Below are 144179 nucleotides of genomic sequence, written 5' to 3' on the forward strand. Positions count from 1 at the left end.
CAATTTCATGATGAAAGAATTGGAAACCCCCCTCCAGAGTTGGCAGTGCTCAATTATTAGCAAATAAGAAGCCAAGTTTTCCCAGTGATTTTCACTGACTTTAGAACCCGACTAGTGACCTTTGGCCTCAGCTTTCTTCCCGCCAAGCTCGGAATTGTAAAACAAAGATGTCATCCTAGGTCTGAAGGCAGATACAGATTCTACTCTGTGATCTTCTGTTATGACAGGATAAAAAAACATGGGCAAGGAAAAGTTAAAAATAAAAAAAAAGAACTATCAAGAATTAATCTTCCGCGGAAGGAGGATCGGTTGAGCCCAGGAGTTCCAGACCAGCCTGAGCAATATAGCGAGACCCCGCCTCTACAAAAAAAAAAAAAAAGTAAAAATTAGCTGAGCGTGCTGGCATGCGCCTGTAGTCCCAGCTACTCGGGAAGCTGGGGCAGGAGGATCGCTTGAGCCCAGGAGTTTAAGGTTGCAGTGAGCGATGTTGATGACACTGCGCTCTAGCTGGGGTGACAGAGTGAGACCCTGTCTCAAAAAACAAATATGCCCCATCCCCAGAGAGTGCTTCAGCTGGCTCAGCCTCCAGGTGGGGAACCCGTTTTCCAGCAATGTAGAGGTTTGACCAGCAATTGATCTTAAAGGGCAAACAGTGCCAGTAGAGCCAGGGAGGGAGAAGGCACCAGAGCAAATCCAGCCCAGTCTCCTCATTTTACCCAGGCCCACGGAAAATGTGTGACTTATCATCAATTAATCACTGACCCAGCTGGGCTTAGAATCCACATTTGTGCTTTTGCATTTTAGTGCTTTACCACACCATAGTACAGAAAGCTGCGCCGGACTAGCTGCAGAGGTGACATCTGACTGCCAGACACTGAGCTAAGTGCTTTACAGCGATGATCTCATACGCCTCAACATACCTTGAAGAAGTAGGGTAACATAATTTCCCCAGTTTACAGAGTTGACTGAGGCAATGAGAGAGAGGTTAATGACTTGTCCCAAATTCCATCCTAGTAAGAAACAGAGCAATTACAAGAACTCAGAATTCAAAAACACAGTGATTTTTTAAATATAAAATTAGGTTGTATCGATTGAATAGTTTATGGAACAACCTTTGTGTCCCACTTTAGATGATCTAGGAGTGAAAATGTATACTAACAAAATAGAGATAATTCAGAAATAATTATTTACTTTATGAAAAGATTTACCATAGCATTCTTAGAATAGCAAGCTCCACATGTGCATGTTATTCCATCTAGAAACATCTGCTCTTTCTGGAACTTGCTGAGAAGTCTATGTCACAAATGACAGGCATCTATAGGTAAATGCCTGTACTATAAACACGGGCAAATTTGTACATAGACTAACTCTACATTCCTTGTATTGTTTCTACTGATTCTGTTTAAGAAGAAATATCAAGGTCATGGTTTTCAAATGAATTATCAACTTCATTGATTAATATTCATTAAATATCCCTTGGGCCCATACCAAACATGTTAAGAGTATTTTATAGAATGTGAAAAGGATGTGTTCAAACAGAAGATTAATGAAGATTAAGAGTTGCATAGATACAACTGAATGCTTTAATAGTTGCTGTCTACTACCAAAACTTAATGTCTTCACACTTCCACATAACCTGTGCTTCTCACTTCCTCACTGGGTATAACCTCAGGAGGGCAAGGAGCGTGGCCACCATACTTTCTCCCATATCTTGCTGCATGTAGAAAGCACTTAACCAATTTTTTAAAATTTTTGATGGTCAACATTGTTGAATATGATTATCTTTAAAAGAGGTTTTTAACACTAAGATTCTGTTATCCTAATGTATAAGCTCTTTTAAAAACACACATCTAGGATGCTTGGAGTTATTTTAGAAGATGATGTTAAGCAGTTACATTTATGACATTTTTAAAGCAAACATAGCTTACTATGTGCCATGTTTTAAGAGCTTTTACATGTACTAGCTCATTTAATCATATAAACACACACATTCATATACTTGTAATCTAGTTTCAGTAAAATAAACTTTTTGAACTATATTATTCAAATCAACTATTTCTTGAGCAGCACTTATGTGCCAGGTACTATGCCAGAGGCTGGAGGGGGATACTGAAATGAGGAAGATAGTCTCTGCCCTCAGGCAGCTTAATGTAGTACAGTGGTTTATAAGGTATGGTTGCCAACTAGCAGTATCAGTATCACCTCCAAACCTGTTAGAAATGCAAATCCCTGTGCCCCCACCCTAAACCTTCTAAATCAGAAAATCTGGGGGTGGGGCCCAGCAAACCCTTCCAGGGTTTTTACAACCCTTCCAGGGGATTCTAATGCTCACTCAATTTTGAGAACCACTGAATTAGTGGGATGTGGAAGAGAAACCCAACCCAACCAGATAACAAGGCAAAAAAAAATAATGTGCTACAGAGGTTTGGTGACAGGGGAGCTCAGTTAGGAAGTGTCTGAGGATTGGGAAAGATTCATTCATTTGTATTCATTTAGCACACACTTAATGTTCTTGTGCTGGGTGGTAGGCACTGTTCTGGGAGCTGAGAACCTAAAGATGAAAGAAGTGACCTATGAGTGCTATCATATGAATATTTATGTCTCCCCAAAATTCATATGTTGAAACTTAATCCCCAAGGTGATGGTATTTGGAAGTGAGGACTTTAGTAGGTGATTAGGTCATCAGGATGGAGCCCTTATGAATGGGATTAGTGCCCTTATAAAAGAAGCCCAAGGGAGCCCGTTTGCCTCTTCCACCTTGTGAGGAGGGAGCTACAAGGTGCATTCTATGATGAATGAGCTCCCACCAGAGACTCAATCTACCAGTACCTTGACCTTGAATTCCCCAGTCTCCAGGCCTGTAAAAAAGAAATTTCTCTTGTTGATAAGCTACCCAGTCTATGGTATTTTGTTATAGCAGCCTGAAATGACTAAGACAATGGATTTATAAGAAAGCCAGCAGTTTAAATGTATTTTCGTTATGATCTAGTTGTAAAAGGAATGAGAAATGACAATTAAAAAAAGTCATCAATTAACTGTGTTCTAAATAACTAAAAATATAGGTCTAAATGTGAAGTACTGTTTAAACTGTTAACTTCACTTTGAAGTGCCTTAATTGTATTTATGCTCAGGTATATTGTTGATAACTGATACAATATTTGTAACATAAATATCTCAAATATTACACAAGAATCAGCATCCAAAATCCTGAGTATATATTTTATTCATAATGTATTCATTCCACAAACATTTATTGATCACCTACTAAGCACAAGCACTTTGTATGCTAGTGACTAGGGGAGGGAGTCAAAGGAAATGTATTGACCCTGCTCTAGAGGAACCTACCACCTAGTAAGATTACAATGTCAGGCAGGGCAATGTTTGTTGGTTCCTCTTAGCTTTGTCCTTGTCAACTATAGCCACCAAATAAAAATGTTAATGAATAAAACCTCACAGTCTCTAAGTGAGAATCCTCACAATACTAAGCTTAAAATGTTTAGTGCCTTATGGCCACTATATAATGCTCACAGATAATACTGTGGTAAGAATGAGATTCAGTCTACAAACTCAAATGTGTAATAAATAAAATTTTTTTCTGTAAGTGAAACTGATTTCTGCATAAAGGCCCCATTTAGCTGCAGTGACAATAATCTTATCAGCGGGAGGATCTCTCCCTTTCCCCAGGGCTATATCCAGGCTGGGATGATTTCTGAAGTGCCAAGATGAGAAGAAGGAGATGTCAGGTCCTTGAGTCACTGGTTCCCACAGAAATTCTGAGATGTTCCTTGTCCACTCTGGTGTTTCATTTTCAGTGTTTTGGTTTCAGGCTTCAGGGCTGGGGATATCTGTGGCTTCCTTTGCATGCAGTGTGGCAGAAATCTCTGTGGGGTAACCCTTCCGCTTAGACATTTGAAGCATCACTACAGAACTTGTTAGAAATGCAAATTCAAGGGCCTCCCTACCAACCTATGTCAGAAACTGACTAAAATGCCCTTAGCAGACTGCAAATTCTCCCAGGTTCCATTCTACAAAGGTTCTGCCCAGGAAGGAGTAGGCAGGCATTACCAAACAGCCTCTCCTTCTCTTGGATGGGGGAGGGACAGTGTATGAATCTCATTCTAGTTCTTCCCCTCTTAATCTTAATTTGTTGTTGTTGTCTCAGAGGACACTTCTTCTATCCTGAGATATACGCATCAGAGGTGCCTAAAATAATATAAATAAAATACATTTCGTTTTAAGCAAGGAAGTATTCTTAAACTGGTAAGTACTAGGAGGGAAAAAAAAAGATCTTACCTGATACAAAACATTTTTGCAGATGAAGAGCTTGAGGCTTCAGGTTATTGGTTCAGAAAACCACAGGGAGAAGGAACACAGCAAGAACCTGTAACCACATTTTCAGACTATGAAACTCAAGGTTTTTTTCCTCTTACACCACCATCCTGTCACCTCTCTCCTTTGATGACAATCAGTAGACTACAACAAATCTCCAGGTAGAGCCAACAGGAGAGGCATTTCACATACCTTAGCTCCAATCCTCACAGCACTAGCATTTTAATTTCCATCTCAGAGGTGAGGAAACTACAGCTGGGGGAGAGAGAGTATGTGTCCTAGACAAGTACAGGAGCCAAGGGTTATAATCCATCTCTGGGCCACTCCAAAGCCTGCCCTTTCTCTCCTTCTCTAGACTGTCTCCTAAGATGAAAAACTTTCTAAAAACTAGCTACTGGCTCTTAAGCACTTACTCTGCACCAATTGTGTTATGTAATCTCTGCTCCACTGATCATTCTTTACAGAAGGTGTTAGCACAGCATTTTCCTGAAGGGGTACTGAGGCTGAAAGACTAACTCACCCAAGGGCTTGGTACAGCAGAATAAAATTTGAACTGAGGTATGGTTTCAAGCCCAGGATCCTTTCAAGGTAGCTGCTTTGACACTAAAACAATGTGCCTCCCTGTGAAGGAAATGGGGATAATAATACCAATCACATTAATCTCAGTATTGTTATGAAAATCAAATCAGATTTTGGATATGGAGTATCATGATATTAATACCATGAAGCTAATATACTTAACTCCAACTGAGGACATTCAAATACTTGACTCAGATCAGTTTTAAGACTGTTTATTTTGGGGTGAGTCATTTAATCTCTTTCAGATCAGCTTCCTTGTCACTAAAATGAAAGAACCAGACTGAGTAACTTTTAAGTCTCCTCCCAGCACTGACATTTAGTTTCTAGACATTAAGTAATATATAATGATTATGAAAAATCACAGAAACCTCTGAGCTTTATCTAGCCTTTTTTGGGGGGGCGGTGGAGACAGAGTCTCGCTTTGTTACCTGGGCTACAGTGTCGTGGCGTCAGCCTAGTTCATAGCAACCTCAAACTCCTGGCTCAAGCAATCCTCCTGCCTCAGCCTCCTGAGGAGCTGGGACTACAGGCACTGGCCACCACACCTGGCTAATTTTTTGTTTGTTTCTATTTTTAGTTGCTCAGCTAATTTTTTTTTTTTTTTTTAGTAGAGACAGGGTCTCGCTCTTGCTCAGGTGCTTCTCAAACTCCTGACCTTGAGCAATCTTCCCACCTCAGCCTCCCAGAGTGCTAGGGTGGCATGAGCCACCATGCCTGGCCTAACTTGTCTTTTTGAGTCAGTATCTCACTTATTTTCTAGTACTCTTTCAGGGTTTATCTTTTGGCATCCTCAGAGTTCTATTTTTGTACACACTGCCATAATTTCCAATAAAATGATACACTATACAGGATGCAAACAATAAGAATATTCAGAACATGTCTGCAAGTTTTAAATATGCAAACTATTTGGGGATGAATATCTCCGCCATGAATGATGAAAGAGAAGGCAGTAGACCATAATTGACACCTACAACAATTTAATTAAAAACGGCTACTGCATTGTAGTTATTAACAAGTACAGAGAAAATGTACTTGAATTTTAGTTTTGTTACTTCCTCACTCTGTGATACGTAGAAAATGATCTTTTCTACACCTCAGTTTCCTCACCTGAAAAACAGGCATTTTAGTAGTTTACACCGCAAAACTGTTCTGAGGAATGAAATAATCTATGTAAAACCCAGTACCTGGCACACAATAAATCTCTAACAAACGTTTAGCTGATACTGGTGGAGTTTCCCAGCTGGTTATTAGTCTTCACATGGGAGCAGATTAATTCAGAGTATTATTTCAGGGAACAAATACTTGAATACCTACATGTCCCAGGGGTCGGGGTTACTGGGAGTTAATTAAATAAAGTCTAGGGCCTCACTGGGCTTACATTATATAAAAGCCCGCTTAGGAGACAAAAGATTTTTTTTTTTAAAGCATCGTTAAAAAAGGAAAAAAAAAAAAAACAAGAGAATGTCAGACACTGCAAGTGCCATATTTAGAATAATGTCTATGGGCCCCGCACGCCGGATTCTTTCTCTCGAGGCTGCCCCAGAAATCCTTTTGGCCTCTGCCACTGGACGTCACAGGAGGCGCGACCGATCGTAGCCGGATCCGCGAACTTCGCTCTTCTTTCTCTTCCTACAAAACCTGACACGCCATTCGTTTCTTCGTCTGACATCCCTATCTCTTCTCCCATCCCCTGGAGAACTTGTCCGCAGGCGCAGGCCCCGGTACCCCACACAGCTGGGAAAAGTGGAGCAAGGGGCGCGGCGCGCGGCGCATTCAGAGTGACGACACACTTCAGGCTACACTTATAGTACGTCACTTCCGGAACGCTTCCTTCCCGGAGCATTGTGGGTAGCCGGCCGGGGTCTCCTGGCGACGACGATGGCGGGGGATGTGGGCGGTCGCAGCTGCACGGACTCGGAACTGCTGCTGCATCCGGAGCTGCTGTCTCAGGAGTTCCTTCTCCTCACTCTAGAGCAGGTTGGGTGCGCCAAAGTGGAGGGAGGGCGGACGGGTGGGCCTCCCCGGGTGAGCCGCTCGCACCTGAGCTCACCCCAAATAGCTCTCGGTGACGACGGACACTCCCGTCGTCGTCATTCCTCCCGCGCTATTGTACTACTCTCCAAACACACAGACCAGCCAGGTGTCCCCTAACTCCCGTCCCTCACCCCCTGACCGAAAAAGAGACGTCCTTCAAATATCAGGAATTCCTGGGAAGTAGAACTTAAACCTGTCTGGGTTTTTGATAGCTCGGAGAGAGGAGTCCTAAGGCGACCCCCAATGGCCTGTGTGTAAGCAAGGGCCTGAGGAAGAGAGGGTCTGGGGAACAAATGGAGAAGAACAGATACGGAGGGTAGAAATCATGGACCGTCAGAGCAGGAAAGCATCTGAGAAATCGTCCTTTCTACACCTTCTCACCTCGTTTAAAGATGGTGAAACTGAGTCCCAGAAAGATGAAGTGACTCGTTTAAAGTCACACCATCTGTAAATGGTACAGCCAGGATTCAGGGCTCCTGGCTCTCTCTGTTGCTCTTGCTCTTTTTCAGCTTGTGTGGCCTCTGGTAATAGGCGAAAATTGAGAAAAGAAAAGAAAAAAGTGATGTTTTGTTTAAAGTGATAGAGAATTACTGAACTTTTTCTTGGGGTTTTATGTGGCATATTTTGTTGTTTTCCGTTTGGCTTTCCTGTTAGTACCCTTTCTCTAATTTCTTCAAGCCTTCCTGCTAAATAGATTATTTTTATGATGTCAGTTACCTTTTACCTGTAGTTCTCAAACTTATAAGTGTATCAGAATCACTGCAGAGTTTGTTGAAACAGATTGCTGGCCTCTTTTCCCAGAGTTTCTCGTTCAGTAGTTTCGGGATGTGGCCTGAAAATTTGCATTTTTAACCAGTTTTTTCTTCTGGTCCAAGGACCACACTTTGAGAACCACTGCGCTAGGGCATTGCTTTCCAAAGTAAGAGCCTGTGAATCCTCTTGGAATATTGTTCAAAAGAATCCCTAGGGTTTCCCCTACGTCTGAGTGAGTACAGGGTGAGAATCAATTAGCCCACTGTATGAGAGAGAAAAGTAAGATACGCTTTTAAATTTAAAAAATCCAGGTGCAGTGGTGCGAACCTATAGTCCCAGCTAGAGGAGGCTGAGGCAGGAGGATCACTTGAGCCCACGAGTTTGAGACCAGCCTGGGCAACATAGTGAGACTCCATCTGAAAAAAAAAAAAAAAGGAGTTGGGATAAGTTTATCAGAGGACATAGGTTTGTCTTGTCAGTTGTACTAAACACAAATGTTTTCAAGCCTTTCTGAATTGAAGTTGAAGAGCCAATGATCTTACTTTCATTCTCCTTCCCAAATCCAAACTCTGTTTCCATGGCTACTCCTGTGCTTATGCTATGTTTTCCATGATGTTGAGGAGAATGAGGTGATTTAGATAGAGATGGTTGGACAGCAACTGGAGGCCACTTGAAAGGATCAGTGAAAACATGGGGGGTGGGTCGGGCTGTTCTAATGATGTACTACTATTGTCATCAGTAAGGGGATTGCAGTTTCATCTGTGGTGCTGTATGAAATCTTGGTAATTAACTTCAAGAAATATTACATTAGAGAAACACGGGAAATAACATACAGGATGAGACTGAGACCTCTATCCCACTGATCTAATCACAATACTAGCACTCAAGCTAGCTTATTGGCAGAATGTGGTAATTATTATCATTGTTAGCTTTCTTTAGTCTGTTTCCCCCAGGCAGTCCCCCATTTTCAGTCCCCTTTATAGATTATCATGATGTTTCTGGAAATGGTGTGTTGGCTGAGCAGTTGTGGGCAGCAGTCCTTGTCACATTGAGGAAATGTGACCACTGTCTCTAAAATGAGGCTTTAAGATGAATATTTATAGAGCCTAACCTATGTATAATACCACTTGCAGTACCTTACTGGACTTTTAAGCACGTGTGTGATTGTGAAAATGGTTTTATAATTTGTTGTTTAAGTAGTAGTGTTTTACCATGTTGGGTAAGGTGGTTATTAAAATGAAAAATGTTGTTTTGAAATTACTTTTGTTTCCTTTTCCACAGAAGAACATAGCTGTTGAAAATGACATAAGAATAAACAAAGACAATCTTACTGACCTTTATGTCCAGCATGCGATACCATTGCCTCAGAGGGATTTGCCAAAGAATAGGTGGGGGAAAATGATGGAAAAGAAAAGAGAACAACATGAGATAAAAAATGAGACCAAAAGGTACTTTTTAGTGGTTCTAGTTTTCATTTTGTCTTATATGACTAAATAGTTCTGTTTTTGTTTTTCCCCCAAGTAAGCATAAGTAAAAACTATTCATTTACTCAATAATTATCTCTTGAGCACCAGGCACTGTGCTTGTAGCAGTGAATAAAAAAACTGACAAAATTTTCAGCTCATATATTCATTAGGAGAAACATAAAAAAGTTAAGTATATGGTATGTTATATAGTAAAAATGCTAAGGAGGAAGGTTAAACGGGAAGAGGGATTATAATTTTCTGTCAAGTGGCCAGGCACAACCTTAGTGAGAAAATGAAATTTCAGTAGAGAGACCTGTAGCAAGTAGAGAGCAAGCTAGCATTCCAGGCAGAATACAAGAACCTGGATCAGAAGTGTGCCCATCATATACCAGGAACAGCAAAGTGGCCATCAGGGCTGGAGTGGAGAGACTAGGAGGAAAGAAATCTATTGGTGGTGAGTGGGGAGATAGTCAGATCATGAAAAGCTTTGCAAGTCACTGTAAAAACTTTGGCTTTACTCTGAGATGAGAAGCCACTGGAGGGTTTTGAGCAGCGTGGTAACAACATCAGATGTACATTTTAACAACATCACTCTAACTGCTGTCCTAAGAAGTGATTTAAGGTATGTGTATGGGGTGAGGGGCGGATATGTGCAAGGGTGGAAGCAGGGAAACCAGTTAGAGGCTGTGCTGTAGTACAGGTAAGGAATGATTTGACTAAGGTGATAAATTTGGTAGTGGGAATCTGGATGTATTTTGGAGGTAGAGCCACTAGAATTTGCTGAATGTTGAAAAAAAAGATGGGTGAAATAAGACTCTAAGGTCTTTGAATGATACACGAAAGAAGAGCCTGTCATCTATTAGGTTGGTATGAAAGTAATTGTGGTTTCGCCCATGAACTTTAAATTATTATAACTAGGTTCAAACACATCTTTTTTAATGAAAATAAGAACCATTACAATCAAACACATTTTTGTCAACGAGAAATAAGTTTGTTTATTCCTGTAGCATAAAAATCCATGCTTCGTGATTTGATGAACTCTTGGAAAGCATTTTTTGCATCCTGCTCATTGTGACAGTGTTTTCCCTGCCAAAAGTTATCGAGATGCTTAAAGAAGTGGTAGTTGGTTGGCAAGAGGTCAGGTGAATATGGCGGATGAGGCAAAACTCTGTAGCCCAATTCGTTCAGCCTTTGAAACATTGGATGTGCAATGTGCGGTGGGGAGTTGTCGTGGAGAAGAATTGGGCCCTTTCTGTTGACCAATGCAGGTTGCAGGCATTGCCGTTTTCAGTGTTTTTCATTGATTTGCTGAGCAAGCTGTAGTGGATCATACTGGCAGCAGACCACCAAACGGTAACTATAACCTTTTTGTGGTGCAAGTTTGGCTTTGAGAAGTGCTTTGAAGCTGCTTCTTAGTCTAACCACTGGTCATTGCCGGTTGTCATATAATATCCACTTTTCATTGCACATCACAATCTGATCCAGAAATTGTTTGTTGTTGCATACAAGAAGAGAAGATGATACTTCAAAACGATGACTTTTTTGATTTTTGGTCAGCTCATGAAGTACCCACTTATCGAGCTTTTTCACCTTTCCAATTTGCTTCAAATGTCAAATGACTGTAGGTAGAATGGTCAATGTTTCGTGTAGTTGTAAGAGGATCAGCTTCGATAATTGCTCTCAGTTGGTTTTTGTCAACTTCCCATGGCTTGCCACTGTGTTCCTCATCGTCAAGGCTCTCGTCTCCTTTGCAAAACTTGAACCACCACTGCACTGTTAGCAGTTCCAGGGCCAAATGGGTTATTGATGTTGCCAGTTGTCTCCACTGCTTTACTACCCATTTTGAACTCAAATAAGAAAATCAGTTGAATTTGCTTTTTGTCTAACATAATTTCCATGGTCTAAAATAAATATAAAATAAGCAGCAAGTAATAGATCATTAGCAAAAAAACAAAGCGAGAAATGCTCATTAACATGAAACATAACCACATTTATTTAAGAATGTATTCCAATATTAAAGGGCAAATGCAAACAATGCTAAAACTGCAATTACTTTTGTACCAACCTAATAGCTTCACACATACTATTTAAAATTTTTAAATTTCAGAAAATTTTTTATAAAACCAAAAGCAAATCTGTTTTAAATAAAATTATATTTGATTGCTCAGTGTTGTTAGTTAATGTGGGCAAAGTATCCTAAGATCCCTGAGTGAGCTAATTACCTCTTCTGTGTCTTTTATATCACAGTGGGTGCTATTGATCAATTACTTAGTTTCTTTTGGGGGGCTTCTGTTGGTAAGGCACTGTTGTAGGCAGTGCACTAGAGACACTGGGAGAAGACAGTAAGAGAGCAGGGTTAAAGGGAAATGTGTAGCCCTTAGTTGATTAGTTTTAATCTGTAGTTATAAAGAAAAACTCATGATAGAGATTATTCCCCAAGCATGAAGAATAGTTGAGGAATATATGTGTGCTCATTGTCTTTTCAAAAATAAATACACATATAGTCTCGAAGAACTCATTTGATCAAGAACACATTTCAGTTCAGATTAAGCATCATTTTAAGCTTGATGGTTACATATTGGTACAGACTTTGTTCATGTTAACTTTCCTAAATCTATGGATTATGCTACATATACCTTTTAATTTACTTTTCTTTGGCTCTTACTCAGGCATTATTTTCTTCCTGATCAGCACATTCAGGCACATTGTTCTAGTAAGCAAATCTTTCAATGCTGGTTATACTTTTCTTCTGAAGCAAACTTCATATGACCATCCTTATTAGTCCTACAATATCATCTTGGAGAGGATCTTTGACTCTATTTTAAAAATTTATGATTTAATTCTTGAATCAGAGCATTAACACTGGAAGGATCCAAGAGATCATCTCATAATGTTGAACCACTTATTATTTTATCTTTGGAGGAACCAAGTTACAGAGAAGTGCTGTAATGTGCCCAAGGTCACACAGCTAGGACCAGATCCATAGGGAGATGCTTCTCAAATTTTAATGTGCCTCTTGCATCCCAGATTGACCTCACACAATCTGTTGAGCCTTGCTCTCAGTCTCTCTTCCCTTCTGCAATGACAGTGGGTACACAGTAAGCTTATTTTTCATCTTCCACCAAATGATGTTCAGTCACTACTGAAGACTGAAGACTCACCACCCAAGAATTGGTGAGTTTGGCTAGTTGCCTAGGGATCTGGTTAAAATGCAGATTCTGATTCAGGAGTTCAGGTTGAGGCCCCAGATTCTGCATTTCTTACAAGTTCCCAAGATGCTGCTGCTGCTCTTACTGCTGGTCCTTGGATCACACTGGCCAAAGTGTTCTTCCTAGTAACTGGCTACTTCAAGTTCTTTTAACATGTTTAATAGGTTTTTTTCATAGACAGATCTGTGGTATAACTTGAGGTATAATGATAAATAAATGAATGCTTTGATTATTTACGTTTACCATTAAGAGTGGAAATCAGATTTTTCAGAAGCTGAATATGAAGACGCTCACCAAATTTTACAATTAAAATTATACAAATAGTTAACAAAAAGTTTATAAAATGCCATGGCTTTAGAGACCTTTAGTGAATGGAATAGAGTGTTGTGCCTCATTATTTGTAGACTGCTAAAGTGGTGGTCTTTGTATAGTTTTACGGTTTATTATCCTTTCTAGATAATATCTGATTACGTGGGTAAGATAACCTTATGATTTTTTTATTTTAAGTAGGAAATCCTGTTTTAAATTGTAGGGCTAAATGGTTAATTGATGTTTTAAAAATAACTATATCTTGTATATATATTAAAGCTAACTTTAAAATTTTTTTACATAAATATTTTAAACTTTGAAATAAAGCACTAGGAAATTCTTTCATTTAGAGTAAACATGAAAATTTCATTTCCAGTAGTCCTTAAAGTATTCGTATCAATAAATCTTTTTGGTTATTGTTTGTTTTAACGTTGAATTCCAGTGAACTGATTTTCCATTCCAGATGGTCTTTTTCAAAAGTGCCTCTCTTTGATTTCAGGAGTAGCACTGTAGATGGGTTAAGGAAAAGACCCCTCATTGTATTTGATGGAAGTTCAACAAGTACAAGCATAAAAGTGAAAAAGACAGAGAATGGAGATAATGATCGACTCAAGCCTCCCCCTCAGGCAAGCTTTACCAGTAATGCCTTTCGAAAATTATCAAATTCCTCTCCAAGTGTTTCACCCCTAATTTTGTCTTCCAATTTGCCTATGAACAATAAAACGGAACACAATAATAATGACACTAAACAGAACCATGACTTAACGCATAGGAAAAGTCTTTTGGGCTCTGTGAAGTCACCACCTTTGTCCCCTGTTGGAACTACTCCAGTGAAGTTAAAGCGAGTTGCTCCTAAAGAAGAAGCAGAGGCAATGGTAAGTGTGGGGGTGCTTTCCATGCTAGTAGTGGTGTGATTGAAACCTGAGCCGTCTACCTCTTAGCCCAAAGTGGGTCGGCTGTGCTGTATGCTGTTCCTGAACCCTTTAATGGTCTGTCTGACGTTTACATCTCCTTACTTATATGCTTGAACCCTGGAATTTTAAAATCCGTGATGATTAATGTTTTTAAAAGTACACTCACAACTGTAATCCTTGCACTTTGAGAGGTCAAGGTGGGAGGATCACTTGAGGCCAGGAGTTTGAGATCAGCCTGAGCAACATAGCAAGACCCTATCTCTACTAGAAAAAATAAAAAAATTAGTCAGGTGTGGTGACACTCACCTGTAGTCCCAGCTACTCGGAGGCTGAGGCAGGAGGATCACTTGAGCCTAGGAGTTTGAGGTTTTGGTGGACTATCATGATGCCACTTCAGTCTAGCTCAGGCAACAGAGTTAGACCCTGTCTGAAAAAAAAAAATGGACTCAATTTATTTCTGCTTAAAATGTGTAAAGAGAGACAGTCTGTTACATACTTTTCCTAGATTTTTCTCATTTAGTTCCTTTAACTGTCTTGGAATTAAAAGAGTTTTCCTTTATTAGAGAGGCTCAGAATGTTAAGTAATTTGTCCAGGCTCACATGTTTATTAAGTAGCATTTGGGGCTTGACCTTAAGTCCATTCTGTGCTTACCTTACAACCACACTAGAATCTTTTTAAGATTTACCACTTGCCTCCCCAATGCCTGAAATGTACCTAACTTTAGAGGAATAGAGAAAGTTTGGGGGAATCTACTATGTTGTGCTCTACTATATTGAACCATTTGGATACTTGGAGTTCATATGTTGGCAACTTTGGTACAGTAACACAATTTACCGTTTGTGAGATGGTTTTATATTTATATTAATATATGTAATCTATATGTAATATATGTGTTTGATCCTTCCCCTAGGCTCCTCAGAAAAGTGATTTTACTTTTAAATACCTAGCAGTTTTATAGCCATTATTCCTGCAGTATACTTTGACTTTATTATCATCTTCTAATTGTGAGTCAAGGGATCAAAACTCAGAGGAGTTCAAACATTCTAAAATAGTAGATCCTGGAAAAATAAAGCTGCTTGACCAGCCATGAGTTCTTTACTTTTCATTGAATCCTTTCAGCAGCCCTATGGAGTAGGCATTCTTGTTTTTCCCATTTCACATATGAGGAAACAGAAGCTTATCAAATTTCAATAAACTTGTCCAGGATTCCAGAGTTAGTGAGTGACCAGACTGCAATTTGAATTCAGGCTTGTTTGATCCCAGGGCGCACACCATACTGCTTTCATACTTTTTTCAGCCACCTTTGTGGGAAAGAGGAGGAAGTTGTGAGATAAGAGTTGGAAGAATAAGCCACATCTCAAATATTGCAATAAGGAGTGAGCCTTGAGGATTTTTTTTTTTCAGACTTTTAAATAGCATTTCTCTATCCAAAGAAATATATTCTTTCGGAGGTATGAGATATATGTGTATATGTGTGTGTTTATAAATATGTAAAATCTTTTCTCCTATTGTTAACATTTCCCACTGACTTTGGATTGTGACATTTAGGGAGGACATGGGCTAGGCAGGGAGGAAGCAGATCTGGAGCAGTCAGTGATTTTCAACTGCACTTGTTAAGATCATCTGAGGAGCTTCCAAAACAAAAAGGAGTCAGAGCCTTGTACCCCTACCTTCTTTGAATTCTGGCTTAATTGGTTTTGGGATAAGGCCCAGGCCTGGGAATGTTTTTATGTGCTCTGGATTATTCTAATGTGCAAACATTTTAGAACCACAGAGCTAGAAAAATCGGAGCCAGGGGAAGCTTTTTTCCCCATCTACTCTCTATATGCCCACCAGATGGCAGCAGTGATCTTTCATTAGTATATCAATAGTAAACCTTGGTTGTTTAAAATATTCATTTTAGTTATTCTCTGACATTTCTGCAAGTATAAATTGATTTCTGTTTCTGTCTTTCAGAATAACCTGAAACCCCCAGAAGCAAAGAGAAAGATACAACATGTCACATGGCCATGAAGGAAAGTTTCCAAAAATGTAAATATAACTGTAACTGTAGTTTTTCAAACAAGTTCATATATGTTGACAGTATTTACAGAGATCTTGATTATTGTGGAATTTTCTTAAGAGGTTTAAAAATAGGTTCAGAAAAATAAAGGCATTCTTCTCCTTCCCTCCTTTCCTCCCTTCCTTTCTTTTTTAAAATTCTTGCCTGTCATACTCTGATTAGGAAAGAGTTTCTTTTTAAACTAATAGCTTAGTATATGTCATTTCTATTGACCCTAGTCAAATCATTAGCTGCAAGTCTGGTATAAAGCATCTAATGAAAGCCTCTTTCAGAGTCTTCGGGGAAATTTGAGATTTTTTTTTTGAAAAAACTCCAATATTTTAGTAGTTTGATATTTTAATTAATTTCTTTTACCAGCAGAAGCATATAACAGTTTGTCACAGTATTTTAGTAGATATTGCCACATTCATCCTCAAAGGTTCACCAAGAAAAGCATCTTTGTAGTACTGCTGGAAAACTATTCAGGATATACAGATAAAATTGCTATTCATTAATTGCTAACATTGCTCTTCCCATAAAAAGCAAATGGGGGATCAGTGCTTGCTGTTGCTCCTTCTCTTGAAATCATAACAGAATTGATATATATTATGAGTTGACTGGTCAGTCCTGTACCTGGTCCATCCTTTAGAATATTCTTGTCATGCAGCAGTCCGACATACTCATTTCTTGAGCAGTCTGTGATGTCACTCTCTGAGTTTGGCTGTTACTCCCTCCCGGGAGCTTAATCTTTTCAAAATGAAGTTGATTTAAAAATCTTCAGGCTGAGTAATCACGTTAGAGGTGGTACTTGATGGCAGCAAGTTTAAAGAATGGCGTGGGGGGTAGTAGTCCTGGAAGTATAGCAGTGAGGGGGAAAATCAGTGTCATCTGGAGTTGGCAGTTAAAGAGCTACTGGAGTCGGTAGTTGAGTGCACGCATAGGAAAATGGACTCCTGGTTTAAGTGAGGCTTCCTACAGGTGTAATATGGACAGCTGCCCACAGGGCTGTCCCACACAGGATTATTTAGTAAGGTTTTTTTGTTTATTTTTGTTCAAGTGGTATTATCACTCCAGTTGTATAATGGAAGTCATTGGGAAAGTAGAGTTTACCTTATATACATAAGTTCTAGTTTCTGTTTCTTTGCTACGTATTTCTAACCAAGAGCAAAGGATACTTTATACTTTTTTCCTTGTATGATTGATCTTCAAATGAGGATTTGCCTTTTTCAGTATGTTTTAGAGGAGTCTTATACGTCTTTTGATTTGTTAAAACAAACATTTTAGTTCAGCTATTGAATAGCCTTCCAAAAAATTAATTCAGCCTTGCAGGTAAGTACTGTACTAAGACTTTAACCCTATAGTTTTTCAACCACTTTGCCTTTATTTCAGACTCTAAATCTGTATGCATAAGACAAAATTGATACATGCTAAGCATTGAATAAATTGCTAGTTGTAAATTGTTAAATATATAGTTCAGTTATCTGCAGGGCTGATACATGTAATATTGTTGGTGGGCAACTTTGATCCTATACGTAAATGTATGTAAAGGGAGATTTAAAAAGTTCAGATTTTAGGGTAGAATGACAAATTATATTTTATATTCAGTTGTCCCCTCTGCTTCCATCTGCATTTCTCTCTTAGTTGAGAGAGAGTTAGCCATTTGACGATTTTAAGTCAGTGGGAACTTATTTTTAGTTACTCAGTGAAATTAATTTTTAATTTGTATATTTAACTTACAGAGTAGGTTGGTAATAACAGCTGAACTGTGTAACATTGTTGCTTCAAATTGAAGTTTATATTATGAACATTCAGAATCAATGCTCATATAGCAGCATATTATTGAGCTATTTTGAGTTTGAAATACGGAGGAGCGCTAAACCATGTACTATGTATTACATAATTTCTCCACCTTAGAGCGCTGTGCCTTCTGAAGGTATATGGATACTGCTTGTCTTGACATGTCTTTCTCCGCATAATAAAGCATGCTGAATGATGGGAATCTGGAGCAGCGGCACTGGGAGTCTTATGTTTTGAAGTGTTTTAGTTTGCTTGAAAGGTTAGAAAACTTGATTTGAATGGCAAACAACTTTAGAATACCCTTTAGAGTATCGTTTACTCACTAACATGGGTTAATACTGTCGCTCTTGATTCTATATTCCAGTAAAGTCACCTTTTCTTATTTTGAGGGTAGGCAAATGAAGGGCATTAGAGTCAGTGGGTGGCTTTGTAAGGGTACAGTTATAGGCACTTTACCACTTCCTACCATGTTCTTCCTACCACCTGGTCCTTGTTCTTTTCTTCCTCTCCCTCGTTGTTCCCTGTTTTCCTTTTTCCCCTTTCCCTATACTTCCATTCTCCTTCCTCATTTCTATAGATCCTAAGCTTCAGGCTTAGGTTTGCAAGTCATTTTGCTTGGCCCTACTCATTCACTGAGAGGTGAAAATAGTCTGACCCCCAATCCTCTTACATATAAGGGATCATGAACTGCTTTGTGAATTCTGGAAAGTTTCAAGACCCTGCAGCATCAGGGCACTAAATTACTTCTCAATGGCTGTAAAGACTGTACAGTTTTCCAAAATAGCCTTATTAATGTAGACAGCTACGAGGCACTTTGGAAAGCTGGTTCAACTACTACTATGAGGCCATAATATATTTGCTAGCATTAAAATACTTAAGAATTGGGATTATTATTTGAAATAATATTTTGGTTGACTTAACTTTTGAGAGAAGATTCTAAAACTGATCTAGAGACTCATTCAATAGCAATGTGACCTTTTAAAAACTTACATTAAGTAAAACTGCCAGTAGATTAAATCATATATATATGTAAGAGCTTCCTCTATTTACTACTGTTGAACTTCAGTAATTTTTAGAGGCTATACAACATGGTCAAAATGTTTATAAGTGTGCTCTTTTATTAAATGCTTGTGCAGGTTTTGTAATTCAGTACAGAAAAGTTTAACCTTGTAATGTAAATTTTTGTATGTAAAAAGTCTTTTAAGTAGCCTTATCCTTATTTAAATAAACTGAATAAAATTATCTTGAGTAGGTCTGTCATTCATAAAAAAATAAAATGTAAAAATATTCTGTAATAACTTGATCTGTTTTTATTTGAGTAAACTATATTAGAAAGTAGCGTTCTTTATATAGTACAACCTTGTCTACCTGGATTGATTGAGATTAGGCATGATACAAATAGTCCAGCCACATTTTGGGGCCCCTGCTGTGATGGTAGAATGGCTAGAGTGGTCTGGTGTTTTGAGTGTTTGGGGCTACAGAGGCTGACATGCTGACTGCCACTATGCTTTTGAGGGATAGAGACAGAAGTCCCTGAACCTTCCCATGTGATGAGCTCTTAACAAAATGAGATAAACCAAAGATTCAGTTGAGAGATTGTTTGTGTTGGGGTGATCTGGAAAAAAAAAAAAAAAAAGTTAATTTCTAAACTAGTGTCTTAATGTTATTATATTTGGAGACTGAAGCCCTAAATTAACTAGTTCAGAAAAGGCTCGGGTAACTTTCTGCTTTGAACTTAAAAAGTAGATCCTTCATTTTTTTGCCTGGACAGAAGAGAGAAAATATCTTACTTCCATTTAGATTGTTTTTACTAAAGTACGTTTTACTAACTGAAGTGCTTTATTCTTTCAATTGTTTAATAACTTGGTTATCTTCTTTATTGTGAAATAAAAAATAAAGATGTGAATTACCTATGTATTTGTTCAGTGCCTACTATTCTAGCTCTTGGGAGTGAACAAGGAAGATTAAGTTTCTGCTCCCGTAGAGAATACAGACAAGTAAAGAATGAATAATAATGGGTAATCATAATGATAGAAAATAAAACAGGATCATAAATTGGTGAAAGATGAGGAAGGTAAAGAGGTACTTTAAATATAGTGGTTAGGAAAGGCCTCTGAAAAGATTACATTTTAAAGGGAGAATGACTAAAGGACAGCTATGGAAAGCTTTCAGGAAGAGCATCCTACACGTGGTCGATTTTAGATGGCTGCATTTTCTGTTTTGCTCCTCCCATCAGGAGTGGAGTCTGTTTCCCACCACTTGTGTATGGACTGGCCTTGTAACTTGCTTTGATCCAGTGAATGCTTCTATTCCCTTGGACCTCTGCTGCAGCCATGTGAAAGGGCCCAGGCTTTCCCCCTGGAAATATGTGGCTCAGCCAACAGCCAGCACTATCACACATGTGACCTCTAGTCACCCATCCCTAGTCTAAGTGCCAGGTGACCAGACCTGCGTGAATGTCCCAGGTGAGATCAGTCCACATTGCTGACTCTCAGAATCGTGAGTGAATAAAATGGGAATTGTAAGTGTTGGGGGTAGTTTGCTACCCAGGAGTACAGAACATGTGACAGACAAGGGCAAAATCTGAAAGCCCTAAGGCTTAATAGGTTTTTAGAACAGAAAGACTGGTATGCCTCAAGTAAATGCAAATAGGGATGAGGGTAGTCTAAAATGAAGTCAAAGAAGGTAGGCAGGAGCCAGATTATGTAAGACTCCGTGATAAGGACTTTGGATTTGATTCTAATAGCAATTGGAAGCTGTTAACTCTTTTCAGACTTAACCAAGCATTCAGTTTAATCAAAAATAAGACTAGTTCAATAAGTATATCACAGCCCTAAACATCTTTTTTTCATATAGTAAAAGTATCCAAGTTTTGTTTTTTAGTTTTGGGGTAAATAATTTGAATTAAAGTATTTATGTCTTTGACAAACAGATCCTTAGGAGACTGTAGAATACCAGTTATGGTGAAAGACAAATGTTTTTCATAAATATAAAAACACCATATGTATTTAAGCCTTCTGTTACATTTATTCTGCCTTGCTATATAATTTTTTTTAAAATAGACTTTTTAAAAAAAGTTTTTAGAATAGTTTTGTATTTATGCAAAAATTGCTACAGAGTTTTCGTATACCTCACACCCAGTTTCCCTATTCCCATACATTAGTATGGCACATTGTCAAAATACTATAGTCCATACTTTATTCAGATTTCCTTAGTTTCTACCTAATATCCTTCTTCTGAACCAGGACCCTACTCACGGTACCACATTATTAACATTTCATTATCATTTCTCTTTAGACTCCTTTTGGTTGTGACATTTTCTCAGACTTTCCTTGTTTTTGATGACCTTGACATTTTGAGGAGTACTGGTCAGGTATTTTGGAGAATGTCCCTCAATTAGGATTTTTCTAATGTTTTTCTCATGATTAGATTGGGGCTATGGGTTTTGGGGGAAAACCCACATAGGTAAATTGCCATTTTCATCACATTATTTTGAGGACACATACTATACAACATACCACTTTTTTTTTTTTTTTTTTTGAGACAGAGTTTTGCTTTGTCACCCTGGGTAGAGTGGCATGGTAGCTCACTGCAGCCTCAAACTCCTGAGCTCAAGCAATCCTCTTGCCTCCTGAGTAGCTGGGACTACAGGCACTCGCCAGGATACCCAGCTAATTTTTCTGTTTTTAGTAGAGACGGGGTCTCACTCTTGCTGAGGCTGGTCTCAAATTCCTAAGCGCAAGCAATCCTCCCACCTTGGCCTCCCAGAGTGCTAGGATTGCAGGCGTGAGCCACTGTGCCTGGCCTAAAAATCACTTGAGGTTAACCTGGGTCATCTGGGTGAAGTTTTTGTCAGGTTTCTTCACTATAGTTACTCTTCCCACTTTTCACATTGTGCTCTTTGGAAGGAAGTCACTTAAGGAGTAGGGAGTTATGCTGTACCTTGTGGGCCACATACGTAAATTAATGGAATTCTGCACAGGAGATTTGTGTATTCCATTAATTCCATTAATTTGTTTATCTGATGTAGTATGATTCATGGATACTTTATACTTTGAGTTAAAATCTAATTTTCTTTTTTTTGGCTCAAATTTTTTTAGCTTTTGCCTTTGAAAGCTCTTTCAGTGGCTCCTATTTCCCTATGGCTTGCCCCATCATTGTATTTTCTTTTGGGCATAACCTAACTTCCCAGCACTATAAGATGCTCCGGGTTCATTTTGTATATTTCTTGCCCAAGTCCTAGAATTAGCCATTTCTTTAAAGAGCTTTGGCTCCTTTTGTTGGAGAAGGATATGAAAAAACCAAGATCTGGGCACTAGGTGTACTGTATCTCTAATAAGTTAAACATGAGTTCATACTGATGTCTGCAACTCTAATCCATTACCATACTAATCATTCTAGATTTCTTCACTTGCTTGTCTGCAACCTCTAATTTGAACAGTGAGAAACATGGCTACCACCAGTCACCATCCATTTATTTACTTAATTGTTCAGTTCTAGTACACTTGTACTGAAGTTGCAGAATTGTTAACGTGTACCCATGTGGGAAACAACTTTATCAACTAGAATATAGTGATTATGTATAATTCCTTTTGCCTTTAGTCTTATAAATTCATTTCCAGTGTTACTTAAGTCATATCATTTAAAAGAGTTTACAGTTTTTGTCATTTTAATGAAAAAGAGAATGTCATATCAACTTATCTTTATTTTCTTAAACAAAAAATCCCTGGACAAACATCTCATCCATTCAACAGTTATAAGGTATCTACTATATGTTCAGGTTCTAAATAAGGGATTGGAGTAAATAAGACATGGTTCCTGCCCTCAGGGGCCTTGTCTTTTTATTCTAATTGATTCAGTCTAAACAATAATTTGAGAAGAAATTAAAGAATATTTAATAATTATTAAAATCATACTATTCTGTGCACTAGATAGTTTATTAGTTATGTTTTTAATTCTTTGAAGACTGTAGAAGCCAACCAAAAACAGTAGATTTTTCTTATAGATGATCCCCTCTGTCTTATTCTGTTTTCTGCTATTAATATAACAGAATAAGACAGACTGGGTAATTTATAAAGAACAGAAGTTTATTTGGCTCATGGTTCTAGAGGCAAGGAAGTCCAAGAGGGTCATCCCATGTCGGAAGGCAGAAAGGCAGCAGTACACGTGCAAGACAGGGGAAGTCAGGCTGAGGGTTTTTTTTTTTTTTTTGTAATCAGGAAACTACTTCCATGATAACTAACCTGTTCCCCTAATAATGGCATTAATCCCTTCATGAGGGCAAATCCTCCCAGCCTAATCACTTCTTAAAGGACCCACCTCTTAATGCTAATACAAAGGCAATTAAGTTTCCAACACATGAACTTTTGAAGGACACATTCACACCATAGCATCCTCAGAACCTGAGAGATTATTTTACTCATATGTTAATTATATAAACTCTAATAGATGTCTGGGATAAAGTCACTCTCATTTTTATAACAGTTCAATTTTTTTATTCTCACTTTTTTGGCACTAAAAGGTCCGATCTGTAGCTTATGTACATTTTGGCATGTATATTACCTGGACATTTCCTTCTCTGTGTTTAAAAATATCTGTGTATTCAGAGATGGCACTTGCCCCATAATCACCTTTATGTGTGAGAAAATAATTCATGTTTTAGGGCACAATGGACTAGGAGACAGGAGACCGGTGTGTTCTAGTATGTTGGCCTCTGTGCAGTCTTGAATAAGCTTTTTTCTTTCTGGGCTTCTTTTTCTTGCTTTGTCAAGCAGATGGATTTCACTCTGACCCTTAAGTGTTTTCCACATCTTATTTCTCTGTATTTCTAGAATTTACTTTATGCTTATCACTAAGCCCCTTCAATCTGTCATTTAATAGAAAATGAGAGATGCCTTCATGTCTGGGCATCACTAAAGATGATTGAGAATTGATTATATAAGTTTCTAAAGTAATGTGATTGACAGACAAGTTAACAGCACTTTTATTCTGCTTTAGCTAGTTTTTAAAAAGTCTTTTCCAAGGGAGTTAGAGTTTACTTATTGGGCTGATTTATGACTTGAGGGCAGCCCTCTGCTTACAGATTGGTGGTGTCTAGTCTACCCCATGCTTCATTTATGTGATGACAAGGATTTCTCTGCTATTCTCTAAAGTTCTCTACCAACAGCACTGAGTTCTTTTGCAGACATTCCTTAAAAGTTTTTTTGAGAGAGTAGTAATCATAGTTCCAGGGCATGCTGCATCACAGCATTTACTGAGCTTCTTGCCATGTTTAGAGTTCATGGAGTGATTGCCTCCTAAGTGAAACTATTGCTTTCATTTACTTCAATGACTGAAATTTTTTTCATGGTTTTCATTGAAGGTAGACTAGAGTTCTATTAAGAATTTTACAATATTCTAAATATTAAATATTACCATAAGGTTTAAGTATGCAATTTATTCTTCAAGATAAATCGAAGCTTAAGACACTGAAATGGATAAAATAAATGTAAATCTTAAAATTGTAGAATTTGTAACAGAGAGAGGAAGTAACCAAGGAAGGAAACAAAGTAACAATGGAAGGAAAAGAAGAAACAGGAAAACAGGAAGAAAGAAGAGGAAAGGGAAAGAAGGGACAAAGTTTGGTGGAGGCAGGCAAGCAGGCTCTGATACAGATTGGTAGCCAAAATTTACACCCCCCCATGATGGTGAAAGTAACTCAGGCAATGACTTGGCTCCCAGATTGCCCCTCTATTCTGGTGGTGGGCCAGGCGGCTGGCAGAGGCAATGGCAGTCATCTCTACAGGAAGACAGCCTCATTCTAAGCCTCAGGAGACACCCACAAGTAACTTTTTAAAGGCTGTGATTAACACAAGTCAGTGTTGCACTAGCATACACAGAAACAAGGGACCAGCGTGGGCTGTAGCAGAAACGTCAGGCAGTAGAGAATGGCCCCCAGAGTTTTCATATATTGTAATAATCAAGTAAAGATCAAACACATTGGCTTGCTGTATTTAAAGAAAAAAAGACAAGCTTGAAAATAACTATCCAGTACAAGAAACTATAAAAGTATAACAAACATATTTAAAAATATTTTAAATTTTTATTGAGGTTAACTTACACAATTCAGTGAAATTACATGTATGTGTTTGTGTGAGTGGTTGGTAGCTCCAGCTTACCCCTCCCAGAGTGGAACCTCCACACTATGAGCAGGCCAGGGCACCTGGAGCCCGGGTTTCTTGGCCTGTCACACCTGGGGCAGAGCCCTAGATGAGTAGCTGGAGGGGAAGGAGTTCTTACTTTCTTGGCTATACCTGCCCAGAGTAGAGCTTGTCACATGACGTTGGGGCCTGGGAATGGGATAGGATCAGGCTGTGGTTCAAATGCCATAGACTTTCACTGTTCTTGTTAAGATTTAGTATTAATAGATTTTCCTGAACGAATGTTTATTTGTTGTATGCCTTTTGGGAAATTTTCAGAGACTTTGGTTTACATTAATATATATGTAATTTTCTTTAATAGGAAGAGGGTCAGCTGAGCTCTGCACACCACCGTTCCTAAAGTCCCATCAGTCTGTGCTTTTAGCCATGCCAGGCTGCTTGGAGAGTCCGGGCTGCTTAGAATATGGCCTACATCTAAGCAGTTGTCAATCAGAAATGTGTAGGCAGTTCATACAAAGAACTTCGGGTTCTCCTTTCCAGGGTTTCTCTCCCTTACTTTCCAGAGGCTGTTTGTCCCAAACTTTGGCCTCTGGTTCTTCAAGCCAGTAAGAATGCAGGTTTCCTAATAGGAAACCGCCCTGCTGGGGCCTGCCCTTGGATAAAAGGCCAAAATAGGAAAATTCCCCAGTACCCTTCTTTTCTTCCAAGGGTCCACTCCCCTCCAATGTATTCTACCTGCTTTGGATCATGCTCCAATGTTTTCAAAAATTTAAAAGATACTTTTGTCCAGAATGATTGTTATTTGAGGGAAGATTAGTCCAATTGGAGTTATTTACTGGAAGTAGAACTCCCCCCTAAGCATTAATTTTACATTGGGTAGTTTAAGATCGAGTAAGTCTCATGTATCTGTGGTTTTAATGAGGAACACAGGTAAGGTATTCTAAAGTGAAATCTGGAGTGCTTTTACATTATGAAGTAGAAAACCGTGAAACAACAAGACATGGAGTTCTTTTTAAGCAAAACTTCAAGTCAGCTATAAATCCAGAAGACCCATCTCAGACATTATCAAACATTTCTGACAGTGACTATGACCCAGATTAAGAAACTGATTTCACATATGCTCAAAATAGATCAGACTTGATTTCCACTGAATTTTTCTGTTGCACAGTATATCATTTTATCATGCTGCATTGTCTAAGAAAACTAAGGATAAAAGGTCATTTATGCTACAGTTCTCAAGAGAACTGTGCAATGCTCTATCCCATAAATTGGCTCAGTGCTTCCCAACTGTATACTGTGCTCTCCAAGATTATTTTACAGACTACTGCCAAACTGGGAGCTCAGAGTATTATTTTTACAGCAGTGACTTTCTTTACTATCTTTCTTTTCTTTTCAGAAACACTGAAGGCTGCCAGTATGCCCTCAGTTGCTAGGGTGTTGAGAATATAAAGATGAACAAGATGTTGTCTCTGGCCTCAAGTGGCTTGTGTCCTTTTACAATCCTCCCCTTTATGGAAGAGAAGGCAGGTCAGGGTAAGATACTGATGTGTGATAATGGAACAGAGTTGACAAGCTCTGTCAAAAGTGACCTGAAAATTGGCTTTGCTGTCATCAGCCTCTATTCTGGAGCTTATGTTACTGCATCAAATGCAGAGCATTATATTCTGAAAGGCGGGGGAGGGGAAAGAAAGAGGGAAGCAAGGCAGAGATACGTGGTGGTGCTGACTGCAGGCTTCCTTTAAGTAAAGGGTGTGATGCAATTTCAGTTGATACTGCCCTAAGCTATCAGGTCTTGCACTTCATACAGTGATCACTGGGCCATGCAATAAAGTGTCACTTGGACTCAGAACCTCAATGTTTAATCATTATTTCACACACTGTGCCTGGCAAAAGACTGTGTTCTGAATAACTTTATTGTAAGTCACATAATCTTAGGCTTGACATGACAGGAAGTTACAGAACTGTAAATACCAACTCTTCATTACCTTGTATAGTTAGGAAAACTTTCAAGTTTGTGACATATGTTAATTGCACTTAAAAATTAAATACATAGTGAGAGAAAGATATATATAAAGACATTCAAAAGGATTTTTACACTTGGATTTGCCTTACTTGATTACAAAAATCCCAAACCATCTTCCCACCCAGGATTTACATAAGGCTTTTCTCCTTCCCTGGGACTGAACTAGTACAAAGGATTAAAGGTTTATACAAACGTGAATATCACTAAGAAGCAAGAGGAAAGTCTTGGCGTGGCTGGTGGAAACCAGAACACAGTATTGCTTGGCTAAGAAAGGAAATAATATAAATCTATGTATTAGATCACAAGCAGTAATTTCTCTGTGTTGACTTCAGATGTCTTTCCCACAGTCAGGGCACAGGATGTCGTCCCTTTCTGTGAGGAAGCCTCGCCCCACCAATGAGAGGGAGCACTTCTTACAGTTAAAGCAATCGTTGTGCCACTGCCGTTCCTCAAAGGAGATGTACTTTGTGCCACCAAGTCCTGTTAACAGAGAAAAAAAATACTGGATGAAGAAAGAGAGGGAGTATTGACTAGTTAGAATCATGTAGCTGAGACTGAAAAAGGAATTCCTTTTGATCCATTTCAGAGTTTCGATTGTGATATGGATCATCTGAGTTTCTAGTGACTGGTGCAGAGAATTCATATATAAACCAGATACTGTGCACAGCCTTGAGGCATTCATAAGCATCAGAAGAAAGAGATACATAAACTGGCTCCAAAACAATGCGATAAATGCTATCAAAGTGCCGATTGTGTGTATTTGTTTATTGTGTATTTTTCCACAAAATGTAACTGTGAGAACAGGGTGCAGGTTTCTCTTATGCCTTCACTGGGGCCTCATGTCTGGTGCTCAAACATTTTGTGCTTTAATGAATGTAGTGTAGAAGAGGAAAAGGTTAATTCTCCCTGGGATGGCCAGGAAAGGCCTCACCGAAGAGTGGTATGTGGGTGGGGAAGCCAGGGAGGGACATTCTTGCGGAGGGCAGATCCTGGGACCCACTCCAGAAACATGAACTTAACTGGTAGAGTTGGATGAGAGTGAGGGGCTCAGAGAGGGGAGTGCCGTGGTGGAAGGGGGGGCTGTTAACACGGGTGGGAGCAGATTATGCAGATGTGGAGGCAGTGGCCAAAGCCATCTTAACATTTCTATACAAGAAAAGTAACTCATTTCAACTCATTCAACTGCTTGACTTGTGTTTGATGACTACTTCCCATCAAATATCCTAATATCGTTGGTTTGTACTGCAGTTGACCACCTGAAATAAAATAGAATCAAATATACGGGCTTAGCTCAGAGTTATAATTGATCCTGGGTGAAATTTGGCTCATGGATTCCAATTACAAAGAATTCTTTCTAGAAATGGTTTTCATCAATCATATTAAAAACAAAGTAACCACACTGACTACTCCAGTTCTAATTGTCTGAAGTCCCAGACTTACATGAGGAGTCAGTAATTCACCAAACAGTTCCTACTGTAACTTAATTAGACTCTAGGCTGATGTTGGGCATTAAATCCTCGCACATGGCGGAGACCTCAGAATGACTCCTCCTCAGCAAGTTAGTGACAGGGCTGGGACTTGAACCCAGGTCTTGTAATGCAAGTTCTTGTGCCACTTCTAATGCCACACTGCCTCTGCTACCAGTGTATGTACTGTAGGCAAACTTTTCAACTCCTTCCCTAAACATCTTACAGCTTTTAAAAAAAAGTTACACAGAGGGACGGATACATTGGCTCATGCCTGTAATCCTTGCACTCTAGGAGGCTGAGGTTGGAAGATCACTTGAGGTCAGAGGTTCAAGACCAGCCTGAGCAAGAGCAAGACCACGTCTCTACTAAAAAATAGAAAAAAAAAAATTAGGCAACTAAAAATAGGAAAAAAAAATTAGCCAGGTGTGGTGGTATGCACCTGCAGTCTCAGCTACTCGGGAGGCTGAGGCAGGAGGATCACCTGAGCCCAGGAGTTTGAGGTTGCTGTGAGCTAGGCTGACGCCACGGCACTCTGGCCCAGGCAACAGAGCGACTCTGTCTCAGGAAAAAAAAAAAAAAAGTTACACGGAACAGCCAATGTTACCAGAATATCGATTGCCTTTACTCATTCTAGGCCACTGAAAGCTGTGAAAGACCTGTAGATCTCAGTGCCCAATGCCCTGCCCCTGTGGCAGAACCCAACTGGTGGTTTAGACCAGTGTTTCTAACTTTTCTGCATATGTGAGTTATCTGGGAAGCTTTTAAAAATTCCAATACCTACTCAAAGCTCACATCAATTAAATCACAACCTAGGCATCAGTCATTTTTAAAGCTCTCCAGTTTCCAATGTGCAAACAAGTTTGAAAACCAGTGGTTTAGGTGACATTTTCATTTGTTTTAGCAGCAGGGGCTGCAAGAGGGTTAGAAGGTTGTTTTTCTTCTCAGCATGTTGTTCAATCTGAGTTAGCTGCAAAGGTAAGACAGAGCTGCGAGGGTGCCCTGCCATGTCTACTATTCCATGTCTCTCTCTCTTCTCACTTCTAGCAAGTGCTGCTACAGTGCAGAGTTGGGGCAGGAGGAGCACTGGTGGGGGAGGAAGAAGGATGTTAGTGACAGGAGCTGTGCAGGGCAGCTGTCCCAGGGTGAAAGTCCCTTTTCAGAAGCTCCACTTTTGCCCTGAAATGCCAGCAAATGGGACAAGTGATGGAAATGAGAGCCAAAGACAACCGAAAGGGAATGAATCCTCCTAAAGTAAAGATGTATATACTGTCAATTCTGGTTATTCTGGTAATTATGTTTCATAATGTTCCCATGAACACTGAATTAGCAAATATTGAACCATTGCTCCTGAGAGAAAAACGGGGTTAGGTTCCTGCAAGCCTCTGGTCACCACATTTTCATCAACCCATCAATGCAAACTGTTGTTTTTATGTGTGTTTCTGTTTAAAGACCTTATTTAATCTATATTGTTGATCGATTTACATTGAATTAATGGCCAACAGCACTATAATCACACTTGAATGAAGCTCATCTAACATGTGTTTTCTCTGTTAAGTCACATCACAGCCTCTTGCGCTTAGGGACACTAGACAGAACTTTGCTTGGGGGCCATATTAAAGAGCAGAACTGCCAACAAAAATCACAAAAATGCAGAAAATATGTCAATAAGTAGACAGTGAAAAGGATACTTATTTCCAGTATGAGAGTTGAAACAAAAAGGCAGAGTGTCACCTTGTTTGAGTGGGAATGTGTGCATCGAACAACTCCAATTTGTCACCGGTCTATGCATGTCTGCGGATGACCATGAAAGCACTGAGTACTGATTTGGGGGTTACAAATGAATTTTAGCAAGTAGGTGACTTTGCACATTCACACTCTGGGGATAATGAGGACCGACTATATTTATGTGTGAATTAAACATCACTGCACATAAAAAGCTAAAAAATATCAACTTCTAATTTATTTATAAAAATAAATTTTGTTAAGGAGGAAAAGTAGTAAGGATCTGTGATAAACCTAATCTAAACTCTCGATCTTGTACAATTGTTTGGAAATGTAGTAAAAGTACATATCAGCTGCAATTTCAAAGTTCTTCTGTAAGTTCCTGAACATTGGTCTCTGCTTTTCAGGGAATTAACTCTCCTGTTTTAGAGGAAAGTTTTCATTCTTCTTTTTCTAGTGCTTTTTCTTTTCAGTACTGTAATAATTACAGTTAACATCCATATCTAATACTTTACATTTAAAAGTGGTTTTGTGCAGATCATATCACTTTATAAAGCTTAATTATACCATTTACCACAACAGAAATTACTGTGAAAACAGCATTAAAGATGAACATGTTATGGTAAAAGATTGCATTTTTCCCCCCAAATGGTATATAAGGACCAGAAATAGATATTTTAACATAGGGAAATTTAAATGCTGTGATTTTTTTCTTTATATTTTAATTTCATGTGGAAATGCAATAAGCTCTGGATTATACATCAGAGGATTGTGAAGGTGAGTTAGCTGAGTTACGTGAACTTAGTTCTAGGCCTAAAGAAAAGAAAGTCAAGGACAAGCACACAGCGGTATATAAACACGCTTGCCTGGTTACATGTGGCCAGGCCACTATGTATTTCATGTGTCTGCTATCTTCCTTCCATAGGGACGAACTGGTCAGCTGAATGCAACAGGTTAGAAATCCCACATCACAGAACTCTTCCTGTGCCATTACAGATTGCTTATACTTTTCTCTCCCCATCCAGCCACTGATTGATGTAGCAATATGTGGTGACCACTTAAAGGACTTTAGTCTGGAGCCAGTGCATTTCTTTGGCATGTTTAGTAGTTTAGTCCAGTGCCTGGTCTGCCAGCCAACTAGACTGTGGGCTCTCACTTGGCCAAACTCTTTGGGGGATACAAGATGAAAAAGCAACTTAGAACGCACCCTCTGCCCTCATACAGCTATGGCCTTGTGGCAGAAAGTCCTACTAAGATGCTATGGAGGTCTTGTAAGAACACAGTACAGCTGCTAAGCCTGAAAATGCCAGTTTTATTGTGCTTATGTGCTGTCACTCTTAGACTGCAGTTCTGGAGATAATCTAACCCAAAGCAGAAACAGTAACCTTGAGAACTGGCCATATGGTTTCCAGTGATCAGGTGGGCTGGAGAGAAAGTAGTCAGCTACCTGAGGTGCAGGCAGTGGACCATGGAGAGGAGAGGCAGAAAATCCTGCCATGTTCAGAGGCTTAGTGAGGCCTGGAGAGTCTAGGGATACGAGCATGTTCACATGCTAAAATGCTAGGCCTTGTTCAACCTTCCAGTCACTCCTTGGAGTGAGGATCCCTGGGACACTCACCGCTGATGGGGTTGGTGCACCCAGCACACTTCTTGGCATACAAGTCACAGAAGCAGTTCAGGCAGTAGGCAAACTCGTCCCGAGCTGTGAAGCGCTGCCCGGACAGCTGCTTCTTGCAGGCGGTGCACACAAAGCACTCCTTGTGCCAGGGCTGCTCCCGGTACGTGACCCCTCCCGTGGTGATGGGCTGCAGGATGCAAGAGGAAGAGTCAGGGTGGCCTCTGTTCTTGGCAGATGTCCTCAGTCTCAGCTGATGCCACTGGATGATGCAAGATCCTCACCCCCCAAATGTCTAGTGTGTTAAAAGTCACTAAGAAACTGCTCTACAAGCTTCACAGTCACCCCTTTGTGACCCCTCCACATACTTCCACGCCAGGGTCATAGCCCCTGGCTTTCCCGCTAATGACACTGGCCCTTGGTGTCTGCCCTCCGCCCTTCACAGGGATGCTGGGGAGTCTGAGTCACGGGTGGGCAGGGGGGCGGTGCAGTGGAGAGATTACAGCCGGAGACTGTGTCAGGGGGACAGTCTGAATCCTACCCCTACTCCTCACCAGCCCTGTGGCCGGGACCAGTCATCGAGAAAGGTCTCTCTGCTCCTCAGTTTTCTCATCTACCAAGTGGGAGTGATGGGGCTAAAGGAGCAAATCTCTGGGGGAGTCCTCGTTAGGAAGCCTGGCAGGCGGCAACCCCTCCAACACCGCTCACCAGCTCATCTCTGCAGCCGCTCGTGGTAGAAAAAAGAAGAGGCTCAAAGGACACCTGGGATTGGCACCTGTGGATGCCGCAGGAAGGGAGGGGCATCTTAGAAACTTTGGGAAAAACAAGCCCAAAGCCTTCGCTCTCATCCTATCTTGGGGTCTTAGAACATTTGTGAGGAGAAGCTGCAAAGCCAGACGTGATGGAACTGATCAGTACCTCAATTTTATCTAGTGTTTTTCTCCACGTTGCTTCTCGTATTCATTTAAAAAATGGGTGCCTGATGGAGCTGAGTAAGCTATCAGAGGAGTGCAGGCGGCCTCAGCTTGGCAGACACGGGCCATGGAAGTGGCAGGGGGAGTGGGGGAGCACCTCACAGCCGCACTGTTATGCTTTTCATTTTTTTTTTTTTTTTTGAGACAGAGTCTCGCTCTGTTGCCCAGGCTGGAGTTCCATGGCGTCAGCCTAGATCACAGCAACCTCAAACTCCTGGGCTTAAGCAATCCTTCTGCCTCAGCCTCCCGAGTAGCTGGGACTACAGGCATGCACCACCATGCCCAGCTAATTTTTTCCTATATATATTTTTAGTTGGCCAGATAATTTCTTTCTATTTTTAGTAGAGATGGGGTCTCGCTTTTGCTCAGGCTGGTCTCGAACTCCTGACCTCGAGCGATCCACCCGCCTCGGCCTCCCAGAGTGCTAGGATTACAAGCGTGAGCCACTGCGCCCAGCCACTTTTCATTTTTTGAACACTGCAGCATCCTCCTTTGGTCCTTACAAAAAGCTTGTGAAGTAAGATATTATTTCCATTTTATGGATGAGTAAACTAAGACCCAGAGAAATTTACAAGTGACTCTCTTCTATCCTGTATTCTTTTCATTAAACCATAAATCAGGCCGGGCATGGTGGCTCATGCCTGTAATCCTAGCACTCTGGGAGGCCGAGGCAGGAGGATCACTTGAATTCAGGAGTTTGAGACCAGCCTCAGCAAGAGCAAGACCCTGTCTCTACTAAAAGTAGAAAGAAAGTAGCTGGGCATGGTGGCTCACGCCTGTAGTCCCAGCTACTCAGGAAGCTGAGGCAAGAGGATCACTTGGACCCAAGAGTTTGAGGTTGCTGTGAGCTAGGCTGATGTTATGTCACTCTACTCAGGGCAACAGAGTGAGACTCTGTCTCTAAAAAAATTTAAAAATTAGTATTAATACTATGCACTTTGCAAAGGTGCAGGCAAGGTGGGGACATTCTAGGCCAGGCCAGCCAGGTTTGGGTAGCACATTGGGAACGTTTCTCCCGTGGACCAGCAGCAAGGGCAGACACCCTACGTGTGCAACAGTGGCAGATGGGCCAGCAGAGCTGAGAAAAGGGTGGGAGGCACAGTCTTCTGCAGCTGGCACTGCCCAGGGCCACATTAGCAGTGAGGGGGCCACTCAACGGACTGGCACAAATCCTAACAGTGCCAGACACACACATAAGTGGAGTTGTTCACATGTAAGACTAAGAGAGAGCACAGAAGAAACCTAAGCTACACTCTGAGGGACGCAGATCAGGGACACTAGGGTAGGCAGGAGTGAGATGGCTTCCTGCAAGGGGGCCACCTGACACCTAAACACTAAGACTTAACCTGTCCTTGTTCCTTTTCTTTCTTTAACCTAACAAAGCCATGACAGGGACAGCACATAATCAAGTAGATACATTTAATAAATGATCTGTCCTCTCTCCATGTGGCAGATCTTTTCTCCTACACTTTTCTTCTCATATTTTCTCTCTCCCTCTCTAAGCTTAGCAGTTGGCTTCTTGTTTGTACAGGGAGAACAGCTAACAAAAACAGCCTTGGGACAGTGAGTTCCCCTTCCCTCTAACATCAAGTCACAAACATGAGGAAGTATTTAGAAATGGTCTAGAAGGCAGGACTAAAGGATTTTGATCGCAGAGCACAGCATAGTGCTCATGTCTTTGAAAGAAGGACCAGAACCCAGACCCAAGGGATAAAATGCATGAGAGTAAGGAAGGACTGTCATGGCTCTCGTGCCACTCAAGTACCACAGGTGTCCTTTCTTTCAGAAAAGGAGAACCAATAGGGGCCCCGGAGGCAAACCAACTAGAACATGCAAGGGCCAAGGGAGAATCCAAGATACCTTTTTGCACTGAACACACTGCAGGGCGTGTTGTTTCTCATAGCAGGGCACACAAAAATTCTGATTGTCTTTAGGGATGAAACTCTTCGTTCCAATTGGCTGTTGGCAGCGATGGCAGATGAAGCAGGTCTCGTGCCAGCTGCTGCCCTTGTACTCCATCTTGCGGGTGCCTGTCATCAGGGGCAGGGAGGAAACGGCAGAATCTCGGTTAGACTGGCGTGGAGTCCCAGCGGTCTGCCTCCAGACCCTGCCAACGGTCTAGCTCTGTGACCAGAGCAAGTCACTGCAGCTCTCAGAGGCCCACCTCTAAATGGGGACAATTCCTCTTTTATGGAGGGCAGGGGCTTTGTCTTTTGGCTCACTGCTGTACCCCCAGTTCCTAGAACAATACGTGTACACGGTAGGTACTTAACATTTATTTGTTGAATACAGTGGTGAGGAATGTTAAATGAAAAAAAGTTAAGTGTCTCTCAGCATTGCAAAATATGAAGAGAAATCTGGCATAGCTCAGATGAATCCTTACGGAGCATGAATTTTGTGGAGCACAGAGACCACCTTCCCCTGCAGCACAGCTGCTAACAAACAGGCCCTAAAACTCGCAGTTGGAAGGAAATGGGCAGTTGGAAGGAAATGGCCGGGGCGTGAGTGAACCTGGAGTCCCAGGCCTGATTCAGCGAGCAGCCCCTGCAACACTCACTTTACACAACTGGCTGTGGGAGCCAAGTTGTGATGTGTCTTAGTGGTTTTACACACTGAGCTAAGTGCTATAATTAAAATCTACATGTATTGTACATCCCATTTAGTAATTTTCTAATCTTGTGCCATCCCATTTTCTTATGAATAACTGTTATCATTTGATATGTTTCTATCATTTCTTTAAGTAAATCAAGAAGCCCTAAAGAATTCAGCCCTCACCACCACGTCCAAGCTTGATTTGCAGCAAATGCTCAGTATTGACTGATTTTTGTTTTATACTTTACTCCAAAAAAGTGTGTATATTCATAGAAAGAGATGATTCAAGACAGAGACATATGCAAGTACCCTTTGTGTAAAGCAAAAGAAAGACTTGGGGAAAAGGAGTTCAATGGATGAAGAGATAGAAAAGTGTTCCAAATACATGGGGCTAGCTCGGGGGCCAGTCCACTGTGTCAGGCCCAAGGCCAGACCCAACTTCTGCTTGTGTTTTCAATGAAGTTTCACTGGAATGCAACCATGCCCATTCATTTACTTCCATTGTCTATGGCTGCTTCACGCTACCACAGCAGACTAGTTGTGTAGTTGTGTACAGTTGTATAGTTGTGCAGAGTAGTTTGGTAGTTGTGACAGAGACTATGTGGTCCGCAAAGCCCAAAATATTTACCTGGTTCTTGATGGAAAAATTTTGCCAACCCCTGGGGACTGTGGCACGAGGAGCACATTATGTCCCAATTCCAGCTCGGGGTCAGGGAGTGAGGGGAGTCACGCCAACAGGGGGGCTGCCTGCTCTAGACCAGAGGAAGCAGCTGAGATAACACAGGCAGCACACAGTCTGTAAACCAGTCCTTAGCTCTGCGTCCAAAAACAACAGGGTCCAAAGGACAGAGCTAAGGGTTGTACTTTAGCTGCTTAGCAGGCTGGTCAGGCGATGTCTGTGTCTCAAGTAATTAGGAATGTGCTGAGAATTATTACATGATGATTCCATTAGATGTCATTTTTGGGTCACTTCTTAGCTTCCCGTACTTCCAAGACAGGCATTTGGGTTCCACTTCCGTAGATTATATAACATGCAGAATGTGTGTTTTGGGGGGGGTGCAGTGCATGAGAGGGAATATGGGGTGGTAACACAGTGACCCCAAAGCCAAGGTATACGATCTATGGAATTCAGTCATGGGGTGATGCATCCTGAACCAAAAACTGCATTAAGCAACTGAAATTCAGGTAAAAATAATGGGGGGACTTTTATGTACACTTCAGAATGATTTTCGTCAGCCTCCAGGGGTTTCTTTTCCCATGTATACCTTTGTCACTTGCTCTTCAAATCTCTGCCCTTCCCTCTGATCAAGCAGCCCAGAATCCAAAGGATTTTATCAATGAATATTAGGACTCTGACCGAAGACCCCAGGCAAGACCACGCAGTACATTCTTGCCAAGTTCTGACATAAGTCTCATATAAACACCAATCTTGGGGAACTGTACACCCAGGGGATGCACTGGGCACTCGGAGCCCAGGGAGGTGGTGCAACGTGCCCTTGACAGCAACGCCCACGGGCCCGTGCAGTTATTGTGGAATGTGGCCAGCAGGGGGCAGGAGAATTCCTTCCGCTGACAGCATAGAGGCTCCCAGCCCTGGGCATCTCCGGCAGATGGAAGGGCACTGTCTTGAGGAAGGGGTGTCTTATTCAGATTAAAATAGATGAGGAACCAGAAACTTGGGTGCAGGATTAGAGACAGTGTCCATCCTTCAGCCTCCTTAGAGGCTGTGCAGCTTCTGTGAGCAACTCGTGCTACAGGGCCTCCATGTCTGGCGGAGGAGAACTGGTGACCCCCAGCACTGGGCTCCTGACTGCATTCTAGCTTCCTGACTAGCATCAAGAAAGTGATGTGCGTGGGCTGTGGGGTGTGGGGTGTGTGGGTGAGTTTTTCCCCTTGGGACAAGCCTCTTGTCCTATATATTAATATATAAATTCACTGCAAAAGCCATGCTGACGCTCTGACCTCTATTCATCTCGAATTGGTTGTAGCATTTTTAAAAACCAAACCAATGCATGCAAGCAAGTGCTTTGGTGGTTTTTTTTGCACATGCCAGGAGTTTTCTAGACACCCTGCCTTTGGTGCCTAGTCCATTTCTTCTGGGAGAGACATTTGTAAAATGCGGACAAAGCCATCCAGGTCAGGGGACACTGTGAGGATTAAACAGGATTGTGTAAGGCAGCAGAGCACCAGTGCACTGTGCTCGCTGGCTGGTGGCATGGCTGTGCTATTACACATTTTCTCCCTCAGAGCCTGAAATCTGGAATTTTGCACCCCAGCTTCCCTTATTCCTTAACAGACAAGGCTGTGGACCAGTTAATTCTCAAATATTCAGTACAATTCACCTCAGAAGAGCTGAAGCGTTAGACTTTAATTTGTTAAATAATCACGGATTTTTTTTCCTCTCCCCATTAAACACCATGAGAAATGAAAAGTGTGATGGTTACTTTTATGTGTCAGCTTGACTAGGGAGGCTATGGTACCCAGGTGCTTGGTCAAAACCAGTCTAGATGTTGTGGTGAATGTGTTGTTAGGTGTGCTAAGCCCACCACAACAGGGGCGGGCTCCATCTAATCAGGTGAACGCCTCAAGAGCAAAGACTAAGGTTTTCCTGGGGGAAGGAGCTCTTCTCCAGACTGCAACAGAGAAGCCCTGCCTGAGTTTCCAGCTTTCTGCCCTGCAGAATTCAGATGCCATGATTTGGAGGTGCAGCTTCAACTCATGTGAGCTTTCAGCCAGGGGGCTGGCCTACAGATTCCAAACCTACCAGCCTCCACAACCACATGAGCCAAGCCCTTAAAATAAATCTATATATGTAAATACACACACACACACACACACACACAACCTTATCTGTGTACGTATGTATCTCCTGTTGATTCTGCTTCTCTGGAAAACCTGACTAACACAGAAGGTCAATGGGTGAAAAATTCAAACACCCAGGAAATATGTCTATATTTTATATCCTAGCTGGAGATAAGGGTTAAAGTCTTGGCGTCACCAGTGGAAGCTTCCTTGAGCTCTTGTCCAGAAAACTGGTAAAGATTTGATTTTTTTTTTCAATTAATATTGTGGTTCTTATTGTTATAGGACTGTTGTGTCTCTGCCTGCACTTCCCTGTGGGACAGGACCACAGGTCGGCCTGGCTTTGGCTCCCATTCCCACTGTCACACCGCATGGGGGCCCGGGTTTCCAGCACCTGCAGTCAACATGACCTGGTAGGAGCCCTTCCTGCCTGGAGCTGTCCCATCTGAAGTCACCATGCAGCCTTTCCAGCTGCCTTCCCTTCCAGCTCCCCAGCAGGGCTGTGTCAACCTGGGTATTTTGTTCCTTGTCATCGTATGTTCCAGTTGTTTTTCAGTTGTATTAACCAGAGAAATATAGTAGCGATAAGAAACCATCTTATTGAAGGCCCAATTGTCCTCTCACCTTTTAAAAAATTATTGCTTCTTTTCCAATATGTCTTTCTAAAATAATGCCTGTACATCAGCCTGTCACTCAAAACTCTTCAGCATTTCTTCATTGCCAAAAACAAAGCAAACCGATAAAACAGAAACTCTGTAGCTTGGCAGGGTCTTCCACTAAAGAGTCAGAGTTTAACCCCAAATCATCTCTTGAGCCTTGCTTCTCTCTTCCCATGTCAGTGGGAATCCAGCTGCCATGTGACACAGGTTCAGATTCAGAAGGCCACCTTGTTTTCAAAAATTAATATTCAATCTGTTGAAGCTACAAACTCAAAACCTTCCACTTAAGTTCTTTATATACACCTTATTATTACATTCACTAAGAGGATGATTTTTAAAAATCACTTTTAAGGGGGTCTTTGTTTGTTTTTGGTTCCATTTACCAATGCAATAAACTCAACTTTAAAACTACATTTTAAAATTTAATATAATTGATATCCCTATTAAGTACTTCAACTAACAACCCTCAAGTTCTCAAGTAATTATGGCCGAAATAAATCAAACTCATCCCTATGATGGATCATAAGCTATTTTAAATGTCAAAATAGCTTAGAAGAAATTTCGATTTAAAATCACAAGCCTATATCAACTTATTCAATTGCATACTTTAAAATCAGAATCACAAGGTTAAGGTACTCTTTAAACCAAATTTTCTTTAAACTTCACGTATACTTTATCAGATTATTTAACACAACATAATTAGTATGAGTTAGAGTTTCTTAACATGTCTTCCCTTAATTCTAAATTTTCCTAGGATTAAAGGATGCTCCCCTGCTATTAAAGTAGCTGTTTTGCAGAAGGATACCTTCCCGAGTAATTTGAGCCGTTTACACTCGGATGTATCAATCATTAATAGCTAGAGGGCCCCTGGCCTAGAATCTCACCTGTGCACACTCCTGCCCATCTGAGCCTGACTTCATAGTATCTTTTTGTTCCCTCCTGGGGGTGAGGTGGGAGTCTCAGCCACATGCCCTAGTTTCAAGCAACATTTCCCTAAATCCTCTATGTACTCGCAGAAGTCTGTGTCCCCAGCCAGTTTCTCCCCCACTTAACTGGACTCAGTGATCTGTTACCGCCTGCCTCACCCCATTCTGCTTTCTCCTAAAGACCTCCCAGTGGGGAGAGGTTCTGGCCTTGTGTGGCTTTCTAGTAGGGATGCCAGATTACATAGGTCCCAAGTGGGATACAGACTAAAAAAATCCCCTGAAATTCAGATTTAATTGGATGTTCTGTATTTCTAGTTGTTGTATCTGGCAGCTCTACCCTCCGCTCATCCTTTTACTGGTCATGCAGAGGACATTACTGGTCTTACTAGACTTCTGCACCAGCCACCATCAGTGCTGTCTAGGGTCAAAATCTCAGGCTTTTCTCTGCCTTACCCTCCTCACCCCCATTTCTAGACAAGTCTAACAAGATTTAGTTTTTAAATTCTGTATTTTTAAATTCCATATATATTTGTTCATTCTGTTTTTTTTAAATAAAAGATTCCTCCCTCCCACAGAAAAAAAACAAACAATCCCCCCCAAAAAACCCCCACAAGGAACACAATCCCATCCTCCCCCATCTACAAACAAGGCACGTGTTAGCATCCTTAGCTCTTGCCCCAGGTGCGGTTGTGCCCTTCCTGGTGTGTCTGTCTAGAATATCCACCCTGGGGCAGTGGACCAGGTGTACACCTAGGTGCACACCCTGTGAACACTCAGCTCTAGCCCAGTGGCACACTCGGGCGCCATGCATACTTACTGAAACAACTGAGTGAGTGCAAATTCAGCAAGTGGAAGGGAAGAAAAGAGAAGGCATCCCTTGGTGGAAAGGTGAGGGCTGAAGAGGGAGATGTATTTTGGGGGGGAATTCCACTATTCACTCACTACATAACCCCGCCCGCACACACAGCAGAAAGCTCCCGTTCCTCCCAGCGATAGACCCCATCGTGCCCCTGCTGCTTAAGTGCTCTAAATACTCCTCTGTACAGCTCAAAGGGAAACTGGGGAGTCAACCGAGTGTCTGGAACCAAGTCAATGCAAACAGTGGGTCAGAGGAACTCTCACACCAAGGCCTAAAGCTAGACTGGCTCACACGTGAGAAGGGCGCGTGTTCTGACCTGGCATGATGGTCTTCTTGCATTCCTGGCACTTGGAGGAGTACTCGTTGGAATAGCAGTCCGTGCACAGCAGCTGGTCCTCCTTGGCAGCGAAGGGCTTGTCCACCAGGGAGCTCCTGCACTGCGAGCAGCGGAAACAGGCCTCGTGCCAGTGCCGGTCCTTGTAGGACAAGTCCTGTGGGGCCAGACCACACAAGACAGTCAGAGGCAGGACAGGCAGGTTCAGACCCCCAACACAGGGGCCTGGTGCAAATCCACAGGAAGAACAAGGAATGTAGGTGGGCCAGGGCCTGAGGGCGTTCATGCACCATGACCACGTGACTGCTGAGGTCAGTAAGGCTGGGCTGCTTTCCTCCTGCTGCATTTCTGGAGCAACAGGTTAGAAAGACATGCACGCATGCTTTTGTGCGTATGCATGTGTGTGTGTGCGTGTGCGTGTGTGTGTGTGTGTGTGTGTGTGTGAGGGAGAGAGAGAGAGAAAAAGAGACAGATGCTTTTGAAAAACAAATGGCTTTCCCTTGGGTATTGCCTGTAAGAAAGAGAAACAGGTAATATGAAAACTTATCAATGCTTCCCACACCATATATGGTGAGAGAGCAGCAGACTGCAGGATGCTTCGGCTGCAGGAGCTCGGCCCACTCCTGGTCACAGGCATGGCAGAGAAGCCCTGGGCATCGAGATGTTCAGAGGAGCCCAGGGACTCCCGGTTTAGCTGGTGGGAAGAGGGTCAACAGGGACTTCTCATGGAGGTGCCACCAGCCGACTGTGGCAGCCCCATGGATGGCAGTGAGCTGGGAAGGGGTATCTGGCTGTAGGGACACGGGGAGAGATGGGGCCTGGCATTCAGGCTGGACCACGACACGTGGCTGCCTTTTATGTCTGCGGGGAGTTTCCGTTATCCCGAAGGCAGTGGAGAGCCACTGAATTAAAATCGTTCAGTAGAGCGAGACATGGCCAGATTGGGGGTGACAAATGGATAAGGACGTGGGACAGGGCTGGGGTGAGAGCACGAGGAGCTGCACTGGGCCTCGGCCACAGGAGGCGCACACCGGGTCCAGGCGTGAGAGGCACTGGGCAGACGGAGAGGCCTTTAAGTCAAGGGAGAGAAAGGAAAGGAACCAGAGAGAAAACTGTCAACTCCATGCTCCCCTTGATCTTGACTGCAGAACAGGAAGAGACCTTCCCATATTTGTCTTCTATTTATTTACTTATTTTTGAGACAGGGTCTTACTCTGTCACCTGGGCTGGAGTGTAGTGTGGTCATCACAGCTGCAACCTCAAACTCCTGGGCCCCAGCAATCATCCTGCCTCAGCCTCCCAAGTACCTGGGACTACAGGCAAGCGCCACCATGCCCAGCTAACTTTTTAATTTTCTTGTAGAGACAGGGTCTTGCTATTGCCCAGGTTGGTCTCAAACTCTCGGCCTCAAGAGATCCTCCCACCTCGTCCTCCCAAAGTGCTAGGATGACAGACGTGAGCTACCGTGCCGGATGCACATTTGCCTTTTTAAAATGACATACAGCGTTTTGAAAGTGCCAATACAAAATTAAAATAGCAACCTATTTATATCCAACTTTGCCTCATAAAGGATATTGTTCTATTACTGTCTTTCTTTGTATTCCCAGTTCTGACCCAAAACCATCATCCATTTATTAATGAGGCAGAAACAGAATTGTAGGCCACTGCACAGTTTCCTGGGCCAGCTTCCAGATCGTAGGTACGTCGAGCACAGCAGGAGGGCTGCTCACGCAGATGGCCGTCAAGAACATCCTGCCCAAGACGTCTCTGTTGCTGACACCGTCAGAGCTGGCGTTATGCCGAGCGTAGGATGTGAAAACACATATCCTCGACTCCATTAGAAAGTCCTGAAACACCAACTAAACTTGGAATCCAACTGGAACAAACAGTTCTCTTTTGCTAAAATATCATTGTGTGTGTGTGTGTGTGTGTGTGTGTGTGTGTTTTCCCAGAACCTCAAACCAAACTAAAATTATTTGATTTGTTGATCGCTTTGCACATTTTGTTTTCATTCACGGAATTTTTAAAAATGTGACTGTTGAAACACGTTGAAGCCAGTCCCACTTGGGACCTCACTGTGAGGGGTGTGCTGTGTGCTGGTCCCTCGGGGCCCATCCTGTGGGAAGTTTGCTCCCTGGAGCACCTGGGATAGGCTTATTGCTGATGCAGTATGATAAGGAATGAAAGTGAGAAAGCAAGATGAGCACAGAACACTCTCAAAGCAGGACCGACTGCCCTTGTCTCTGTGAGACTGGGCCTCGCCCGAGCCCAGCACCCTTGGATATCAGGGGGTCCTCTGAGATAGGTACTGCCTCTCAACTTACTGAAATGCCCGGCCTCTCCACCCTTGTGAACTCAGAGGGATGTATGCGTTGGGTGGCCAGGGTGGGTAGAGGACTAACTTGTGTATTGCATATTTAAAGTATTTTCAAAACTTTGGGGGGAAAATCACCTGTGCTTTGTTGGTTATTTTGACAAATGAAATAAAGTACAAATGACTTTAATTTGAGTCCCTGTCTATGTATGTGAATGCATTATAAACTGCAAAGCCCATAATCTACACACGGACATAGTCAGCATTTAGGATTAGGTGTGCCCTCCACTCTTTCCATGTACACATCCCATCTTCAAGAAGAAATCCAGGATACTAGTGATGATAATTATGACCACGTCTGTGAGTTCCAGGCACTGCGCAGCCCTGCAGGGTAAGTATTACTGAAGCCCAGAGAAGTTCAGTAACTTGCCCACAGTCACACAGCTGGCACGGAGGTGGGCCAGGCTTCAAGCTCAAGTCCGTCTGATTCGAAAGGACTCTATTTCCATTGAACCACACCAGGTGAAATCCTGGTAGGGTCTTTGCTTTCAGAAAATGTAGGCTTGGTGAGATCTGTGTGTATCTATTGAAAAAATTTAGAAAAAACCAAGCTCAAGCTCTCACAACTTTCAATACCATGTTTTGTACCCAAATGAATGCAACTCAGCACTGTCTTTGTTTAGACTTTAAGGAAAGGAAGTTGAACAAATGTCCATTTAAAGCCCTGTCCACCAAGAACAGAAATCAGCCTGATTTAAAAAGCACTGGAGTTTTTAATCAAGCTTTCACTGTTATAATGCTGAATGTGGAATAAATGCATTAAGAATAAATTTTGTATGGAAAACAGTATGGCAGCTCCTCAAAATATTAAGACTAGAATTAGCATATGACTCAGCAAAGCAGGGTCCTGTGACACTCATACACCCATGTTCACCGCAGCATTATTCACAGTAGCCAAAAGGTGGAGCAGCCCAGTGTCCACTGAAGGATGAATGGACCGACAAAATGTAGTACACCCACACGATGGAATTTTATTCAGCCTTTAAAAATAAGGGAATTCCAGCTCGTGCTGCAACACGGATGAATCTTGAGGACGTTATGCTGAGAAAAATAAGCCAGTCATAGAAGGATATATGCTGCATGATCTCACTCACATGAGGTACTGTGAATTTGTGGTCAAATTCAGAGAGACAGAAGTAGATGGTGGATGCCAGGGGCTGGGACGAGTATGCAATGGGGAGTTAGTGGTAAATAGGCGCAAAATTTCAGTTTTGCAAGATGAAAATGTTCCAGAGATTGGTTGCATAACAATGTGGATATACTTACTAAAACTGATCTGTACACTTAAAATGGTTAAGATGGTAAATTTTATGTGTAATTTGCCACAATTAAAAAAATTAAAAAGTAAGGTTTGATTATTACATAGTGGGAGAAAACCCTTTTTCAGAATTAGCTGCATTCCCTCTGTGCAGACAAGTCACCTCAAAAAGGCCTGCTCTTTTGTGGAAAAGCTGCAAAATGTTTTCCGTGATCACTGAATCACCGCCCGGCTGAGACGGGAGGAACCAGAGGAGCAGGGCATGGGGGCAAGGAGGAAGAGTCGGAGGCCTGCTCCTTGGAAGACGGTCTATTGTCACACGTGGCTTCTCTGTCCAGAGCAGAGGCATTGAGCACGGAGGGGTCACGGTTATTAGTGGGAAGAGAAGGAAAGGAGACAAGAGTTCTAGGAAATGTGCCTTTTGGGGCTGACCTTCAGGGAAAACTGAGAGAGGCACCTCCAGGGCAACATCACACGAGCGAAGCTACCAGATGTCCCCACAGCCTCTGCCCTGGTTAGCGAGTCCCCAGATGGACAGAAGGGTGCATTCGTGCAGCTGGACAGGCACAGAAATGGTGGTTAAAATGTTCTCGTGGATCAAAGGCACTGCGGAAATCCATTTTTCCCACAGTTCACATTTCAGGCACGAAATCACAAGAGCTACAGTTTAAGACTGATTTGTTGACAGAGACATTTGACACTTGAAATTGTCCCTCTAAAACGTGGGTACTATCCACTTGCTACCATCAAAGCAAGACCCGCAGGCCCAGCCCTCAGCCTCAGCGCTCCTCTCCAAGGTGCCGCGACCTCCACCTCATCTGCTACTTCTGAGTGCCCAACACTGCACCTCTGCCCTGCCCCAAGCTGCCCCCCACTTCCGGCTGGTGTGGAGCGAGCCTGGAAGTGCTCATCATCCCACCCTCCACCCAGCAGATCCGGGCGGGGCAGGCAGAGGTCAGGGTTGGCCTGAGACACAGAAGACAGAGCACCTTCCATGGCACCGTCCTCACTAGGGCCGGCGCTCCCGCGATCATTTCCTGGGGCCGTCTGAACTCACTTGCAGGATGTTTCTCTCCTGGTCTGCCTCTCTGTCTCACACACACGCGTGCCTGTGTGAATGTGCTGTAGCTGAATTGCCCATTCAAGGATGTCTGATAATTCTCAGACCCTTCTGACAGAAACTATTTTCCCGGAAGATACATACCAATGTATGATTATGTTCTTTAGTTTGTAGTGTACAATAAATAAAAATACTCATTAAATAAGCTTGCATCACTGTTGCAAGTGGTGGGTCCTCACTGGGAATAGAATTGACCCACCCCACTGTTCTAGCTGTAGATGGCAAGGAACTTTCCGGGCCTACAATATCTGAGTACCTGCTGCAGGCAGGCAGGTGAGGTGGGACAGCGTGGGGGTCCAACATGCCACATCTCTTGGACCACTTTGGGCTGAGTGCCCTCTGAGATCCCAAGAGGCTGTGACTAAAATGCTTAGGTATTTCATCCCAGGGGTTAAACTCAAGGGCCCTAGAGCCAGACAGACCAAATTCAAATCCTGGGTCTCTCCTATACCAGCTACACGACTGTGGGCAAGTCACTGAAGCTCTCTTGACCTCAACTTCTCACCCAGAGAATAGGAAGAATGTACCTACGACTGGCTGTGACCACTGAACGAGCTACGGCGTGCCAAGCGTCTGAACCAGTCGCTGTCATGCTGCAATGACTCCCTGGATGTTAGTCAGCCGTTATTCACATCAGACCTGCTAAGGAAAATAGGTGCCGCAAAGTGTCGCTTGCCGAAACCACAATTCCTTATGAAGGCATTAATATCAACCAGAATTTCTGCCACCATAAAGTGCCCAGGTTAGTAACTCTCCCACTCTAGTTTTGGATAGTGCTTTTTCATCTCCTCAATCCTTTTAAATTTAAAATCCTTTTTCTTAATTTTTCGTGCCTATTTTAAGCCATACGACACCTCTATGAAGTAAAGGTTTTATTCTCATTTTATAGCTGAGCAAATTTAATGTAACAATGCTAAAAAGCTGTGTTTTCTGCAACATTTTTGCTGTCCTCAATGATCCAACGGAGCCAAACTGTGCTCCTGTTTTTACCTGGCATGTCGGCCCCTTTGCCAGTTGATCCCATGTGCCTTCCAGCCTGACCCTCTGCTCCGGTCCCCTCTCACACCTGCGTACCCTTGCAATGCCCTTCCCCTCCTCTCCAACAGGCAAAATCCTGCTCAGCTGTAAGGCTCCGCTGCGATCTCACCTGCCCTGCCACACTCCTCGGGCCCCACAGCGTTGGGAGGTGCTTACATTATACTTCTTTTTCAAAATCCTATTTGGAAACCCACATCTACCTCATATGCGCTCAGGTTTCCCTGTAATTCTCTTTCTTGGGCTCTCAGTTTGTGTTCTCTTTAGAAGTCTGAGTCAAGTTAATAAATTCATATCACCGCTTCCTCCTGGACTCACTTCTTAAGAAAGTCCACAGTAAGGAGGAAGCGAGAAAAGACTTTATGGTAAGAGTAAGGTAACTCAATACTGTCAGCTTTGATTTTTTTTGGAGTTTTGGCCAACGTGGTATTCTCCTCTGAGTCTCAGCCCGAGGCAAGATTTTAGCCCCAGGTTCCCTGGAGCTCAGAGACAGAGTGGAAAACGGCACCAAAAGGCCAAGAAGCCAGATCATAATCGATTAGAGCAGGTGCCCAAACCTGGGCTTCATGGCTCACTCTGAATATTTACCTGGGAAGACCTCGTGCCAAGTGGCCCTCTGCAAACAGAAAAGCTCCACACAGATTTTCACTGTTTACTGATCACTCCATTGTGAGCAGCCAGGAGAGTACAACAGAGACAGCACTGAGAGACCAAGAGGCACAAAGTTAGGGAATATAAACTCACTGACAGACTTTTCCAAGAACTTTAAAATGTCCTAGAAATATCCTGGTTTTAAAGACCTCTAGAGAGAGACTGAAAAAAAAGAGAAAGAAAAAAAAAAAAAGTCTCTTACACTTCCCAGAAAAAAAATGCAAAGCTAATCTTGCACTCATAGAAAGGTCATAAATTGTAGTTAAATGTTGATAAACATGTAAGATTAGGCCCACACACTTCCTTTCAGATTTTATATTTTTCCATTTCAGAAACATTCCCAACACAGGCAGTGCTTGTTGCTTTGCTCCAAATGTGTCCCCCATTGAGACTTCCGCTGGGCCTGGGCGAGTGGCGTGGGGGGGCCTGGCCGCTGTGCTCACTGGCGGAGGCTCCAGGCACAGCGTTGTCTCAGAGCGAAGCAGCCACTGGCACCCGTTCCCCTGGGCTGGGGGAAGTGGGGCTGCTGAGTTTCCAAACCAACCATTCCCCAAAACAAATGGACTCCCGTGTCATCCGTGCTTAGCATTTTGGAAAGATGTTCAATGCCTTGAGATTGTCAGGTGATCACGTTTAAAGCTGGGTATTCTCTCTAATCCTTACAAGCAAATGGACAAGGCAGACAAGACAGCACTTACTCAGTGACGCCCTGTCTGGGTGCTCCCTAGATGATGACTCATGCGGTTCTCCCAACAGTCGTGTGAGACGGGCAACCCCAGTGAACAGATGTGGAAACTGAGACCCATAGGTGGCGTAAGCTGTCCATGTCACACAGCTCGTGGAAGATGGGACCAGATCTGAAGCCAGGTAGGTTTGGCTCCAGAATCCCGTGACGTCACTGCTGGGGGTCTGCTCCCTTCTGTGGCTGCCCCGCAGAGAACCCTTTGGTTTCATGGGCTGAGAGGCCCTTCTTATGAAACCCATCCGGTCAGCTTTGTTCCTAATCCTGAGGACTCTGCTTGGTTAAATTCCCTTAAAAAACAGATTTTTTCCCTTGGGAGAATGTACAAATAAATACACATTTTCAGTGCTCATTACGAACCCTGTAGACAAATTCTACACGGAAAATCTAAAAGGGTGATTCACTCATTAAGATATTAAGAATTGCCTCAACAAATAAAAAAGTGCCAGGTTAGCAAGTCGGACTGTGAGACTACGGTTGGAGTAGCTGCTCCTCCCAGAAGGTCCAGAAAGACCCACGGGAGAGGCCTGCGCAGAGTGTCAGCAGGAAAGACAAGGCTTTCCAACTGAGCGTCCACCCCTCGCTAGCCTTGGTCAGGAACCTTCCAAAATAGATTTCACCTGGATGTGTGAAAAGCTGAGTTTCCTATTTGAGAGCCCCCGGTTGCTTTCTGCCAAGAGACCTCTGTGGTTTTCTGTACTTTACCAAACATTAATTGAGAGACCTTTACAGTCTGATGGGTGGACTTGTGCCAATTTGATCAATTCAGTGTTTCCAATTTAATTAACTACAACGCTGGAAAAAGAGTTATAGAACAAGTTGAGCATCGTTTCTGCAGCACAGGCATCACGATCTGAGGGGGCCCAGGACAAAGGCCTTTTGCCACAGGTCACTTGGTAGAGGCCAGGCAGACACCTCTTACACAGAGGACTGACCACATCTGACCCGAGAGTCATCAAGACAGGGTCCTGCCCGAGGCTGCAAGGTGCCAGGCAGTCGCGTGTTGGGTGAGGACCCACTGCATCTGGGTACAGATTCTACTTCAGCTACTTCCTGACCCCCTAACTCAGGGCAGGATCCTCAACCTCTCTAAGCCTCAATGGCTTCTTATAAAATAGAATGAAAAAGTTCTTACCCATAGGGTGTTACAAAGAATTTAGATCATGCAATTAAGGCATTTACAAGTGTCTGGAACAAGTAATCACACGATGTGTGGTAGCTTTTATGACTACTACTGGAAGCTAAACCCTGAATGCCAGTTTTAGATGTGCGTATGTTTTTTTGTTCATTATTATTTTTTTCCTCCTTGGAGCAAAGGCACACGGGTGGGTGTGGCAGCCGTCCAATTTAAAGGCATTGCTTACAAAGACATGGAAAATTTGAAGTCTGAGCCAGGCATGTGGCCCAGAGTTTGTTAAAATCACCAATTTGTTAAATGCATGGTACCAGCAGCCATCTCTGGAGTTACTGGTCAGCCTATTTTTTTCTTTAGTTTCTTGGATTTTTAAAGCCCAGACCTAAGGTAGATCTCTCTCCCCCTAAAAAAAACCCTGTAGACTGTAATAAGACTATAAAAATATTTTGCTAATATCAACAAGTGTCCCAGAAAAATTTCAAAAAGGGTGTAATGTCAGAGGATCATAAATTTTTTAGTATTTCCTGTTCTCAACTACTGGTCATACAAATCAATGCTTTTTACCCTTTGAGATCACAGAATTTTCCCAGAGTAGCTTAACAGAAATAAAGTACAATTGAGTGGCTGCTTATAAACAATATTCAAACCAATGCAAGCTAACTATGGAAACAGGCTCTGAAGTCTTGCCTGTCTAATTTAAGTCAGTCAGTAACTCTCAAAATTAAGCCTAATTCCTATGGGCTTGCCAAAATTTTAAAATTACACATACAAACACGTCCTTCAGAAAGAGTTAACCGAGGCCTACGATGGCTGTGTTATTTTAAGTAAAGAGATTGGCCACCAGCTAGATCTAAGAGCTCAGTTGCTCTATCAGGCGCCTCGCCTGCCAGGATTTGGGGCTTTACTTCCAGAAAAAACAGGAACATTTTTCCTACCATTGCTTCCACTACAAAATCAACTACCTCATTGTTTTTGAAAGTCAAGAAAACCACCCCCAAATAGTCAAAAGCCCCAAATGGCAAGGTCTAATTTCAACTCATCATCTCTTTTTGTTCTAAAATATAGAAAAATCACACGATATCACCTACATATCTTAAAACGTTCAGCTGGGTTGAAAAGTTCAGCATGATTAACTCCTGACTTTGGGGCAGCTTTGTTGGTTTTGGCCCCATCTGGGGGACTCTTGTTTATTTGTTCATAAAGTATCTGTGGAAGGGTGACTGGTTCCAAGTGCCTTTCCACTAAATCTTACTGGAGAAACGCTCAGTGACTTCTGTTTTGTTTTTACTTCAGCCCCTGGTCAAGGAGGATAATCTTTCCTTTAAATGAGTTGTTCTTTGTCAGATGAGATCTGAACCTCTCACCAACTTAAGTATTTCTTTTCCAGGTAAAGCTTTTATAAAATAGTTATGGTTTTCTCTGCCTACTAGTTCTTCCTCAAACTGGGCATTTTTCCTGATGTTTCCATAATGAAAACTGATGAAGAGAGGTGGGGAGGCTTCTGAGAGGTGTGTGGAAGGGGCATGTTACCCAAAGCACAGGGAGGAGAAAGTGGAGGTTTGGAGCTTAGCCTATCAGTGGCTCTTCAGAGCTTGAGGGCCTCGTATCTACATGGTACAATCACCCTGCAAAGCGGGCCCCTGGGGCGCTGCCGTTTATAGATGTGGAGATGGGAACAGAAAGGTCAAGTACCTGGCCTCTACCCACATGGTGAGTGACACAGACGCTGGCACGGAATGGGGCGGTGTGGCGGCTGAGCTCTAATGCTTGGCCTGTTAAATAAATGAAAAGGGACTGAGAGAACTCATCTGGTGCAGCGAGACATGCACCAGGCAAACTGGGAAAGAGAAAAATATGCAACTTTCAGCGTAGCCAGATCAGCTATCTCTGCTCCAGGTAGCCAAACCTCTGCACCTTTCAAAGTTTGCCCAATATCACTGCTGAGCTGTGTTTCTTTTACACTTGGCACAACACTCCTGCTGCAGCCAAATGACGCACGGCTGCAGCTTGGTTTCAAGTGGCCGTGCTGTGCATCCTTCATCTCTGCTCGGGGCAAAGGTCTCTTCCACACAAGATCAAAAGTATCCGTCAACTCTCACCAAATACCTAGCAATGGCAATTGATGGTGCAGCCTTCTGATGCCTGCCTTTCTTAGGAATGAGGTGACACAGAAAGAAATATAAGGAATATGCATTGGATGTGTTAGAATGACCCAACTGCAGGCACAACCTAAGTCAATCAGTCAGCAGTTGTGTATTGATATTTATAAACAGGGAGGAAAGAAACAAAATTTCCTAAAGGGTATTATACAAAGCGACGAGAGCAGAAAAGAGATAGTAAAATAACATCAATTGCCTTACAGCCCATTGGGCTGGGAATACCCTTGGAGATCCCAAAGTGATCCAATTTTGTTGCCAGTTCTGTGGCTCTCAGGATAGCAGTCGCCTGCAGGGCTTATCCAGTGTGTTCTAGCTGCTGTCCTGCTGGTGACGAGATCAGGGGTTCTAGAGCTATGATGGCCCCCAGGGTGTCCTTCAGTGGCCGGGGTCAAATGAAGGACGTGCCCAGAAGCACGGGCCAGGGTTCACAACCCTCAGCCACTGGTCAGTCCCCACACATGACCAGTGGCTTCTCCTGAACCATGCCGTGCCATCCAAGGAAAGCCGTTAATTCCTTACTTGTAAGCCTTTTCCCACTACAAAGAAACAATATACATCCTGGTCTTCTCCCATTAAAAGTAGAAGAGCCCATAATATTCCAAGGACTTTAGTGCTTTTATGGGCCCATTTGTCTAGGAACCAACTCTGGCTCTCTCATTTACACATTCACTCATCAAATATTTACTGAGTAGCACCCGCTCCATTAGTCACCAGAGGCAAACAGACGGGAGAGAGAACTGCCCTTGGACAGTCACAGTACGAGGAGGAAGGGGGGTGCTTGGAGAAGGGCACTAATAACTCGATTACAGGAAGTGTGCTGAGGACCCCAAGCGCAAATGCCCTGCTGAGGCCCTAGCCCAGTGCTTGTGGGCAGAGACCAAGTCAGCTGGGGGGAGAGGCTCAGCAAGGTCCAAGCCCGTCAGCAGGAGCTCGAGACACAGAGCACGATGGCGGGAAGGGTCAGGGTTCCAGCGCACACCACACAGAGGAGCCCATGGTTCTGGGGAAGCACCGGGGCCCAGGGAGGCTCGGCGGGTACCTTGCAGTCGCAGCCGATGGGCGTCCTGCACTCCTCACAGGTGTTGGCATAGAGGGTCTCAAAGCATGCCACGCAGTAGGGGCTCTCCTCCCTCAGGATGTACTTCTTGCCAAAGAGAGATTCGTTGCAATGGTGGCAGTCAAAGCGCTCCGTCATTGTGACACCCGGCTTTTCAGCAACCTGTCAAGAAGAAGAGCAAACCCAGGGCCCAGTGAGCACTCTCTGAGCACCGTGCGTGCAAAGGCTTTAACTGTCCCGCTGTCTGTGTCATCTTTAGCCAAGAGGTGGCTGTTTCCTCTGGGGGAATAATTGAAACTCACCCATTAAACAGTCATAATTTTCAGTGATTACACTTTTTTTTCATTAGTTGCTGCAATTTTTTGTTTGAATGCATTCCACGCCTTTAAAAGTGCATTTATTGTTGACTGTCAGAAAAAGTGATCTTGATTTTGGATACAAGTAGGAGTTGGTGTCACAACCCCCGTCTTGTCCTGTTTCGTATGCTTCAAACGTGTGATGGAACCTTGCATCTTCCCTTTCTCCTTGCCCCCAAAATAGAAAGGCAGGCATAGAAACAATATGTCCATTTCTATAAAAAGATTTTCCATGAGCTCCCTTTTATGATTCATGAATTCAAATAGGCAGAAACCACAGTGGCAAAAGGGAGGGATATCAGACTTGGAAATGTGAGATTAGAGGCCAAGAGAGGATTACCCTTGACCTTGACATTGCATTGGGAAGAGCAATCTGACCTCAGGACAGGTCATTTCTCCCAGACGAAAAGATCACCCTGCAGCTGCCCAGGTACCCAGAGAGCAGGATAAAGGGAAAGCCTCACTCCCAAGAGCAAGGATTAGCACACAGTCGGAAAGACGGTGTCTGCGGTCAACGGCTCTCCAGGCAACACTTCGAGCCTTTCAAAGAGGAACAAGAATGGGACTCCACGCCAGGCACACTGCATTTTTCCAGGGTGAGTATATAGCGTGCATGAGCAGCAAGGGACGGGCTCCTTCTCATATGACCATTCCTATAAAAACATGTTAGAACTATCCCAGAAAGAAAAAGGAATACATGGGGTTGGAGAAACACCTCCAGGGCATTAAAAACACAGTTGATTTTCATCAGGCAATATTTAACTTGACAGAAGCGAAGAGTGTGATCATCTGTTAAATAGGCACACTGGTTGGCTACGTAACTCTGAACAATGTTTCTCAAACACTAAGCAAACATGGTCCAATTTTCAGTCATTTCAAACCATTTGAGAGTGAAATCCCAGAATGAGACCTTCTGATGCAAACAAAATATTGCTGCTTGGTTTATGATTACAGCAAATTTGATAGTTTATTAATTGTACCCTTTTGTATACAAGGTCCTGACAACCATTAAGCAAAGAAGGGATGATCTCTCAAACATCCATCCTTGGTTATTTCTGTGTTTATAGAATATTTTTCTTCCAAAAGCAATAAATATGCAGCTGGACACATGTGGCAAGATCCGTCTTTCTCAATCACTCTTCCTGGAGTTAAAGAAAACATTGTCTGGACATTCTTGTGATAACATCACAAGATGAGGCTCTTGAGCACTTGAATTATTATTCTGAAACCCAACGTATAAATATCCTCTGTATGGAGGCTCTCCTGGGTTGCAGCAGCTATGCTGGCAGCAGATTCAATGCTTTCCTGTAATTCTTCAGTTACTGGCCTTGAAAGTGGCTGTCGTTTACATCATCAGAACTGAGAGCTGTCCTTTCCAACATCTATATTTTTCCGATAAAGGCTGCCATTTAGCTGTGGAAGAAGAGGCTTACTGCCTATTCTGTTCACACAAAAGTAACAATAATGATTTGGGAATTCGAAATAAGAACCATGCAAGGAGAGAGTACTATAAATCGTGGAATTGTAAAAGCTAGAAACAATTACCATTTATCTATGAAAACTTCCTCATTTTATGGATAGAAAAACTGAAGCCCAAGCATATTAGTGAAATAAGAGGATTCAGTGGGCTTTCTCAATAGCAATCCAACTTAGAGAAAACAAACTTCGATCTAAATTGAAAGGTGGTTCCACGTGGGTCTGAGCAAGCACCAGCCATGCTGGAGAAAGGAGACGGTCTACAGTCTGTGCCATCAATCTCTACCACTCCATTCCTGTGTTTGCAGCCAGTGAAAGGGGTGCACCTGTGGTCCTCCAGGGTAACGACCGTGATGCTCATATCCTTGGTGTATATGTTTTCCACCTCCTCCAATACCGCAGGACCAGGACAGAAAAACAGCTAAGGAAGTAAGCTCTGAGAATAAGCAGGCTCCATATCTGCTCAAAGCATGACTGAGGCTACCCTGTGACGAATGTCATCACTGGTACCAACCCCCACCAGGAATAGTGTAACGGTCACGATCTGTTCAGTGGGTCCAACAGAGAGGAGGTACCTGGCCCTGCGGTCCAGCTCCCATTTCTACAGAATTGTTTCTGATGAGGGTGGAACCCTCTCTCACCTTCTTCCTTATCTTTTCTAAGAGGTCACTACAGTTCTAATGATCAGCAGAACGTTTCTGCTTCAACCAACAGGGCAGGGTGTAAAATGGGCGTCCATCCCTAATCAGGAGTGCAGCAGGACGCACTGTATTTGAGAAGGTCCTCTTAAGGATTTCTAAAGAATTACATGAAACACAAACCCCAAGAGTCTGAATAAATAGCCCATAAGTAAGTGAGAAAGCTCAGAGCTTCCTTTCTATCTCAAAGTGTTTAAAACCAATTCCTCCTTTTACTACATGCTACCCAATAGAATATTCTTTCTAAAAATCATGTAAAATTATACTATCAATCTTAAGCTTATTTTAATGGGAAAAATAATCTATTGTCCTACATTAGAAATCCCCTATAACTTGCAATCTTTTAGTCCCATAAAATACCTGATTATTCATTAATTCATTCAAGAAAGATGGGTTGAGCTGGACCTATGTGTCAGATGTCATGCACGTGCTGGAGATACAAAGATGAATGAGATTCAGGCTCCTGTCCCCAAAAACCTTGTAGTAAAGTGAGAAAAAGAGATCTATACTGGAGAGATTACCAAACCCCATGCCAACAGCATGCTGGAAGCACACAGGTACAGTGCGTGAGTAGAAGAGCCCCTGAGAGAGCAGGTGGGCCTCCTGTGACAGGAGATGTCACCTGTGTGGGAAAGGGTCAGCCAGGTGATCCAGCAGGTCCAGGGGCAGAGTGAGCAAAGCCAGGGCAATGGGAGGCAGGGTGGGCTGAGCAGACAGCCAGGAAGATGGAAGACCTGGTCTACGGCAAGGCAAGGAGGGCCTGGTGCCTGGTTCACTGCCATGGACGTGCCCTGCAGGCAGTGGGGTTGCCCAGGAGACCTCCCGCAGCTTGCACAGCCCCGAGGGGACACAGGCAGCCCACTGCAAATCTACTGCACGGAAGCCTGACTTTGCTACGCAAGACTGGGGTAGACAAAACCCAGGGGCAGTGACGCCTAAAATTGTTCCCAGGGTGTCAGAGTCCACTTCTGAACCGTCCCTTCAAATAAAAGTGGGACATCTTGGTCCTCTAAGGATTCCTTAAGCTAAGTGTGTACAATCTGCTTACCCTCTCAGAACTCCATATCCCTCCTGACAGGTTACCAGTAATTCCTGTCCATTGGCGGGTACACAGGAATGCTGAAAGGATTAGGCAACGGCAGGCAGGGAGACACCTGCACGTAAGGTGTGACCACTGCTGACTTGTTATTTCATTGAATCAGATCTGATTAGTGTCCTGGAGTGCTCACTCTTTACCAGGGTTAAGTCATGCTCTGATGTCATTTGTCCTTTGGCTCTGAACAACCAGGGTATTTGAAAAAGCTGGATCTTAGGGTACAGGCTGGACTCCAGACCAGGCGAAATGCACTGGGTGAGGCAGGTACCAGGTGCAGCTCGCAGGCCTGGGGATGGCCCGGAGAAGGCTTTGATCTCTGAGTCACTGGTCAGCCCAGCTTGAGTCAGATGTGAGGACAGAGGTCGACAGCCAGGGCACAGAATGCACAGGCTCTACCACTACAACAATGATGATAATTTTAAAAGTTCACAGGTTTATAAATGTGGTTTATTTTTAAATTTCAGATTTAAAAACTGTAAAACAAAGTTGGAGTCTGGGAAATGTCAGAGCTAGAGAAATATAAAAAAAGGGAAAAGGAAAACAAAAAGAGTAAAGGGAATTGGAGAGGGGTGGGGATGGGAGAGATAAAGGAAGAAAGAGGGAAAATGAGGCAGAAGAGAGGCAACGACACTGAGCCAGGTGCTCACATTTTCTTTTTTTTTATATCAGAAAGATTCCTTGAGAACCCAGGAAGGGGGTGGGCCTAGACGACTGCCTCCCTTGGCGTGCTGGCGCAAGCCTTAGATTTCCGGGAGCTTGGCCCATCCTTCCAAGCAAGACCTAGCAAGGCTGCATTTGCCACAGAAGTCTCTGTTAACATCCTTTTCCATGCTTCTTTTACTTGACTACCTACTTAAATCTGACCCTGAAGGGCCCATTTCTCTCCCCCTCCAAACCTCAAAATGCTTCCCTGGATCAACCCTGCTTTATGAGACACCTCTGATACAGTCATTTCCTAAAGAGAAAGACGTGAACGTCCCCCAGACCTTCCTGAAACACACAAAGAAGCAGCTTCAGTAAGTCAGGCCCTAGACAAAGCCATGCAGAGCTTTAAATGCCACCAGGGACCAGAGTGGGAAATTCCATTGCTAATCAACAATCAACCAAGCTTTTCAGAGGCAATGAGGAAAACTGGTCTGTTGTATGTGAGCTCTTTTTAGAAATACATTATAAAAATGCAATGCTTTCATGACGCCCCATCACACTGTGAATGCCTGTGTCCCCCACCTACAGTAAGCACTGGGAAGGTGGGTGCTATGTGTCCCTGAGACCTTGCCAGCAGGTAACACACACGGGGACAGGGTTTCGTGAATACTTGTAGAATGAATGAACAAATGAATGGATGCGTGGATGAACACAAACATCCTGGAGTACAAACACATGGGCAAAAACCAAGCATGAAAATGAGGAACATATCATGTGAACAATCCACTCTGCATAGCAGACCCAAAATGTAATGTGGTTTGGCATCTGACGCCATTAAAATTTCTAATGTAACAGATGCTGAGCTTCCATCCCTGCCCCATCCCTCCTTCCAGACAAACTGCTGCTTCATTCCAAGCCCATATCAACCCACACGAACATACAGCAGCCCAGCACAGGATGAGGTCTGGAAGCAAAAAGTTGACCAGGAGGCATTCGCACTCCGGGAAGAACATACAAATTCCCAGCACAGGCTCCAGGTACCAGTGGAGGGCCCTAGATGTTCTATACAGGCTTGCTGTGCCTCCACCCAAAGGCATGGGACCGTCACACCCAGAAATGTGGTTGGAGAATGTCCTGCACCAGTTTGCCCTCCTATGGATGTTAGTAACTATGCACAGATAGGGCTCATTCCAACACTCTTTTCATTAGTCTAGCTAAATTGTTTCTTTTAAATAGAAATTCTGGTGAAAGAAAGAGGAATGTCAGTTCAAGGGAAGTTGCTCTTTTAAAAAAACAGAATAATAGAGCCAGGAGCAGTGGCCCATACCTGTAGTCCCAGCTACTTGGGAGGCTGAGGCAGAAGGATCGCTTGAGCCCAGGAGTTCTGGGCTGCAGTGTGCCCTTAACATGCCTGTGCACAGTCCCTGCACTCCAGCCTGGGCAACATAGTGAGACCCCCCCATCTCTTAAAAAAATAATAATGTATCTAGAATCCACTTGAAATCTACTTTTAGATTTTAGAGTGCTGAACTATAAACAATTTTAGATTATAAAGTGTAAGACTGACTATGCTCACTACTGTATGATATATTTGTGGATTAGTTTAATGAGCCTTTATTGAGGGTATCTACAGGCAGGTGTCAGGGGTATGTGATAATTACCATAAACTGGTAACTCCCAAAAACCAAAAACAAAAAAGTTTTGATTTGTCTGTAACAGTTTTCTGTGAGACAATGTTTGAAAATGGTAACCTGCTTTCTTCTGAATTACCCTTTGCATATTGAATCATGAAAAGAAACAGGAAAACAATAACTGTCAAATTTCTGATCTGAACTCCTTGAATTCAAGAAGAATTAGACTTATTCTCATGTCCTTTGGACTTTTTAGTCCAGCCAACAAGAATGCATTGAGCAACCACTATTTTCCATGTACTACATCAAGCACAGGGAAGCTGAGAGAAAACACACCACCTCGGAAGGCGTTCCAGTCCAGTTCTAGCTCCAAACAGTCATAATCTCCTTTAAGATCCTATCTTATCACTTAGTCTCAAGACATGTCAGTTCTGTGGATGCAAGACAAGCTAGTCAGGCAGGCCGGAATGGTGGAAGACCTCAGGTCTACAAACCACACCAGTATGAGGACAAGGGACAGTCCACCCTAGAGCTCCACCACGGCCTTCCCAGGAAGGCATGAGCGAGTGAGAGATGCTTTCTGCTTCTGCGCCTACAAAACGAAAGCCACCTGCTCTCATGCATTGCATGGGTCTCCTCCCATCTCCAACGTGCAGCTCCATGTCTGCTCTCCTGTCATCCATCCCCTATGACCCCACTCCCATCTTTTTCCTTTGGCATCCAGCAACTTCCATGAACAACTGGCCTCCTCATTCTCATTCCTGTCCTGCTCCACTGTGGCTTGTCTCCAGCACATTCCATCAGGATTCTGTCAGACAGGCTTGCACACTTCCTTCTCCTTCATTTGTTGATTGCCTACTTCTGATTCCAAAGTTTGTATCATCAAACACAGACCAGATAGGTCTATTTTCTTTTTGACTGACAACCTCCATATGTACATGATTCAAGGACACTCTGCCTCTATTTACCTGTAAACACAGGGCAGCTGCTTCTCTTATTGTCACAGACTAAATCTGGACAGTAAAGGTATGCATGACAAAGCCTGGGGATGGGTGTGTGGCACGTGATGTCTGAGTTCAGACCAGGCCTGAGGCCACCCACAAGAACTGGACTGGTGCTGGGAGACCAGATGCTGCCCCAGATCTCGAGGTACATCTCCACACTGGGAGCCACATTTTACAGCAGAAGGAAAATCAAGACTCCCAGGAGCAAAGTAGGGAGTGAATCTTAAACAAAGGGAAAATGAGAGCTAATGGGGAGTATGTTTAAGCAAATGTTATCCAGGTTCTCCAGAGAAACAGAACCAGTAGACATGTACATAAAGAGACTCATTATAAGGATTTGGCTCACGCAATTATGGAAGCTGAAAAGTCCCAAGATCTGCAGACTGGGGACCCAGAAGAGCTGATGGTGTGGTGCAAGCTCTAGTCTGAAAGTCAGCAGACTTGACAAACTCAAGAACAGCTGTTGTTTCAGGCTTAGTCCAAAGAACCAATGTCCCAGCCCTGCAGCCAGCCCTCTTACTGAGCCTTTGTGTTCTATTCAGCCCTTCAATTGATTGGACAAGGACCGATCTCGGGGAGGGCAGTCTGCTTTACTCAGTCACCAGATTCAGACATTAATTTTATCCAGAAACACCCTCACAGACACACCTAGAATGATGTTTGACCAAATATCTGGGCACTGCCTGGCCCAGTCAAGTTGACACATAAAAGTAACTGCCACGGGGCTAAAGTTGAAATCCACAATCCACAGAGGAAATTCACTTGACTCGCCCCAAAGTCAAAATGCCAGCCTTGTCTCCTGGAAGACTCGGCTCTCAGTCACTGGAGAAAGCACACGCATTTTGTTCAAGATGGTCACCCTGAGGAACTGGCCTGTCACTACAATGCCACCTAAAATGGATACTTGATAAATGGGCTTTGATAAAATGCTCATAACAAAACTACACAGAGGTATCCAATGTCTAATATTAATATTTTTGTTCACCCAAGCTCAAGGAACTTTGTACCTCACAGCACCTGAGTCAGACAGCAGCTTACCTACTGCGGCCCTCTTGCTGACAAATGAGGCAGCCTGAGTCACAGAGGCTGGGTAACTGGCCCTTGGTGCAGGATAGGAGCAGAAAACCCAGGCCTCCTAACACCTAGTTTAATTTTTTTCAATATCCCACAGGGTGTTTTTGTCTGCAATTTAAATATCTTTCAGTACCGGATGTGGCTTAACAAGCAATCTTGAGTCAAAATATGCAGCATTAAGGCCTCACTGAAATATCTGGGTGTGCCCCAGTAGAGTTTAGTGGTTAGAACTCAGGCTCTCAAGTTAAGCTGTCTGAGGTTAGATCTCAGGGCCAGCATTTACAAGCTGGGAGATCCTGAACAAAAAAGTTACTTTAATCTCTCCTCGCTTCAGTTTCTTTGTCTGCAAAAACAGGCTATCAAATATGGATACACTGCTTATGATGTGCAGGCTTTATAACAGCCCTGCAATAAAGGCAACATCATTGTCCCTGTTTCCCTGTGGAGGAAACTGAGGCACCAAGAGGTCAGGTGAGTAGGCCAAAGTTGCCCAGGCTGAGGGACCGGGGTGTGAATTTAAGCAGGCTAGCTGCAGTCCCTGTGCATCCTCACGCCTATCATACCGGCCTGGGGCACATCTGTGAGATGGTGAATTAAAATGAGACAACCCAAGTGCCCAGACCAGTGCCTGATCTGTTGTAAGCCCAGAATTGGCCCTTACCAGTATGGTGCCATGCAGATGCATTTCAAAGCACCACAGTAGGAGCCGAATTCTATATATTAATTGATGATCTTTACAAATTTGGGGTGAACTAAATCTGAAAAACACATAACAAATTTTTATATGGAACCACAATCAACTGTTCTTCCAGTTAGTTTTCCTGACATTTAATTATTGGCCTAGGAATTCCTGTATTTCCACTAATTGCCACAAATGTTTTTTGGTCTAAGTCATGTTCAGGATACCACAAAGCCTCCTCCCTCTAATATTATTATTATGAAACACTCACTAGCAGAGTTAGCACCCAAAATATGAGATGTATTTGGAGTTGTGCTCTGAAGACGGTTCTGATTCTCAGCCTGAATTGTGATTCATTACCTTTCAAAACATGTGTTTGAAGTGAGTACCTCAGTGCGCGGCCCAGGAAGGCAGCTACACATTTCATCAAACCGGCAGAGGCTGGTGCCAGTGAAAATCCGACTAGGGATTTGCAAGTAAATATGCTTGGTTCTTTATTTAAAATCGGAAAAAACATTTAACATTTTCTTCCCTTAGTTTTAGGTATGCTGAGAATCACAGAAGTGCAACTTAAGAAAAATTAGTATCCATTTAAAATAGGCCATTGAAAAAAAAAAAACTGGTTGTTCAGTTTTTTACTTTCTGCACGAGTCAAGGCGCGAGGCCACACTGCAGGCTCCACTTCTTTTTACTGAAGGGAGACAGCTCGGACATCTCCGCCAGACCAGCATGCCAGGACAACCGGCTGGGGAGCCAGGCCGGCGGGAGAGGGGACACAGCGGTCACCTCCTCCCAGCCCGCTCACCTCCTCGCAGCCCGCAGGCTTGGACCCGCCTCTGCCCCGGGCTGGCCCGTGGGCTCCAGCCCCTCCCTGCCCGTTGGTGACCCCCCTGGTGAGCAGGAGATCTGCGATCCTCCCTCCCAGGATGAGTCAGTGGGTTCCTCCGGCCTCCCGCGCCCCCGGAGCCGTCCCCTCTCCCCAGTATCCCCTCCACGGTTCTGCTCCCCTTTCTCGGCTCCCCTCTTCCCGACGTCTCCCCGCACCCCGTTCGGCGACCCTCTCCCCGTGGTCTCCCCTCCACTGTTCGGCCCCCCTCTCTCCACGTCCCCCGACACCGGCCCTCCTCTCTCCCGGTCCCCCCAAGGGCTCGGCTGCGCTCTGCCCCGGTCTCTCCGCCGCGGCTCGGCTGCCCGCCCCCGGCCCCTCGCGGCTCAGGCCCTCCGTGCTCTCCCCTGGGTCGCACGGGGTGCAGGTACTCACGGCGGGGCGGTGGGCAGGGGGCTCCCGGACGGGGCGGGCGGGCGGTCGCGGGGCGGCTGGTGGCGGCGGCTCCGCAGCCGGCGAGTGGAGCCCGGCGCGGCTCCCGCCCCCGAGAACCCCCGCCGTGTCATTTGACCATATAAGGAGACGCACGCCTCGGAGGGCTGCGGGCGGGCTCGGCGCGCTGGCACCGGGCGTGGGGCGTGAGGCGTGGGGCGCAGGGGGGGCGGGCGCCCCTCGGCATCCTGGTCACCGCGCCCCGGCCCCGGCCCCGGCCCCTTTGTTCGCTGAGGCCCTCCTTCCCACCCGCCGGGCGTTCGGCGCACGGTGCTTACCCGCAGCTTCGCCCCTGGCGTCCGCTCGCAGAGGCGAGTTTCGGGCGAGAGCCGGGGGCGCAGCTGCTGTCCCACGCCGGGACTCTCCGCCCGCTGCCCCGGCACAGGGGACTGGCCGCGGCCCGAGGAGGTGCAGGGGGCGGCGGAAGGCGTGGACGGGGCCACTTCTCAGGAAGCGCTCCTGGGGCTTACTTGCACAGTGGGCCTCTTCCCTCCTTACCCTGTGCACACCTCTACTTCATGAAGTGAACCCAAAAGATAACCAAAAAGAATTGATAATGATTCTTTGTTTCACTAAGGAGGGGACTAAGGGAAGGTCCTATCCCCAACACTCTAGGGGCACAGGGCTAGTTAGACAGTATTCCCCTGACGGGGCGGGGGGACAAAACTGAGGTGGGGATGTCCCTCCCACATCCAAAGCCGGTGCCCTCTGCGTGAAGTGGACACTTGGCAGGGACAGATGGCACTATTCAACATTGCGGCCGAGAGGGCACAGGCTGAGTCCCAGGCCTGAGAAAGGGGCGTCGTGATCGAGATGTTTGCTCCCAAGCAGACGGCCAGTCCGGTGGAAGATGGGCAGGTGGACAACAAAGGCATTGTAGAAATTTTGAGGGCAGGAGTATTATTTTTAACACTCAGAGGAGCTCGGGGAAATACCTTCTCCAGAGAAGGCAGAAAGAACTATTTGATTGCTTTCTGTCCCTGTCTGGTGCCACCCATCGTGAAATTGCAGAGCCGTGGGTCTCTATCGTGAAATTGCAGAACTCAGGGAGTTACCATATTAGCTGCCGTTTACTGAGCACTAGCTCTACCTGCTATCTCATTCGAGCCCCACCCCTTTGAGGTAAGGGTTATTATCCCGGTTTTATGAGGAGGAAATTTCAGCTCAGAGAGATTTGCTCAAGGGCATGTGAGCGGTAACTATGCCAGCTGAGATGTGAACTGGAGTCTGGCAGATGGGCAAACCACGCAAGTACACTATGGGCTCAGAACTGTCCCTCACCCCATCGCCAGTCACTTGTGTGACTCTCAGTGGGCTGAGACTTGCCACAGGTAGGAGCAGACCATGAAGTTTCCATCTAAAAAAAGCAAGTCTCAGGCACCCTACCTGAATTTTCACTGATAGTCAAAGCAGGCCAGTATTTTGAAATTCAGAGCAAAGTGTGTAGAAAAGGCAATCCCCTCTGACAGCTGTTTAGATTTGTTATCTATATAATTGCAAATTCCAAAATGATCTCCTAGCTTTCAAATGGTGTCTTAAGCTTCTGTTTGTAAAAACAAGTTTTAAAAAATGATGAAACATTAATTCTGCATTTATCTTCTTTCTTTTGTCTTTTTTATTTTATTTTTTTAGCTTTCTGAGTTGTGTGTTTAATTCATTTATTTTAATATTGTATTGATATAGCTATTTAGTTCCATTATTTGTCTTCTAATAACTGCTTTAACTGGGTCATACAGATTCTGGTATGTTGGATTTTCCTTATTAAGAAATTCTGCAATTAAATTTTGTGTTTCCCTTTTGACCTAAGGGATAGAGGAATATTTTAAATGACCCTATGGGGATATAGTCAGCAAAATCTAGATTTTGGAAGCAAACTCACCCAGTTTCTACAACATTGCAAAAAGAAAAAGAAGAAAGATGGAAGGAGCAACCAATAGATTAAAAAAAGACTTAAACAGCTAAAAATTTGGACCTTATTTGAATTCTGATCAAAAAACAAACTATTAAAAATAAATGTTTACAAGACACTCTGGGAAAATGTGACACTGACAGAATATTTGATGGTATTAATAAACTATTTATTTATTTTAGGTGTGATAATGAGATTACATACACATACATACTTTTTTCCCTTTTTTCCAAGCCCTTACTTTTGAGGAACAGGGAGAAAATATTTACTAGTGAAAGAACATTCTGCCTGGGGTGGTTTCAAAATAATTTGGATTGGGCCAATACAGATCTGAAATAGTATCAGCTATGGAGTAGTGGTAATCTTTGAAGATTGATGACACATATGTGTCTGTTCAATACTAGTCTCTCTCCTCTTATAATGCTTGAAAAATTCCATAATGAAAAAATTTTTAGATTACAAATGCACATACCATGTGCTCTTCACCCAGCATTTCCCCTTACAGGAAATTATTTTGTAGATACACTGGCTCATGTGAAAAATTATATACATACAACAGTAGTCATTGCAGAATTGTTTGTAACAGCAAATTATCAGACCATGGTATATGTTTATCAGGAGGAGCCTAGCTTAACATAGTATGGTACATTTTAGAATTATTTACATTGCAGCTCTTAAAAAGAACCAGGTAATGATATTTACTGATTTGGCATGATTTCCAAGGTGTATCAACTGAGAGAAATAAACGTAGGGAACACCTTGTTGGTAGTAACCAACCATTTGTGTTCATGAACAAAGGAAGGAAGAGAGGAAGACAATACATACTTACAAGTTGTTGCCTCTGGGGAGATCTGGGTGGCTGGGGGTTGGAGTGGAAAGGTTAATTTTTACTGCACACCCTTTTGTTTCTTGTGAATTTTGAGCTATGTCAATGTGCTATCCCTTCAAAAACTAAAAAACATTTAGAAAACAATAGCAACACCTGCTTCTTTAAGAAAAACAGGCAACAAATTTGTTAAATTTAGACAATAGAAAGTCAAAGGATGTTGGGAGAACTAAAAGGGGTGAAGTGCAATTTCCAGGTTCAATGGCATGTGCTTTTAAGAGCAATTCAAAGGACAAACTATTAAAAAATAAATTTTCATGAGACAATCTGGGAAAGTGTGTTTTGAAAAGTTCTATCTTGTGCATCATTGTATTCCCAGGACTCAGCTATAGTGCATGGCGCATAGTATGTGCTTAATCAATATATTTATCTCTCGACCAAATGGATGGATCACAGAATTGTTTGTGACAAGTCTTTCATTGCAGAAGATCTGACACTATCTATGGTAGTACAGCTTGCTCTCTGAAGCGAGGCCTGCAGTCGGATCCCTGTCCTACCTATGACTAGCTCTGTGACCTCAGGTAACCATAAAACCTCCCTAACCTTCCATTTGCTCATCGGTAAAATGAGATAATAACATATATGTTGCAAAATTGTTGTGAACATCCTTTGAGCTGATGCATAAAAACCACTTAGCACTATTAGCACAGTACTTGGCACGAAGTAGGCCCTCAGTAAATATTCATGTTTATTCAAGGGCAAAGGGGGAATGAATCCAGAATAAGAAGGAAATGGACTTAATTCCCATCAGAAAGAACAATGAGGGTTTAGGTCCGGTTCTAAGGATAAAAAGATTGTCTTCTTGAAAGAAAAACTGTCTGCTATAGCTAAAAGGCAAGTTCATGGTAGAAAAACATTGAGAAGTAATATTCCCTGAAAAAACGATCAAGCAGTGACTGTGATAGGTTATTCAAGTTCATCTTTTGTTTATTCCAACTCCCCTGCTATTCATCCACCAGACAACACTGCCCATAACTTCTGCCTTCCTCTCCTGGGGGTGGGGTGGGGGTTCAGGGAGAGGCATAGCTAGGAAGGGAGGAAAGAGGAAGAGCCTTTTTGGAGTGAGGAGCGGTTCTCAAATTCTGGTCCCAGAGGAGCAGCGTCAGTGTCCCTTGGGAGCTTGTGGGATGTGCACATTCTCAGGCCAGCTCCTGTTTTAACAAGCCTTCCAGGTGATTCTGATGACAAATAGTGATTTGAGGTAAAATACTCCTTAGGGATTCCATCTCTGAACTCAGTAATTTACCAGAAACCTGTGAGATGTCAGTTTCTGGGGGAGGGAGAGTGGAGTAGAGATAGACTAAACATAGACTCAGGAACTGCAAAAGTCCAATTGCTAGTATTACTTACTCTGTCAGTTTCTTCATTGGAGAGAAGCACAAGGTAGAAAGTTTGCACAGGGTGGAAAGTTTCAGCATGGGGTCTGAGTGATACAGACGCTGAAATTTAATTCTCCAAGAAGTAGGGAGAGGAAAAGCAGAGTTTAGCGACTGCTGCCCTGCGGTTGGGTGGTGGGTGTGGGAGGCTTGTGGGGGGAGGGGGGGCCCTGTGCAGCACCCACTTCAGGGGGACAAGGGTGACCTCACCATCCCCCAAGAAGAAAGGGAACACTTGAAAACATGAACTGGGGGTCAGACCTTACATTTGTTACCCTAACTGACCATTGCCATGAAGATTTTTAGAGCATTTTGTCCCATTTAAGAAAGAGCATTTCTCACAAGCAGTTCCTCCCACTCAAACCCTGGGTGGGAAACTGGTGGGTGATTTGCCCTGATTCAGAGGTAATCCTTCTTAACTGCCTCACATGGTTGCAAGGTGAGTAAGTGTCTACCGTAAGAGCTGGCGGGAAGGGGTCAGGAGGGATCAAACCACGCTCCCCTCCCGTCAGCGGGTTCAGGAGGCAGGTCTCTGCATGCCTGCCCATGACAGCACCAGCCCCCAGGGTGGTGGCTTGGAAAGCTGGCCTCACTTTTTCTAGAAGCACTATTTGCCTGGATCGAGCAGGGAAAGCTCTGTGGAAAATGACTGTGCAGGCAGGTAGGGCGCTTACCTTCCTGAGCAGGTGAGCTGGGTGCACGTGTGTCAAGAGACCAAAGGGCCTTCCCCTCTGGCAATGAGACAAACTTGATCTGGTTACAGCTTCATACGATTTTGTGTAGGATCCAAACTTTGTTTCTTTGCCTGTTAGACTTTCTAGAAAAGCTCAGCTCTTCACAAAGGGCAAACTCTTCCTTCCCTTCCCCCTTCTGCCATGCTTTGGTTAGGAGGGAAAATGCTTGGCTCTGTCTTGAGATGCAAAGTTTCCATATCCCATTTCTTCCCTCCCCCTTTTTGCAAACTGATTTAATGGATGCAAATAGTCAGTGTTTAAAGCCTCAAAACATGCCTGACTTTGAGCCAAATCCACAAACAGACTCCATGATTCTGACTTTCCCATGGTTGGTTAAAGCTTATTTGGAGCATTCAATACAAGTTTGCATTGTGGCTCTGATAACTCATTAGGAAAGGTTCTGTTTGGCGGCTTAAGGACCAGTAAAACGAAACCGTTCACACCCACAATTCATTTGGGCCGGTAAATGTTGCGGGACTGTTTCACATGAAAACTATTTCTAAGGTAGACTCTGAAAAAGTTTCTTTCTTGCTTCTCATTTGAGATCTCTTGTCTCTGATTTCATTCCTTTTTTGTAGTAATCCATTCACTTCTCTGTTTGCCTTTTCACGCACCTTTGTCTCTTTTTTCCTCTGTCAACTGTTCTAAAATCCGTTTCAAAGACGTATAAAATGTCCAAGGTCTGTACAAACCTGGCAAAATCCTGTTTTGAATGAACTGTGTTTGCTTCCCTAAAATACCTGAAACAGGAGATTCTTCCTGGCACTTCTGAAACGGGAGAGTCTCATGCCTCACTTGTTCCTCAGAATGTTTATTTTAGGCCACACTGAAATCTGTTATTCTTTGTAAATTAACTTTATGAGTCAACACTGCAACTTTATAATCCCAAACTCTCTCCAGCACCACCAAAGTCCTTTGGTACTCCTTCCCATTTGATTAGGGTCAGTAACAGAAAATCTACATGGTCTGGCTAGGAAGAGCCTGGGCTGGCCAGGCTACGGGAGGGAGAGGACGGAACTCCGTGCCCAGGACCTCCTATAGAGCAGTGTGTGTGGCCACAGGTAACACCTTTTATCTTTATGTGTGTCTTTACTTCACCTGTGAAACAAAGGATGTACCACCTCTCTTCTTACTTTAATTTCAAACTATCCGGTTCTTTAAGTCATTTTTGTGGCTGACAATTGAAAATTTTCTATCAGGTCTCTATGGATAATTCTGTCCCCTAGTACAGATTTGTGTGTGATGGAAAGCTATGCTTTAAGTTCTTCTAGAAAGCAAGTTTAGCAATATCTTTCACCTGTTTCAGAAGGCGCCTTATAAAATTGGACCTAAGAGTCCAGAGACAGAGCTTTCTGGAACAGCCAAGCCTCTTTCTGCATCATTCAACCATAGCTGACTGTTGAAATACCAGGAAAAGATTTTCTAAAATGTCTGACCTTCAGCATTTCCTGGCAGTACTATTTGAAAAAAAAAAAAAAATCTTCAAACATTCCGGGCCATCCTAACTGTAAAAATATTTTTGGAATCTTCTGCACAGCAAGAGATGCTGAGCAATTACTCTGCAATGGTACCAGATTTGTCATCCACCTCCCTGGAGGGCTGGCGGAGGCTCCAGTGGCAAATTATTGTCAGTTATCTGAAACATTTATCCAGCCATGCTTAAACTCAAGAGGACTTTCTCTTCTTTTCTTTTTTTGCCTTCCTTTTAACAGTTTGAAATTATATTTCCATTTTGCACATGGCCTTAACATGATTTAGCTCCTTGACCCTGTTACCATTTTCTGGACTCAGTTCTCTTTCCCATCCTGTTTTGTCTATTACCCTGTATTGCTTTTGGTCCCTTGAGTTTCCAGGTCATGCTAAAAGCAGATGAAGAAAATGCTTGAGAAGTTTTCTGTTTCTAAGAATATGTTTGGAAGGTCAGGGGAACAGAGACTGCGCCCTGAGCAAGGAGGGGTCTTTGAGAGCCCTCCCCTCGCATTCTCTTTGCTCCCATGTGTTCCACCTGCAGCTGGTGAGGCAAGATGCCTGTCGTCATGTAATTTCTGGAACTCCTTTCCTCACTCTCTTCTGCCTGGTAGACCCCTGTTTATCCTTTAGACCAAATAAAATATCTCTGCTAGGAAGGCTGTGTGATACCCACTGACAGCCCCATTTTTGAACATTCCACACTGTCTTTCCCTGTTTATAACAACAGAGGAAAGAGGGCAAGGATTGGGACATTTGTTTCTGTGTTTGAAGCACTTTGCCAACTTGATCAATATTTACTGAATTTAATTCAGGTTTCCTCAAAATGCGTAAACCAATATAAGGCTGCCATACAAAGGCTCTATACGGCCCTGCTTGGATCAAATTAATCAGGCCCATTTCCCAGTTAGGCAGTTGAGTTATGTGGCCTTTGCACTGAGATTTACCTGGCAAATAATTCAAATTAAAGCAAAGCCAAGGGCCTGACACCCTCTGCCTAAGCCTTATTCAACCACAGAGAAAGTTACTCATGGAGGGACTTCCTTGAAGTCTGTGTCCTACAAACCAAAGCCACTATCTTCATTTTTCGGAACCTAGCCAGTGAATTCAAGTCTTTAAACTCTACTTGAGGTAGGTTGATTTTCTATCAAATGCTTTTCACAAAACTTCTGTGTATACAAATGGGAACATACGAAATAAAACAAAAATTCTATCTCCCACAGAAATTTCATAAAGCTTCTCTTGTTTCTACCGGCATGAGTATTTGTTTCTGGTCATTTGTGGAAGCAGGTCTACTTGCCGATCTCAGGACAACTCTGCTGTCTACCCTTGGAGTGTGCTGTGGCTACGCAGCGGGCAGAGATGGCCCAGAGAGGAGATGGCTCATCACCTTTCAACCTTACATGTTTTAAGGCAGACTCACTTGAACAGAGAAACTGGTGTTTTTTCCCTCATTCACAAATATTGTGGATGTATACACATTCCCAAAGGTATTAATAGATCAGACTGATACATCTGCACCTTCGTTGACTGTCCGCATCCACACCCAGATGGATTTCCAAGTGATGCAATCCTAATTTTGACTTAAACATCCACAGGCTGTCTTAGAACACTTTCCAGCCAAGACTGGGAACAGCACTTTGGCACTTGCAGAACCACAGCCTTCCCTTACAAGTTCACTTTCACCCAGCTCGCTGGGTTTGCAGGGAGAATTCATTTATTTTGGGCAGGTCTCTCTTCCCCATTTGCAGGTGGCATTCAGAGGCAGAGAAAGAGCATCACTCCTGGCCTGAGCAGAACTCATCAGGCGGTCCCGCAGGGTATGTACACCTGACCACCCTGATCCCAGAAGGTGGAGTTTAGAGCAACAATCATTCATCATCACTATTACCGCCATTGTTTTCATCTTATTTACTGTTTACTTTTGACTGCTGACAGGGCAGCATTTTTGGTATAGGAAGGTGAGACCAGTGTGGGTTTAGACTCAGAGGGTTGGAAGATTAGTTTCTTCCTCTCTCCATCTGAAGCTCCTGGAGGAGAGGCAGTTTTAGAGCAGCCCTGCATCCAACGTGGCGCAGAGAACAGGTGGAGCCAGGGCAGCTACCAGGTGAGGGCATCCTCCCTGTAGGGGCAAGAAAGCAGGGGGAGGTGGTGGTGGGAAGGGCTGAGAGGGGGCCTGGGGCCCAGAGGAGGAGAACCACAGACTTTAGCACATAGAGAGGGAGCCTCGGAGGCCAGCTGGGAGAAACAGTCCCAGTGAGAACAAAAGGAGACCCTCTGCAGGAGAAAGGGAAATGGGAGGGAAAGACGACCACTACGGTGAGAGCAAGTGAAGGGATGTTTCTAAGGAGTCTGTACTTGACCAGTGAGCAATTTATGTGCGCAAACAAAGGTCCTACATATAATTCACCTGTTGATTCCTGGAAGTCAGGAATGGTTTCAGAGGAAGAAGCTGAAGTTACCCCCCAAAGTCTCTGGTGACACCCAGGCTTGGCTTCTGCCATTCCAAGTGAGGCCCTGGCATCATAAGCCCAGCAAGATAGGCAGGTAGGAATGGTAGGGAAGATTCACTGGCTTCTTACGTCAGCCCCAAAGTTCATGGTAAATTTTAAATTTTTGTTCAATAGAGTTGTTAATGTAAAACTTGGTGCCATCTTAAATATATCTGTGCACTTAGGACCTGTAAGAGCTACCATTTTGCTCATTGGTATAGACAGCCCCATTTCTGATACATAATAAATAAATGTGAAATATTGTTGAAATGCCCATTTAGGCCCTTTGTCCCAGAAAGAGGAGGCAGAGAGGCAATGTCAAATCCACCCTGGAGTCATCTCAGGGCCGGCAGTTATTGATTCCCTTGAAGTCCCAGAGCTGCCTGTATGAATCACACTGGAAAAACATGTGGCTGCACTTTTCCATGAAGCAGGTAGCAAAGCCACAGTTGGTGCCTGGGAACCTGCCCTGGTGTCTCTGCCAGGAGAGCATGCCGACTCATGCCTGGGCTCCCACACCAGGGCTGTGCCAAGTGCATTGGAATGAAGGGACATTGCAGAGGATCAGGAGCTCCAGGAGTCCCACTCCGGTTCTCAGGCTGGGGTGAGGACCCCGAGATTCCTATCTGCACTGAGGCAAAGCTGGAAGCAGAGTCTGCGATTCGGAATGCAGGACCCAGAGTTCAGGGTCACATCAGGGGCGGGTCACAGGAGAACAGTTAGCTAACCTCGGTCCAAACCAGAATCAGATTCAGAGTGGCAGGGCAGCAGGACAGTTTTATCTCCCAGGTGGGATCAGAGTGAGGCCGAGAGGCAGCTTGCCAGCTGGAAGAACACCTGGGAAGCCTTAAACCTGGGGTAACTTTAGTGGCAACTCTTTCAACTTCTAGTAGCCTCCTGTGTGCCTCCTTCTGTCGACCTGACAGTAACAGGGCATGTGCCCTAATGATGAAAATAACCTCAAATAGCTGCAGAATGAGGGTCCATTGCAATCTCCTGGCAGATGGAGAAGGAGGGTAAAACTGTATGGGAGTCTATGTCAGGGACCGCAGTCTATTTTAAATTGACAGCGTGTCTGATAGCACCAGTCTCAGTAGATACCGCTCTGAAAGTTGGTAAGCTACCTGCTAGCAGATTTAGTGGGGTGATGCTTTTTCTGAAGTCTAAAGTTTTGATTGTTCATCTCTGGGAAAGTGTCACATATTACACTGCTAAGTGGTGGTGGTGTCCAAAACCAACATTTTGGTTTGTCTTTCTCAGACAAGAAGGATTCTTGGCACAGGCAAGCAGAGGGAAGGGTATGGTATGCACATCTTCTTGTATCAGCTTGTGTTCCTGTTGTGCTGGCAACCAGAGGGGTCCACATAGGTGGAAAAAAATGCTGCAAGATTTAAGGTGAGGAGCAGTGAAGTGAGTAATCCTTTCAGATGGAAGTTAATAGTGCCAGGCCAGGGAGGAGGCGATTTTGGCTGCCAGCATTTAGAAATGGCTTAGCTTTTTTAGGAGGCGACATGCCTTATAGTCAGCCAACTTCAGGTAAGATGTCATGGGACCAGTACATGGAAGGTTTGTAAGACTTTCAAGTTCTATTTCATCATTTACAAATTGTCCACCATTTTGGCCCTGAACCTATGGCTTATTTATTGAACCAAATGAAATTTCAAGGAGGGGAGCAGTAATATGAACCAACATAAAAGAATTACCAACAAGCCTCTGTGGGCACAGGTGTGCACATTGCCACCATCACTTTAGATATTTAGATTCATTCATTCTCATTTCGAAACTCATCCTAAAACTAAGGCAGACTGACACCCACTATATCCTAAATTGCCAACAAATTAAAGACTATTATCATAATTTCCTAGAGTTGTCTTTGAGTCAGTTTTAAAATGTAACCTTTTAAAATAAAAACAAATTACAACTTTAGAAACATATAAGCAACTATCAATTGCTGTCATATACTAAGCAAATTTTGAAAGCAAACAAAGTATAATGTATAATGTTTCTTTCTCATTAATTCTTTTCAGGCACAGCTTAATAAACTTCTCTTTTATTCTTGGTTTTGGTTAGAATCCTGTTTTTCCTACTCACCCAGAATCTTCATCTTTGGAATAAAGAATTTGTGAATGATCCTGGCACTTAGGGCTATTTGACATTAAAAGCTCATGTGGTGTCTGTCCTTCTCCTAGTGAGTGGATAGCGTAGGGTGGCCAGGAGGAAACTATTGCTCAGGAACTTGTTGTTTGCTATGTGATTCATGTCACCAAGGTGAATAAATCTCAGGCCATCCCTTCTAAGGCTTAAAGTCCAGTGTGACCAGAAGGGAGGAGGCCACCTGGGGAAAAATGAGATCCCAGTGAGTTCTGGTCAGTGTTAAGATATGGAAAGTATACCCCACTTTTGTGCATATATCCAAAAGGATTGAAAGCAAGGTCTCAAAGTAATATTTGCATATGCATGTTCACAGAAGCATTATTCATTCTGACAATAGTCAAAATATGGCTGCAACTCAAGTGTCCATAGATAGATGAATGGGTAAGCAGAGTGGGGTAGACACATACAATGCAATTAAATGGAAGGAAATTCTTACACATGCTACAACATGGATGAAGTTTGAGGTCATAATGCTAAGTGAAATAAGCCAGACACAAAAGGACAAATTCATAGAGTGGTCAAGTTCATCGTGACAGAAAGCTGAGTGGTAGTTTCCAGCGGCTGAGAGGAGGAGGGAAGAGGGAGTTTATTGGGTACAGAGTTCCAGTTTTCCAAGATGAAGAAGTTTTGGAGATTGGTTGCCCAATGATGTGAATACACTTAACATTACTGAACTGTACACTTAAAAATAGTTAAGATAGTGAAAAAAAATTGTGTAGCAAGTGTATGTGTAGAAAGTTTTGGAAGCACAGGAGAAGCATTTAGCACCACAGACCTGATTAACAATCACAGACTGTGACTGAGCCACAGGGTGCCCAGATATTTGGTCACACATTATTCTGGTGTGTCTCTGATGGTGTTTTTGGATGATATTAACATTTTAATTGGTAGATTGAGTAACACAGGGTGTCCCCCATAATGCGCGTGTGCCTTGTTCAATCCATTGAAGGCATGAATAGACCAAAAAGCTGACACTACCCCAAGTGGGAGAGAATTCTTCCCGCTTGACAGCCTTCAGCTTGGAACACTGGTTTTTTCCTGCCTTCCGACTCAAACTGAAACATCAGCCCTCCCTGGCTGCTGAGCCTGCCGGCCTTTGATGGGAATGGCAGCTATCCTGGTTCTCAGGGCTTTGGACTAGGACTGGAGCTAAACCATTGGCTCTCCCAGGTCTCCAGCTTGCTGACTCACCTTGCAGATCCTGGGACTTGTCAGCTTCTATAATCTTATGAGCCAGTTCCTTATACTAAATCTCTCTCTGTCTCTCTCTGTGTGTATAGTCATGCAATGGGAAACGTGTTAGGTGATTTCCTGGCTGTGAGACCATCACAGAGTGTACTGACACAAACCTAGATGTCACAGCCTACGACACACCCAGTGTATATGGTGTGTCTTATCACTCCAAGGCCACAAACCTGTACAGCATGTGACTGTACTGAATACTATAGGCAACTGTAACACAACAGCAAGTATTTATGTATCTAAACACATCCAAACATGGAAAAGGTACAGTAAAAATATAGTATTATAATCTCATGGGACCACCATCACGTATGCAATCTGTCATCAGCTGAAACGTCATTATGCAGCACATGACTATAAATATATGCACATGCACACACACACACACATACACATACATCCTATTGGTTCTGTTTCTCTGGGGAACCCTGACTAACAAACACAGCATCCTGGGAAGGCTTCCTGGAGGAGATGCCACCTGACCTGAGCTTTGACAGATGGACAAGAGGTAGCCAAATGGATAGCACAAAAAGGACACAGAGACCCTGGAATGCTTCCAGGTCTGTATCAGGGAAGAGGCTGGAGAGGAGGTGGGGCCAGCCGGGCCATGGAGAACTTTACGTATCATGCTAAGAAGCGTTATCCTACGAGCCAGCATCTCTACTCCAGTCTGTGGATGTCAGTATGGAAGAGGTGCTTCCCACAAGATGCACAGAGTAAATACTCTAGGTCAAGGTCAGCTAGGTCTGGAATTCCCAGGCCAAAAAAAGTGAACAGGTTTCATTACAACAGGACTTCCCAGATCCTTTAATGAGCCACTGTGCACTGTGACTCTGCAGGAGAGGACACAGTATTTTAACACAGACTCCCTGCCCCTGTCTAATTCTAACAGCTGGGCAGCCAGTTTCCACAGAGTGCTGCTGGGACAGTGGGAGTCACTGAAGCGGTTTAGGTGTTAGACTGACACGACCAGTTCTTTGTTTTTGGTGGATGAATCTGGCTGACACATAGAAATCTACCAGGGGCTCAGTTTGGCGGCAGGAGATGCTGTTGGTGCTCCACCCAGGTCCTCTTGGGTCCCTTTGGGTCCCTCTGCCTGTTCTGTATGGACAGCCCTTGGGCTGTGGGACTTAGCTCCTTCTCCTGGGATGTCCTTTGCAGGAACTGCCTGGTGTGGGGTGTGGAATCCAGCTTCCTTCCTCAAGTCAGGACAGACCTGAGGGGTAACCTCTGCTCTCTCACAAGCTCCCCTTGTGGGATCAGGCCGAGGCTCGAATGTGACCTGAAACCGCACCCTTGCTGAACCTCTCCCTTTCTCTGTCCTGTTCCTTTAAAGGGGGCCCTTCCTCAGTGAAGCTCAGGCTCTGCTCCTGGGAAACCCAGACTGCGATAGGCGGTGGCCTCACTGCTCCTGGTAAAAACAGGCACGTTATGAACAAGGGCAGTGGTCATTGGGATGGAGGGAGAATATCAGTTTCAGCACTTTTTAAAGATGTAAACTCAGTAGAAATTAGGTAACTGTGTATTGAGGATTAGCCTCAGATAATTCCAGGCTTCTGGCTTAGATAAGCAAAAGTATCATAACCAGGAAAACAGAAAAAAACAAGTTTGTGGCAGAGGATGAGTTCAGGTTTGACCTGTTGAAACAGAAGCCCTTTGGGGACAGTCATCCAAATAGAAAAATGTCCCAACCTTGTACAAACATGAGATTCAGGGGGAAGGTTAGAGCTGGTGGTGATGGATGTGGGGTCGTTAGCCAAACAGGAGGTAAAATCCATTTGAGCAAAAAGGCAAAGAAATAAACCAGGAGAGTGAGCTAGGTCGTGTGAGACCATGGGGATGGTGAGGAGTGGGTGAAAGGTCAAGCTCTGGGACACTCTGAGGTCCAAGGGGCAGGCTGAGAAGGGGGCGTCCAGAGAGACGGGGCATCTCGAGGAAGGATGAGGACAGAGAACAGGAGCCAGGATGGTGAAGCCAAGGACCAACACATTCTAGGAGTAAAGCTAGAGCTGCTACAAGTCATTAGATGTGGCAACAGTGTGTCTGTGGGTGACTTCCGAAATGCATTCAGTGAGTGGGGGGGCAGTAGGCTGAAGGTCAAAGGCAGTTGAGAGTGTGGAGATGGTCGTATAAGATGTCTGATGGGAAAAAAGGATGCAACATAGCTCAGTTCTACCTGTAAGGAAACGAGGCCCAGAGAGGTGGAATAATGTGCCCAAAGTCAGAGCTAATGGTGTAGGCAGACAGGATTCAAATCAGGAGGATGTTTGACTACAAACCCGCTGGTGTTTCCTGGCTCCTTCCTTCCCACCAGCTTTCTGAGTGAATCTTTCAACTGTCGTCAGTTTCTGAGCACTCAGGCCCATCCTTAATAGTTTCTTCTTCTCAACCAGCACAAGAAATAAACTGCTGAAAGACAAAAGCGAAGCCTCTCCCCATCCCTCCTCGCTCTTGCTTCAACCTCCTGACAAAAACAGACCTAAAATTTTCCAAGATCAAGAAGAGCGTAAAGCCTGATTTTTTTTTCCCTAGGGAGAATAAGGAAATTTTCCACTTGTTTGTAAAGAAAAGAGGAACAGCACCTGTTCCCGGAGCTATTCTAGCAGTTAGCAACCAAGCTAAGTGCTACTTACTATAGAGCTTTGTAAGATACCGGAAAAAACCAAACTGTTTTTCTCTTATGAGATGCTCACAACACACCCCAGATGTGTGTGGTGGTTTTCTCCCCCACACCCAGCAATTCTGCAGACGATTCTCCAGGAGGCACCAGCTGGGTATCTCTAAATGAATCCAACCCTGACACCATCTACCCGAAGGCAGAGTCAGATCTCTCAGGCTAAGGCCTCAGCCCCATAAGACTGCTACCCCTTCAGATGCCAATCACAAGCAGTAGGTTGTTATCTATATTTCTGACCAATATGCTATTAGTTGGGGGCTCCCATGACTCCCGCTTTGGTTCAATTAATCCGCTAGAGTGGCTCACAGGACTCAGGAAACACACTGCTTATGTTTATCCATCTATTACAAAGATATTATGAGGGATACAGATGACAGCCAGATGGGAGAGATGCCCAGGGCAGGGCATGTGAGAGGGGGTTTGGAGCTTCTGTGCCCTCTCCGGGACCCCCTCCAGGAACCTCCACGTGATCAGCTGTCTGGAAGCCCATCAGAACTCTGTCCTTTTGGGATCTTATAGAGGTTTCACCATGTAGGCATGATTGATTACATCACTGGCCATTGGTGATCAGCTCCTGTCCCACCATCACCAGCTTGCCATTGGCTTGGAAGGATGGCCATGTTCACATGGAGAGCCTGGGACACAGTCCTCATAAATCTGATACGGTGCTAGTGATCTGGGGCTTTGTGGTGGCATTCTGCTCTGTGTGAGGTTACCAGCCAGAGTTCCAAGGCCAGCGATCCAAAAGCGTGGCCACTGGGGAGTGGGTGTTGGGTAGAGTATTCACAACACCCCTGCAGAAAGCCTGATGCCTGAGGTTCTCCCAGTCAACAAGACAGATGTATCCCAGCCTCATTACATTGATATCGTAACTGTCAAATTAAGACATTTCTATGATGTGAAAGGCATCACAAAGCACAGTCCTAGGGACTCAATACGCTGGGATTCACTTTTCCAGGTTTGTTTCTTTGATTTAATAGAAAAGGTGTTTCCATTTCCTCACCATTGTTATTGTTCTATTTAGACCAGAGTTCAGTAGTAACCTTTTTGCCCCTCTGGCGGTCGGTCGGTAGTTGTTTGCATTAGTCATGCAGCCCGAGCCCCAGGAAGGTCACAGTGAAGGGTGGAGGGCGGCCCTTCCCCACACACACCTGCCGGTCCCCCAACATGATGTCTGCGCAGCAGTGATCTGGGCTGCGTTGAGGATCAGAAGGGAGAAGTCATGGTAAGAAACAGCTGTTTGGCTTAAAGATGTGTTGATTTGCTCATGTTTGTAACTTGTTTGCTTTTTTGCTTGGGGTTTTCAAGTTGCTGGTGTTGGTGAGAATGGCAAGGAGTCCCACTCCCTGTGAACTCTAACTAGTTCCTGGCTTCCCAGTTTGGCTACAGAGTGGGTATGGAGATGAATGTCTTGTGCAGGGGTCGGGGGCTGCAGGGGCCGTGGGGATGGATCGTTGGTGCTCCCCGATAAGGCAGAACTACCAAGGAAGCAAAATTGTGATGGGAACAACTGGTCACATGCAAGACAAATATTTTCTTTTTGATTTATAGTTTCCTCTTGGTTTGATTTACTTTTTCATTACAGGATTATAGCTCTAGATGAGACATGATCTGTAAACCAAACTGCATGCCACTTGGAGATACCAGGATGATGAAAATCAATTTTCTGCCAGTTTTTTTGTTCTGACAGATGTGACTTATCTTTGACAACAAAATGTTCCACATGTAAGAAATCAAAATCAAATACTGTCTGCAATTTAATACTGTCACCAGATTTCATCTTTAGGTTGATTTTTGTGTCTTCTGTATTTTATTTATTGATTTATTGAGAAAATGATCGTCTGGTCAGTTATACCATGAGTTGCATTGGCCAAGATACCAAAATAATTCCAGAATCACTATTTTTTATTCTGATGTTTTTCACTCTGTAGACACCATGTCTCTCAGATAACTAGGAAACCAGAGTAAAGGCTTCAGTCAATAATGTTAGAACACTGATTTTCTCTCACGCTTTTTACCTTTTCCTGCAGATCAGATGACATGGGAAACCGTCAGAGTCCCCTTGTAGTTGAGAACAGGCTGAGGGTGTTTGCATGGGCCCAGTCCTCGTGGTATCAAGTGCCAGGTCCCTGGGGCAGCCCTTCCTTCTCCTCTCTGGTCTTTGCCCCCAGAGCAATGAGGATTCTTCTGGATTCTACCACAGAATGGAGGCTGGTAATACCCAGATGTTAGGGAAGCCAACAGAGCACTAATGTCTCTATCAAAGACAAGGTGCAGCTTTTAGAGTGACTGGAAATTGCAGTTCCGCTTTCAGTTACTTGGAAGCCACTTGAAGATGTCCAGAGTCGATTTCATAGACCCTAGCAATACCCTGTACTAGTATAATTATCTGCATTTTAGCGGAGCAGAGATTGAGGTACAAAGAGAGGAAGTACTGTACTTGCCTGAGACCTCAATGAAACGTCTGACACTATCAGGGACATATTTATACTCCTAACATTATTTTTAGCTATTCAATGGACAACACTTGCTTTTCTTTTTTTAGGCCACAGTTGTTGAGGAATCCACCACATTTCTGTAGTAGGAAGAATGTTTGTCTTTATGCCTTGCCCTTCTGGTTAAAAGGTATTTCCTTCCTCTTTGGCAGTGTAGTGGCCACACCATTTCGTCACTGGGGGCTGCCTTTCTGCAGTGGGTGTGAGGTTTTACCACTTGCATTTGTCAAAGTGCTCTGGGCTCTTGGAAAAATAGGTTCTCTACTCCCATAAGGAAGAGGGAAGAAAAGAATTTTCCAGCTTTCTGAAAGGCAATGTGTTTTCTGTCTTGGCCACTTACCATCCCCTGGCCCTACTCAGAAAAAGCCAGTATTCATTTCTGATGTATAAAAGTAATTGCATCTAAGTTACCTTAAACAAGCTCCATAATTCAAGTCAAAAGTAACCAAAAACGGAATGAAAACCACATGTGAAGGCATGGAAACAGCGGGTCTATTAAAATACCTTTGCAGTGTGCTTTATCTCTCCTTCCAGACATCCTGCCTAGGGTCGCCCCTCTGCTCTGCACCAGGGTCCCCTCTTCTCCCTGCCCTGAGCTAGCCATCGTGAAAGGCAGCCTTTGATGTGGGAGCTCTACCTTCTGCCAAATTACAGGAAGAGGCTGGAAGCCTCGTGCTGCTGCAGAGACCCTGAAACAATGCAAAAGGGGGGCAGGATATTTTCCACTTATTCTGTGGCACAGCAGAAGAGAGGCGCATGAGAACACACGTGCACAAACACCCGGCACTCCCACACTCAGGCACAAACAGTGCTGGGCGCAGCTGCCGCAGGAGAGGTGTGGAGCTGCTAAACATTAACACAGTGGCTTTGAAGCTTCTCAGAGATGTCTCCTCATGTGGCCCTATCGCTCTTTGGTTGACGATGCAGGGTTTTGGTGTTTTTTTCTTTCCTTTTCCTTTTTAAATAAAGACTCCTATTTACAGAACTAATCAAGTAGGAAGGCATTTCATGGGTCTAGCCTAAAGGATCAAACTAAGCCATCTGCCTGAGGGGACGTAAGAATAAGTGAGCTGCCCTTGGCACTGTGGCCAGGCAAAAGGGAAAAGGTAGCCGGCAAGTGTGGTTTATAGCAAGGGATTGGAAACTCTGGTGGCAACCCACACCAGGAAGTGCATTTCCACATCCCCACCACTTCAAACGCCCCATGCAGAGAGCTGGAAAAATACACTGCCGTGAAAGAATTCTGGAAAGAATATGAAAAGCATTCTGCTCCTTTTTATTCTATTATTTTTCTATTCTAGTTGATTTTATTCTATTGTTACAAATGTGCTGGTCTCAATCTGTAAACTCATTTCATAACCCGCTACACACTAGGAAACTGACCCCCAGTTGGAAAAGCTTTTGTTTCGGTGAAAAGCAGACAAGGGAGAGTTTCTCGTGGCCTCGGGCAGTGGACAGCAGAGGAGAGAAGCATCCGGATTTTGAACATCACAAAGAAAAGTGAGCTACGGGGGCGGGACGGGGTGCCCACAGCTTTCAAACGTCAATAGTCTGTTGGAGAAACATGTCCCTGACTTTCAGAAGGAGGCCTGCTGTAGGGAGTCACATCATCCATCCGCCTTACAAGAAACTGTCCCCAGTACGTCTTGTCTTTCCCATGAAAGGAATAGAAAGGTTCACAGTCGCAGGCAAGCTTTTGGAGCTTGAGGGTCTATGCTATTTGGAGTCTTTCCCCCCTTTTCTTTTTGGATAAATGCTCATTTATAAAACTGATCAAGTAGGAAGATATTTCATTGGCTCTAAAATTCAAATGAAGCCATCTGCAGAGAGGAGGATGCCCCAGAGGGGCAAGAGGGGCGCACGTGAGCCATGCTGGCACTGTGAGGATCCAGGAGAAAGGAAAAAGAACAACTGCAAATACAGTCCCCTCTGACCTCTGTGTGTACAGCTAAGGCCACTCTACCAGGGCCTGGGTACCTGTGTGTGAGGCTTTGGGGCCAGAGATGGGGCCTACTCCAGCAGGGGCCCTGAGGACCCGCCTGGTTACACCTGTGGACCCTACATATTGGTGTAAAGTGCTGTCAGAAGTGCCTCAGTTGGACCACATATTCCATGGTCACCCTAAGTATGGATAACTGAGGAAAGTATGTCTACAGCATGCAATCTACTTTATTCCTACTGCTGTGCCACAAAAACACACAGTCCTTGTACATATACACCTCTGATTTCCAGTAATGTAATCCTCAGATTAAGGAAGAATCAAAATGATGCAACTGGGAGCTGGTACAGTGGCTCATGCCTGTAATCCCAGCAACTTGGAAGGCTGAGGTGGGAGGATCGCTTGAGGCCGGGAGTTCGAGACCAGCCTGGGCAAGGTAGCGAGACCCTCGTCTCTACAGAAAAATAAAATTAGCCAGGTGCACTGGTGCGCCTATAGTCCCAGCTACTTGGTGGCTGAGGCAGGAGGATCACTTGAGCCCAGGAGATCCAGGCTCCAGTGAGTTATGATGACACCACTGTGCTCTAGCCTAGGTGACAGAGCAAGGCAGTATCTCTCCAAAAAAAAAAAAAGCAACTGGCTACGAGGTAAGTACTCCTGTTGCTAAAACTCACGGTCATAACATGTTCTTCCAGGAGCCTGCTTAGGGCGTCCCTCTGGCCGTCCCATCTGGAGGAACAAAGGCCCTTTTAGATGCTTTCAGCCCTGGAGGCTCCTGCACCATCCCAAGGTGGGTGCAGGTGTATGTGAACGTGTAGCGGCAGCCTGTGCACTCAAAGGTGAGGGCTGGACATAGCAAAGCTGACACAGATTAGGGAGCCAGGGGCTTGCCAAGCTGCAAGCATCCCATCTTCTCTAAACTGCAGCTCATCTCCAGCTCAGGGCTCCCTGCAGCTCCTCTTCTTTTGTACCTAAATGAGGCTTCTGCCCTGTTTGCTTGCCTCCCTCCCTGGTGGGTCAGAGCTCTGTCCCCAGGGCGCTCTTTTGGTGGGCCTTGGAACTACCTTTGGGTTCTGGGAGGTTGGGGTCCTCCTAAGCTGCCAGCCTGCCTTTGAGGCCCTCCCACCACCGCCTCCTGTGGACAGCGCCACCTGTGGCTAATGCATGACCACGCGTGTCCAGTCCCTCGGTTCCTTGTGCGTCTGCTTGTTCTGCCACCTTGCTGGGCTGGTTCTTGGCACTTCTGTCTGTTGTGGCCTACGTCACCTCCTCCTCCCCGGTCCCCTGTGTCTCTGGGCCCTGTGTGCCTCACTGGAGCACCCTCAGCGAGGTGACCCTAGCCTGTCCTGGTGCCTCTCACGTGTGAATGGGCTCTTCCTCACCTGCTCCTCTTCCCATCTACGTCTGCCCTGGATGGTTCCTCTGCTCTCTGCGCAGGCAGCTTGCACGGTGGGAGGCATGTCATGGCCTGTGCCCAAGCAGGGCTTTCATTTCTGTTTTGCAACCTACTTTTAACGAATGTCTGCGGTTTCTTAAAAGTCAATAATATATTTGGGGATGGGGTGAGACTGATTATTTTAAAACATACCTTGATGAAATAAAACTATTTTTTAAAGTTAACTGTGAATCTTTGGCAGCCTAAATATGATGGCAGATGAGCAAGACAGAAGGGAATGAACTGTCCTGTTTAAAGTTTTCCGTCCTCCCTTCATTCCAACAAAGGGCAAAAAGGATGTACTAAACACCAAAGACTTTACTGTACCGTGTGATGGTCAAGAAGTCAGCTGGGACTCAAATCTCAGTTCTGCTTCTTAGTAATTGGTAGTAGAATGATGGCTCCCCAACCCCCAAAATATGCACTTCCTAATCCCTGGAACCTGTTACCTTACATGGCAAAAGAGACTTTGCAGATGTGATTAAGTTAAGAACCATAAGATGGAGAGACTATCTTGCATTATCTGGGAAACTCCCAATGTAGTCACCAGCGTCCTTATATGTGAAAGGTGGAGCAGGAGAGTCAGAGTCAGAGAGAGGTTAGAAGATGCTGTGCTACTGTCTTTGAAGGTGGAGGAAGGGGCCATGAGCCAAGGAGTGCAGGCAGCCTCTAGCAGCTGGAAAAGGTGAGGAAACAGACTCTCCCCTAGAGCCTCCAGAGCCCATGCAGCCCTGCTGACATCTTGATTTTAGCACAGTGAGATCCATTTCGGACTACGGACCTCCAGAAATGTAAGATAATAAATTCAAGTTGCTTTAAGACAATGTTTGTGGTAATTTGTTACAGCATCAGTAGGAAACTAATACAGCAGGTATATCTCCTTAGTTAAGATGTTTTTCTGGTTTTCAGCTTGTTTCCTGATCTGCAATCTAGAAATTATAATAGTACCTGCACCACACAGTTGTTATAAGCCAGGAAAACCTGATGCAAGTCAAGTGCACAGTAAGGTTTGTTTCCTGCTATAGTCTGTGTGCAATTAATGATAGCTATTGTTGTTATTGCTTCCTTGAATCCTTACAAGTGACTGAAGAAGTCATTAGTATTATTCCTGTGAACTAAAATAAAATCTTAAGTCCCCCAGCTGACTGAATGGACCCCCTCTTGGCCAAAGGTACCCCAGAAATACCTTAAAGCTGAGTTACTGGCCGTGAGAAAGGAGGTAAGACATGCCTCTTCACGCCCCCTCCCTTCTTGCAGAGATCCTTTGTAACTGATTATCACGCCTAAGGCTATATGAGACAAAGCTTAAACCACACCTGCAGGTCATCAATTTACTTAACAGATCACTTGAGTCTCTGTATATGTCCAGTGGCTTGTCTATGATTAGCGGACTTCCTCATCTTAACTTCAAATGCTCCAAACCTTTAGACAAAGCTTCATCTCTTTAATCAATTAAAAATCAAAGAATCTTTAAACTCACCTATAACCATAATCCCCCACTTCAAGATGTCCTGTCTTTTCAGGTCAAACCAATACGTGCCTTCCCTGTATAGATTTATGACTTTATGTGTAATTCCTGTCTCCTTCGAATGCATAAAACCAAAGTGTAACCCAACCTTGGGTAGACCACTTGCTCAAGGCTGCTTGGGTTTGGCTCTCTGGGCCATGGTCACACATATTCAGCTCAGAATAAACCTCTTTAAAATATTTTACAGAGTTTGGGTTCTTTTTCGTTGATATTCCCACTTTAAAGATGTGGCTCTGAAAGTTAACATCTTGCCTGGGCCCATTGTAAGTGGCAGAATTAGTAGCCACACCCAGGCAGCCTGACTTCTCAGCTCCCGCTTCCCTTCCTAGACAACATGCAAGAGTAGTGGAAGTTTGAAAATGAGGTTTGAGTTGTGAACAGGACACAATAGACTTGGGTCCTAATGAGAGCACTTTGTGAGGGGTGATAGCAAAAGCTGCCCCAAAGTATTTCTTGCTATCCCCGTTTGCATGCTTTGGCAGGCTGAGTTCTTTGAACCAAAGCACATTGGAACGGCTCAGAAGCTAAGTCTCTCTCTGACCTTTTCCTGCACTTCTTCCTCTTGCTCCCCTGTCTCCCCCAAGGTAGGCCATAGGAACCAGAATTCCTCTTCCCCAAGGCAGCTCATAGAAACTAGAACCCCCAAAGTCAGCCATAAAACCTAGAAATATTATTCTAAACTTCCCCTGCCTTTCTGTGCAAGAGATGGCTGTAAAGAAATTCTCTGACCCACTTTGTCTGAATGTGGATCATAAGACCTCATTCCAGAGGGTCCTGCCCTGGGCCGGGGAGGAAGGAATGCCACGCAGAGGCCATGAAGAATCCAAGCCGACAGGCCTTGCCGGTTTTGCCCACTCAGTCTACTGCTAGCATTAGATTAGTCCCTTTTTGTCCAGTCACATTTCTACATGGCTTCCATTCTGCACTGAATCTAAGCATCAAAATGGATGGTTTTCCCTTGCGTCCCTGGCTTTCATTTCTGAAGGCTCCCATGTCACATAAAACTTTGGTGAAGGCCGGGCGTGGTGGCTCACGCCTGTAATCCTAGCACTCTGGGAGGCCGAGGCGGGTGGATCACTCAAGGTCAGGAGTTCGAGACCAGCCTGAGCAAGAGCAAGACCCCATCTCTACTAAAAATAGAAAGAAATTATCTGGCCAACTAAAAATATATATAGAAAACATTAGCCGGGCATGGTGGCACATGCCTGTAGTCCCAGCTATTCGGGAGGCTGAGGCAGGTAGATTGCTTGAGCCCAGGAGTTTGAGGTTGCTGTGAGCTAGGCTGATGCCACAGCACTCTAGCCCGGGCAATAGTGCCAGACTCTGTCTCAAAAAAAAAAAAAAACTTTGGTGAAATAAATTTTTTATGTTTTTATCTTGATAACTTGTCTTTTGTTATGGAAGTGTCAGCTGTGACCCTTACGATAGGGAGAAAAGGTATCATACCTTTCTGCCCCTACAGTATTAATTATAGTTAAGAAGTTTCTAAGACTTCAAATTAAACATATGAAAATGGATTATACATACTGTCATTTAACAGATATTTATTTATTACCTACTAGGCCCCACTCACTGTTGTACGTACTGGGGATGTCTCAGTGAGTAAAACAGAGTCTCTTTCATTGGAGCTCACCTATCACTGGGGGAGAGACAAACACAGATATATTTGTGCAGGTGTGTATAGGTGTGAGATAGTAAGTGCTTTGAAGGAAAGTAAATCAGGGTAAGGAATAAATCAGGTAAGGAGCTAGAGATTGGTGGAGAGTGTCATTTTAGATGGAGTGCTCAGGAGTGGCTCTCAGGTGTGGTGTGAATGAAGGAAGGAGTGAAACGTGTGATTATTTTGGAGTAGAGCCTGACTGATAGAGGCACCAGTAAGTGCAAAGGCCCTGGGGCAGGGCAGTGTTGGCACAGCTTGGGGAGGGCAGTGTGAGTGGAGCCCCCTAGATGGAGAGGGGAGAGATGTTGTCAGATTACTGAGGCCTAGAGTGTGTAGGGCTTTGTAGGTTCTGGTTAGAGTTAGGATTTTGTTTTGATTTGGGAAGCCATTGGAAAGTTTTGGGCACAGGAGACACATCATCTAATTTAAGTTACAAATATGATAATGAAGGAGCTCAGGAAATTTCACCCCAAAGATATGACTCCTTGATATAAAGAGTATTTTGAATTAAGGGCCCTTAGAGATCAACAGGCTTTGGAAGGGGCTTTCCCTCTATCTGCATAAAACCAGAGTCATCAAAAGAAACAATTGAGTTCCCTTCTCCTCCCTGTTAACTCATGTATTGCAGGAAAGAGGATCAAGAATGCAACCAGACTTGGCCCAAACTATTTTAAATATAATACCTGACTCTTGGGTTAGTTTAATTTCCAGAGAGAATCATTTACAAGTCAATCTGTTTCCCCCATCCATTCATTCTCCCAAGCACCTATTCATCCTCCCCAGTGACCACGTATTGCCACTCAACAGCATTGCCTCTATTCCTCATCTTCCCATCCTCCAAAGTGAGGGTATATAAACTTCTGGACCCCATTGGGATATGGGGTGATCACTCTGTGATTCTCCCTGTGAGAACAATAAATAAATCTTTTTCTCTCATACATCTGCCTGATTGTGAGTTGATCTTTCAGTGGACCTTCCGGGGCAAAGGGGAAGTTTCACCTCACTCCCACAAGAACAAATTTTTAAAAAGACACTGTGGTTAAATTGAGCTCACATTGGCCTGTGGGGTTGCCTGACGTCTCTTGCCTGAGGCTGGCGGCTGGCAGAGGTTCGCTGACACGTCCCAGGAAAGAGTGAAGCACTCCATGCAAAACTGGAATCAGCTCAGGGCAGGGCGCCAGGATCCTGCCAGACCTAATAATCTACAGCCACAGTGGAGGATTTGCTGCTGCTGCTGCTTCGTAGTGGTAGCCGAAGGGTTTATCAATCCTTCCATCCAAATTTCCTTATTTAAAGTGTTGAACTTGCCTCTATGAATTTCCAAACCTCCTGGCTTGTTGAGAAGGCTGTTTTAATTAGAAGATCCTCATTCCACTCTTGCTTCCTGCAGAGTTTCTCCGCCTGAGAGTATTTGTAGAGCTGGAATTGTGGCTGCAAATATTTCTTCCCCCACTTGGCTGATCGCCTATGCACCTGCTTGTCAGATTTTTGCATTTTCAGTTTGCAGTAGAGAGAGAGGTACCTAAAAGGAGTCTGTCTCATGCACTGTCCAAATCTCAGCTTTAAGTCTTACATATGTTAGTATTTTCTCACTGAACCTAGCTTATTTGAGAGTCTTGTTAACCTCTGTCATTTGATTTTGGGACTGAAAGGGCATAACATTTGGTCATGCGTTCTCAATTCAATGTAATTAAAGTTGGGGTTTTGAAGCAAGGAGACTATTCTCTTTCACTTGCTTTTTTGTTTCTTAAATTATATTTAAAGAGAGCAAAATATTTCTGCATCCTAGTAAGTTAATTAAAAGTTTCTGGACAAAATTGGACAGCTTTTCAAAAAGGAATTTGCAGAGTTTAGAAATTTTTTCAGCATCTCCATCCTCTTTTCCTCCCCTGACACAGACACACACATGCACACACGCACACACACACACACGCAGACATGGGCACACACACACACAGACACACATGCAGATGGGGACACACACAGACACGCACACGCAGGTTGGTAAATGGAAACTTCCAAGGCAGAGAATCTACTCCTTAAGGATACGTTATCATCAAATATTAGTATTTATTGCCCCCCGCAAAATTCCATTTGAAAAACATGTCGTTGTGCTGTGTATGAAAGGGTAGGGGGTGAATATCACACCTATTCCTCAGCCAGCATTGCAACAGGGAAAAGTACTAGCCAATAAGGAAAACTCTAGCTCCTTTCTTTGGCTCTCGACACTCCTAGAACTCTTAAATCTAAATTAAACGCAACAGTTTGATTTGGCAAATATTCATGAGTCGAGCTGTGGGCAGTGTGCAAGTCACTGTGCTAGCTGTCAGAGTCTGACTAAAGTGATGAATACCCTTCCCAGGCTCTTCAGAAGGTGCTGGAACTAAAGGGAGAATTAAAAAGAAAAATAAAAGACAAGTGGAAAGTCCCCTTTCACCTTTAAGGTGAGGTCATTTCTCCATTGTGGAGACATTTCCAGCAGTTTCTGGTCAGACTTGTGTTAATGGTGGCACTGCACAGCCCAAACTCCAAAATAATTGAAAGAGGTTTATTCTGAGCCGAATGTGTGTGACCATGGTCCAGAGAGCCATGCCCAAGAAGACTTGAGCAAGGGGTCCCCCTGTGGTTGGGTTACACTTTAGTTTTGTGCATTCGAGGGAGATAGGACTTACATGTAAAGTCATAAATCTATACATGGAAGCTTATATTGGTTTGGCCTGAAAAGGCAGGACATCTTGAAGTGAGGGATTACAGGTTATAGGTGGGTTTAAAGATTCTTTGATTTATAATTGTTTAAAGGTTTGGAGTATTTTAAGTTAAGACAAGGAGGTCTGCTAGTCATAGCAAGCCACCGGACACATGTGGAGACTCAAGTGATCTGTTAAGTAAATTGAGGACCTACAGGTGCGGTATAAGCTTTGTCTTGCGTGGCCTTAGGCATGTTGATGAGCTACAAAGGACATCTCCAAGAAAGGAGGGGGGCAAGAGGAGGCATGTCTGACCTCCCTTCTCATGGCCAGCAACTCAGCTTTAGGGTATTTCTGGGGTCCCCTTGGCCAAGAGGGGGTCCATTCAGTAGGCTGGGGGGCTTACATTTTATTTTAGTTTACAAGTTTTAGAAATGTCCCAAACAGACAAAGAGAAGTGAGGCAGCCCTTGTCCCTAAGTCATTACTCTTCATTCACAAAACACATTGAGCACATTTTCCAGTATGATGAATCCTCACTTTCCATCTCCATGCCATTCATATCCTTCCCCACCTGCAATGTTCCTAGCCTTTGATAATTCCTCCTTTCCTCCAGGCTCTATGACTCTTTTTACGTAAACTTTATCCCAAGTATTTCATTCTTTTGCCCTCAATTCCTATGACTGCCATTCAAACCATATTGTCCACTGCGTATGGCCTGAGGTTTGCTCTTTGACTGTTCAAGTCTAATGCCAACTAGATAGCAAAGTCCTTGAAGAAAGGGAGCCTTATCTTTAACTTGGTTGCACCTTCTACAGAGGATAACATGATTTTAAGCCTCAGTTTCCTTATCTGAAAATAGGAATAATAATAAAAATTAATAATAATATCTACCTGTAGGACTATGTCAAATGAGCTAACACATAGTTCCTGGGTATAGTGACCATTCAATAAATTTGAGCTTTTTCTTTCTTCCTTTTTTTTGAGACAGGGTCTCCATATATTGCCCCGGCTGATCTGGAATTCTTGGTCTCACTCAATCCTCCTGCCACACCCTCCCAATTTAGCTGTTGCTTTTAAGAGGCTAATCATTCTGGTTGGTTATTTACCATTTTTATAATTGGTGGTAATACTTAGAATGCTTTATATTTGCATGGAATTTTGTAATTCCAAACTTTCATGATTAGTCTCAGTGTAGAAAATTTAGTAAACTACTCAAAATGCATAGAAAACTGTAAAATGATTACTAATCTATCCCTCAGAAACAATAATTTTATATATTTTGTTATGTTTTTTCAGTTAAAATAATTATTATGAATATTGTTTTGTATTCTGACTTTTAAAAATGAAAAAAAAACTATGCTAACTTTATCACTGATGGCTGTGTACATTTCATACCATGGCTACATCATAATTTATTTAACTATACTGAACTTTTGAACAACTGCACTGTTGGTCAGTTTTAGTTATTACATATTGTTATGTATACGTAATGTTGTCATATAACCCTTTGTGCTTTCATCTTATCCATTTTATCTTCCTACAAAGGATATGACTTGGAGTAGAATAATCCGCATCATGTCATTTTCTATTTTGTGTTTATATTAAACCATGAACTGACATTTAGTCTGGATTTATCTGCCCAGAACTGAGGCCAGGCAGAAAGTGCTATGGTGGCTTTCACTTAACATGAAAATACTTGGTCCCTGCATCTGCTCTAAACACTTACTTCTTAAAGACCAAAATACAAGTCTTTCACTTTCCCCTTGATATATAATTTATATGCTCCTCCTTAATGAAACACATCGAGTGAATTTTATGTTGTTGGCTTCATGTGGTTTACTTCAGTTTAATTTTTCAGCATTACTTTTTAACTGTAACAAAAGTCCTGTTAAAATGAATTTTTATTCCTCTTCTCTCTAAAATTTATCTTTTAACTTCAAATGAAGACCCAAATTGTAAAAACTGCTGCAAAGTTAAAATTAATTTTATTTTTATTAGTTTATACTTTAAAAAATATTTGTGACATATATCTGTTACATGTCCAATCACTCAGAACTTATGTTCCTTTCTTTCTGTTTTTCTCCATATTTTAGTATATTGGAGACTACGTGATGAAGTGCTGACAGATCAATAGTAATGAAGAAAATGATCAGTAGAACGAATTTTGGGGGGTTCATGAAGACTAAGGCGCAGGATGACCGAGTTCTTGGTGATTCAAAGGGAGCAGTAATAGAGTAGGAATCAGCAGATCATGCTCTAATCTGATGTTACATCACTGTATGCTAATAAAATGTCTTATCTAAATCTCCATTTATGCTTTTTTACTCCCCATTTATCCAACTGTTATTTGGATATATAAAATATAAATATTTTAATATACTAACTGAAAGGGGTCATAATGTCATATAGAGATCACCAATTTTCAAAGAATTAGATTTTGAATAGACAGTAAAAGACATTGACCATAAATTGAACAAAAGGTAGATGACCAAATAACCTGATTTTTATACCCCTTAATTATAATTTACAGTTCCCCCTACAATGTAATATTTTTGGATTCATCTTAAAATATATCAATTTGTACAACATAGTGGGATTTTTTTTTCCTCCTTTAAAACTGTTATTAAATTGATGGTTGGTCTTTCAGTCAAGGACATCTTAGAATCAATAAATGGTTAAGAGAAACAATAAAATGCTAGGAATGGTTATCTTTGGGTAGTAGGACAACACACAGTTTTTCATTTTCTTCTCTCTTCTGGTATTTCCTATGGTGAACATACATTATTTGTCTCATAAGAAAAAAACAAATGAAAATACAAACATTACCAATATTACGTCTTTAGTGGGGAGGAGATAACTTATAATCAATGTCTCTGATTTATTAATAAATTTATTTCATATATTGTAAATATGAAATATTTTAAAGATCAGTGCAGGTCCCTGTGCTTCGGGTTGTGGGAATACATGACTCCACCTGGCCTCAGGGATAATTGACAGAGAACCCTGGCAGCACTAAACGGAACAGTGAAACCTAAGAGTGTGAAATGTGCTGAAAGACAGGAAGGACAGTGAGTGAGCAGTCAGGGAACCCCCGTGTGGGAAAATATGCAACTTTCCATGGAAGTTATACATTAAGGTAGTTCTTAAATATTAGAAAAAGCCTCCAAAATGTAATCATTTGAGTGTATTAGTCAGCTAATCCACTTTTGTGCTAAAAATTTTTGTATGGTGGGACGGATCTCAAAATGTAATAATAGACTTTATTACAGCACATCTGGGATACTCCAAATAGCCTGAGTTGATCATTACACATTCTATACATGTAACAAACACAGGTACCCCATAAATATGTAAAATATTATGTATCAATAAAAGAAAAAAAAGTCTAGCAATAAAACAAAAATCAAAGAGTATTCCTCAAGAAATAAATAAAACATTGACAAACTTGCATATAGCAAATACAAGATAAAATAGCATTAGCTTGTAACAACAGGTGTTAATACTATCTTTGGACCACAGAATTATTTTTTTAAAAAACTGGCCTGACAACCTTATTTTGTCTTTTTAGATTAGACCTGATAAAGTGACTTGCATGCAATCTGTTTAGAGGATGTTTATGTATATATGATATCCATTATTATATATATGGCATTCTATCAATGTTGAGATCATTACATAGTTGGCCAGAGTGTAACTCAGGACTGGGTGTCTTGGCCAATGCCCTGCTCTGGAAATTAGTAAAATGTTCATGCATTTCCTTTTTAAAGCACACCACAGCTCTCTGAAACAAGTCATCTTGTATAAACATACTTTCCCAGAGTAATCAGACTCATCAGTAATTCGCCTTTTCACCCCAGGCCATCCGGAAATTCTGTCACGGAGAAAAAGTTCAAGTGCACTGTGGTTTTTCCCCTTTCCAATGTTTATTTTATAATTTTTCTTCTTCTTTTTCTTTCCCCTTTAAATAACAGTTTTCCGGTGTTCACGACTGCTTCCCACCGAGAGAGGGCAAGATGAACAAGGGCTCCCCCGGGTTTTCTCTATTCAGGCAGCTCTGGGGAGGGCAGGTTTGTTCTTTGGGCTTTGCTAGGGCAGAGCCTCCGCTGGGGGCTGCAAGTTCACAGTGCCGAGAGTTCCCTCCCAGTGCGGGACGTTCCCTCTGCACGGAGCACAAAGCCTACACGGCTGGTGCCTAGGCCTGGCTGCAGACACAGGCTGGGAAGGATGGCAAGGGAGAGAGAAAGGGACGGGAAACCCGCAGCCCTTACCTGCGGCGTCAGGGCCCTGTCTTCTGCCCTCCAGCCGACCAGCAGGGACAGCTGCGGCGCAGGCAGGCTGCCTGGTTGGACGGCCCCAACCGAGCGTGCGTCTGCCCGCCAGCTGCGCTGCCCTCGCCAGCTCTCGCCAGCGCCAGCGGGGCTATAAATAAGGCATGCCCGGAGCACCCGCCAGGCCCCGAGATAAGAACCCAGCCCCGGCTCCCGCAAGCCTTTTAAGGTCTCCAAATTAAAGGAGCCTCAGCTCCCAGATGGGAAGGGGCTGCCTTGTCCCCATTTGTCCTGCCTGCTTCAAGGACACCGCAGGCCTCACACATGCCAGCAATCCAAATAGCAGCTGGAGCGCGGAGGCCGCCAGCGCCAGGAAGGGACCTCGCTTTGTCAAAGGAGAGGCAGAGCCCCCAGCAGGCTGCCGGCAGCCCACGGCTGCTCCAGGGCGGCAGCGTTGGGGCGCAGGGGTGTGAGGACACTTGCCCCAGGCCACACGGCGCCTCTGTGGTCTGGGAAAGGAACGTTTCGCAGCATGGATTTCCAGCGCTGCCTCTTGGAAAGAGCTCGCTGACCTTCTCTCCTGGCTTATGAGGGCATTTGCTTGGGTGAAAAGATTCTAGAGAGGACCAAAGGATCAGCGAAATAAATGCCAGGCATGCGTGGCGCCCTGGCGTGGAATGCCTTTCCAGAAGGTCCTCTCCGTCCCTGTCCTCCCAGCTCATGCGTGATCATAAGGGGGTTTTGAGCCGCAAATCACTTCATAGAATTAAAACAATGAAATCTTACCCAAGCCCTTTTTTTCAAACTATATGGTGGAAGAGGAAAGAGAAAACCAACTTGCGGGAGCAAGAGCTCCTGATTTGTCCTCAAGTTTTTTGTTTACGAGTGTGTGAGAAGGCATCTCACCTGCCGGGGGCAGAGTGGCCCGGGACGGCTTGGCAACAGTCCGCTGGGTCAGCACAGCAATTCCAGGCCTGCGGATTTATCCCAGGGAAAGAATCATGGATGTGGGCAGAGACAGAGCTACAAGGGCACTTTTTGCAGCTCTTTTTTTTTTTAATTAGTAAAAGTTGGAAACAACCTAATTGGCTATTGATAATAAGAGGGGACTGGTTAAAGAAGAAATAGTATATCAAAAAGTAAAGCACCCTGCAACCTTTAGAAATGTCATAGGAGAATATTTAATGACAGAAGAAGAATATGTATGATATATGGGTAATAAAAAAAGTCACTTAAGGAAAAAATGAAATAGGTATAATATGAAGTTACTACACACAAACATCTCCCCCCTATGCCCTGAAAAGAAAAGATCCCCCCAAATGTGGACAGTTGTGATGGCTGGAGGATGGAATGTGGCTGCTCTTATTTTCTTCTTTGGCTTATATTTTGCAATCTCTAAATTGTTTACAATAATCTATATTACTTTTATAAGAAAATTACTTCCTTTAAAATCTAAGTTTCTGAGAAACAGAAGACAGCTTTCTGTGTTTCTGCATTAATGAATCTGAATTTATTTTAGGGTTACAGGGTTCCTTGGGGTCTCCCCAGTCTCTGCAGAGACCCATGTAAGGCCCAGAAGCTTTGTCCATGCCACTTCCCATGACATGATGAGACTGTGCCTGCAGAACCCCCAAGCGCTCCTGTCAAGGCAAAGGTGAGTCAAGAAGAAAGAGACAAAGAACAAAAAAAGAAGCATTAAGAGAAAGAAGAAAATAAAAAACTTTATATAATACATGTAATCATAACTCATGGTTATTTTTATCACCCCAGGTCACTTCTATCTGACCTAACACATCCAGTTTATGCTCTGACCAAGACATAACAAAGGCAATTATGTGCCTTTTATGTAGACGATATGTATGTTCTGATGACGAATTCATTTTTTTAAATTGTTTTTGACTTCAGTAATGACCTCCAAACCTGACTGTGTGATATAGAACTCATTTTCATTGATACGCATCATGGGAACAGGGGACCCTCCTCCCCAACCTGGCTCCTGAGGTTCATGGCACAGAGAGCCCTAAATCCTTTAGTTGCCTCCCTTCTGCGTACAGAAACCAGCAAGGGGTTGCGGCTTGGTCTAAGGCATAGAATGGGGTAGTTTCAAAGGCTTTTTGTTGGGTCCTGTTATTAAGTACAAGCAGGGGCTCTGTCACAGATGCAGCCCAGGGGCAGAGCCTGGAGGCTGAGGCTGCCACCCTCTGGGCTGTCCTTTTTAGTTTTCAGTGCCAAAGCCCTTCTTGGACTGTCCTAGGGTTCCTCTGGTGTCAGCTCTGACTGCCTACCTCAGATTGCAGGCAGCTGACTCCTGGAATGTGTTCTACAGCTGTCCAGCTTGGAGGGGGGACTTCCAGCCTTAGGTCAACCCCTGGGTGGGGTGAAGTTTCCTGAAAGAAGGAAGAGATCAGGGAAGGCCTGAGGGAGGATTTCTTTTAAAGGAAACAGGGCTGAGGGCAAGGAGCTGGGGTGCCCACATAAGCAGGGGCTTTCTGAAAGGGCCCACCAGCTTGTGGGGCTCTTCCTTGATCTCTGGGAATAGCCCCCTAAAGTGAAGGACAGGAAAAATAATTTAGTCTACCCTTCATCAGTTCTTAGCTGGGATGTGCTGGAACAAAAGACAGATTAACCAAGAGAAAAACAGATAGTTTAATAGTAAACAGAAGTTTAATAGTATGGCTACCTTCTGTATATGTGAAAGTTATTCCACAGAGATGAGCAAATCTTTAGAGTAGATCTCAAAGAGAGAGTAGAAACTTTGGGCTTAAATACCATCATTTTCTGAAACAAAGAAAGAACGGTGTAGGAAAAACTGTGTTTTGGGGAGATACCCAGGAAAAGCACAGACTACAAGGATAAGACTGGTTATGCAGTTTAAGTTCATGCCTTCTCTACCGATAAGTCTCTAGGGAGTTAGTCGTCCTTTTCTTCCTGGTACAGAGAGAGAGAGAGACACCCTCACAGATGGAGAGTGTAAGGCTGGTGGCGGGCACCCCTCCCCTCCCTAATGGAAAAAGAAGAAGCCCACGAGACCTGCCCAGAACAATGCCTGCAAGGCCCAGCTAAGTTAAAGGATGGCCACACCTGGATGGTTACCCTGATAAGGGTCTCAGTTCCTAGAGTCTACACATACCACCGGCCCCTCCTATTTCTCAATACCCGCCCTAAAACTGCAACGGAAAATTCCTTGCTCTCCCCACCTTAAATCTTCCCGCCAAAGAAACCCCTACCCCTAGCCCTAAAACATATATAAGCCCACTCAAAACTTCTGGGCGATGTGAGTTCTCGGGTCTCTCTCCCTCTCTCTTCTGGGACCCGAAAATCTCACCTGGGCCCCTCTCTTGGGACCTGTCACCCTCACCCGGGAGTGCTCTAATAAAGCCTCTTTACTTATTCCTTTCAACTCTGCTCGTCTTTCTTTGTCTGGCACCAGCCCAATCTAAAAAACCTTACAGAGAGTTCCTTTCTAGATGTAAATTTCTCTTACAAATGTTACTTTTTAATCATATTTTTGGACAGCATATTCTGGTCTTCAACAGTAGCATCTGTGGGACTCAGAAAACAATACCCCTAAGTATGGCATTTTGACATGCTGAGTACTCAGAAGGCCTCAGAAGCAAGTCTCTCTGACCCTCCCTGTCTCTGCCCCCTCTTTCTCCCCCCAGGCATTGATAGAAACCAGAATTCCTTCTCTGCAAGGCAGGTCGTAGAAACTAGAACTCCTGTCCCCCAAAGGTAGTCCTAGAACCTAACCTTCCCCTGCCTTTCTGTGCAAGAGATGGCTGTAAAGAATTCTCTGACCCACCTTGTCTGAAAGTGGATCATCGGACCTCATTCCAGAGGGTCCTGCCCTGGACCGGGGAGGAAGGAATGCCACATGGAGGCCACGAAAGATCTGAGCAGACAGCCCTTGCTGGGTTTCCCCACTCAGTCTATCAGCATTAGATCATTCCCTTTTTATCACATTTCTACACAGCCATCCCTTCTTCATCAAATCTAAGTGTCAAAAGGGACAGCTTTCCCTTATGTCTTTGGTCTTCATTGCTGAAGGCTCCGTGTCATGCAAAACTTTGATGAAATAAATTTGTTATGTTTTTGTCTCATCTTTTGTTACAGGATTGTCCGCTGTGACTCTCATGATGGGGAGGAAAGGATGACACCCTTCTGCTCCATACATCCCTGTTTGACACTCCCTGCTCCATACTGACTCATACGCACGGCCCTATGGGTGGATGAGATGTGAGGGAGGGTGGCCCACCTGACACTCGACCCCCACGGCAGACTCGTATGTGAAGGGACAGCATCTGCAGGCTGGGCAGTGGCCAGGATTCCAGGCTGTGGTCAGGACGGGGCATGCCAGGGAGAAGTGCCCACAGACTGGCATCGTCTGTCTTTCACAGTATCATAGAGGAAAGGCAGATGGATACTTCTTGGTCATGTTTTCAAAAACTTGGAGACCAAAACCAAAAGACAGAGGTCTGGAACAAACATTTTGATTCAATTTGGGAAATATGTACTAGGCCCCCACTAGGAACCAGACCCTGGCAGGCACAAGGATGGAACAGATGACAGAAACTCACAGATGGCCATGAGCTCCAGCAGTTGGTCCCTGGCTGCCGGCCTGGGTGAGGGCACGCCATCATGGCCAGTGTCTCCTGGAGAATCTCAGCCCTCCAAGGCCCATGCACTCAGGCATTTGGTTTGTGGGGCCATGAAATCTCCATGTTCATCTGTCAGTGCTGTTCATTCATTTTTTCCAGTAACTATCCATTGAGCTTCTGCCATCTGTCAAGCATTATGCTACATCTTGGAGCCTCCACTCTGCACAAAATCAGAAGAACCTCACCTCCAAGAGCCTGCAGGGTATTTTGTGCGATAGTCATAGACTGGGCCTCTTACCTTGAACCTGAAGCACCTTTCTCTCCCAGTCACCGTAGATGTCATTTACCATTGCTGCCACCATGATCACGGTGGAGGAGTCACTACCACTACAGCCTCTTGCTCTGGGGAGGGCAGCCTTAATCTTTATGTGAACCTGGTTCTGCGGCTTCCGGAGCCTGCCAGAGCTCAGCTGAGTATGGGACGGGGCGCCTCACCCAGCCAGCCATCTGCGTGCAGCACTGGCCCTCTGCTGAGCCCAGCACTGCCGAGTTCCTGCTTCTCACCTGTTCCGAGGGCCAGCAAGGCCCACGTTTTTCTACCTTCCTTCTGTCCTGCCTAGCTTGATTGCTGCTGGGGCGGCCTTTTCCTCCTTGCCCTCCATGAGGTGAGAAGGCATGGGGGCTCCTAGCTGTGGGGAGCCAGGTCTCCTCCACCCCAGGCAGGTTTTCCCTCCTTGGAGCGGTAGATTGCATGACAGAGGAAGATAGCCAGAGGACAGCAGGGGTAGGAGGAGCCACACTTGCTGGGGCGGGAAGCCCAGAGAGAACAAAGTCTCAGGAGGAAGAGTGAGGACCAAGGGAAGCCCTGTTTTTCTGGACTGCAAAGTCCTCAGATGCAGACCCAGGGTGTGTCAGGTGCAGAGGGTGAGCGGTTTATGTGAAATGTGTTGCCCACCAAGTGTCTAACTGCAGAAACTGGGGGACAAGCCCAGCCTAGTTTGCAAGTGAATACCTTTCTTGGCCTAACCACTCCATTTGTTACTACTGAACCTCTACATAAACATTCCTTCCGCACTTCCCAGAATAATAAACAGGCAAGAATGGCTGCATAAACGTCCAGTAGTATAAATACATCTATGAACAGCTCTGGAAAGTGTCATCCTAAAAAATAGCACCACCATTTGTTGCTGTACAGAATCCAGGCACCTCTTCGTTTTGAACTTGGCTTATGCTGAACTAGTTTGGGTTTTGAAATGAATCAAATTACCCCATCAGGGAACTAACCCAATAATGACTGAAATGTCAGTATCATGTTAAGAGTATGATCTTTCCATAATCAGGGCAGACACAATCCCAAACGTCATAACCCTGAATGTTGAAATCCTGAAAGATCAAAATCCCTAAGGTCTAAAATCTCAAAAATCACAATCCTGAAAGATCAAAATCTCAAAAATATGATTCTAGAAAAAATTTAAAAAAATTTTAAAAGACATTTATTTACATTTTCAACAGGGGAATTATTTGAGAGACATAAAAATATGACAGAACACTTCATAGACCATTTTAGACAATAAAATAGGCAACAATGATATACACATTTTTGCAAGCATAAACACTCAGATATACTAATGGCAGTTGCACAAGTATAACAGTTATGAACAGTTGAACTGTATTCATAAATAAATCTCGTTTATAACTGTGGTCATATGAAATACTGTGACAGACAACTAAGTCTTTTGATGAGATTGATTAAAAGCTATGATGGGTCACTGCCACATGTGCAGTCACTCAAAGAGCTGAGATCTCAAGAAATTTTACCTTCCACAAAAGCAAATATACAAAAAGGACATCTCTTTATTTATTAAAGAAGTTTCAACGTTTTTATATATACACACAATGCCTACACCGAAAGTCAATGTTGTGATAATGCACTTTCATGAAGTCAGATTTGCAAAAAATGCATAAAACAAATTAGAAAGAGCTTTTACATGATTTATACATTGAGTATTGGAAATGATATGAAGATAAAACATATAGCATAGCAAATTGTAAAAAATAATGCTGGCAGTTTAAGGTTGTGGGGAAAAAGCTTAAAAAAGAGAAAAAAATCCAAGAATGCCTCAAAAAAAAAAAAAACTAAAAAAAAAATTGACACGTGGAAAGTGTATTACAGGGGTAGATTATGGGCAATTGCAGGGAGGTAGTCCATAAGAGCTGGCAGATGTTCATGCTCATTAACTATATTTTCAGGTCTCACACTGTGACGAATAGCTGTTTTTTTTTCTTTCGGGGCCTGGCTGTCTGCGGGAATATGTTCACATTCATTTTCTACGTGGTGCTGCTCATTTTGAAATTCTTCTATGATTCAGTATATACTGACAAGAGCATTCCCTATTAAATTTTCCCACCTTCTGTGCCATGCTTCTATGTTTTGGGCACACAGAAATCCATCCATTGCGCATGCAGCCATATGCAGACCACAGATTTGGCAGCTACAATCCTGGTGATGGAACAGCATTACCATTGCCTTGGTGTCTTATTTTAGATGCCGGGAATTTTAGACTTTAGGAATTTGGCTTTAGAGATTTTGATCTTTAGGCATTTCAACACTTGGGATTGTGGTGTTCGGGGTTATGTCAGCACTGCATATTCAGCTATCACACTTATAGCAAGAAAGCAAGGTGAGCTGGAGACTAGGCTAGGCTTTTTGCAGTTAAGATTCCCTGGATTCAGCAGGTCACTATGCTTCAGGTCACATGCTAAAAGTACAAACACAAAAAATGCAACACAACGGCATGCCACCAGGCTAGTGTCACTCCCCTCATTCTGGTTACTGTGTACCCTATTTTGTCTCCCTTAAATCCCTATCAAATCTACTCTCAGAGTCCTCATCCACATCAATTCACATTATTGATAACAACTCAGTGAGTCCCCACCTAAAGTGATTTGTACTCTAGTAGCGATCAGTATTTTCAGTAAGAGGGATGAAACATTAACCGGTGATGTGTCAAGCCTCAATTAGGAGCTGAGGGAGAATTTGAAGTGGACCTTGCTAGTCTCTGAGTTTATACCTGAAGCTACTCTCAGAGGTGCTCGTATATTGCTGTAAATAATGGGCTGTAATCGGGTCAAGAAGACCATAATTTTGGGGCCATTTACAACTACCACGTGGTGGATCATTGGAAAAGCCTAACCCTCCCTAGAGAGGTGATGCCAGAATTCCTGAAGCAGAAGGGCCCCTGGATGTCTCTGTTTCCTACTCGCCACTGTCCCCCGCTGTGCGCCCAGGTGGCTGATGTGAAGCAGCATTGAAGGATCTAAGGCCTCCTTTGCTCTCTGGCTTCTGATTGGGTTTGGCCAACGGCAGGACCCAGCCGGAGGTCAGATGCAGGAGGAGAGTGAGGTCAGGTCCTCAGGGACCCAGTCCTCCCTGCAGGGCTGCTGCAGGCTGGCTGTGTGCCCCCGACCAGGGGAAGGCCACAGGGCTGGTCAGGAGCCCTCTCCATTTGGAGCCACTCTCCTTACCCTGAAGGCCAAAGGGTGTGATGACTCTCACAGCCACCAGCTCAGGGTCCTGCACTGTCCCTTGTTGATTCCCTAAATGCTGCCCACACCATTGTCCCTTGGTTAGAACTCTCCTCCAATTATCTAGGTTGGATGTGGCATCTCTTTCATGCTTGGAACCCGACTGACTCAGAGAGGAAACACCAAGTGTCTCCAGGGGCAGCTAGAGGCAGAGAATTTGTCCCACCCCCCACCCCCAGCCCTCTGCTCACTGGGCTATAAATGAAAGGGGAGGAGTGTGGCTCTCTGAGGGGTGGGGCCCCTGCACTGCTGCTGCCATGAGTGTGGCCCGGAGATTGCCTTAGACAGTAGGACTGTCTGGCACCCACTGTGCGGGCACCAGGTATGCCTTTACATTCTGCTGCAGTGCAGTTTGGGGTGGGGAGAACCCAGTAAAGCCAGGAAGAGAATTTTCTACTGTGCTTGTGGAGTGGGTGCCCAGAGTCCTAACTAAGCGGTTTTAAGGGAAATAGAGAAATTAATGTTTCCTACTACTTGCATTTCTAGACTGAGATACACACGTGCTTTAATAAAAATATCCACCATTTTTTTGAGCTCTTACTATGTGTGAGGGACTGTCCCAGGAGGTACAGCTAACACATGGGACGGCAGGCCTCGAAACCCATGTCAGTTAACCATGAAATCATGTTTTTCAATGCCATGCTCCTTGTCGCCTTCTCTCAATGGATATGTAGAACAGGCAAGGATTTTGACGGTAAAATAGTCTTTGGGACGCATAGGGTAAATGCTGTGTGTTATTATTATACAGTTACTCTACTCTTCATTTGTTTGCTCTTCTCTCTGCAGAGATGAAGATGAGGAGGACAGGCAGGGGACCTCTTGGCGGCAGGAGGCTGAGAGTCTGAAGGCAAACCCAGTTGTCCCTCGAGACAGAGAAGGTTAGCCGGTGTGCAGGTGCTACCCAAGATGCTGAAACCTCTTGTTTCCTTGAGTGCCAGTTGGTATCCTCAAGGGCGCAACATCTAAAGCGGGACTCATGAAAAGACAGAAAAGACAGATGGGAGAGACAGCCGTGCTCCAGCTGGGGTGGTTTTTGGCAGGCAGATCCTCTTCCCTACCAAGCCTAGACCTCACTTCTGCTCACTCTCATGTTCATAAACACAGAAACTGAAGAGCACAAAGAGAGAGAGAGGAAAAGAAGCATTCATTGTCCTTTTCCTGCATTATCAAATGAGCTGGGTCCCCATTCCTTTCCCAGATCACTAAAGTGCTGACGGATTCTGCTCTGATGGCAGTGACGTCAAGAGGCAGTTTCTCCCCTCTCAGCTCTCCCAGTGTAGACTAAACTAAGCCTTCCTTGAGGCCAGGGGAAGCGTCACCTGATTTCAAAACACCCAAGTATGCAACTGATTGTAAGGCAAGTGTGTTTTATGAGTCACTGAAAGCACAGCTCTCCTGACTCATACTGCACTTGCAAAATGTCCTAAATGCTCAAACTTATGGATACAAGTTTAGGAGAAAGCCACAAGGTAAATATGTATTTTTAAATTATCAAAATATTATGGGGTACAAATGTTTTTGGTTACATGTATCAATTTTGTTACGCTTGAGTCAGGATTATAAGTGTGCCCATCACCCAGATAGTGTTCATTGCACCTGTTAGGTAGGTTTTTGCTCCTCCCCTCCTCCCCTTTCCCCCCCTGCTTGATTTCCACTGAATTTTACTTCCCTCTGTGCACCTGTGTGCTCATCAGTTAGTTCCAATGTAATAGCGAGCACATGTGGTATTTTTTTTTTCCATACTTTAGATACTTCACTTAGGATAATGGTCTCCAGTTCCATCCAGATTGTTGCAAAAGGCCTTAATTCATCCCTCTTCATGGCTGAGTAGTACTCCAGTATACATATACCACATTTTATTAATTTACTCATGAATTGATGGTCACTTGGGTTGATTCCACATCTTTGCAAAAATATGTATTCTTTAAAATAAAAAGTTTTTATTGTGGCAAAATATATTTGACATAACATTGGCATATTAGCCATTTAAAATGTACAGTTCAGTAGCATTAAGTACATTCACATTGTTGTGCAACCATCACCACTGACTATCTCAAGAACTCTTTTCGTCTTCCCAAACTGAAACTCTGTCCCCATTAAACAACAGCTCCCCATTTCCTCCTCGCCCCCAGCCACTGGCAACCACCAGTCTACTTTCCGTCTCTATGAGTTTAACCACTCCAGGTACCTCAAATAAGTGGACTCATACAGTATTTGCCTTAATGACTGGCTTATTTCACTCCGCATAATGTCCTCAAGGTTAATCCTTGTTATAGCATGAGTCAGAATTTCCTTCCATGGTAAGGCTGAATTTTATTTATTTTTTTCTTTCTTTTTTTTTTTTTTTTGGAGACAGAGTCTCACTCTGTTGCCTAGACTAGAGTGCTGTGGCGTCAGCCTAGCTCACAGCAACCTCAAACTCCTGGGTTTAAGCGATCCTACTGCCTCAGCCTCCTGAGTAGCTGGGACTACAGGCATGCGCCACCATGCCCGGCTAATTTTTTCTATATATTTTTAGTTGTCCAGATAGTTTCTTTCTATTTTTTAGCAGAGACGGGGTCTTGCTCTTGCTCAGGCTGGTCTCGAACTCCTGACCTCGAGCAATCCTCCTCCCTCGGCCTCCCAGAGTGCTAGGATTACAGGCATGAGCCACCGCACCCAGCCATGGCTGAATTTTATTCCATTGTATGGATAGACCACATTTTCTTTATCCTTTTACCCCTGGATGGACTCTTTCATTGTACAAGGTAAATAGCTGCTTTCTTCATTAAAATCACCATATATTCTTTGGAATAAGTTATGCACAAACACAATGTAAGGATCAAAAAAAATCAGCCTTGTGGCTCAGTTAGGAGAAATGTCAGCAGGGTGGGTGTGTTCATGAGGCAGGTGTGTACTCCAGTCTAGAAATGTGGATATTTGGGAAATGTCGCTATTTCTTTGTCTCCAACACCATTTAGGGAACATACACCCGTCAGTCTGTTTAAAGATGCACCGTGCAAAGCATTATCTTGAAAGACTCTGCCTCTGTAAGCACACTGGAAGCGGAGTTGAGATGGTTATCTACTCACCCCAGCGGATGTGGAGTGGCCCCCACCACACCCCACCCAGGGGGAGAAGCCACATCCTCTCCTAGGGAGCTCCCCCCTCACCAGCTCTGTGCGAGCCGGAGGAGAAACTGGCTTGGGCCTCCTGGCCCTCAGGTCCACGTCTCCACCCTTCCGTGCCTGCTGGGCGCCACATGGCCAGGGCACGTGGCCCACAGGCCCCTGTCGCAGCTCCAAGGCTGGGCTGGAGGGACACGGGGAGCCAGCACCCAGGCGTTCCTCCCGCTCTGCCGAGGGCTGTGTCCAGCGCAGCTGCGGTCCTTGCCACGGTTCTGGCTTCTGTTGGCGACCCTAGCTCCTGCGCCAGGGCCAGGGGCTCCCTCCTCACCCTCCCAGGTGGGCCTCGCAGCTCCTCCGTCGCACGTGTACCCAGTTCCCTGCATTAAATTCCCTCTCTGGAAATTACCTGAAGTAGATTCAGTTTCCCTATTTCAGTCTTTTAACTGTTTCCAGAGGTTGACAGATTTTTATGTTAATGAAAGTCTCATTATATATAAAGTTTTGAACAAATTAACCAAAAATATATTCCTATCCTCTGAGTTGACCTATTTTATCTTTTCACTTTGGAATGAGCTCAAGACCAGGAGAGAAATGCTTTGAGAAGGGGGAATTCCTCACTTGGCCAAAATCAGTGAATGGGCCTTTGCAGAGGGAATTGGCTAAATGTGTTCTAAGTTAGGGGCTTTGACCATAGAAAATGGGAGAGCCCAGACTGTAAGGGATAGCAGCAAAGAGAACATGGAAATTGGAGTATAAATATACTAGCCATTTATTTAATTAATCACTTTGATGGGTATACTCATTAGAAAAAAACCTATTGGAGGAGAAAATGTGTTAAATTTAATATACTTTATTAATTTATTAAAGTTAGTGGTAATAAGAGGGGTTAAATCAGTGAGCTCAGGGGATTGCACATCGTCAGCAGGAGAGCCCAGAGCTGGGCCAGGCAGTTGAGGGTGAAACTAAGCGCTGCCCAGGTACCTACTCAGGTAGGGCCAGCAGGGAGGGGCAAGGACTCTAGCACCCAGGCCAGTCCCCGGGGCTTCCTTCCATGTACCCAGAGCCCACATACATGGGGCAAGGGGGACTCATAACATCTGTTGAGTCAAAGCACTGTCACTCATGTGAGCCAGAGATACGACCCATGTCGAGCACCCAAGACTTCCTGACTTCACAGGCTTGGTGCATTTTCTGCTGCCCCTCCCTCTATGGTATCACAATGAGGCCATCAACGAGCAAATGAGGTGGATGTGGACAAGGGGTGGAGCAGCAGATGGCACAGCACGCACTAGCTCCAGAGAACATCTGCGGAGAAACTTCAGCGACAAAGGATGGGCTGTCGGAGGGAGGTTCTGGGCTGTAAGTGGGACCGATTTCAGCAAAGGAATGAGTTCCACTCACAGGATAGAATCTCCAAGTGAGCGGGAGAACAGGGAGGTGGGGCCATGCACACCTTTATAGCTGGAGGAAGCCGGGTGTGTTTAGTTTGGAAAAACTGCTCAGGTGGGCCTGACGAATCCCTGACCCCACTTCCAACCTCTCCATCTGAGAACTGCCCTGAAAGAGATGACAATCCTTTTTGTTCGTTCCTTGATCAGGACTTGCCACAGGAATATTATTCAAGCCTTACTCTATCCAACAATAATGTACTTTGAGTTTCGTTCATTCTTTCACTTGTTCATTCATTCATTCATTCATTCAACAAACCCTTATAGACTGCCTCTTAAGTGACAGGTGCAATGCTATTGCACACAATCCTAGGTATTCAGGTCTCACAGAGGCTTCTAATTACTTTAAAAAACCATTCCTTCTGCCATATTAAGGAAAGATTTACAGATGAAATCCATATTTAGTGATTCATTCTTGACCCCAATTGACCTTTAATCACCCCTGTTTTATCTTTAGCCAGTCTTTAGCTTTGTGCAGTAGAATTAAAAGTTTGGGTCTAGCACAGTTTGGTAACTCTTGTCTCCTGTAGATGAAATTGTTACAAATAAACAAACAAAAACCACCGGCAGCTTTAAAGTCCCAGAAGGGGTTAACTTTTCAGACTGCAGTCACTGGGCACAGTTGAAGACCTGTGGACCCAAGTGGGAACGGCATCTTGGAAGCACAGCCACATAGCTGTTGCTGTGATAACTAAAGTTTATTTTCTGTGATCATGTCAAAGTTGCTTCTGGCACCTAACTGGTAACCCAAGCCCTGGCACTGGCCCGGCCCAGTGCTGATGGAGAGCTTCTCTCACTATGGTGAGAGGGATGGGTTGATTTGGAGCCCTTTAGCACTATGAAGAGAATTTAGGAGTAGGGTGGAAACTGGTTGTGCAAACAAAGAGCAGGGTGAGTGTTAAGTTAACAAGTAAAACACATAGAATTTCTGAACTTGGAAGCTAGATGTCCTCCTAATTTTCAAATGCTGAAACTCATCCAGTGGGATATTTTCAGTATCTTTTTTTTTTTTTTTTTTTTTGAGACAGAGTCTCGCTTTGTTGCCCGGGCTAGAGTGAGTGCCGTGGCATCAGCCTAGCTCACAGCAACCTCAAACTCCTGGGCTTAAACGATCCTACTGCCTCAGCCTCCCGAGTAGCTGGGACTACAGGCATGCGCCACCATGCCCGGCTAATTTTTTCTATATATATATTTTAGTTGGCCAGATAATTTCTTTCTATTTTTAGAAGAGACGGGGTCTCGTTCTTGCTCAGGCTGGATCAGTATCTTGAGATAAAAGAAGACTTGGAAAATTAAAACCAGGCAGGAAAACATTGAATTGGACCACGTAAAAAGTAAATGGCATAAAATACCATATACAAGGGTTAAAAGGCAAACACAAACTGGAGAAAATATTTATAATACATATGACAAAGTATTAATATCACTAATATAGAGTTTTTATAGATGAATATAACAAAGGTAAACAATCCAATAGAAGATTAGGTCAAGTACATAAAGCTGGTAATTTACCAAAAAAGATGTCAATGACCTCATTAAAATGTGCCCTCACCAGTTATAAAAGAGATGCAAAGAAAAACAACAACAATATCAAGACGTCACTTTTCCCTATCAGGTTGGTAAAAATCAGAAGTCAGTGGTACCCAGTGCTGGTGACACTGGGGGCAAAGAGCAACTGTTGGCGGGAGAATAAATTAGGTTGGACTGCTGGAAGGCAAGTGTGATGGTTAATTTTATGTATCAACTTGTCTGAGCCATAAAGTGCCTAGATATTTGGTCCAACATTATTCTGGGTGCTTCTGTGGGAGTGTTTTTGGATCAGATTAGCATTTGAATTGGTAGAAAGAGCAAAGGGGGCGCCCTCTCTAATGCGGGTGGGCCTTGCCCAATCAGCTAAAGGCCTGAATAGAACAAAAGGCTGCCCTACCCCAAGTAAGAGACAATTCTCCAGCGTGATTGTCTTCAAACTGGAACATTGGCTCTTCTTGGTGCTATGGCAGCCTGCTGGTCTTTGAACTGGAACTGGATATCAGCTCTGCAGATTTTGGACTCAAGATTGTCATCAGTCTTCATAATTGCATGAACAAATTCCTTATAATAAAAATCTCTATATATGCATATGTATGTATATATGTCTTCTTTTTCTCTCTATATGTATATATATCTAGAGAACCCTAACATAGCAGTTTAACAATGTCTGTTAAAATTTGAAATGAGCATGCCACTAGATGTAGAAATTCCATATATAGAACTCTGTTCTAAGATGTTTGATATAATTATGAAAAGATTTAGATGCAAGGATTTTCATCACAGACTTACTTACAGTAGAATAAAATGGAAACAAACTAAATGCTTACCTACAGAATTTTGCTTAAATATATTACTGTGCAACAAAACAATTTGAAACCAATCATTAAGATGAAACAGGGCTATATTTATTGACTTAGTAAAATATCTGAAACATATATGGAGTGAAAAAAGCATATTATAAAGTGTCGTATCGTAGGATGCCACTGACTTAAATGGCAAGTTATTTGTTATGTGTTTTTACAGCTACTATGGAAAGAACTTCCCAGAAATATGGGTCCATGGAATGTTAATATTAGACCCAGTGGGTCATTTGTGGGTGGTGGGAGATTGGGTAGTTTTTATTTTATGCTTTATACTTTTCTGGATTATGTTTTATAATTATTTATATAATACCTATAATTTTTTTTTTGACACAGAGTCTTGCCTTGCTGCCCAGGCTAGAGTGCCATGGCGTCAGCCTAGATCACAGCAACCTCAAACTCCTGGGCTCAAGCAATCCTACTGCTTCAGCCTCCCGAGTAGCTGGGACTACAGGCATGTGCCACCATGCCCAGCTAATTTTTTCTATATATATTTTTAGTTGTCCAGCTAATTTCTTTCTATTTTTTTAGTGGAGACAGGATCTTGCTCTTGCTCCGGCTGGTCTTGAACTCCTGAGCTCAAACGATCAGCCTGCCTCGGCCTCCCAGAGTGCTCGGATTACAGGCAGGAGCCACTGCACCCGGCCCTAATACATATAATTTTTAATCAGAAAAAAAGGAAAATTATGTTCAATTAAATAATCAATTTTCACAAAGGTTCAAGGGCTCAGCTAGAAACAGAACTCCACTTCCTGGATTTTCTGTGCAGTCATTTCCCGTCTACCTTGTGCACCAGCAAACCTAAACCTTAGGTTCTGTCTATGGCTGGTTAGTATGGTGGGAGGCAGGGGATGTTCCATTAGAAACTTCTGGGACTTCCCTGTTGAAAAATAAGAACAGTTCCAGATTCTTCCTCCATCTGTTTGTAGAGCATTTCCGCATCCTCCTCTGAATACCACCATATCAATGACAATAGTGACAAAAGTGTCTGCTGTCCAAGTGGACACATCATTCCCAGTTAGAAATTCTGTTTTAAAAGAAGCAACAGGTAATAACTGGAGGTGTGGCAATCCATCTTGCCATCAACCTCAAATGGTTACAATCATACAGCCAAGATTCAAATTTCCCCGTAAGAATCCATATTCAAGCTGCCAAATGCTCACGTTTTAAAAAGGGGTTATGTATTTTGAACCTGTTTACATCTTCAGCCTCCAACCCCCTCTGGTATCATGCAGCTCTCTTAATTTTACTACAGGCTGTACAAAGTAGTACTTTCTTGTATTTGTCCTAACAGCACCTGTTTCATACTTCAGGTAGGGGACGCTCTTTGGGGTTTGCTCTTGCGTCCTGGTTCACCTGGAACATACTACTCAACCATGGTCTTCTCAAGGCTTTTACCTCTCTTGACAAAAATTCTTGATTGTTGTATTCTGCTTTTATGTGACCACTTCTCAGTTGCCTAACTTTGGTTCCATTGAGTCTTTTTAAAATTGTGGCAACCAGAACTTCCCAAAGAGAAAAATGCTTGATGAGCTGTGCAGGGATGACATTAAAAGAACTGCAGAGAAGGAGTGAATAGCTGACCAACTGGAATGGGGGCGGGTGCAGAGGCCTCCTCTTGTTCCAGGTACCAGCTGTTAGCACTCGGGTGGCCGCAGCATGTGGCTGTCCAGGAGATGCTGGGGGGAGGGGTAGGCATCTGAAAGCAACAGTGGGGACACCTGGGGACTTTGTGAAGCTGCTATTACCAGAGGTTAGGAAGGTATTTTGATATTTTAACAACTGATGGTAAGATGTGGTTTTGTGACTGGAGAAGGCTTCCTGTGTTCTTTTCATCTTTGTCCTGTCATCGGGCTTGCATTTCAAAGATGAGAATTGATTTCTAATTCAGATTTCTCCCTGAGCACTCATGGAGACTGTAACCAAGTAGAACCAGCAACATGAATCATCAATTCCAGACTTTGAACCCTTCCCCTAATCAGAGTCACTGATCTGAACACACAATGCAGGTGCTTCAGGCGCCAACACCCAATAACCTATAAGCTGAATGACATTAGGTGGGGACTGGAAGAAGCCCGGCAGCAGGAAAGGAAGCCTTTTAAAGAAAACCAAATCCATAATCCACAACCCTGGAACTATGTGTCATTGGGTCTCCAACAACCCCAAGGATCATAGGCTGCACAAAAGAAATTTTTATCAAAAAGATTTATTATCTTAATTGGTTACTGTTATACTCCGTGTTAGAGTTTTCTGTTTAGCTTGCTTTGTAAATCGTGAATCTGCACTTCATTTTGATTCTCCCACCCTCAGACAACTATCATCAGGACCATTCATCCTCTTCCTATGTTTTCATTTCTTCCTATTTCCAGTGAGGGTATTTGTGTTCCGGGGCATGAGACACAGGAGGGCATGAGACACAGGAGGGCATGAGACAGAGGAGGGCATGAGACACAGGAGGCCATGAGACACGGGAAGCAGGCAAGCTGGCTAATGCTGACGTGTTCAGGAAACAAATGCCAATAAGGAGCCTTAATGTGAATGATTTGCCTCTGAATCAGTGAACAAATACCACGCCCCCCAGCCCCTGCCCCTCCTCGTCTTTCTTGATGATTGACTGCTTCAGAAGATAGAGATCTGGCTGGCTGTCGGCCATACCAGGAAAGACAGCTGATTAGAAGACAAGAATCCTTCTGGGGCTACTAAGTAAAAACCACCTGGGCATAGCCCTGGGCCCCAAGTCACACAGTGAAATTTCTCTTTCTTAAGATTGGAATAACTGTGCTAAAAACTACATTTTAAAGTTGGCTTTGAGTCCCTTCTTGGGGTGGGAATGGAAGGCTTGTTGGGTTCAGGGATATGTGGAAATGAATAAAGTTCTGTGTGTGCATGTTTATATGTGTGTGTGTGTGTGTGTGTGTGTGTCTGCTTGCAGAGTACCAAGTGATACTCAGGAATTAGGTATGAACCTTTCCTGAATGTGTTGTTGGCACACAAGAAAAGGGGAGCATTTTGACCAGAATCCTTTCCACATACCTGACAGCCAGGTGATCGTGGTAGGAAAGTATATTGCTGGAGTATTCCCAGACTCTTCCTACTGGGCTTAATAGAGGACATTCTATTCTCTCCTAGTGCGGAGATTAACTGTGAAGGAATAACCAGTTGGTCAGCTGAGTTATTAAACAAGGGAAAAGGTTGGAGTCAGGCTTTTCAGCACAGAGTGACACCCACCTGCACTTGGAGTAGATGCACAGAAAAGTTTCAGTGAAATCACATGTTTAAGGGAGCAGAGAAACATTGAGAGACAGCCTCAGCCTCAATGGAATGCTTCAAGGATTTTCGCAAGGTCTGAGACTTTGATAATGCATCTTTCCTTTTCTAATTATGCTCTATATTCTTCAGAGACACCATGAAAGGAGGAAAGGGGGTTGACAAACATCTGCATCTCACATCAAGTACTAACCAGGCCCCACCCAGCTTAGCTTCCCAGATCAGATGACATCGGGTGCGTTCAGGGTGGTATGGCCGTAAACAAAGATCTGCATCTCTATACAGGAAGATGGTTAATTTGATTTTTGAGGTACATGGGTCCTGAGTAATTTAACATGTTTAGCTGAAATTTTGAAATCATTAGGCAGAGATGGCATTGAGCTTCTGAGCATGCAAGGTCTAAAGGAGTGGTTGCCATCACACCAACACATATCTAACATGCATGTTCCGCTGCAAGCCCAGCCTTGCTGGAGGGAAAGCCATGGTGAGATTGACCAGTTTCAATAGGATGGCTGGCACACTGCATGTGAGCTTTTGCAACCACATTCAGAGCTTGGAAACCAATGTAGGTAAACAACGAGGTAATCAGCTATAAAAGCTCAAGGATGGCATTTAGGTGGAGGAGAGGACTGTGGACAGAGAGCCTATGAGCGGGAAGGCAGTGGGGTCAAGAGACAAGTGTGGGAAGGCTTTTGGGCACTCCAGGTTAGGCATGTCCTGATGGAAACTCTCTATAGATGGTGCTTGTATGCAGACAAATGACCACTCACGGGCCTCAGCATCAGAACTTAAATGAAAACATTAAGTTAGACATAGATACAGAGATACATAATATATTTATCACTTGTATGTATATATATTTATATACCTAGTGGTTCTAAACTTGTTTGGAAATGTCACACACACACACTTTTGAACCAGAGGGAATAGGACACAATTTTGTCCAATTTGGGAGCCTCTTTAATCATGTTGGGTGACTTGTGTGGAGCCTACACTTGAACTTTGGAAATAGGAAAAATTTGTTTACCCTTAGTAAAATACAACTTCCTCTTTGGGGGCCTGGGAAGAAGGAAGCCTTTTTAAAAGGGCATATTAAAATCTCTTAAAAGTGTTCTTGGACATCAGGCAAACAATAGGGGTCTCCATTAAGTGCAAATGTAGTAGAAACACGGGGATTATATTTCACCTAAAGTACACAGGAAGCTCAACAGTCACCGTAAAGTTAGAAAAAGTCCAGGAAGGGAGAGATTTGGTTTTGCTGAACTAAAATTGTCGAAAAATAAATGGTGACATTTGACGAAATCAAGATGTCACCATTTTTGTCCACCTCGAAATGAACTCTTCCCTGCATGAGGCAAGAGGCCTTGTTCTCTGATTCACTTCATGTACCAGACCATCATAATTTGTAAAAACATGGAGGAGTTTCAGGCAACATAGATTGACCCATAAAACTCTCCAGACACGTAGGGAGCACTCATGGCATTAACTGATTCTCTGCCACCCCTCTGGTCCTACAGTGAAGACGTTTTAACAGAGGCACGAAGAACTGCCCCTTACCCGGGAAAAGTGAAGGGTGGCCAAGAGTGGTTAGCAATCATTTCAGGCTGGATTTCCACCTCTGGCTGGAAACTAGGGGTTTCAGGTCTAAAAGGGGAGCATGGGGTGCAAAGGAAGGAATTAGGGGAAGGAAGGACACACGAGTGCTGGAGAGGAGGATGGGCAGAAGACAGAGAGGGGCTGGAGGACGAGAAAAAGAAATGGAAGATGCACCAGCAGGAGCAAGTGGGACTGGAGCAATCTCTTCCCGGTTTAGAAGAGACCCAGAAATTAAATTGTCTCATGAAAATGCTGCTAAACCCCCAACAATTGACTTGGCAAGGGAGTGGGGCAGCTTCTCATAGAGAAGGTCAAAAGGATAGCATAGAACAAACCTTCCTAAGTATATCATGAGGAACTATCTCAAGGAGATGCCTTTTTTTCTCCATATGTACTTTGTTCCTTACCTGCAGGTTGCCTTAGTCTGTTCCAGCTGCTGTGACAAACTACCATAGACTGAGTGGCTTGTAAACAGCAGAAACTTATTTCTCACAGTTCTGGAGGCTGGGAGGTCCAAGATCAAGGCACTGACAGATTCGGTGTCTGGTGAGGGTCCATTTCCTGGTTCATAGATCGCACCTTCTGTTGTGTCCTCACGTGGTAGAAAGGGCAAGGGAGCTCCCTGGTGCCTCCTTGATAAGGGCACTAACCCATTCATGGGGGCTCCCTGCTCATGACCTAATCACCTTCCCAAAGCCCCCATCTCCTAATACCATCGCATTGGTATTAGGCACATAGCCTTTGCAGACCCCTAGGGAGATAAAGGAATGGAGAGCAAGAGGGGAACTTGCATTCCTTACCCCTCCTGATAAGGATGAGGCTTATCCCTCCCTATCCCTCCTGATAAGGATGACACCAGAGCTGCAGGATGTGACCAATGCAGTGGTCCCAGGAACTAGTTGTTTGAAAAAAATTTATTACAGTGGCTGTTCTGGCCCAGTTGCTCTAATCCCCCCCCCCCCCGAAAACCCTCCATAAAACCCAAGGCTCTCCCCTTCCTGGCATGGATGCTCTTTTCAACCTCCACCCATCTACACCCAGATGCTCAAATAAACCACATTTTGCTACACCTGAGGCTTTGTGTGTCTCCCTCTCCACTCTGAACCTAGCAACTGGGGTGAGGATTTCAACACATATAGTTTGAGAGGATACAAACATTCAGACTATAGCTGTCTATAGTCTGAGACAGACTATAGTACTGTCTCAAAGGCAGTTATTTAACAAGCAATAATAACCTATTATGACATATCCATTCTTTTTTTTTTTTTTTGAGACAGAATCTCACTCTGTTGCCCTGAGTAGAGTGACATAACATCAGCCTAGCTCACAGCGACCTCAAACTCCTGGGCTCAAGCAATTCTCCTGCCTCAGCCTCCCAAGTAGCTAGGACCACAGGCATGTGCCACCATGCCCAGCTAGTTTTCTATTTTGAGTAGAGATAGGGTCTTGCTCTTGCTCAGGCTGGTCTTGAACTCCGCTCAAGGGATACTCCTGCCTCGGCCTCCCAGAGTGCTAGGATTATAGGCGTGAGCCACCACGCCCGGCCCAACATATCCACTCTTAATATGCACAATACCTACCTTGTTTTTCCACAATCATCTATTCTTGTCATAAAAGAATCATGAAGGAGAAGAGATCCTAGATTTGTATTCTATTTGGGACAAGAATCAAACAGAGAGGGCTTTGAGTAAGGAGGCAAGATTTGTTTCCTATACTGAGGATTGTCATTAATTTTAAAGCCCTTAAAGAGGGTAGGAAGTAGAAGAAAGTGGTCAGATGTTAGAAGCAGAAGAACAACAACAAAACAAAAACATCTTATTCCTTTCTTTCAAAAATCAACCTCTCCGAAAAAGAGTGAGACAGCCAGTGGTTGGGGAGTTTGAGTAGGGTAGATCAAGGATCACTTCCAAGGGCTTTGGATTCCAGCATGGAAAATTCAACTAACTCAGTAGAAAAGGGAGACCTTAGGTATCTGGCACCAAATTACACTCCTCACATTGAGCATGGTACTCGAGTAGTCCTTTACTCTGGAAAGTTTAGGAGTTGCTGTATTTTCCAGCCGTGCTAGTACATCATGGATGGGTGGGTGAAAGTATCAAGGTGAATACTTTTTTCTGCTTTAATCTCTTGTTTTGTCATATTTAGGCATAACCAGATGGAGGAATTTTAACCTTGAATGTCATTAACTGCACGTTCCTTATGCAGGTAATAAATTTCCTCTTACCGCTGTCAGTGGGCTCTGAAGAGTCATTGATTGTAAATGCCTTTGGCTTAAGGAATTCGGTCACGACTCCAGAGCTTGTGTGAGGATCCCAAAAGAATGTGTGCATTGGACAACTGTATCCCTGAGAAAGCCAAACAAACAGAAACAAATTAGGAACGTCTGCAGCTTCCCAGTTATCATGCTTTCTCCTTCATAAATTGGGATATTTATGGAAAGTCAGCTTTTCAGAGTAAGCTGTTTTCAGTAACATTCCAGAAGCAGGAAACTTAAGGTCTGTTTTGCTCAAATTGAAAAGAAAAATGTAGGAGGGAGGGGGGAAGGTGAAGAAGTAGAGCAAACAATTGAGCAAAAGGCGGATGAACATACCCAGATTGGGCCGAGCTGGGGTTCCGCTCCAGGTTCTGTCTGGAAACCCCGGCCAGCATTGCGGGGGCCACGGCCGCCGACCCTCCTGTGATTTTCCAGTGCTGTCGTGATCTGAATTGACCAGACTGGCCTCGGGTTCTCCTCCAGGGCCGCACAGCTGCAGCTGGGGGCTGAGTCCCGCACTGTCTCCCCACCCTCCCCTCTTGTCTTAAGCCGTCTGTGTCACTCGCTCATGAGGTTTGCAATCCCTGGACCCCCTTGTAAAGGTTGTAGGCTCGGTGGTGAATTTATTCTTAGTAGGTTCCACTGGGACACAAACTTTGGGACAGGAAAGTATCTTCCCCCAATGTGTCCCACTGACACCTCCCCAGCAGTCTTTCTTGCGCACACAGCCTTGACTTTGTAGCCCACGGCAAGTCCCAGGCTTGGTCCCCATACCCAGGCCCACCCACTGGTGACTTTTAGCCCATTTCAGTCTTATGGTACGAGCACTTACAGGGTCTCCTGGAAGCTCACTGGACAAAAGGGGACAGTCTTTGTGGGTCATGTCAGAAGCAACCCTGCCTGCCCCATCCACCCCAGTGACACATACACACTGACATCAATCCTTGTATTAACCCTTGTATCAATTCATCATTCCTTGAAGCCCAAACCCCCTTTCTTTGTTAATATGGTTTGTAAGTCCCCAAGTCTAACAGCTTGTTTGAGTTCTGCTACTTTTCTGTGAACTTCTATGCATGTAAATATTAACAAAAATTATGTACTTATTCTCCCGATAATCTGTCTTTTGTTAGTTTAATTTGCAGCTCCCAAGCACTGAACATAAGAGGGTAGAGAAGAAGTTTTTCCTCCCTTACACCTTTTCTTTGTGTCCTCACATGGCCTTTTCTCTGTGCATGCACATCTCTGGTGTCTCTTCCTTTTATTGTAGGGACACCAGCTTTTTTGGATTAAGGCCTCATCCTTATGACCTCATTTAACTTATTAGACTTGCTGGTGAGGAAGTAAAAACAACTAGTAGATTCAACCCTTCTGAGGACTTCTGCTGCAAAGGGAAGCAGAAAAATAAAGAAGCAATTGGAGGGGCCTTTGTGGGGTAGTTTTCTGGGTAGACTGCAGATAGTATGGTATGTATGCTGATGAGAAGAATCTGTAGAAAGGAAGGGCAAGATGGTACAAGAGAGGAAGAGGAGGATAACGTGGGGGGAAGCCCTTGGGTAGGAGCAGGGATGAGACGCAGCGCACCAGGGGAGGGTGGCCTTGGAGTGGAGCAGGGTCAATGCACATAACAGGTGAGTGGCAGGAGGTGAGGTGGTTCTCTTCCTGGTTGTTTTTCTTTCCTTGGTACAATAAAAATCAAGGTGGTCAGCTGAGAATGAGGAGAAGTGGGTGTCGGGGGACATGTGGAAAGAAGGGGTGTTTACATCTGCTCTACAGGAGCTCGAACCCTCTGCTGGATCCCCGAGGTGCATCCTGGAATCCAGTCATAAAAGTGTAAAAGTCAGATCACTGAGAGGTGGGCTGGATCACCCTCAGCCGTTCGCACAGTGCTGCCTTCTGGGTCTGTCACTCCTCTGTTTAAAACCCTCTAGTTGCTCCCAGTTGCCTGAAAAAAAAGAGGTCTAAATTCCTTGGCTTGGACTAGAAGCCCCACGATGGGCCCCTGGGACTGTCCCGTCTCCTCTTGTCTTGCCAGACAGGCAGCTCTAGGAGCGTGAAGAGACCCTGGGCCTCACTTCCCCGCTGTTGTCAGCCGCGTACCCACAGCGATCTAGAGGCGGTACCTAGGGCAGCAGCGCAGGTGCAGTGAGCTGGGGAGTCGGGGAGGAGGCCGGCACAGGGGCAGCCTCTACTTACTTCCTCCACGAGACACACAGGCCCGGTGCTGCAGCTGATTACCACCTTGCCAGAGAGTCAGGAAATCCGCAGTGTTGGGTGATGTCAGACCGGCTTTCTGTACTCTGCAGATGAGCTGGCATTATTGTTAATTTCACTGCTATTCTCTTAAAGTCCCTTGATAGTACTGTGGGGCAGGTCCTGGTCCTGTGGCTTGGACTTACTAGATTTCCCCAACTGAACTCTTTTTAAAAAAATTTTTTCCTAATGTTTCCACAATTCTTTAGGGAGCAGATGGACTCCAGGTAACTCTGCTAGACAACATTCAGCAGCAGGAGATTATTTTTGTGCTAAATATTCTATTTTGGGTCCCCTTGCCCGCTCCGGCTTCTGCAAACACATTTCATCTCAACCTTTGCCAGGAGGACAACCTGCACCAGACGGAAGCAGAGTGTGTGTGAGCAGTGGCTGGGTGGGGCGTCTGCAGGACTGAGGGAGGACGGGTCCAGTCATGCAGAAGGTGCCTTACGTGTCGGTTTGGGAGGTGCAGGTGGTGATCGGGTGCACAGTGGGTCCTGTTCCAGCAGCCCTGCTTTTAGGGTGATACATTAACACCAACAGGAAGTGGAAACCTAGAGCTCGAGGTGTCCAAAGCCTTCCAGGCTGGACAACCCACCTGTGTGTGTGTTCCGTCCTGGGCTCTCTCCACGTCTGGTCATTTATTCCTGTGGGCAGTGGGGAGCCAATGACACACCAAGCCATGCTGCCCCAAATGGCCTGCGGGGGCCACTGGTTGGCCCTCCAGTGTGTCTGTCCTCCTGCTAATTGCCAGAAGACCACTGAGACCAGAGACCCTGGGGGAGTTAGGTAGGACACCAATGTGACCTGTAGGTGACAAGAGTATGGCCTAACCTGTGCATAAGCAGCCGATATTTGTGCACTTTGCCTACTTTGAAGATGTATTTAAAACCCTCCTGCCTTTCTCTAGTTTAGACAGCTTGGGCAGCAAGTGCAAGAACCCAGATACATCTTTTTCAAAGTGGCACATACTCTCATTGTGGCGTAATTCTAATAACAAAAAACTGGAAACAGCTTAAATGTCCAATAATAGGAGATGTCTGATAAATTATGATACACCCATAAAATAGATCCCACATAGCCAGCCACATAAGAAAATACTCACTTGTCACATTAACTGAAAAAAGTTGGATATAAAACTGGATAAAGAGCACAATCCCACTTTTGTTATATAAAAACACCCCAACGTGTGCACAGGAAAGAAACTGAAATGTTAAAAATGTCATCATTAAATGATAAGATTGTAGGTAATTTTTACTTTTTCTTAATATTTTTCTCTAGTTTCCTTTCTTAAATAATAATTTATTAAGTATTTATTGTTAAAGTATATGTGTGCATTTTTATTACACACATTTTTCATGAAAGTCAATCAATAGGAATAACTAAAGAATTTCAAGAACAGTTCTTTTTTTTTTTTTTTTTTTGAGACAGAGTCTTGCTCTGTCACCTGAGCTGGAGTGCAGAGGCATCAGCCTAGCTCACAGCAACCTGAAATTCCTGGGCTCAAGCAATTCTTCTGCTTCAGCCTCCCAAGTAGCTGGGACTACAGGCATGTGCCACCATGCCCAGCGTATTTTTCTATTTTTTGTAGAGACAGGGTCTCACTCTTGCTGAGGCTGGTCTTGAACTCCTGGCCTCAAGTTATCCTCCTGCCTCAGCCTCTCAGAGTGCTAGGATTACAGGTGTGAGCCACAGTGCCCAGCAATTTCATCATTCTTTTGCTGTTTTATAAAATTTTATTTTTCATTGACAAATAATAATTGCACATATTTATGGGATACCACATGATGTTTTGCTGTGTGTATTTTCATTATTTGTTCTTCACTGGAAGTCAAAGCGGGGCCCATAATGTACTGAATACTACTCCATAATAAATACTGCTTGAAGCAAGTGTTTAATATGAATAAAAAGTGGAAGCCAGTGCCCTGTTCATGGAATGAAGGGACTGTATGAGCTGGCTGTGCTGAGTATTCGCTTGTCTCCTGCAGAGCCCCCTTCCTCGGGCTCCAGCCTGCTTTGTGTCCTCGAGGTCAGCCTGGCTGCAAGGACTCCAGCCACGGGCCCTGGGACTTGGCTGCTGCTTGGATTTGGCCAATGGGGAGCCCTGGCAGGAGACGGGAGAGAATGGTGGGGGCGTTTTATAATTTCCCCAGCTCCTTCCCTGCCAAGTTGCTATTGTTTGTTCTGTAATTTTTATGGAAAGCCAGGCAGCTCTCTTTACAACTATTGGCTCTCTCCGGCTTGGGTGGTCATTTTTTCCCATGTCCCTTCAAGTCCTAGGGTGGTACACACTCTCCCTTGTTGCTGACCCTAAGCAGCATCACCGTCCCCCTTGTTAAAATTGTCCTCTTATTAAACTGACTGAAAATCACCGTCATCAGGGGCCGTCTGTTTCCCGTCAGGACCCTGCCTGGCTCAGTTCCTTTCGTGCTCAGCCCCAACCTTTCCATCCACCTTTCTCTGGAGCCTGAGTCAAGCAAACCAAGTTGCATGCTCTGCAGACAGGAAAAGCACGTCTCCAAAGTATCAAACTGGATGCTATAAAAGAAAAAAAAAATCACACAGGAAGAGAGGCATAAGAAGAAAGACATGGTCACCTTTGTTTTAGGTAAAGATTTGTATTCCACCTGAACTCATAGCCATGCTGAGCAGCAACGCACAGGGGCAGAAGGAATGAAGTCACCTGTTTCTAGCATCATTTCTTTGGCAACAAATTAAAAGGACCAATGCCCAGACTTTCTTCCTTCCTGTGTGTCACCCTGGGGGTGACCCAATATCAAGCCAAGGTCACATTTTTCTGAGGCCCTCACAGTCCTTACCTCCTAATCTGAGGTCTTCATCCTAAAGATGACCCTGTTTGTCCCGATGTCAAAGCTGCTCTGACGTGTCTACACGGGGGCTGTGAATGAGGGGTCAGGTGGGAACAGGCTTGGGCTTACTGGCACAGCTTGGCTTGCTGGCCCAGAAGCTCCGCCCAGATTCTACCTGCTCTTTCAGGTGCAGCTCAGAGTCTACTGCATCTATAAGACCCAGCTCTTCTCGGAACTCTGATACAATTCATCATGACACATTTTTTTTTTTAATGTTTCCTTCCTTCCTTCCTTCCTTCCTTCCTTCCTTCCTTCCTTCCTTCCTTCCTTCCTTCCTTCCTTCCTTCCTTCCTTCCTTCCTTCTTTTCTCTCTCTTTCTCTCTCTCTCTCTCTTTCTTTTCTTTTCTTTCTTTCTTCTATAAACTCCAAGATCACCTGCCTTACAGGAGTGCGCCTCTTAGCACTTCCCAAGGTGCTGGGTTCAAACAGGGGCTCCATAGACCCCAGCTGATTAACAGACAGGTGATTTGTCTGTGGCCCATGTGGAGTAGAAATAATACTCAGACATGATAACAAGCACACGCTTTACCCTGTACAGGCCCCTGTCCTGTGTGTGCGTGGACTACCTAACTGAATCCTTACACACACCCCATGAACTAGGTAGTATCCCTGTTCCCACTTTATACATCACAGAATTGGGCTTAGGAAAGTTCAGAAATGTACTAATAGGCACACAGTCATAACTGGCAGAGAATGAAACCCAGGGTCTTGACCTTCTCTCCGGTGACCATGTCTACCCCCCATAATAACGCGACGACAATTTCAGTGAAATGTTCCACTACATGAGATGGGGGTGACAGCGCTTTAACCGGCCACTTCAAGGAGATCAAGAGAATCTGAGTTCACAAATGTCCATGCCTGAGAGGGTCTCATTCGACAGCCCTACCCGCTGCTAGGCTACCTTCAAGTGAGTTCACACCCACATACACTCGCCCTGCCCCACCCTCGGGACAGCGGCATGAGCCTAGAGGAGCCGTCACACCTTGTCACGGGGCCCCTGCTGCTCTCTTCCACAAACAGGGGCCAATCATTCCTTTTCAGGCATGGTGCTCTGTTTTAGCTCAGGGTAGAAGCTCTTTTGAACTCCCAGTTTTAGAATTGAACGAAAAAGAGAATGACTAAAAAATTCTGTTAACTGTGCATTTTGGCCAAGTAGCCCCAGTGCGTGTCTGTGGTTTAGAAGTTTCTTTTAAACGTCCACTTTGAGAAACCCGGAAACAGCTCCTCCTCTGTGCCTGCGTAGGTTTGGCCATTCAGTGTTCACACTTGGATCAGTAAAATGAGATGAAAATCGCTCTTAGGGTGTGTGGATAAGATTTGGACCACAAAACCACTTAAAATATTTGGTCACTAAACACTTTTTCTGAAGCCCTGAGATGGAAAGTTTGACTTCAAGTTCTATGAGGTGGTCCTGAGATTTTAATTTTTCTAAGAACATGCTGAGGTTGATTCATTCTTGATATTCTCTGTTATTGAAGACTGTGAGCTTAGAAATCATGACCCGGGGTGGGGTGTGAGAAAAACCACAAAGCTAAACACATGAGAGGAGGCCCCAGGTAAATTTAGTTAAATTTGGCTATAAGAGAGTCTGAGGAAAAGGACTTTGAGTTGTGGGTGGGATGTAGTTTAAAAACATACCTTCTCTAAGAACTTGTTGGCAATTTAAATTCTGGCCACCATCAGTCACATTCCTCAGGCTCAGAAAACATGGAAATACACCCAAAAATGTTCCTTAGTTTTTCTCAGAACAGGCAGGAATTCTTTGAAATGGAAAGTAAACAGAGCTATCAGAACACCGGCCTGGGTTCAATTCACTATTTTTAACTAACTGGAAGGAATATATGTGGGCCTGTTTTTTTTGCTTGATTGCTGTAAAGAGCATTTTTAGAGAAATACACATTTTGTGTTAGACACATTTGTGATAGCATCTCCATACTGCATGCAAGAACCGCCAGCCGGGAGCCACGCGGACATCACCCGGACACTGAGTCTGATCAGTCAAACAGACGCCAGGAAGTGGGAAACCCCTAGTCCATTTCTCACTTGTACTTTCTTTTTTTTGTGGTAAAATATAGCATAAATTTTCCCCTTTAACCATTTTTGGGTGTGCAATTCAGTGCCGTTAAGTTCCTTCACATTGTTGTGCAACTATCACTGCCATCCATCTGCAGAACTCATCTTCCCAAACAGAAACTCTGTCCCCATTAAACACCGACTCCCCATCCTGCCTCCCCTGTCCCTGGTGACCACCACTCTACTTTCTGTCCCTACGCATTTGACTTCTCTAGTGTAAGTGGAATCACATAGTATTTGTCCTTTTGTGTTTGGCTTCTTTCACTCAGCATATTCTCAAGGCTCATCCCTGTTGTAGCAGGTGTCAGAATTTCCTTCCTTGTGTGGATGGACCACATTTTGTTGATCATGTATCCATCAGTGGACACTGGGGCTATTTCTGCTTTTGGCCATTGTGAATAATGCTGCTGCGAACATGCGTGCATACGTATCTGTTTGACTTCCTGCTTTAAAAGCTTTTGGGTATATACCCAGAAGTGAAATTACTGGATCTTACGATAATTCTATGCTTAACTTTCTGAGGAACTGTCGTACCGGTTTTCACCATTTTACACCCACACCAGCAGCGTATGAGCGATCCGGTTACTCCATGTCTGTGCCGCCCTTACTGTTTTCTGATTTTTGGTACTAGCCATCCTAATGGATATGAAGTGGTATCTCTCCACGTGTGTCTTTCAAAGGCAGCACAACTCAGAATGTGCTGCAAATGGGGCAGCAGTTTTACCTGGATTTTGAAGGATTTTTCTAGCTCAAGTCACAGGACCTTATGAACATGTTTTATAAACAACAAAAATGGAAACAAGTCTTAAACAAAGCTTCAATGAATAGATGAAAATAAAGAGATAAAAACAATTAGGAAGAGAAAAAAATTAAATATGGAAATTGACCCAGTAATGGCTTGGCCAGCAATCTACACACCTGGCTCAGAGTTGGCCCATGAGCTAATCCCACCACCAGGCACATTTTGGTGGAGTCTGGTTTATTGGTCAAGCACTTCCCAAGAAAGTTAAGCGGGTGTCCTCTCTCTCAGCAGTGGTCTTGGGAGTGGAATCCTCTCTCCTCTTTTTTAGGCCACTCCTCCAGGGAGAAGCATTGACAAGGTCAAACCCTGCCTGCCAAGTGGAGGGTAAACGATTCCTTACTGAACTAGGAGGCATTGCAGGGCACAGACTACACAAGGACAGAGCATTTACATGAGCGAGTTACAGAGCCCACTGCATTCCTACCTTGCCCTCATTTCTCCCAATTTTGTCCAAAGAGCAATTAACCCCTGTGACCTTCGTCCCCAGCACTACTGTGTGCGGTGGGTACAGTCATCTCATTTTACAGATGAGGGACCTGAGGCTCAGGGAGGTGAAGTGATGGGGAGGTGACCCAGGACGACACAAGGGAGTTTTGTTCTGCCTACCTGGCCCTGAATGATGGGTGGATCTGGGGAAGTGCACGGACCATCCCAGGACCAAGCCACCTTCTTCCCCACCCCAGATCTGGGCGGTCAGTATTCCAGTTTTGCCACTGCAGCTGAGTGCACTAGCCCTAAATCAGAAGGTAACCCCAGACATTTGTCCCACCAAACTTATGAGGCTGTATCGAGAACAGCCTATATGATGCCCTGCGGTGTGAAGAACCAGCACTGTTCATTTACTTTCAAATCGATCTACAAAGTCAAGTCGTAGTGCATCAAATCTAAACCACATGTTGAGGAACAGCCTGTTGAGGAACCCAGTGACTAGTTCCTCTGGGCACGCCCAGTGGCCTCCCTCCCTTTGTTGCCATTAATTGGGTTTTTGACTTGTTTAAATTAGGCCACTTAACTTTCAGCTTCTTCAACTATTGCAAGCTCCCTGAGAGAGCAGAGCATGCTTTTTTCTTTTTCTGTGTCTCCAATGCTTAGCACAGGTGACTCACTAATGGCCAGTTTTAAGGCCCGTGTTATCCCTGGGCCCCGACTCCCTGCAGCCATTTTCTTCCTGCCCATCCTTCCATGAGTTCAGCCCCATTATTTCATTTTAATTCTAGAGGACACACAGCACAGCTAAGAAGCTCAATCTGGTAAAAATGTTTGGCATGTAATGTCATCATACCCATATCATTTGATCCTCATGTATTGAGACTTGAGTGGATTAATTTTGCTTATTGCACCATGTGTCAGTATCTGAATATGGAATTAGAGTTGGCATGACACAGGAGAGCTTCACGCGAAGTTTGTCTCTAATGGATCCCTAGATCTAAATCACTTGTGCAAGTTAAGATGGATTGGTAGCCCTGGGCCATGAAATAAATACATCTGTTTGTGTTAGTCTGCTGCGGCTGCCGTAACAAAGCACTGCAGCCTGGCTAGAACAACAGAAGTTGATTTTCTCACAGCTCTGGAGTCTGGAAGTCTGAAACGGAGGTGTTGGCAGTGTTGGTTTCCTCTGAGGCCTCCCGCCCAGGCTTGTCAAAGGCCATTTCCTCCCTGTGTCTGCTCGTGGTCTTCCCTGTGTGTGTCTGTGTCCTAATCTCTTCTTATGAGGACATCCGTCAGATTGGATTAGGGCCCATCCTAAAGCCCTCGTTTCAACTTAATCACCTCTTTAAAGACCTGTCTCCACATAGAGTGACATTCTGAGGTATTGGGGGTTAGGACTTCAATGCGTGAACTTTGGGGTAACACAATTCAAACCATAATACAATTAAAATGTAGATGTAAAGAAATGTTTAACAATTTCAATAAAAGTTAAATGACAACGGACCATCACGTGGGGCTTCAGCCAGACACTGAGAGCAGAAGGAGCTGTAGGAAGTGTCATGTTGTGGTTACATGTGTCGGCTCAGGTGTCAGAGAGACCTGGGCCCAAGGTCTGGCTCCACGGCTGCCAGCTGCATGCAGACGAATAGTTTGTAAAGAGAACCATGAGAGGCAGTGTTCACACCTATTAAAGGGCGATAATAACAGTATCTCCCTCACAGGATTGTTATGAGGATTGAAACAGTAAGCTTAGACCACCATTCAAACTTTAATTTGCGCCCGAATCCTACTGATTTTGCTAGAAAGCAGATGCTGACTCAGTAGGTCCGGGGCGGGGCCCAAGATTCTGTGTTTCCAACCAGCTCCCTGGTGACACTGACCTGGGAGCAGTGGGGTCTAAGACACTTTGCCTAGTACCTGGTAGGCAGCGCGCACACAGTGAATGACAGCTGCTGTCAATACTGCGGCTATATTTATGCTCAGCTCAGTAGAAACCTACCACTCAGATTTATTTAGCAGTTTTGAAATTTCATTTCTCTCTGATTGATCTACTCTTAAAGGGTGAGGCACAGGCAGACCACCCTCTTCTAACCACAGATATTTTCCATGTCAGTTAAGAACCCACAGAAAATAAATCCATCAATCCTTTGGGCTCTGGATTTCTTTCTTTCTTTTTTTAAAAATAAATTTTATTGCATATATTTAAGGTATACAACATGATGGTATGATATACATACAGATAATGAAAAGGTTATTATAGTAAAGTGAATTAACATGCCGATCATCTCACGTAGTTACCTAATTTTTTTTGTTTTGGTTTTGTGGCAAGAGCAGCTAATATCTACTTATTTAGCATAAATCTCATATAGAGTACAATTTTGTTACCTCTGTTGTACATTAGATGTCTAGACTTGTTCACCCTACATATGGGCTACTTTGTATCCTCTGATCTACATCTCCCTATTTTCTCACGCCCATCACATTGTTTTCTTTCTGTATATTTGATTTTTTTTTAGATTCCACATATAAGTGACATCATGCAATATTTTTCTTTCGGTGTCTGGCTTATTTCAGTGAGCCTAGTGTCCTCCAGGCTCATCCATGTTGTAGGAAATGGCAAGATCTCATTCTTTTTTAGGGCAGAATGGTACATATATACCAGTTTCTTTATTCATTCCTCCCTTGGCGGACACTTAAGGCTGTTTCCCTATCTTGGCTATAGTGAATAATGCTGCAGTGAACTTGGGAGTGCGGATATCTTTGTGAGGTGGTGATTTCATTTCTTTTGGGCATATACTCAGAAGAGGGATGGCTGGGTCATATGGTAGTTCTAGTTTTGATTTCTTTAGAAATCTCCATACTGTTGTCCATAATGGCTGTTCCAATCTACATTCCCACCAACAGTGTGCAAGGTTCTCTTTTCTCCACACCCTCACGAACAGCTGCTATCTTTCGACTTTTTAATAATAGTCATCATAATGGAGGTGAGGTAGTACCTCACAGGGGTTTTGATTTGCATTTCCCTGATGACTAGTGATGTTGAGCACATTTTCATATACCTGTTGGCCCCTTTTTATGTCTTCTTTGGAGAAATGTCTATTGCCCATTTTTAAAAATTTCAATAGATTTAGGGGTACAAGTGGTTTTTGGTTACATAGATGAATTGTATAGTGGTGATGTCTGGGTTTTTAATGTACCTGTCACCTGAAGAATGTACACTGTAGCCAATAGTTAATTTTTTTTTTTGCCTCACCCCCTCCCAGTCTCCCTGATTCTGAGTCTCCAATGTCCATTGTACCAGTCTGCATTGGACTCTGGATTTCTTTTCTCCGTTCCTCCCTCTCTCCGCTCCCCTCTCCTCCCCTCCCTCCCCTCCCCTCCCCTCCCCACCCCTCCCCCTCCCTCAAAGTCCCAGGCTCAAGCAATTCTTCTGCCTCAGCCTCCTGAGTAGCTGGTAATACAGGCACACACCACCATGCCCGGCTAATTTTTCTATTTTTAGTAGAGACGGGGTCTCGCTTTTCCTCAGGCTTGTCTGGTCTTGAACTCATGACCTCAAGTGATCTTCCCATCTCGGCCTCCCAGAGTGTGAGGATTACAGGCATGAGCCACCTCTCCCGGCCAGCACAGGATTTCTTTTTTGTTGTTGTTGTTTCTATTTATTTATTTTTATACTGTCTATCTTTTAAAAGGTTATTGTAGTCATTATTTTTTATAGGTTTATTTTTTAGTCTTCCTACTCAAGATATAGGTGGCTTATACACTGTAATTACAGTGATAGAGTATTTCAGTGATAGAGTATTCTGTATTTGTGTACTTAGTTTGCTCTGTGTGTGAGTGCACAGCCAAAGCGCCCCAGAGGGAGACAAATAATTAATATGTTAATAACTGGTAATAAATATCTATGAAAACAGAAGTGTTAGGGAGGTTTGGAGATGGGGAGAGAATACCATTTCCAAGCATGATGGAGTATATAGTGTTGGACTAACAGTCTTGCTGAAAATAGTAAAAGCTGGAAAAAATACATAATATACAGTTTGAAGGTATTAGAATGCAATGAATACAGACAGGACTAGACATAAGGCAACCCCAGAGAGGAGGGACACACTGGGAGGACTTCCACAGTCAACTGCTCTTTCCCTGACAGCGCCTGTGCTCTCTGCCTGTGTGGACAGCTGCCTGGGTGAACATCTGCCTAGGTGAACACTGGGTGTGCACTGCATGGGTGAACAGGGCATTCAGAGTCCCAGTGGGCTGAAGAAACAGAGGTTGAAGTTCAGGGCTACAAAACTGGCTTCTTGAGTGGCAAAATTGCATAATGGAAGGAACTGCAGAGGAATGAACAAAACTTCTACACACATTTTCCCTTATAATATTTGCTCACTCTTAAGGTGTATCAGGTAAACCTAAGCAACCAGCAGAAAGTTGCAGCTTGGAGGTTAAAGAGATGATCAGAGATCCCAGCAGCCACAGGGTGCTGGGAGACCCAGGAAGGAGGAGAGGCACAGAATCCTCCTTTGGGACCCCGAAGGGGCCTGTCTTAGGTAGAGCTACAGCAGAGAGCAAAACTGACATAGACCAACCCTGGTTGTATAAAATTATCCATCAGGGAGTCATGATGATCATGTTTTCTCCTGCAGGTGGAAAATTAATTTAACTTTCAGGAAGACAACATCTTTCAGGTCCTCTATGATTTTTCATATGCAACGTCTGGAATTCAAAATAAATAAAAATCATACTAAAATTAACACCAAATGACTGAAAACTAAGAAAAAAGTGAAAATATAAAGTCTCAGAAGTAATTTAGATATTGAGTAGACAGATTTATGTATAACTATGATTGATATGCTATAGTTAAATGAATGGTTTTATCAGAAGATTAGACTCAGCATAAGAAAGGACTAATGAACTAAAGAAAGGATTAGAAAAAATACCCAGATTGTAGCACAGAAAGGGAAAAAGGTGGAAGACACAAAAAGAAACACAAAAGACAGGGGACATGATGGGAAGGGCTAATACATGGATAATTGGATACCCAGCGGAAAAAGAGGAAGCAATATTTTAAATGGAGCAGAAGCGATAGTTTAAAAAATGCATTGTTTTAAAAAATATTTCCTACAAAATTAACAAAAGACAGAAAACCATAGATTTGAGAATCTTGGGGAATGCCAGCAGATAAATATAAAAATAACCACACCTAGTTCCATCATAGTCAAATGGCTGAAAGTGACAGATGCATATTTTAAGAGCAGAGAGAATAAAAAGATGCATTATCTTCAAAGCAGCAGTGCTAAGACTAATCACTGACTTTCCAATATAAGTCTGGCTAGGTAAGTGGACAGAAAACAATGGCATGACATTTTTACAGTTTTGAAAGAAAAAAAACTCCCCCAAAGACATTTTCAAACAAACATAATACCTTCATTTAAAAAAGTACTAGAGGGATTTTTTCAGGCAGAAAGAAAATGATTCCAGAACAAAGTACAGAAATACAGAAAGGATCGAAGAGCATCCGTAAGGGGAAATGTAAACGCAAATAAAAATGAATAATAATAATGACTTACTGGTTTAAAGTATAGGTAACATATATGACAACAAGAGTACACACACAAAAAAACAGGAGGCATGTAAATGAAATTAAACTGTTTTAAGTTTCTTGCATTTTTCAAGAAAAGGTAAAAGTACTAACTTAAGACAGGCTGCACTAAGTCAAGGATGCATTTTTAATCTTATAGTTAATCACTAAAATAATAATATAAGAATGTATAAATCATAGGCTGGGAGATTAAAAATACTTGATTAATAAATAAGGCAACAAGGAAAAAATAAAGGAACAAAGAAGAGAGGGAACAAATAGAAAAAATTAGCAAGATAGACTTAAATCTAAATATATCTGTAATTGAATTAAATGTGAATAAACTAATACTCAGATTAAAAGATAAAAATGTAAAATTGAATTTTAAAAACATAATTATATATTGATTATAAAAGATGCATCTTAAATATAAAGACACAGATAGGAGAAAAGTAAATGGATAGAACAGATATCAAACAATAGCCAAAGAGAAGCTAAATTATCAAAATATAAAATAAACATTAAGGAAAAAAGAATTATTAGAGATGAAGAGGGACATTTCATAATGATAAAAACAACAATTCAACAGGAAGATATAGCAATACTAAATTGCTGTGCACTGAATAACGTAGCTTAAAAATATGTAAAGAAAAGATGACAGAACAAAAGGAGAAATAGACAAACACACAAGCCTAGCTGGCGATTTTAACATGCCTCTCTTTGGGACTGTTGCAAGTAGATTAAAAAATCACTAAGGATGTAAAAGATTGAGCAACACAAAAAATCAACTTGACCTATTTGATGTACATAAAATAATGCAAACAACAGTGACAGGCTACAGATTTTTTCATGGTCACAAGGAACATGTAGCAACATAGACTGTATTCTGGGCCATACAGCAAGCCTCAACAAATTTCAAAAGCCTGAAGTCATGTGTAATATATTTTCTCACCATGATGGAATTGAACTAGAAATCAAAAAGAGAAAGACAACAGGAAAATCTACATATATTTGGAAAATAAGAAACACATTTCTAAATAACCTATAGGTAAAATAAAACTAGAAATGAAATTAGAAATATTTTGAACTGGCTCATAATAAAAATACATCATACCAAAACTATGGGTTGCAGTTAAAGCAATGTTTAAAGGTAAATATGTAGCTTTAATTGCATATATTGAAAAGGAAGAAAGGTTGAAAATCAACAATTTAAGCTTCTGTCTCAAGAAGCTATTAATAGTAAATGAACATCAAACATAAATAAAAAAATGCCTGGGATTAAATGCATGTGTTAAGAATGCAGAAATGTTGAAAAATCAATGTTTCTAATAGAAGAAAAAGTTATAAAATAAGAAAAATCAATGAAATGAAAAACAAGCACAAAATAAAGCAAATCAACAAACCCAAAAGTTGATATTTTGAAAAGACATAAAATTAATAAATCCCTGACCCTACTGATCAAGAAATAAAATGAATAAAAACACAGATTAGCCAATATAAGAGAATATCATTATAGAGTCTACAGATGTTACAAAGATAAACAAGAATGTTGCAAACAACTTAATGTCACTAAATTTTACAATTAAATGAAATGGACAAATTTCTTAAAAACAAAATTTACCAAAACTGACAGAAGAATAAAAAAATATGTATAACCCTTGTAAAGAAATTAAATCCACAATTAAAATATTGTCCCCAGAAGAAAATTATAGACCCAAATAGTTCACTGCTGAATTCTTCCAAACATATAAGGAAGAAATCACGCTAATCTTACATAAAGCTTTTCAGACACTGTAGGAGAAAGGAACTTTTATCAATTCATGTCATGAGGCCAGCATAATCCTGATACCAAAACCCGACTTGGACATTATAAAAAGGAAAGTGATAGACCAATATCTCTTATATACTTAGATATACAAATCCTGAATAAAATATTAGCAAATTTAATACAGTGACATTTTTAAAAGATAATGAAGTAGATCAAGTTGGGTTTATTCCAAGAAGAAAAAAATTCAACTTATTCAAAATAATATAATTTATTATATTAATTGAATAAAGGATAAAAACCATATAATCATCTCAAATTATGCCCCAAACAGCATTTGTAAAATTCTTCACCTAATCATAATAAAAAATTGGCAAAAGAAGGGAATTTCTTTATTATGAATGGTAAATCTACAAAATGCCTAGAGTAAATATTTGTAAAAATAGTAAACAGTGAATAGTAAATATTAATACAGTAAAAATATCTACAGTAAAATATTACTACAATAATAGTAAACTATTGAATGCTTTTACTATTATTGAATACTGAAATATTGAATAGTGAAATATTGAATGCTTTCATTCTGAATTTGAGTAAAACAAGAATGTTCACTGACCTCACTTCATTTGACATTGAACTAGAAGGCCTAGTCAGAGTGATAAGCAAGGCAGAGAAATAAAAATTATAAATATTGGGAAGAAGAAATGCAACCATCAGTTCTCTCAGATGATGTGATTGTGTATGTAGACAACCCCAAACTACCTATAGATAAAATATTAGAATGTGTTTATCAAGAGCATTAAATACAAGATCAATATACAAAAATGTATTGTACTGCTTTTGGAAAAACATGAGCCTCAACCTCTATCCCACACCATAGACAAAAAATCAATTCCAGTTGGATTGTGAGCCTAAATGAAAAAGAGTGACACAGTAAAACTTCTAAAAAAAAAAAAGTAGAATATCTCTATGACCCTTGGGATAGACAAAGAATTCTTAAACTGGACATGCAAACCACTAACTATAAAAAAAAGATTGAGAAATTGGTCTTCATTAAAATTAACAATTAAGGCCACTATTAAGAGATTAAAAAGTCTAGCCACAGGCTAGGAGAAGATATTGAAAACAAAGATAAATATTGAACATAACATTTTTAAAAACTCCTACAAGTAAATAAGGAAAAACAGAACAGTTTTTAAGACTAGGAAAGAGTTGAACAGGTGATTCAAAAAATAAAAAAAAGTCCAGGCACAGTGGCTCACGCCTGTAATCCTAGCACTCTGGGAGGCCTAGGCAGGAGGATTGCTTGAGCTCAGGAGTTCAAGACCAGCCTGAGCAAAAGCGAGACCCCGCCTCTACTAAAAAAATTAGAAATTATAGGGACAACTAAAAATATATATAGAAAAAATTAGCTGGGCATGGCGGCACATGCCTGTAGTCCCAGCTACTCGGGAGGCTGAGGCAGGAGGATTGCTTGAGCCCAGGATTTTGAGGTTGCTGTGAGCTAGGCTGATGCCACGGCACTCTAGCCTGGGCAACAGAGTGAGACTCTGTCTCAAAAAAAAGAAAAGAAAAAGGATATCCAAAAGGCCTTATGAAAAAAAGTTCGATGTTGTTACTCATTAAAAAACACTAGCACCATACGGGGATACTACACACTTAGCAATAACGACTAAAATTAGAAAGGCTGAACTCATATAATGTAGTGGGTGTGTAAATCAGTACAACCATTTATATATTAAAGTTAAATACATGCCTCCCCTATAGCCCAGCAATTCTGATTATAGGTAAATACCCAACAGAAATGTGTGCATGTTTTTACCAAAAGATGTGTATAAACAGGTTCATAGCAGCTTTATGCATAATAGCTCAAAATTGTCCACAACTCAAATGTCCACCAAAATGGAATAAATTGTGGTATAAAACGCAATAAAAGAGAACAAACTACAGCTGCAGGTAACATGCATACATCTCAAGACATGTCGAGTGAAAGAGTACATACTGTATGAGATACGCAGTCTGAGAACAGGCAAAATCACTTTATGGTGATAGAAGTCAGCCTTGTGCTGTTTAGGGGGGATTTGATTGGTGTGCGTAGGGGCTGGAGAACTTCTATGTCTTGATCTGATTTTTATCAAATGTACATGTAAGGCTTGTGCCCTTTACTACATATATGTTGCATCTCAATTATTAAGAGTTGTTTATAAAGAAGTCTTCCTTCCTGAAATTCCCACCCCCATCCTTTACCCAGCTTTCTTTTTTGATCCCAATCTTCAAGCTCTTGCCTGTGCTTTTCTGCTCAGTTTTATTCTGGTTGAATGTTAGACCAACTGTGTTTCTTCTGCCCTAACCAATCCACACCTGGTGTGTTGAAATCCTTCCGGGCCCAAGGTCGCTCTTAGGCATGAGCATGTGGCAGGACAGTCGTGCAGGGCCCTGTGCCCAGAAGGGTTTAACCCTGCTGTCACCAGCTTGAAATGCTTAGTTTTTGACAGGAGCCTCCATTTTCAGTTTGCTGAGGACCCTGCAAATTATGTAACTGCTCCTGTATTTAGGCATTTTCATCTTCAAATGGATTATGGATCAGCTGAGGTCCATAATCCCGAGTCCCAGAGATTCTGAGTTAATGGATATGGGGGAACCCTAGCCGTGGGGATCTGGTAAGCTCCCAGCTGACCGCAGTGTTCAGCCCAGGCTGGGAACGACTGATCTAGTCGGAGAGCTTGAGCCAAATGGGTGGTTTATAAAACATCTGGAGGGCTTAGAGAATGGAGGGGTCACTTTGCCTGGGTGGTCAGAGGGCTTTTGTAGGGGAGGTGAACCCTAACGTAAGTTTGTGGGTAGAAGTCAAATGTACCATGGAACAGTGTTCCAGGCAGGGGCCCCGTGTGGGCCGAAGAGCTGCAGGTGTAGAATCCTCTGGCTGGGAAGGGTGTTCATGGGCCTCCTCCTTCCTCGCCAACATTCTTACTCTCCCATCAGTCAGTGAAAACCTGTCGGTTCTCTCTTGTAATGAAGCTATAAGAGTATAAAGGATAAAACGATGCACTTAGCCACCAGCTGATTTTGAGAAGGGAAGGGCTCTAAGGTTCAGGCGAGGGTGCCTGGCTCGGTGGCTACTGCAGAGGAAGGAGGGCTGGACCGGATGTCAGAAGGCAGGGTTCTAGTTTTCATTCCACCCCTGGCTGGCTCACAAGGCACTTGCTCAATTCTCTCAGCCTCAGTTTCTCATTCAAAAACTGGGCTGATTTGATCTGTAAGTAATCTTCCATTCCCACAAGGCTCTAATTGTACCGTTTGTATCTTATTTCTTGGATATGTATCTTGTCTTACAAAGTTATAGATTATAGATTATTTTTACAGGTCAGCAATTATAAAGTGGAGGAGGTCCATAGACAGAATCCAGCCAGTAGACTTTTTTCCTTTTAGCCTGAGTATTAGTCCTTAAAACAATGTGCTGCCAACATTATGAGATTTCACATTAAAATGTAGGTTTACAGTCTCTCTTAAACTGACAGGAGATCTGCAGACACCGGTGTGGAGGAGGGGCTGCCCTGTGGACAGGGCATGCACCTGCCAGCTCACCCCAGCGCCCACCACTCTCTGTTCCACACAGTTGGCTTCATTGACTGACACCAGCTGTCAGACCCCTAGCGGGTACGTCCAAGTTCCATCACAGGGTTGAGTACCTTGTGAGGTCCTTGTGAGGACCCTTTCAACAGCGTAGTCCCCGCCTGCCTCTTGCTGGCTTAGAATGAGAACTAGGTTTTGTTACACATGACAGTCTTCTGCGTATTAGGTATTCTTCCAGTCCCTCGCTTGTCTTGTCTGACTGTGACTTGAGGGCACTTCTCTGCACTCCAGCCTCATAAAGGATGACCTCTCTGAGGACATTATTGGTTCTAAGAAAACAAGCAAAATCTCGGTAGTTGGGCGTTCTACAGGAATGTGTGCTCACGTCCATCTTTCCGTAATCCGCTGCATTCTTCAGGCCTTCTGTCTTCTAAATACTCAGGCTAAATGACCCTCAGGTTATTTTTCTAACCACAGTTATCTAAATCCTGTTTTGTTTTCCCTTTTCTCTCCAAGTGTTCAGTTGACGTCACTTAGGTTTTATGGGGGGCAGTGAAGCCTCTCAAGGACAGGGATATTTTCCTTGGTTGAGGTCTGGAGGCCGTGCGGTGGGAGAAGAGGTCAGGGCATGGCTCCAATTGTCACCACTACAAGGCCACCTGCCCGGGGAGTCTTATCCCAGACCTTATCCCAGGGATGGGCAGGGCGTGGGGAAGACTGGAGAGAAAGCAGACGGTCCCATGTCCCGAAATCGGTCGTTGGTTCTTCCCTGAGTTGACCACGGATCCCTCCCCACGGCCTCAGCACTTACCGCGTGGCAGGAGTCCTCCCTGGGCAGAGTCCTCGCTGGGCAGAGTCCTCGCTGGGCAGAGCGCTTCAGGCAACACCTGCCAAGAGGACAGTGCAGGGGCACCCTTGGGCTCTGTCTGCACTTTGATAAGAAGCGTATCCAGTTTCCAAGTCTAAAGTGATCCTGGCAAACTTGGGTCTGTGATTAGAAGTGCTCAGAACATGGAAAACTATTAATGAGCAGAGGAACATTTTGCTGTGTGGCCTGTGCCAGGGAGAGAATCCAGTGTGCTCTTAATTAACCTGACCAGGTTAGCTCCAAGCTGCCTGCACCCCGAGATCTCACCAGCTGTGACCTCACGTCACCCAGCTGAGAGGTTAGGAGGGAGGGTAAGGCTCTTTCCTCCACCTTTATTTTTTCTTGTAAATATAAAACCTTTGCCCCAAAAGGAGATCACTTGTAAAGAAAGGCTTAAACAGGAAAATAAAAGCAACAGTTCCCAACCCACACCAGGGAAGGGGCAGAGGGGTGTAAATGTTTAACTGGGCACAGCGAGCCTGCTCCCTGGGGCTGCTTCTCTTCTGGGACCCTTTCGCTAGCGCCTCTGCGAGTCTATGCACTTGGAGCGAGGCCAGTTTTCCAATTCTGAAAGCAGCTGCAGATCGCCTTTCCGTTAAGTCATTTGGCAGAAATTGCATGTCTGTCGCTGGTATCAGTCACTGAAGTGCAGTCTCTTAAAATAGGCTTTTGGGACTCCGGGCGCTGATGCCCTCAAAGCTGTGACACAGGCAGCGAAGAGAGCTCGAGTAAAAATAGATGGGCGTGAGGGGGCTGCACTTGCCCCTGATGCATGCTCAGCGTGGCCTCTCGGCTGTCAGCTCCTCTGTCCTCTGATGTCCTGTCTACTCCCTATTATCTGCCCCCTTCTCAACTCCCACTTGCTCTCCTCCTCATACCAAAACCACAGAATCATTCCTGGCCAAGGGACAACCAGACCCGCCCATCAGGTTTCCCAGTGACTAGCATTTGAGAGACTATGGCACAGCAATTAGATAGTTATTCTTTAGAAAAATGGTACAGGGTATTTAGGCTGGGTCTATGTGCACAGTCAATCCCAAGATTAGGATAGTAAATATATCTTAGAAGCTCAGCAAGTAGAGAGACCTTAAACTTGGTCAACTTTTGAAGCAGCTGGTTATTGTTACAGCTGTTTTTTTGGGGGGTGGGGGGGACTTTAATGGTGATCTCTCCCTCCTAATTTTTGAGCAAGTATAAAAGAAACTCTTATCTGGCCAGCGTTCCTGTCTCACCAGGGCCACCATGTCCTGCTGTGTGGGTTGTGCACTGCTCAAAACCAGAAGGCACCATTCCCATTAACTATGGGCTTAATGGTGTCCCCTGGCCTTGTGCAGTGTGGCAGCCCTACCACTGGTGATTTATTTGCTCCCTTCTCTCCAGTTCTTCCTGTTCTATAGATCCTGATCTGGTGATTTGGTAAGTAGGAATGTGAGGTCTTCAGGCTATGGGGAGTTTGAACTAAAAGGAGCTCCCATTCTTCCTTCTTTCTGCCCTATTTCAAGTTGTGTTCATCACTCAGGCCATCTCTCTGCTTTCCCTTTAAATATTTCCTCTTAAATCTTTTTTTAAAAATTCCTAAGCTCTCTTTCATATGAGAGGTAAGTATCTTGTTCTAGGAGGTTTGAGAACTTTCTAACATCTTCCCCAGTCTTGTCCCCTTCTGTCCACCTACCCGAGCAAGATAATGATGTGGAGGCCATCAGCTGTCAAGAGACTGCCTGAGATCCAACAAGGGCAGAACTGAAATCAACATTAGTTGAAACTGCCTTAAGCTGGAAGAGATCTGAGAGGTCATCCAAAACAAGCCCTCCCCCAGTGAAAGGAATCCAATTTCTCTTGATTACTCTAGTGACTAAACACTCATCTCACCAGATATCCAGTCCAGTACTGGCTTTGTCTTGTCATCGGATGTTCTTTGAGCCAGTAATATTGAGCCACAATCTACCGGCTCCCTGACTCCAAGTGCCTACCATGTGTCTAGCGCGGTGCTGGCGGCTGGGGACGTGAAGGAGAGTGAGACATATACGCTGCCTTCTGGGAGGTCACAGTCAGTGATTTCTACATGAAAGGATGACCACATGACACAGACAGGAAGAACACTAGGGGAGCACCCAGCCAAGCCCCACACTCGGCCCAGAGTTCTGCAAGTGACTGAGCTGGGTTTTGAGCTTTTTGTTTTCTGGAAACATTACAAGTTATTCTTTGTCTATACAGCAACTCTGTAATTTTTTAGTACAACGATTGTATTACACCTCATCTTCTTGTCTTCAAGTTGTCTCTTATGGCCTCCAACCATATCTAATAGCACATGAATTGCTTTTATCATGGGCGGTTTCCCCATCTAATGTTCCCTTGGAAATGTTATACCCCAAATTAAGCACAGTATTCCTGATGGGATCCAACTGGGGCAGTGTGCAGGGAACCATTATTTCCCATGACCTTGATGTTCTAATAATGTGGCCGATGAGTACATTCTTGTATTAATATTTTAAAGGTTATCATTTGATGGTTAAAACCCAATCCCCTCCTGCCCAAATCTTTTCTGGATAAGCAACTGCCAACTCAGGACTCTATTTACTTTTTACATTAAAGCAGCTTAGAATGACCTAGTTACTTCCCCTGGTGCATTATAGGGGACTGAGATGCATCTAACCACTGTCAGTTCTTCCCAGGGAGGTAGCAAAGTGCCTTAGGGCTTAAAGCTTGGACTGCCCTGTTCTCCTTCCTTTGACTGTTGTCATGGGAACCTGTGCATGAGTCACAGGCCGAATGTATTCTTGAACGTGATATATCTAGTACATATCACAGTCCCTGATCTAACTGTAACAGTCAGAAAGAGAAATAGGTTTGTTTTGGTGTGATTTTTTTTAAAAAATGTATTCTTAAGATCTTTCTCACCTAAACCTTATATTCATTGTAATTTACTACTTATGCTCTTTATTTGTAAACTCATATCATTTTTTTTTCTTTTTCACAAGGTAATTACATCTGGAAATTATATGATTTTACATAGTTTATAATAAAAAAGGACAACCCCATGCTTCACCCCCACCAACCCCACTTCCCAGAGACAAACACTTCTTTTTTATCAGGTTCTTCTGGTACTTAGCTCTCTTTTATCAAATAAGTTGTTTATGCTACTATTTCTTGTTTTTAATTTTTTCAAATACTTCTCGATTTTTAAATTTGTTTTAGGTCTTACCTACTTTCTTGTTCCTGTGGAAAATAAGGCATCAGTTAGTTTAAACCTCACATTTATCTCCTTACTTTGCCTTCTCCTGCTTTCTGTATAGTGTTATCAAACATTTTTATTAAATCAACATATGGTAACTATCATTATGACTCTAAGTATTATACACACCTTGAGCCATGTTTTTTTTGTTTTGTTTTTTGCCATGACTGTATTTCCTTTCTTTTTGCTTTTCATCAATTTTACAATTGCCTCATTTTTTCCTCCTATTTGCTTGCTTTTCTATTACCTGTTGTTAATTCAGAATTCTCCACTGGGCATGTGTGCCTGCTTACAAACTGGAACTCTATCAGTTCAATTCCCACCTCCTCTCTTGTATGTCCCTCCTACAGCTCTCTGTCCTGTTCTAAACTGCAGTGATTACATCCCAGCTGCAGAAGGATTTCCCTTCACCTCCTTGTCGGAATTCCCTTTTCTCTCTCTTGCATCAGATCTCCTGATGCCTGGATCTCCCACCCTCCTCTTCCTTAGAACACTGGCTCATTTTGGTGGAACACATTGTCACTTAGCTTCTTGAGAAAGTGCATGGGGCATAAAATCTTTGAGACCATGAATGCCGGAGTACTTTACACATATAACTTTCATTGGCTGGGTATGGAATTTCAAGATGGAGATAATTTTTCCTCAGGATTTTGAAGGTATTTCTCTGTTGTCTTCTGAGTTCCAGTTTTTTTGTTGACAAATTTAATGTCATTCTCATTAGCATCCATTAAATGTTGCTGGGTTGATTTAGCTTTTTTCTTTCTGGAGGAATTTAGGAATTCTCTTGTCCCAGGGTTCTGAACGTTTACCACGATGAGTTTTGGTTTAAATCCTGCAGGATTCTTTCAGTCCTGAATGTGTCTTCTTCAGTTCTGGAACATTTTCTTATGTTACATCCTTCATTATTTTCTGACCTCCATTTTCTCTGTTTGCTCTTTCTGGAACTTCTATTATCTTGAATGATTCCACTAATTTTCTTATTTTTTTCTTTCTTAATTTCCCTCCGTTGTGTCTTTTTATTATTTTTTAGGAGATTTCTTCAATTTTTAACTTTCAACCCTTCTGACTGAATTTTCTTTTCTGCTCCTATAATTTTATAATTTTTTAGAGCTCTAGTTTAGTCTTTGAATGGTCCTTTTTATTGAATTCCCTGCTTGCTTCATGAATACAATATCTTCCCTTACCTCTCAGCCTATTAACTTTAGTTATTTTTTAGAAATGTCTATCTACTTCTGCATTTTCTATGTTTCTCATGAGCTTGTTTTCCTGTTGGTTTGGTTTACTTGCTGCCTTTCACACTGGAGATTTTTCTTAAATCCTTGATCTTTGGCTACACGTTCATAAGCTTCCAGGCTTCAGAAGCCTCGGCTGAATCCCTTTATTCTTCACAGCAGAAGCAGCTATCACTTGGTTTATATAAGCCAAAATTGCCTTTGAAAAGAAAATCAAGTTCCATTTTTGATTCATTTTAATTCAATTTTAATTGAGTATTGAATGTCCAGTACTACATCTGAAAAGTATTTTAAGAGTCAAAACTTCCATTTTCTAAAGTCTAAAGTACGTAAGTCTATTCTAGGACTAGACTGTCATATGTTCTTAAAAACAAACATTCCTGGGGGAACTTTGCATAAAATTTTAGACCCTATTGCCAGAGATCATCATGAAAGAAATCATGATGTTTGTTGTCATGGAAAAGAAGGATAGAATGGGAAATAGGAGAGAAGAGAATGAGATTGGGGTGAGGAGAGGCTTAGAAATTAGCTCTGGGAATGAGGAGAGGGAAGTGGTTTTCCTAAATCGGAAGGCTCATCCCCAGGCAGGACTGGAAATAACAGCTGGCATCGTGAAGCACTTACAATGTGCCCTTACCATGTGTGCTAAGCTCTTACATAGTTACCTTGTTTAGTCTTTACAATTTCACCACGTAGTTTTCTTGTTTTTTAGGTGAGGAAACAGGCTCAGAGAGGTAAAGTAAAACGCTTAATTTTACATAAGAAGTAGTAAGTGACAGAATTGGAATTCAAGCCTAGCTTTGCCTGACTCCAAAACCCACGTTCTTGAGCTGCGTAGCCTCCAAACTGGATTCTAAAACTCCTGCCAAAGATGAGAAAGTGGACTTCTATGCTGGTGGCTTCAGAAAGAACAGCTAGAAACAGAGCTGGTTTTAGGTGTGATTCCTGACTCAGAAGGGTGTGCTTCCAATACTTTTTACTTTTGGACTTTTGGCCCCAATCATGCAATGTCAGCTCTTTATAGAATCTCCTAAGATGCCATACTCTTCCTGTTTGAAGATGCAGTTTTAATTATAATTATGCTGAACTCTCTCCTAAGACAGGCAGCGCTTTCATTGCCTGTTATCTAGGGTGTTGCTTTCACAAATCTGCACCCTTTGGGCCCTTCTATAGGAGGCTGGATCCTGGGACTTCTCAGCCAGTCGATTTGCTGACGGTCCTTCAGAGGTGACGAGCTGTGTGTGAAAGCCCCTTTCAGACCGTGGTCTTATGAGGCCATTCACACGAGGGCACGTGTGCAGAGATTAGAAACTCTTCAAGGATTTCATACTCTACTCAAAGAAGTACAGTATGAAAATGGAAATCCATTTTAACACTATCATGGTTGCACTTCTGACAATTTCAGAAGGAGAAGGACAAACGTGAACAGTTTTCCATTGCTTTGTATTTTTGAACTACTAGATTGTATAGGTTGTATTATTTTCTCTGGTACTATTTCACAAACCCAGGCTGGATGGGTAAGTGCACACTGAGCTGAGATCAGAATTTCTAAATTATAAATGAATATACAAATAAACTGCATATTCTTCCTATCCCTTTTGGGGGGATAAATGTTAAGATCCCATTTCTCATGACAGAAAATTTAAATACACAACTAAAGCCTTATTTTGCAGTTTTAAAATTCCAGTACAGAAGCATCTTTGTTGTTCTCTCATGTTCTGCCAGCATCTTGCAATAGAAATCAGCCAAGTTCCCTCCTGTTCTCTCTGGGGGTGGAAAGACCTTGAAAGCATCAGGAATTCGCATGGCTGGATTCCCTGGGAGGGTAGAGACAGAATAGTTGCCTCTCTGGGACTCATGAGACTGTGTTTTTCTAATCTGAGCAACCAAGCCTACACTTGCAAGGAAGGGTTTGCAGTTAGAATCTGCAGTCTCCTCATTCTGTGCATGTGCAGCAAAGAACTCTCACCCTGGCGTGGAGAGGTGCACAGACGTGTCCTAACCTTTCCAGCAGAGCAGGCCCCAGAGGGGAGGTGATGGCCCCAGACATTATTATTATAAATAGTCAGCCTCTGTTCTCCAAATAGAGGCATGTACAGCTATCTCAAGTTGCATGTTAACAGAGTTCTAGGGAAAGCAAAGTTTCCAGTTGCCTTTTTGATAAACACATTCTTGGAGAGGACAGCCTGCTACCTAATGAGGGACCCTAGGGAAGATATTTTGAGCAAGTCTGAGGCCGTCTGTCTGTACTCTCTGTGCTCACAGTTTGAAGTACTCTCCAGCTTAACTCTCAGGAGTGGTGAGCTAGGATCCAACTGGCAGTTTTGATCAATATCTGTCAGCCATCTAACTTTGAGTCACATAGGGAGCTGAATCCCAGGATGCGGAATGTTCCATACCCTCTTCTCAGGTATGACATTTCCCACTGCAGCTACGGGGACGTGAGGAGAAGGGGAAAGGAGATCTCTTGCAAGGCTCACAGCCCTGGCTTGACGCTCTGTCACTTTCACTTGCCCTTTTGTCTGAATGATCCTGTCCACTGACACCTAGCACTCACACAGTCAGACCTTTTACCGGAGGGCGGGAACCTTGTTTATGACAGATCCATAGTCTATGATGTAGTGAGAAAGCTACATGGCCCTGGCTGTGTTATTAATATTACACACGTACACACACAGTGTGTGTGTGTGTGTGTGTGTGTGTGTGTATGTGTGTGTGTGTGTGTTTGGCCTCAAAGGGACTGTTTATCCTAATTGTCTGTTTGATCCTTTGGGGACAGTGCTCTTTCTTCACCATCCTTCCGTCCTTGATGCCCCAAAGTCACTGGTGACATAAGGACATTCTCCTACTGGGCCTCAGATCCACCCTTCAATTTCCGAAATAAATGAATCTTCTGGAACTCCTTTACTTCTTTATTTTCCTGGTATTTCCAGGACTAGATCTCCAGAAAGGTTCTGAACTGGCTTTACAGCTATTACGAGAACCTAATCCCCTGCCTGGCCCAAAAGCTGTCTGATGGGAGTGGCCACCCATATTACAACTCTGCAGTCCCCGTCTTCCTGGACTCCACTCCCTTCTTTCTCCCTCCACTCCCTTACCACCATTTTCCTTTTTAATGCCATTCACTTGAGCCATATAAAATTGCCATGTCTGAAGGTCAACATGGTAGAGTATTGGGAACTTGATGTGGATCAACCTAATCATTTTGCTATCTGGTTGCACTGTCTCTGGAGTTTCCTTCCAGTCTCCCATTTCATCACACACATGCACACCCCACCCCCCACCTCAAGCTCTCTTCCTGGGAAATAATGTTCCTAAGAATTTATCTCAAATAAACATCAGAAAATTGTTTTGAATCTCAATAACCTAATTAATATTCCCACCTGCCCACCTCCTTCCCATTCTAGCGACAAACATCCCCAGATCCAAATAGGAGATCTCCAAGATCACAATGAGAATGATCCAATTTCTTCAATTAGAGGTTTAGATACATAAGAAAGGAAGAAACCAGACATTTTGGTAATAACTTAAAGCAAAATCAGCAATGAGATTGTCAAACAAATAGTTCAATGTCATCTCTTATATTATGAATATCTTTTAGTATAAAATAGTTTTGGCACAGAAAACGTGTTCTTTTTTTGCATGGAAATAGGTGAAATAAGTATCAGATGAAGAACACACAGAAAACAATTAGTTTAAGCAGGTCATTGAGGATCCCAGAAGAGCATCTCAAAGGCAGTGTCCTTCATTCTTGCCCCGACAGGAAGATAGGAGCTTATGGACACTCTTGCCAAAGTCAGCCTGGCCGATGGAACAGCACTGAGAATAGCTGCTGGCTCCTGTCCTGGAGAGGCACTTTTCTTGTCAATTCTGTACTCTTAAGAGTTCAGAAATGGAAACAGAAGGGAGGACATGGTATCTGGGAACACAGTGAGACTCCTCTGGACTGTCCAGAGAAGATTGTTTGGAGTGTTGGAAGAGGCCTGCACTTGCGAGGTGTCCAGCTTTGCTACACACTGACTGAGTGGCCTGGAGCACACCATGCACCTCTCAGTTTCTTCATCTGAAAGATGGGTGGATAATACAGGGCTTTCATGATACTGAGATGAGATAATCTGGGAAGTATTTGGTGCAGTGCCGAATGCATAGGTCCTTACAGACTTGTTGAATCAAAGTTCAGTCAGAATAACACTTGTCTCTAGCCCTTGAAACAGCTGAAACACTAGAAGTTTCAGAGTCCTCTTTGCTTGGAAATAAGAG

At 43.5% G+C, this 144179-nt stretch overlaps 2 protein-coding genes and 1 long non-coding RNA gene across 9 annotated transcripts; 1 reads left to right on the top strand and 2 right to left on the bottom strand.

Moving 5' to 3' along the window:
- Positions 1 to 3205: 3205 nt before the first annotated feature.
- On the bottom strand, positions 3206 to 6656 carry LOC123637287. 2 transcript variants are annotated; one of them, XR_006734800.1, is made up of 3 exons: positions 6223 to 6656; positions 4294 to 4950; positions 3206 to 4203 (listed from the first exon to the last, which is right to left on the bottom strand). It is a non-coding gene; the product is annotated as an uncharacterized LOC123637287 (long non-coding RNA). The 2 variants fall into 2 exon arrangements; XR_006734799.1 differs by lacking the exon at positions 6223 to 6656 and having other exon boundaries at positions 4294 to 5329.
- Positions 6554 to 17961, top strand: C4H2orf49 (chromosome 4 C2orf49 homolog). Of its 3 annotated transcripts, none has more exons than XM_045550339.1 (5): positions 6554 to 6885; positions 8977 to 9143; positions 13179 to 13554; positions 15551 to 15625; positions 17550 to 17961. In XM_045550339.1, exons 1-4 carry the CDS (start codon positions 6787 to 6789, stop codon positions 15605 to 15607), a joined length of 699 nt encoding a protein of 232 aa, XP_045406295.1. In that variant the 5' UTR covers positions 6554 to 6786; the 3' UTR covers positions 15608 to 15625; positions 17550 to 17961. The 3 variants fall into 3 exon arrangements, with proteins under 3 accessions (XP_045406295.1, XP_045406296.1, XP_045406293.1); XM_045550340.1 differs by lacking the exon at positions 17550 to 17961 and having other exon boundaries at positions 13179 to 13305; positions 13432 to 13554; positions 15551 to 15764; XM_045550337.1 differs by lacking the exon at positions 17550 to 17961 and having other exon boundaries at positions 15551 to 15764.
- Positions 17962 to 26466: 8505 nt separating this feature from the next.
- FHL2 (four and a half LIM domains 2) lies at positions 26467 to 93154 on the bottom strand. Of its 4 annotated transcripts, none has more exons than XM_045550341.1 (6): positions 93006 to 93154; positions 52060 to 52239; positions 40529 to 40703; positions 34235 to 34404; positions 31404 to 31590; positions 26467 to 27074 (listed from the first exon to the last, which is right to left on the bottom strand). In XM_045550341.1, the coding sequence occupies exons 2-6, from the start codon at positions 52213 to 52215 to the stop codon at positions 26923 to 26925; spliced, it is 840 nt and encodes a 279-aa protein (XP_045406297.1). In that variant the 5' UTR covers positions 52216 to 52239; positions 93006 to 93154; the 3' UTR covers positions 26467 to 26922. The 4 variants fall into 4 exon arrangements, with proteins under 4 accessions (XP_045406297.1, XP_045406299.1, XP_045406298.1 ...); XM_045550343.1 differs by lacking the exon at positions 93006 to 93154 and adding an exon at positions 62333 to 62414; XM_045550342.1 differs by lacking the exon at positions 93006 to 93154 and adding an exon at positions 61998 to 62079.
- Between the last annotated feature and the right edge of the window lie 51025 nt (positions 93155 to 144179).

Source organism: Lemur catta, chromosome 4 (assembly GCF_020740605.2).
Source record: "Lemur catta isolate mLemCat1 chromosome 4, mLemCat1.pri, whole genome shotgun sequence".
Taxonomy (NCBI): domain Eukaryota; kingdom Metazoa; phylum Chordata; class Mammalia; order Primates; family Lemuridae; genus Lemur; species Lemur catta.

Bases quoted from the DNA above. Each gene is read 5' to 3' on its own strand.
- C4H2orf49 (XM_045550339.1), top strand. From the start codon at position 6,787: ATGGCGGGGGATGTGGGCGGTCGCAGCTGCACGGACTCGGAACTGCTG. The intron at 6,886-8,976 runs GTTGGGTGCGCC...CCTTTTCCACAG, and splicing joins TTCTCCTCACTCTAGAGCAG to AAGAACATAGCTGTTGAAAA. The intron at 13,555-15,550 runs GTAAGTGTGGGG...TCTGTCTTTCAG, and splicing joins AAGAAGAAGCAGAGGCAATG to AATAACCTGAAACCCCCAGA.
- FHL2 (XM_045550341.1), bottom strand. From the start codon at position 52,215: ATGACGGAGCGCTTTGACTGCCACCATTGCAACGAATCTCTCTTTGGC. The intron at 31,591-34,234 runs GTATCTTGGATT...TGCATCCTGCAG, and splicing joins AGTGTGTTCAGTGCAAAAAG to CCCATCACCACGGGAGGGGT. The intron at 27,075-31,403 runs GTGAGTGTCCCA...CTCTGTTAACAG, and splicing joins GTGCACCAACCCCATCAGCG to GACTTGGTGGCACAAAGTAC.